Source organism: Pan troglodytes, chromosome 19 (genome assembly GCF_028858775.2).
Source record: "Pan troglodytes isolate AG18354 chromosome 19, NHGRI_mPanTro3-v2.0_pri, whole genome shotgun sequence".
Classification (NCBI taxonomy): domain Eukaryota; kingdom Metazoa; phylum Chordata; class Mammalia; order Primates; family Hominidae; genus Pan; species Pan troglodytes.
Genome location: NC_072417.2, coordinates 18,689,889 through 18,804,222, shown reverse-complemented (window position 1 = coordinate 18,804,222; position 114,334 = coordinate 18,689,889). Strand labels below are relative to the sequence as shown.

General features: G+C 43.8%; 2 protein-coding genes and 2 non-coding genes across 8 annotated transcripts; 1 reads left to right on the top strand and 3 right to left on the bottom strand.

Moving 5' to 3' along the window:
• Positions 1 to 7,003: 7,003 nt before the first annotated feature.
• MIR6129 (microRNA mir-6129) lies at positions 7,004 to 7,112 on the bottom strand. The gene has a single exon (NR_106661.1). It is a non-coding gene; the product is annotated as a microRNA mir-6129 (primary transcript).
• A 751-nt stretch (positions 7,113 to 7,863) lies between these two features.
• ZNF652 (zinc finger protein 652) lies at positions 7,864 to 81,259 on the bottom strand. 5 transcript variants are annotated; one of them, XM_063799574.1, is made up of 7 exons: positions 81,162 to 81,259; positions 41,195 to 41,318; positions 35,468 to 36,625; positions 31,382 to 31,529; positions 30,610 to 30,725; positions 29,997 to 30,141; positions 14,657 to 17,581 (listed from the first exon to the last, which is right to left on the bottom strand). In XM_063799574.1, the coding sequence occupies exons 3-7, from the start codon at positions 36,365 to 36,367 to the stop codon at positions 17,070 to 17,072; spliced, it is 1,821 nt and encodes a 606-aa protein (XP_063655644.1). In that variant the 5' UTR covers positions 36,368 to 36,625; positions 41,195 to 41,318; positions 81,162 to 81,259; the 3' UTR covers positions 14,657 to 17,069. The 5 variants fall into 5 exon arrangements, with proteins under 5 accessions (XP_511948.3, XP_009430064.1, XP_009430063.1 ...); XM_511948.8 differs by lacking the exons at positions 41,195 to 41,318; positions 81,162 to 81,259 and adding an exon at positions 80,657 to 80,791 and having other exon boundaries at positions 7,864 to 17,581; XM_009431789.5 differs by lacking the exon at positions 81,162 to 81,259 and having other exon boundaries at positions 7,864 to 17,581.
• On the bottom strand, positions 44,732 to 44,793 carry LOC112206137 (U7 small nuclear RNA). Its single transcript, XR_002940340.1, has one exon. It is a non-coding gene; the product is annotated as a U7 small nuclear RNA (small nuclear RNA).
• LOC104002783 (spidroin-1) lies at positions 79,876 to 99,818 on the top strand. The gene is made up of 7 exons (XM_063799484.1): positions 79,876 to 79,971; positions 80,079 to 80,130; positions 80,476 to 81,266; positions 83,013 to 83,083; positions 91,749 to 91,890; positions 94,021 to 94,220; positions 98,685 to 99,818. Exons 1-4 carry the CDS (start codon positions 79,876 to 79,878, stop codon positions 83,055 to 83,057), a joined length of 984 nt encoding a protein of 327 aa, XP_063655554.1. The 3' UTR covers positions 83,058 to 83,083; positions 91,749 to 91,890; positions 94,021 to 94,220; positions 98,685 to 99,818.
• Positions 99,819 to 114,334: the final 14,516 nt, after the last annotated feature.

The window sequence follows — 114,334 nt, the reverse complement described above, 5'->3', positions numbered from 1 at the left end:
GGCAATTCTCCTAACTCAGCCTCCCAAGTAGCTGGGTCTATAGGCATCTGCCACCATACCTTGCTAATTTTTTGTATTTTGGGTAGAGACGAGGTTTCACTATGTCGGCCAGGCTGCTGGTCTTGAACTCCTGACCTCGTGATCCATCTGTCTCGGCCTCCCAACGTTCTGGGATTACAGGCGTGAACTACTGTGCCCGGCCTGCAGCTAAGTTTTATCAACCTGCTTTCTGCCACTAAAATTTTGGGGACTCAAAGACTTTCTTTTTTTTTTTTTGAGACAGAGTTTCACTCTTGTTGCCCAAGCTGGAGTGCAATGGCTCACCACAACCTCCGCCTCCTGGGTTCAAGCGATTCTCCTGCCTCAGCCTCCCAAGTAGCTGGGATTACAGGCATATGCCACCATGCCCGGCTAATTTTTTTTTTTTTTTTGACAGAATCTTGCTCTGTCACCCAGGCTGGAATGCAGTGGCACGATCTTGGCTCACTGTAGCCTCTGCCTCCTGGGTTCAAGTGATTCTCCTGCCTCAGCCTCCTGAGTAGCTGGGACTACAGACGCGCGCCACCACGTCCAGCTATTTTTGTATTTTTAGTAGAGATGGGGCTTCACCATGTTGGCCAGGCTGGTCTCAAACTCCTGACCTAGTGATTCGCCCACTTTGGCCTCCCAATGTGCTCGGATTACAGGCGTGAGCCACCGCGTTCAGCCTAATTTTGTATTTTTCATAGAGACAGGGTTTCTCTGTGTTTGTCAGGCTGGTCTCCAACTCCCAACCTCAGGTGATCCACCTACCTCAGCCTCCCAAAGTGCTGGGATTACAGGCGTGAGCCACTGCGCCCGGCCTAGACTTTCTTTTATTTTGTACTCTGTCCCTTTCAGTCCAAGCTCACAGTGTTTCTGCTGGTATAAACTTCTCTAGAACCTTGTGGGCTTTGCATAGATTTTGTAGGGATTCACTCCATCAGACAAATGCTCTTCCACGGATCTTTCTAAAATAGTCCCTTCTTGATATTTGGCTTCTGCTGAGAAGGCTAAGGGATAATACCTCGTAAGCTTCCTAGAGACACCCTGGTTTAAGTGAGATCTATGAAGACAGCCTTAGTACAGGTTGAAGTGTGTCCTGCCCACCCCCTCCTCCAATTCCTAAGTTTAAGTCCTAACCACCCACATCCCACCTTGGAATGTAACCTTATTTGGAAATGGGGTAGTTGCAGAGGTAATTAGTTAAGATGGGGTCAACCTGGAGTCGGGTGGGCCCCTAATGCAATATGACTGGTGTTCTTATAAAAAGGGGAGATTTGGACACAGACATGCACACAGGGAGAATACCACGTGTAAGTGAAAATCAAGGATGATGCTTCTACAAGCCTAGGAACACTAAAGATGGCCAGCAAACCAAACCCCAGAATCTAAGGAAGAGGCATGGGACAGATTGTCAGACTCCAACAAGAACCAACCCTGTAGACACCTTGATCTTGTATTTGTAGCCTTTAGAATTGTGAGACAGTATTTTTTTTTTTTTTTTTTTGAGACAGAGTCTCATTCTGTCACCCAGACTGGAGTGCAGTGGCTCAATCTTGGCTCACTACAACATCTGCCTCCCGGGTTCAACTGATTCTCAGGCCTCAGCCTCCCAAGTAGCTCGGATTATAGGTATCCACCACCACACCTGGCTAATTTTTTTGTATTTTTAGTAGAGACGGGGTTTCACCATGTTGGTCAGGCTGGTCTTGAACTCTGAACTCAAGTGATCTGCCCACCTCAGCCTCCCAAAGTGCTGGGATTACAGGCATGAGCTACCGTTCCCAGCCAGAGACAATACATTTTTGTTGTTTAAGCCACCCAGTTTGAGGTACTGAACTATAGCAGGCTTAGGAAACTAACACAACCTTTAATCGCTCATGATTGACATTTTGATCTTTCTGAGATGTCAGCAAAAGTTTGTGTAGTCCCATACTTGGACTTTTATCTATGTTAGTTTTGGGCAGGCACTTCTGAATTTTAGCCTCTTTTGCAACCTGGATGGGCTGAGAATTTTCCAAATTATCAAGTCCTGATTCCTTTTTTTTTTTTTTTTTTGAGACAGAGTCTTGCTTTGTTGTCCAAGCTAGAGTGCAGCAGTGCAATCACAGCTTATCATAGCCTTGACCTCCTGGGCTCAAGCGATCCTCCCATCTCAGCCTCCCAAGTAGCTGGAACTACAGGTGCATGGCCACCACATCTGGCTAATTTTATTTTTCATTTTTTGTAGGAACAGGGTCTCACCATGTTGTCCAAGCTGGTCTCAAACTCCTCAACTCAAGCAATCCTTCCTCCTGAGCCTCCCAAAGTGCTGGGATTACAGGTGTGAGCCACGGTGTCCATCCCTGGTTCCTTTAACAGTTCTTCTTTCATTTATTCCTTGATTGATTGATTGATTGATTGAGAGACAGAGTTTCACTCTGTTGCCCAGGCTGGAGTAGAATGGTGTGATCTTGGCTCACTGCAACCTCTGCCTCCTGGGTTCAAGCAGTTCTCTTGCTTCAGCTTCCCAAGTAGCTGGGACTACAGGTGTGCGTCACCACACCCACCTAATTTTTGCATTTTTTAGTGAAGACAGGGTTTCTCCATGTTGGCCAGGCTGGTCTCAAACTCCTGACCTCAAGTGATCCGCCCGCCTCTGCCTCCCAAAGTGCTGGGATTACAGGTGTGAGCCACCATGCCCAGCCTCTTCAATTTATTTCTATCCTCTTGCATTTTACTATGAGCAGCAAAAAGAAAGTAGGCTTTGCCTAGAAAAATGTCATTGGCTAAATATGTACATTCATTGATTACAAGTTCTGTTTTTCCATAGAACTGCTAGACACAATTCCACTAAGCTTTCTGCCACTACATGATAAGAATCTCCCATCCCCAGCCTCCAACAACATGCTCCTCACTTCCTCCTGAGCTCCCACTGTCAGTGTCAAGTCAGGTTTCTACTAATGGTCTGTTCGTGGAGACTGAACCTTTATCTGAGATATTGAGAATTTCTATACATTCTTTAGAATTTAGGATTCTCCTTTCTTCTGACCAGCAACATCTTTAGCATCCATATTTCTTTTTTTTTTTTTGAGACGCTCTGTCGCCCAGGCTGGAGTGCAGTGGAGTGATCGTGGCTCACTGCAACCTCCGCCTCCTGGGTTCAAGCGATTCTCCTACCTCAGCCTCCCAAGTAGCTGGGATTACTGTTGTGCACCACGCCCAGCTAATTTTTGTATTTTTAGTAGAGACGGGGTTTCACCATTTTGCCCAGGCTAGTCTTGAATTCCTGATCTCAGGTGATCCACCCGCCTCAGCCTCCCAAAGTGCTGGGATTACAGGCATAAGCCGCCGTGCCCAGCCAGTATCCATATTTCTAAGAAAGGTCTGCTTAAGGAAATCTAGGCTTTTTCTATCAAGCTCCTCAAAATTCTTCCAGCCTTCACTCACTGTGCAATTCCAAAGTCATTCCCATATTTTTAGATATTTGTTATAGCATCCCACTTCTGGGTAGCCACATCTCTCTTAGTTTTCTAGTGCTGCATAGCAGATACCACAAATGTCGTGGCTTTAAACAGCACAAGGCCTTCTGATTTTCACACATGACCTCAATTGGTGGCTAAACGCCTCCAACCTTTCATTAGCTTTCTTGAATGCATCAGTGGTGTTCACCAAAAGCCTTCAGATTCTTCGGAATCTGAAGCCTTCACCATCTGTAGAATCAGTACTCCCTCCAACCTCTCAAAAGCCTATGATAACCGGGCATGGTGGCTCATGCCTGCAATCCCAGCACTTTGGGAGACTGAAATGGGAGGATCATTTGAGGCCAGGAGTTCAAGTCCAGCATGGGCAACAAAGTGAGACTGTCTCTAAAAGAAAAGTCTATGATACTGCACGCACCACCATGCATTCCCTTCCACAGGTTCACCACTAGTGAAAGTTTGAGCAATTCCACCACTTCGGCACACTCGGGATATCAGTTCCACCTGCCACTAGTGATGGCTGGCAAGTGATCCAGGTCCAAAACCCTATTTTATTATTTTATTTTATTTTTGAGATGGAGTCTAGCTCTGTCACCCAGGCTGGAGTGCAGTGCCGTGATTTCGGCTCACTGCAACCTCCACCTCCTGGGTTCAAGCGATTCTCCTGCCTCAGCCTCCCAAGTAGCTGGGATTACTGGTGTGTGCCACTACCCCTGGCTAATTTTTGTATTTTTAGTAGAGACAGGGTTTCACCATGTTGTAGTCTTGAACTCCTGACCTCAGGTGATCCACCTGCCTCGGCCTCCCAAAGTGCTGGGATTACAGGCGTGAGCCACCGCACCTGGCCCCCGAACTCCTTTTTAGAGTTGGCTTCCCCACACCACTCCTGGTGCTAACTGTATTAGATCAGGTTCCCCAGGAACCCACACGACGACTGAGAACCAAAACCTGAGGACTGAAGGAAGCAGGATTGGACAAAAGGCCATGTGGGGTGCAGAGGTGAGCTGTCATGCAGTCACAAGGGCCTCAGGTGATCTTGCGGAAGTTTGGGAGAGGGTGGCTCTTTGGAATTGTCCCACCCAAGGCACAGATAAGGGTCTTTATGCCTCTTCATCAACCAGCCATTGTATGTGAACTGCCCGGGGGAGGGGAGGTGGCTTTCCTCAGCTTAGCGCAATTCCAGGAGAGGGACACAGCTGAGAGCTATTGGCACAAACAGCCGGGAGGATGAGTGCCTCAGTCCCTGAAGGGAGGGGACCTGGGTGGCCCCCCTGCCCCATCCACTGCCATTATTATTTTCTGCATCTCCCAATAGTTAATATTTGTACTTTGTATTAATTGTCTATTGCTGCATAGCAAATTACCCCCTGAACTTAGAGGCTTAAAACAACAAATATTTGTAACCTCGTAGTTTCCGTAGTTTCCGCTGGTCAAGAATCTGAGGCTGTGTGTCTGGCTCAGGGGCTCTCAGGAGACAGTCATCAAGCTACTGGCTTAGAAGCACCTCAAAACTCTGCTGTGGCTGGAGGGAACCATTTCCAGGCTCACTCATGTGACTGTCGGCAGGCCTCAGAAGACCCACTGCAAGCCCACTCACTGGGTGCTGGCAGGCTTGCAATCCATGGCACGACTTCTGTAGGCTGCCTAAGTAACCTCGTGACATGGCGGCTGGTGAATGGAGAGCAAGAGACCACACCAAGTCTGTTTGTATAATAACTTAATCTTGGAAGTGACATCTCATCATTTCTGCCATATTGTATTTGTTTGAAGTCACTGAGTTGGCCCGGCGGGGTGGCTCACATCTGTAATCCCAACCTCACTTTGGGAGGCCGAGGCGGGTGGATCACCTGAGGTCAGGAGTTCAAGACCAGCCTGGCCAACATGGCGAAACCCGATCTCTACTAAAATAAAAAAAAAAACATTAGCCGGGGTGGTGGTGCGTGCCTGTAATCCCAGCTACCCGGGAGGCTGAGGCAGGAGAATTGCTTGAACCCAGGAGGCAGAGGTTGCAGTGAGCCAAGATTGCACCACTGCACTCTAGCCTGGGCGACAGAGTGGGATTCGGTCTCAAACAAACAAACAAACAAAAGTCGGCCGGGTGCGGTGGCTCAGGAGGCTGAGGCAGGAGAATCGCTTGAATCTGGGAGGCGGAGGTTGCGGTGAGCCGAGATCGCACCATTGCACTCCAGCCTGGGCAACAAGAGCGAAACTCCGTCTCAAAAAAAAAAAAAAAAAAAAAAGTTTTGGATTTTGGAGCATTTTAATTTTGGATTAGGGATGCTCAACCTGTACTCAGTTGTGGCCAAAAAAGTCAAGCTTCTTGCACAAGGAACTGGTACAAAGATATAAACTTTCAGTAACTTAGACCTAAATCTGGGGGCTGTTTCAAGTTATCTATTGCTGTGTAACAAACCACCCCAAATCTTAGTGATCTATAATAATACTATAATAGTAGTTTATATCTCATGATCCTATGGGTTGGCTGAGAGGTTATTCTGCTGGTCTCACCTGAACTTTTTTTTTTGAAATGGAGTCTCGTTCTGTTGCCCAGGCTGGAGGGCAGTGGTGCAATCTTGGCTCCTGGGTTCAAGTGATTCTCCTACCCCAGTCTCCTGAGTAGCGGGATTACAGGCGCCCACCACCAGGCCTGGCTAATTTTGTATTTTTAGTAGAGATGGGGTTTCGCCATGTTGCCCAGGCTGGTCTTGAACCCCTAACTTCAAGTGATCCACCCACTTCAACCTACCAAAGTGTTGGGATTACAGGTGTGAGCCACCGCACCTGGCCTCGCCTGGACTCTTAAGCATGCATTTACTTGTGGGTCAGCTGAGCTGGTGGGTCCAAGATGTCCTCACCCACGTCTGGAGCTGGGCAGGGACAGCTGGGAACTCTTGTCTCGATACAGCTCTCATCGCTCTGGTCTAGCCTGAGCTTTTTACTTGGCAGGCATGTTTCAAGAAAGGAAAATAAAGGCAGAGGCTGGGCGCGGTGTCTCATGCCTGTAATCCCAGCACTTTGAGAGGCCAAGGCAGGTGGATCACGAGGTGGAGATCAAGAACATCCTGGCCAACATGGTGAAACCCCGTCTCTACTAAAAATACAAACATTAGCTGGGCATGATGGCGTGCGCCTATAGTCCCAGCTACTCGGGAGGCTGAGGCAGAAGAATCGCTTGAACCCAGGAGGCAGAGGTTGCAGTGAGCTGAGATCACACCACTGCCCTCCAGCTTGGGCAACAGAGCAAGACTCCATCTCAAAAAAAAAAAAAGAAAAATAGAAAATATCAAAGTTCAGCACCTATATTTTTCTTGAACCTTTTATTCACTTATATAAATAAACTCATATATATATATGTATTGAGTAGCAAAGTAGTGGTAAAAATATTTCTTGCTATGGGGTCATGGTGAAAGTTTAAAAGCACTTATTTAGTACTCAGGTGGGAGTGATTACCTACCCTGTATCTATGAAGAAACTGTGTTAACATCTAGTTAGAGATACAAGATGATAAAGAATAGCAATTCTATGATTTGGGCAGTTTTATTCCATTCTAAGAGGTTTCAAAGGGAAACTTGGACAATAAGATTTCCTTCCTATACACCCAACTCCCTCACTGGAATCCTTAGAAGGAACAAAATCAGGTGGCTTATGGGCTGGGAAGGCTTATTATGACAGAAGCTAGTTGATCTTCCAGCTGACTACAGTCACAGCTCTGAGGGCAAGCTTCACAGTATAAGGGCCCACACCACCTGACATTATATAAGATCATCATTTGTTTATTGTCAGGGTTTCTCCACTAGAAAGCAGGGTCTGTGAGAGTAGAGCCTGTCTTTCTCATTGCTGAATCCCCAGTGGCCAGATCAATGTCCAGCACGTATTAAGCATCTAATAAACATTTGTGGAATAAATGAATGACTGAATGAAGGGGGTAGAGGTAGGGAAAGATGCCTCATCCCAAGTACCATATTTTATAATTATTGCTTTTCACTGACTGTACTTTGTAAGCTGTTTCCATCTGTGTTGATTTTTCTTCAAATTGGTTCAGAACCCAATCCTGATCCTTTTTCCAAACACTGTTCTCAAGGATACTTTCAGATTATTGCTCGGCTGAACAAACTAGTGTTACTGAAACCAAACAGCGCTGCAAAGAGAGAACTAATCACTCTGCCTTTGGTTAACAGCCTTGAAAACATGTTATTCATGAAGAGATCAGGCAGGGTTTGAGGTAGGTCAGCCTATTACCATCACTAGAAACAACAAATAACAGCAGAAGAGGACTGCAGGATTGTTCATTTTTCTCAAAAAGGGCAATTTGTTAGCCAGGGGGACCTCAAAATGTTGTCACCTGAGGGTAAGGAAGAAATGAAGAAAGACACACAGGGGATATGGCTGCCTTTTTTTTTTTTTTTTTTTTACTTTGAACATTAGCATTAAGTTGGTTACCGTACACATCCAAAGGCCCAGCATCTCAGAAAAATCATTAGGCGGCACACCTGTACCAGAGTCTCACAAGAATAAAATATACAATGCTACATTGAGTGGTTAAAAATACACAAAAAAGTAGTTTTAACAATCTATAAATTTTTTATACTTAAAATCATGATTGAGTTGAAATAAAAAAGTGCATTTCAATTGCTAAAAAAATAATATCGGTATAGTTAACACAAGGGGGAAATCAGTACATTGAGGGGTCTGACAGGATGCTGGAAAAAATGACTCAGGGAAGCCGGGCAGCATGGGCTCCTTTGGAGATTCAGGAGCGGAGCTCAGTTCCACCTCACTGCAGTTCCCTGGGGCCAAGCAGCCCTCCTCTCCCCAGTATCTTTCCCATCTTAAGAGATCCTGTCCTACCTACCTGTCACCTCCCCAACCCAAAGACTCCTCTAAACTTCTTTGCAGCATGACAGCTGCCTGCCCTACACTGAGTCTACTTGACCTTCAATTGCGTCTCCGCAGAGAGGTAGGAGAGGGACACTGCCCCATTCTGGACTTGACATAAGTACCCCAGCCACATGGCCTTCATCCTTATGACCTAGCAGGCAGAACAGGGACCAAGCAGCTTCTATTTTGTCAAACTCCTTTGGACAAATATTCAACATTCAACAACAAGCTTTGTAAACCTAACGCTAAACAAGTCATGGCAAGCAAACTGGATTTTCTTAAGAAATGAGGAAAAGTGCAAGTGATCTCAGTACTGTTGGGGAAAACAAAAATAAAAACAAACAAGTTGCACCTGGCCACTTGCTGCCTAAACCAATCACAGCTTCAGTTTTGTTTTTTGTCAAGTGTTGGAGTTACAAGTAGACACCTCTCTGTGCCTGGTATTGCTCAGGTTCAGACTTGGCTGGGGGTGAGGGGGCCAGGCAGAAATCAGTTAAGAAGGCCATTCCAGGTGTAAATGCCTCCTGGCTCTACAGGGGGTAATATTTACTGTCGTCTTTTCCCTTCCCAGGTTGATTACTGACCTGTTTGTTGTGAAGATGCTGCTACAATAAGCACAAACAGAACTCATGGCCAGAGAGCTGATGACCACGGATAGGAGCCCTTAGACAAGTAACTGACAGAGAGGGAGCACACACAGTTTCTAACCTGGAGTGCCCGTTGCACTGGTCAGGAGGAAGTGCCTGACCTAGAGGACTTGTTCCCTGATGTAACAGATATCTCTTTGGAGCAGAGAAGGTGAGAAGCATTTCCTTACTCATACTCCAGAGTTCCCCCAGTGCTCTTGTTCCTCCTATAGATGTGATGGTGGTGGCCTGCGGAGGAGATAGGAGTGGAGAAGCCTGCCTGCTCTGCCTTTAGCACACAAAGGCGCCCCGATGGGAAGGTCCTGGCTTTCAATCTGGGGATCATCAATATGTAAAAAGTCTAATTAATTAAGATGCCTGACCCACAAGGACTCCACACCCACACATCAATCATTGCTTGGCATCATGAGGGATGAACGACGACTGGACTTTGTAATAAGGGAAAATTTCTTAAATAATCAAAATACATGAATAAGCTTTGAGCTAAGAGGCTATTCCAGAAGAGATTTAAAAGTGGGATCTTTCTTTAGAAGGTTGAGAATAAAGCTAACGTACTTTATTGCTCCCTTGTGGACAAAGCCAGAACTGCTGATGGAAAACAGTCACACAGCCCATGCCAAGAAATGAATAAAATGCATATTCAAATTTATGGAAGATTGAGAAGAAATCATCCCATTTTCAGAGGCTACATATATGCCCTTGGGGAGACAACTTAAGAAGTAAACACCAAAATTATGTCACACTGTTTCTTTTTAACCTAATGAATTGAATTAATAGAGCATGAAAAGATATTTCTAGGAGGGTTAGGAGCTCTAGCAGATTAAAATACTTCCCACCAACTTTCAAATGCAATGAAATAGTCTTGAGTCCTGTACAGGATGTCTATCATGCTCATCAGACGGTCCCTTTTCACCCGTAAAAGACAGGTAGGGAGGAAGCTGTGTTCATTCAGAGGAGCTGGATATTCCAGAAACAACTTGACTCTTTGGCACATCCAGTACAGACACAGGTTCTTTAGTTGATCAGAACTAGCCAAGGCAAGTATCAGATTTCCTTCTGAAGTTAAGCAAAATTCAGCTTCTACCTCCTTTCTTGCCCCATCCTCACTTCCTATGAAATCATTTTCAAGTAATATGTAACATCCCTGATCTCACCAGAGAAGCTGACATAGTGTGAAAGTAACCTGCGACTGGAAAGCTATGGGAACACTTCTCAGGGGCAGGAACTCCCTTGGATGCGTGTGTCAGAAGTTTCCTACTGAAGACATACAAGACAGCAGGCTGTCTTAAGGATGTGGTTCCTCCAAGTGACAAGCAAGTACAGCTCTCCGTTGTTTTATGGCCTGGGACTCTGAAGAGAAAAGCCACAAATTTTAAAGTAGATGCTAAGTTGCTAGTTACTATCCAAGAGGCAAACTTCTAGATCAATAATGAGGAAGAAACATCATGGCAAATCAAGTGAAAGGTAATTAACACAACAAGAAACCCCTGTTACTGATTTCTGTAACATAAAAATCTACCTTTTTCATTTTGTAAACTCACCTTCCCATCCCAAATAGCAGTGAAGCCTTCAAAAATCTTGAATTTATTCATCATCAAACATAACCAATTCTCACAATTTTGCACTATCTCACCAATAATATCTTTCCTGTTGCCAGACAGGAAAGATGGAGAATGTATTAACAGCTGCCTTCTTAGATACCCACCTTGTGTGGTTATTAGTCTTAAAAACCTGAGTACTATTAACTTTAAGGAAAAGGACATGAGATTTTAAGTTAGAAAGGAAAAATGCTGACTAAGGCCCAAATGCTCAACTCCAAGCTTTCGTTCACCTAAAAAAATGCAATCAAATCTCCTCATTTGAAAGAGTTTTTTTTTTTTCCTTTTTCTCCAGTTTTGGAGGAGAACTGGAAGGGAGTAAAAAGACCTGTCCACAGCACAAACTTCCACTCTGGCTGTGAAGGACTAGCCAATTGCTAAATGTTTCATCACGGAGGTGCTCGATCATATTATATAAAACACTGCAACCTCCTTTTCATTACATCCTTCATATATTATGGATCCATCATACATTTTAAACAAATTAGATGAAAACAGCTAGAAAAAGTAAACAGAAGTTTTTGAGGGACAGGGCCATGAGAGAGCAGAAACCCAGGGAGCAATTTTAAATTAATCTGACTAAAATAAAGAGTATAGTCTTGCAAAATGTGTACGGAAGAGAGTGGGCACATGGGAACAGGGCAGAGCAACAGCAGCACTCAGGATCCTTTCATCAGAAAGGGGAGGCATTCAGGAAGACTTCAGTTGAGAAAAAGGTGTTCAAAAGCCATTCAATGACCTTTAATTTTAAAGGAACGTCAAATTTCTGGTGAAAGTAAAGAAAGTGAAGAGTCAAATAAGGATAAAATCTTTCAACAGAGAGACGAAATATGTGAAGAAATAAGATATAAATAAAAGTTAAAAATATAACCTAAAAATGACATGGAGGAACAAAACAGAAATACGGTCAAAATTCTTGTCCAAGGTTTTAGCTAGTTTGTAGAGTTAAGCCCATTGGAATATGGGTGAATTCCAATATTCATGGATAATGAAATAGTCAGAGGTAGGATTTAGATCAGGAAAAGAATGTTCCAGGATGCTGGCATTTTGAAGGCACTCAAAAACAGAGTGAGAGAGACTGAAGCTGCAGTGACATCAGAGGATTAGAGAGAGGTGCATACTCATGTGTCTGTCATAAAGAAATAAAACAACTCCAGGAACCTGTGACCATACATATATTATTGAGTAATACATAGAGTAACAAAGCAGAAAGAAAGCCACCTTGTAAGTAGTTTCTTACTACAATACAGATTCTATCTAGTGAACAAGAAACAGTTTGTTTTCCAAATATGTATGTCTGCAAAGTATTCTGACTTAAATAAAGAATTTGATAAATGGTATGTGATCTGGTTCTTTAAACAAATTTACTGAAGCAAAAGCTTCAAAGCTGGAACAACCAAGGAGTTTGATTTTCCTTTGAATCTTGCAAAACCTATCCTCTGAGACAAAAAGATCTGATCATAAAGTCTATAAAAAAGTCTACAAAGTATAAAAGTATAGAACTATGAAAGTGGATATATTGATGTCAACTTTTATGGCTTCCATAGAAAGTGTAGAGAGGATCTCTGGTTTGCTTTATCGAGGTAGTGTCCAGGGTTGGAAGGTCATCATTCTTTATTGTAAGTGCTACAGATGACAAAAGCAGGTTAGCTAGGGTGTTATTGCATAATAATGCCACTATTTCTAATGGCTTATGACCTTTCATTCCTAAAAAAAAAAAAAAAAAACTCTTAAGTAATTTCCTATCTTGGTTCAGGCAAAGGAAAATTAAAACCCAGACTTTACTTGCTCAATTTTGTAGTCTGAAGAATTCCAAATGAGTTGATTTTTTTAAAACAGTAATTAGCTGATACAATTCTTAAATGTAATGTATCCCTTTTTTCATTAAGTACTTCTCATACAGTCTAGAACAGCATTGAAATATTTATCATGTGGACCAGCAATGCAATAAAAGTTGTCTTTTCTATACAGTAGCTCAAACAGAAAGGTTTCTCTAACTTTAGTTTTTTAGTTTTTTTTAAAAACATTAAAACCGACCTATCATTCTGTGTTTTACTAACCGAAACCTGCAAGATGGGGTAAATATACATATATCTGCAATGGATTTCTATCTCTGCTTCATCTTCTCAAAATTTAAAACTTCCAGTGAAATAATAATGGAACTAAACATACATATCTATTCAACAATCATAAAAACTGAAAAAAACTTCAAGAATTAAAAAATTCATAGTTTATAAGCATCTCATCAGAGCATTTTGCTTTCGGTTAGTATATGAGGGACAATCAAATTATAGGGACAGTTCTAACCACTAGAAAAGGATACTTCGAACAAATGTGGTTTTAAAAAAATGATGTAATTATGGTAATGGCTATGCTTAGTCATTAATCTAGAACAGTTAATGTAAATGGTAGACTATGAAAGTACAGGTAACTGATTTGCACAGGCTTCTTTGAATTAAAGTTTTTTTTGTGGCGATCTCCCCTCTTGCTAAAAATAAGAATCCAGTCACAAATATATGTGGAAATGAAGCCACATGCCTTTAAATTGTTGTCTTTTCTTCATTCAAATTTAAAAATCTAACTCAGAATGAGCCTATCTGACTCAATTTGAGAAAGCAGCAGCCTTTATTAAGGCTAAGGAAGAGTTTATATTTTACTGATAAATCTATGAGAGAAAATAGAAAAATAAAAATGAAACAAATACAAACCAACCCACACACACACAAAATACAATGCCAACTCATCCTCAAATAAGTCTTAACCCTAGCAATGATACAAGCCTTTGAAGACAGTAAAACTAAGTAACGAGAGACAGCCTCAATTTGTTATCTATATAATGCTTAAATGCAGCCTTTGTTGTCTTTAACAGACATGTACAGATAAGGGCTGAGAACTCAAACTTCTCCATAATTCTTTTTTTCATAAACAGATAACAAGTAGGTAAAAAGTTTTGAAGAATTCATGGGGTGCTGTAGCATATATGGAAGAGAACATACCACATAATGCAACTTTTATCTTACAAAGAGGACCCCAACCAAATTTTCAACCCTGAGTTTGAGTCTTAAGCATGTTAAACGTGTTGCACATATATGTTTAAGGCTTAATCCTGCAGTTCTTATATTCAGAAGCATTAATGTTGTGAATATTCTTTTTTTTTTTTTTTTTTTTGAGATGGAGTCTCGCTCTGTTGCCCAGGCTGGAGCGCAGTGGCGCAATCTTGGCTCACTGCAAGCTCCGCCTCCTGGGTTCAATGTTGTGAATATTCTTAATGCATTTCATTATTTATATGCAATATGATACTGATGAGGAGTCATTATATTCTGAGCAGTTTTCCTGAAGACCACAAATCTCAAGTCAAGGAAAGTATCCTTAATCTAGGGGAAAAAAAGGAAGTTTCTAAATTGTTCCACAATACACTTCACTAAGAATTATACTGTTTGACAATGCTAATTTTTAAAAATAATATATATATATATTTTTGTTTCTGTTAAGGATGGTGGTATTTGCTTAATACTGGTTTTCCTGTATAGCAGATATTTTCTTATGGCTATATTTACTTGAATGAAAAATCAAAGATGACTACCTGAATATTCCAGTGTATAATTACAGTACAACCTCATGAAATGGTTGATTCTGTGGTCTCAAGTCTAGAATTCAGAATTGCTGCCCAATACTGTAAATTTATTCAGAACAAAATAAGGCAGTTGGACGTGGTGGCTCACGCCTGTAATCCCAGCACTTTCGGAGGCTGAGGTGGGCGGATCACAAGGTCAGGAGTTTGAGACCAGCCTGGCCAATATGGTGAAACCCCATCTCTGCCAAAAATACAAAACTTAGCCGGGCGTGCTGGCGCATGCCTGTAATTCCAGCTACTCGGGAGGCTGAGGCAGGAGAATCACTTGAACCTGGGGGGCGGGGGTTGCAGTGAGCCAAGATCACGCCACTGCACTCCAGCCCAGGCAACAGAGCAAGACTCTGCCTCAAAAAAAAAAAAAAAAAAAAAAAAAAAAAAAAAAAACAGAACAAAATATAACCAATTAACTAAGCACAGTTTACATCTTTTAAAGAAATCATTTTAATACTACAGGCTTGACCATGAAATAATGATATGTCCATATAAAAGTGTAGGTTGACAAACTTGTCATGGAATGCCAAGGAGACTGTGGAGGGAGGGGGAGACAACCACTAAAGATATAACAGTCATATGCAAGGAATTAACTTTCCTTATTGGCTTGGGTACCTGGGTGCTCAAAGAATGTGTACAAATATTAAAAATACCATTCTTTAAAACTTACATCCAAAACCAGGAAGTATGTCTTGAGATACTTTTCTGCCTCATTCCAAAATTTTCCTATGCTCATTATATAAGACAGGCAAAATCAGAAGGAGAAAATTTAGAAACACTAAACCAAAAAGCCAATAGAGAACGTGATGTTTGAAAAATATGGACTTAATCTCAATTGAAAGAGTTCATTTTTTCTTACCACAGAGCTCATTAGTTAGAGAAGTGCTCGAAGCATATCTGCACATTTAATATTAAAAATAAAAAAATAAATAAAAGCCAGCGTTCTGATTCAGGCAAAGATTTTAAGAAACCGAAGAAAGAAAAATGAAGAAATTTCCAGATTAAAAAATGGACTGGGCATGGTAGCATGCACCTGTAGTCCCAGCTACTTGGTTAGCTGAGGCAGGGTTGCTTGAGCCCAAGAGTTGGAGGCTGTAGTGTGCTATAACTGCACCTGTGAATAGCCACTGCACTCTAGCCTGGGCAACATAGCAAGACCTTGTCTCTTAAAAAAAAAATTGGAGAGGGGGTGGGAGGTAAGTGATTTAGCCTGGGAACTCAGTTCTCTCAGATAAAGAAATACAAAATTTTAAGCTATACTGAGTCTGGATAAATATGATCTGTTAAGTGTAATCAATACACTACCCTTCTGTTCAGCCTTTCCTATAATAAGCTCCTGGTTGATTATGTTCTTTTGAAGTTCCCCAAACTTGAAAAAGTAATCTGCCTAAAGGTACTAGAGGTGCTGCTCTCTTTATCGCCTAAGAATGCTGGTATTACATAATTTGCAGAGGACAGGGCAGTAAAACTTAGGAGTTTTCCCTCACTATACTTAAACTGTGTTAAAATAGCTCAAGGTTGTGAACATATCCACATTTTACATATAATAGATATTTCAAAATTCATAACCAATTTGTCTTCTCATCTGAATTTCTCAGCCACTATCAGCAACGTCATGTTTGTGATTTTAAGTTTACTATTTTAGCTTCTTATAACAATTCTAGAAAAATAAAGCAACCTCAAAATGAGCGATTTCAATTTGTCATCCCATAAAAGTTAACCATGAGCACAATTCCTAAGGGAAGTGAGAAACAGACGCGACTGAGATGAAATGATCTCCACTACTTCCTCCTCCTGTCAGCAAACAGCCTTATTCAAATTTTCAAAACATGCAAGCTTCAGGTGACTTCCCTGGAAAAGGCCCCATCCCCTGCAAATCATTTCATGTAATGCACTAACGAAGCCAAGCAGAACATGGAGGACAGGAGCACATTAGGGAGCCTCTCTTGAGTGTTAAGCAGAGATGTCAAAACTACCAAGTATTTACGCCAAATCCTGAAAGCAAAACCTCATTTTTGCAGTAACCTGGTCTGGAGACCCTCTCAGATACATCTAGTCTCTGAAGCACCTTTTGAGTTGTACGGATGTAAGAATAGCTTTGAATTATAGAAGTTATATGCATCTTTAAGAATCACATTTTGATGATTATAAAAATTTTTTTCTATTTTACAACATAGGTTCAGCTACACTGAAAAAATTACACTGCTTATTGAAATACATTTCATTTTAGAAACAGACTACCAAAGAAGTCTATACAAAAACTCTAAAATAATTTCTGTAGTAAAATAAAGAGTGCATTAGGAGAGCTACACAAAGAAGAAAATTTCTGTCTTTCTCTATAATGCTTGATATACTGTGAAACATGGCCAGCTCAACTCTGTAGCTGGCACCAAAAGCTGAAAAGAATTCCTTACCATACACAGTGATACAATTAATGCTCTGGATTAATCTCACAGCCTTCCCGATTAGTACAAAGGAAACCAGGCCTATCCCCTCTTTGAGGAGAAGTCCGGGATATAAAAGCAAGCATACCTCATCAGCTGATATGAAATTATAAAATTCCACAAGTCTGAGTATTTGAAACTTATAAAAGTCATCAGAAAATGCAAGCAAATTGGGCTTTAGTTCAGTGGTTCCCCTGGTTTAGATGACAGTCCCTCTGTGAGCTCAAGGTAGTCTTCTTGTTCATTCCCTTGGATCTGTTGATTCAGTGACACTGGCGAAGCTCTTGGTAGAGGCGGAGGAGAGTCTGAGAACTAAGGAAATGCTCACCGACTCCCTCTGTGCACGCTCACACACGGGGACGTGTCTCCTGGAGAACACACTAAGGAGACGGATGTTAATGATGCTGTGCTGAACTGTTCTTCTCTGCCAGGTGCCGCAGAAAGTTGTCCTCACTCTGGCCTCTATGATTTAAAGGCTCACTCTTAAAGAGAGCTGGAGGTGGCGGGAGGTGAGGGACTGGAGGAATGGGAAGGTGGTGTGGGTGGTGAGGGTGTGGGTGGATGTGCAGGTGTGAGAAGGGGTGGGGGATGGGCCGAGGGGGAAGAGTGCTTACAGGATTCATATTGATTGGAGGGGTTGGGGTTGTGGGTGTGTTCACCACAGAAGGAACTGGGGTGGCTGGGGAAGTTGTAAGTGGGATCTGGACAGCAGGTGGCACATTCACGGGGCTGGTCACCCGAAAGCACTTCTCCTTGTGGGCCTTAAGCATGTTCGAGAAGCGGAACCGCTGGCCACACACATCACATGGATAGGGCTTCTCGCCTGTGTGAGTTCTGCGGTGTCTCTTCATGTTGGGGCGGCTGGTGAAGCTTTTGCCACAGATTTCACAGATAAAGGGTTTCTCTCCTGAGATGAACACAGACATAAAAATGATTAACATATTAGGTGGTAATTGTGTGCTCAAGCTTTTTTTTTTTTTTTTTTTTAATAGAAATAGGGTCTCACTATGTTGATCAGGCTGGTCTCGAACTCCTGGCCTCAAGTGATCCTCCCATCTTGGCCTCCCAAAGTGCTGCGATTACAGGTGTGAGCCACTGCGCCTGGCCTATGAGACTGTATTCTAGAGTCATTTAAAAATCCTCTCAAATTTGGACTTAACAGATCACAGTAGATACAACTAAAACTTACATACACCCTACCATCTGGGCTTAGCTAAAAGAAGAAGATAAAGATGGGGGAGAAGGCATCTACGTTAGTGATCCTCTACATCCTACACAAAGAACAGTTCAAATGGCTTTCTGTGCTCAAGGAAATATCCTAGATGACTCTTTGCCTTTAAATTTAGGCAAGTTAATCTGTAAGAAATTTCTTTTTTCTTTTTTAGTTTTTTGAGACAGAGTTTTGCTCCTGTCACGCAGGCTACAGTGCGATGGTGCAATCTCGGCTCACTGCAACCTCCACCTCCCGGGTTCTAATGATTCTCTTGCCTCAGCCTCCTGAGCAGCTGAGACTACAGGTGTGCACCACCACGCCTGGCTAATTTTTGTATTTTTAGTAGAAACGGGGTTTCGCCATGTTGGCCAGGCTGGTCTTGAACTCCTGACCTCAGGTGATCTACCCACCTCGGCCTCTCAAAGTGCTGGGATTACAGGTGTGAGCCACTGCGCCTGGCTGCAATTTCTTTTTTAAACAGGATCTTGCTCTGTCACCCAGGCTGGGGTGCAGTGGTGTGATCACAGCTCACTGCAGTTTCAACCTCCTGGGCTCAAACAATCCTCCCAGCTCAGCCTCCCAAATAGCTGGGACTACTACAGGTGCCAGCTACCACGCCTGGTTATCTTTTTTTTTTTTTTTTTCTGTAGAGGCAGGGCCTCTGAATTTTGCCCAGGCTGGTCTCGAACCCATGGGCTCAAGTGATCCTCCCGCCTCAGACTCCCAAAGTGCTGAGATTACAGGTATGAGCTAAGGCCCTGCCCTGTAAGCAATTCCTGATACTCCAAACAAAAGTAAGAATTTTCTGAAAATGTCCTGTGGAACAAAGAAGTCTCTTCCTGTCTATTCATACACAACCCTTAGCATACAGCTTGCTTTTTGTCACTGAACTTAGAAAATACTGGCTTAACAAACCTACAACATGAATTTCACACCACAGTGTTTCTCAATGAGTGCTATGGCATTTCTGCAGACAATTCCTCATTATGTGGGACTATCTGGCACTCAGCATTCCTGGTGCCAGCCTACTGAATACCCACAAGAGATTTCGACAATAAAAAAATGCCGCTATGCCATTTCCAAATGTCCGTGGGTGTAGGGAGGGTGTTGGGGGCTACTGCTCCTAGTTGAGGACCAGTGGGCCAGCGAGTCAACACAGGAGACAGAATCCCATAGTTCTTAGGGCATTTAGAAAGGAAATTAGGTTTGGGTTCTGAGGGCTTAATTTTTAAGCTTCCCTAACTTTCTTTTGAACTTACTGCTTAGTTCCATGCTGCGTCTGCCTGCTTCTCTACCCAGGCTATAGAAAATAAAATCCTTTATGATTCTATATGTCCATCAATCATTTTGTATGGGATGCTGAGGTGAGGCGGGGAGCACTTCTGTATATGCACTTCGGTGAACCATACGCTTGTACTGATCAATTCCTGCATCAGTCCTCCATATCTATAGCTCGTCTCTTCACATTAACTCCTGCTATAAGAGCATTGCTGTCACTTCCCTTGCTGCTCCCTCTTCTCCCAACGAATGTGTTTATTCTACTCATGTGTATTGGGTCTTACTGTGTACCAGACACTGCTAACTGCTTTACATCTATTAACCTTGGTGATCTTCACAGTGACTGTATGAGGCAGGTATATTATTACCCCTTATTTTACTCATAATGGAATTAATAAACTTGCTCAAGTTTATATGCTAATGGAGAGTTAGGATTTAAAATCTGCAGCCTGGTTCTAGAGTTTATGTTTTTGACATATAAACCACAGTATTTCACAAATCACTCAACGTGCATTTCTGCACACATGAAGGGATGTATTTTCCTACTTTCTCATCTACTTTGGGACTCCTTTTTTCCCACCCTCCAGGACCCCTTCTTATACCTAAGAGAAAACACCTCTTTACCCATAGCATAGTCCAAATTCCTTGTCTCCAGCTTTTCATTATAGTAGAAAACTGACATCCCCTATGGCCTCTTCCATGGAAGCCAGAATTTTCCTCACTTTCCTGAGAGATTGAAGAGTCAATTTTCTCCATAACTATCAGTATTATTTGAAGACTATCATATTTCCCTTGTCTTTACGCTTTTTTTTTGAGTCGGAGTCTTGCTCTGTCGCCCAGGCTGAAGTGTAATGAGTGGCACGATCTCAGCTCACTGCAGCCTCTGCCTCCTGGACTCAAGTGATTCTCCTGCCTCAGCCTTCAGAGTAGCTGGGATTACAGGCATGTGCCACCACACCCAGCTAATTTTTGTATTTTTAGTAGAGATGGGGTTTCACCATGTTGGCCATGCTAGTCTCAAACTCCTGACCTCAGGTGATCCGCCCACCTCGGCCTCCCAAAGTGCTGGGATTACAGGTGTGAGCCACCACACCCAGCCCTCTTTACACTTTTCATTCTTCAATTACTGCCACAGCTAGGCTCCTTACTGTGACTCATATTCATCTTTCTGGATGAATTCTGAGCCCAGATTGTTTTCCTTCTTTTTAATCGATTTCCTCTAACCGTCTTAAAAACTTCAACTTCTGGCAGGGTGTGGTGTTTCAAGCCTGTAATCCCAGCACTTTGGGAGGCCAAGGCAGGAGGATCACTTCAGGCCAGGAGTTCGAGACCAGCCTGGGCAACACAGTGGCACCCTGTCTATATAGTAAAAAACAAACAAAAGCCCTTCAACTTCTGTGTTAAATGGAATTAAGCAAATCAATTATAGTATATTTGTTTGATGGAAAATACCATTGAAAACAACGTTACAGGCTAGGTGAGGTGGCTCACACCTGGAATCCCAGCACTTTGGAAGGCCAAAGCAGGAGGATTGCTTAAACCTAGGAGTTTGAGACCAGCCTGGGCAACATGGTAAGACCCTGTCTTTACAAAAAAATACAAACAATTAGCCAGGCATGGTGGTGTGCACCTGCAGTCCCAGCTACTGAACAGGCTGAGGTGGGAGAATCACTTCAGCCTGGGAGGCAGAGGTTGCAGTGAGCTGAGATTGCACCACCGCGCTCAAGCCTGAGCCAGAGAGAGAGATGCTGTGTCAGAACAACAACAACGTTATAAAGTATAGAAATGTAATTTTTTTTTTTTTTGAGGTGGAGACTCACCCTGTCACCCAGGCTGGAGTGCAGTGGTGCAATCTCGGCTCACTGCAACCTCTGCCTCCTGGGTTCAAGTGATTCTCCCACCTCAGCCTCCCAAGTAGCTGGGACTACAGGCACGTACCACCACACCCGGCTAATTTTTTGTATTTTTAGCAGAGACAGGGTTTCACCATGTTAGCCAGGATGGTTTTGATCTCCTGACCTTGTAATCTGCCCGCCTCGGCCTCCCAAAGTGTTGGGATTACCGGCATGAGCCACTGCGCCCGGCCCAGAAATGTAATTATTAACATCAAAATGTATAATCTATTATCTATGATCTATTAAATAAAAGCAAGTTATGAAAATGCATACATGAGGACGGGTGTGGTGGCTCATGCCTGTAATCCCAGCACTTTAGGAGGCTGAGGCACGCGGATCATTTGAGGTCAGGAGTTCGAGACAGGCTTGGCCAACATGGTGAAACTCCATCTCTACCAAAAATACAAAAATTAGCCGGGTGTGGTGGCACGCACCTGTAGTCCCAGCTGCTGGGGAGGCTGAGGCAGGAGAATCGCTTGAACCCAGGAGGCAGGGGTTGCAGTGAGCCGAGATCGTGCCATTGCACTCCAGCCTGGGTGATAGAGCAAGACTCCATCTCAAAAAACAAACAAACAAACAAAAAAGCATGCATGGTATTATCTACCTTTTAAAAATATATATACATGGAAAGAAATACAACAGGCCAGCCACAGTGGCTCACACCTATAATCCCAGCACTTTGGGAGGCTGAGGCAGGGCAGATTGCTTGAGCCAGGAGTTCAAGACCAGCCTGGCCAACATAGTGAGACCCCAACTTTATTAAAAGAAAAAAATACAACAAATGTTACCAGTGATTATCTCTAGGTAATAAGATCATGGGTGATGTTTTATTCTTTACGCTTATCTTTTTTTTTTTTTTTTTTTTTTGAGACAGGGTCTCATTCTGTCACCCAGGCTGGAGTGCAGTGGTGTGATCTCGGCTCACTGCAACCTCCGCCTTCTGGGTTTGAGCAATTCTCCTGCCTCAGCCTCCCAAGTAGCTGGGACTACAGGCATGCACCACCATACCTGGCTAGTTTTTGTATTTTTAGTAGAGACAGGTTTTACCACATTGGCCAGGCTGGTCTCACACTCCTGACTTCAACTGATCCATCCACCTTAGCCTCCCAAAGTGCTGGGATTACAGGTGTGAGCCACTGCGCCTGGCCATGTAGTTTGTTTTCTAAATTAAATATGATTTACTTGTACAATAAAATACTTTAAAAGCACATGTTTGATTAAGCTCTAAGCTCCCCTGCTCTGTGACTTCAGAGTTAGTATTCTTCACACCTAGCAGCCACATGGAAACACAGCTAAAGGCCCTAATCTTTGAATTTTAGTCTAGTATGAGCAAATCCTCTCCACATTATTTACTAATCACTTCTTAGGCACACTAGACACTACTCACAGACAGAATGGATTCCCTGAGCAGTTACTGAATGTATGGATGTTTAGGTTTTTTATGTGCTCAAATCCCCTTCCTGGACCTCTTTAATCATCTCTCATTTGCAGTCTTCTCTTTTTTTGTTTTTTCCTGAGACACAGTCTCGCTCAGTCACCCAGGCCGGAGTGCAGTGGTGTGATCTCAGCTCACTGCAAGCTCCGCCTCTCAGGTTCATGCCATTCTCCTGCCTCAGCCTCCCGAGTAGCTGGGACTACAGGCGCCCGCCACCATGCCTGGCTAATTTTTTTTTTTTTTTTTTTTTTTTGTATTTTTAGTAGAGGCAGGGTTTCACTGTATTAGCCAGGATGGTCTCAATCTCCTGACCTCATGATTCGCCCACCTCAGCCTCCCAAAGTGCTGGGATTACAGGTGTGAGCCACCACACCTGGCCCTCATTTGTAGTCTTCTATACTATAAGTGATTTGCCACAGAAAGACCAAAAACTACTAGAACTAGCCTACTACAAATGCCTGGATTCAAATTAAAATTGGTTTTTTTTACTGCTTAGTAATCTTTTACTCACTTCTTAATGTCCACATTTGTTGTTCCAGACCTTCACTTGACATTAACCCACAATCCCATCTGCCTCTAAATCTCATTATTCATTAGGCCGCATCTCCTAAATGTGTTTAATGGTTGATATTAAGGTTTCTCTGAAACCTCAAGGTTAAGATTACAATGAGGTTGAAACAAGGATAAATACAAATGTAACATTTAAAATCAACTACCTGTACAATGTCCCACTTTAAGGAAGAGCTGGTAAATGGGTGGCAAGAAGATATAGTAACAGTTAAGTTCATTAAGGTAACTGGAAAAGCATGTATATTAATATATCTAACTATATCACCTAACTGTTACATGTAGATAAAGCTAACCTAATTGTACAGCAATGTAATGAGTCTGAAGAAAGAACAGTATAAATGAAGACAGAGAACCTACAGAGAAGATAGAAAAGAGCAAAAATTTGGCTAGTTGTCTTTTGTATGTGATCTGTCCAATAAACACAAGCATTCCAGTCTGCTTAGGGTGAATATCCTTGGGCAGAATATACATATATGTATATATATGTGTATATATATATATACACACACACACACGTACATATATACACACACACACCTACATATATACATCTAACTGAAATCTTTCTTGAACTTTAAACCCATTTTTCAAACTGCTTACTTGAATGCCCCGGAGATATCTCAAAACAAGTACAAAATTAAATTCATTATCCCATCTAGCAAACCTGCTCTTCCCTCTACTATTCTCTACCTTGACAAATAGTTTTATACCCCACATCTGGGACTAACCCTTGATTCTTCCCTTCTATGCTACCCTTTGATACTACTGATATCCAATCAATCACCAAGTTCATTCAAACAAATAAATTTTAAAAAGTTCATTCAAACTTGGTGATTGAATACTATTTTGATAGTACTGATATCCAGTCAATTCACCAAGTTCTACTTTGTCTATCACTTTAATCTCATTCGTTGCCATTACCATAAATTTTATTTTATCTTATTATTTTTTTGAGATGGAGAATCGCTTGAACCTGGGAGGCGGAGGTTGCAGTGAGCTGAGATCACACCACTGCACTCCAGCCTGGGTGACACAGCGAGACTCTGTTTCAAAATAAATAAATAAATAAAATAAAGATAATAATCTCCTTAATAGATTATTATGATACAAAACACAAGTAAAGTGCTTACAACAGTATCTGGTAAAGTGCTTACAAAAGTATCTGGTAAAGTGCTTACAACAGTATCTGGCACATAGTACTCAATGCATTTTACCTGCTATTATCATCATCATCAACACCATCATTACCATTCACCAGACTATAAGCTCCTGAAGAGCAGAAACCAGGTCTTAATTCATCCTTGTGTCTCTAGGCACATAGCACTGTGCCTGGTATAAGGAGAATCAGTAGGTATTCTATTTTGAACTCACCCTATGTCCACATCATCCTAGTAAACCCTGACTGATGGCTGGTCACCCTTCCTAGATAAGGTCTGCCTCATTTCTCTTTAACTGCAAAGAAACAGTCCAATACTGTCAGTTCATACAATGTCCTTAATCCCCACCAAAACACACTGCTGTCTCTAAATGTAGTTTCATTCAGCCTTAAAGACCTATCCGCATCCCCTTCCTTCTCTAAAGCTAATCCTTCTCTAAAACCAGCATTTCTCCTGCACCTTTTAGGTATTACTGTCATTCTTATTTAATATCAAGAAAACAGAGGCCTAGAGAGGTTACACAATTCTGCTAGTGACTGGCAGAGCCAGGTTTGTCCAACTTTACCATCTAGCTGCTTTTCCAGTTTGGACACTCTGAATAATATTAAAAGGCAGATAGACAAACCAGGGGAAAGTATTTCAACATTAATGAAATTAAAAAAGTCAAACACTGTAATGTAAAGATGAACACAGAAAAGGCACAAGCAATTCAGAAAAGAAAATACGTTGATAACTACAAGCAAATAAACATGTTCACTCTTACTTAGTAATTAAATGCAAATTAATATAAGAAATCATTTCTCACCTATCAAATCAGCAAGGATTTTATTTACAATTATAAAGGGCTGGACAAATGAGTATTTTCCCTCTGGGTTTTTTCAATTTTTTTTGTTTTTAATAGAGATGGGGTCTCGCTATATTGCCTAGGTTGGTCTTGAACTCAAGTGATCCTCCCACCTCAGCCTCCCAAAGTGCTGGGATTACAGACGTGAGTCACTGCACCTGGTCGCAAATAAGTATTTTCATACAGCTGGCGGGAGTATATGTGGAGGGCATTTTGCAATACATGACACTAAGTCTTAAAAATGTATATATCTCTTTGCTATAATAATCCTACTTCCAAAAATTTATCCTAAGTAAATAATTATGGCTGTGATAACACTGTGATAAACGATATTGTAGCTATTTATTTTTTTGAGACGGAGTTTTGCTCTGTCCCCCAGGCTGGAATGCAGTGGCGCGATCTCAGCTCACTGCAACCTCCCTGTCGTGGGCTCAAGCGATTCTCCTGCCTCAGCCTCTTGAGTAGCTGGGATTACAGGCATGCGCCACCACACTTGGCTAATTTTTTGTATTTTTAGTAGAGACAGGTTTTGCTGTGTTGGCCAGGCTGGTCTCGAACTCCTGACCTCAAGTGATCCACCCACCTTGGCCTCCCGAAGTGCTGAGATTACAGGTGTGAGCCACTGTGCCTGGCCTGTGGCTATCTATAACAGTAGAAAAACTGGAAACAGAAATAACATAAATGTCTAGCAGGGAACTGGCTAAATAAATGGAGAAAACATCCTTCACTGGCCGGGCTCAGGGGTGGGGCTCATGTCTGTAATCCCAGCAGTTTGGGAGGCTGAGGTGGGCGGATCACCTGAGGTCAGGAGTTTTAGAGCCTGGCCAACACGGTGAAACCCCGTTTCTATGAAAAATAAAAATTTAGCTAGGCGTGGTGGCACATGCCTGTAATCCCAGCTACTTGAGAGGCTGAGGCAGGAGAATCACTTGAACCTGGGAGGTGGAGGTTGCAGTGAACCGAGATTGGGCCATTGCACTCTGGCCTGGGCAACAGAGTGAGACTCTGTCTCAAAAAAAAAAAAAAAAAAAAAAAGGCCAGGCACAGTGGCTCAAGCTTGTAATCCCAGCACTTTGGGAGGTCAAGGTGGGCGGATCATGAGGTCAGGAGTTCGAGACCAGCCTGGCCAACACAGTGAAACCCCCATCTCTACTAAAAATACAAAAAAAAAAAAAAAAAAAAATTGGCTGGGCGTGGCAGCATGAGCCTGTAATCCCAGCTACTCAGGAGGCTGAAGCAGGAGAATTGCTTGAACATGGGAGGCAGAGGTCGCAGTGAGCTGAGATCGCACCACTGCACTCCAGCCTGGGCAACGGAGCGAGACTCCATCTCAAAACAAACAAACGACGACAACAAAAATCCTTCACTTTATAGGATTGTTGCAAAGGTTACATTAATTGAGAAAAAGAACTTAAGATAATGCCTAACATATATGTGTGTAATAAATTATAGCTAATATTATAGCAAATTTATAAGAAATATATAGCCATTAAAATTATATTGCTGATGACATAATACAGTAAAATTAAAAGCAGGTTACAACAGAGTATAAAGACCCAACATTTGTTTTTACTATATACATGAACACATAAACACTTATGCAAAGTATTGGTCTATATGTGTGTTAAGAAACTGAAGAATTTTTTTTAATGTGTATATGCCAAAATGTTAAGAGTGGTGATCTCTTGGTGGTATGATTTTACTTTGTTTGCAATTTTCATAGTTTCCCATATATTTTAATAAGTATGTGTTACTCTTTTTTTGGTTTGTTTTGTTTTTTGAGACCAGGTCTTGCTCTGTTGCCCAGGCTGGAGTGACACAATCACAGCTCACTGCAGCCTCGATCTCCTGGGTTCAAACAATCCTCCCTGCCTCAGCTTCCCAAGTAGCTGGGACCACAAGCACATGTCACTACCCCTGCCTAACTTTTGTATTTTTGCAGAGATGGGGTTTTGCCATGTTGCCCAGGCTGGTCTCCAACCTCTGGGCTCAAGATATCCACCTGCCTTGGCCTCCCAAAGTGCTGGGATTATAGGCATGAGCCACCATGTCCAGGTGCATATGAATTACACTTTTAATGAGAAAGATAAAAATTTGGGGGACTGGGCATGGTGGCTCATGCCTGTAATCCTAGCACTTTGGGAAGCCGAGGTAGGTGGATCACCTGAGGTCAGGAGTTCAAGACCAGCCTGGCCAACACGGTGAAACCCCATCTCTATTAAAAATACAAAAATTAGCCAGGCACGGTGGTGCGCACCTGTAGTCCCAACTACTTGGGAGGTTGAGGCAGGAAAATTGCTTGAACCTGGGAGGTGGAGGTTGCAATGAGTGGAGGTCATACCACTGCACTCCAGCCTGGGTGACAGAGCAATAGTCCGTCTCAAAAAAAAAAAAAAGTTTTGGGGGGGATGGGAATTTAGGTAGTTGTATTCCTTTAGAAGAAACAAGAAGTATTCAGTTTGCCTATTTGGTCAAAGACGAATACTCAACATAAATTTATACAATAACTAAAATAATCATGAAAGAAACACTTGTTTCACATTATGAACATTTAAGGGTCTAAAAAAATGACAAAGAAGAAGAAACAAAGAAATACAAGAGAAAGAGGGAGGAAGGAATGGGGAGAAAAACACACAGGGAGACAGGCGGAGAAGATAAGGGGGATGCAGAGGCAGAGACTTAAGTGCTAGAGGTTCCTTTCAATTCTGTGACAGTTACCAAGCATCTATGTGCCAAGCAGTGTGTGTGAATATGACACAACTTCCGCCTTCACAAAAAACTTATGTTCTGGCCAGGGGTGCTGGCTCATGCCTGTAATCCCAGCACTTTGGGAGGCTGAGACAGGTGGATCATTTGAGGTCAGGAGTTCTAGACCGACCTCATCAATATGGTGAAACCCTGTCTCTACTAAAAAAAAAAAATTAGCCAGGCATGGTGGTGAACTCACGTAATCTCAACTACTAGGGAGGCTGGGGCAGGAGAATCACTTGAACCCCGGGAGGTGGAGGCTGCAGTGAGCCAAGATTGTGCCACTGCACTCAGTCTGGGTGACGGAGCAAGACTCCATCTCGGAAAAAAAAAAAAAGAAAGAAAGAAAGGCAAAAAACCCCCCAAAACTTATGCTGTTTAGTTCCATGTTTTCTTGCCGTATCACACACAAAAAAACCTGAACCCTAAAAATGACACTAGAACTAAGAGCCTATCCAAAAGCCACCAAATTATAAGGAGAATCTGTTAACTATTCTGATGTATCCTGCTATCCACTTGGCTATATCTTCAAAGTTATCATTTTCTTTTCAGGTCTAATTTAACTAATAAAACTGCTCTCATGACTCTTCATCTAGACTAAAAATCCTTAAAATCTGAGAGTGCTCTGTTCTGAATGAGAAAGAAGTCCACTAGGTAGGCATTTTTCTTTGGGCTTCAACAGAGAACTGGGAACTAAAGAGATCCAGCCATGGGCAGAATTTCCTCACCACTAGTTAAGTAAAAAGAACAGCAGGCTAAGCAAGATAATCTCTGTTGTTCTTTTTTTTTTTGAGACGGAGTCTTGCTCTGTCACCCAGGCTGGAGTGCAGTGGCGCGATCTTGGCTCACTGCAAGCTCCGCCTCCTGGGTTCACGCCATTCTCCTGCCTCAGCCTACCGAGTAGCTGGGACCACAGGCGCCCGCCACCACGCCCGGCTAATTTTTTGTATTTTTAGTAGAGATGGGGTTTCACCGTGTTAGCCAGGATGGTCTCAATCTCCTGACCTTGTGACCCACCCGCCTTGGCCTCCCAAAGTGCTGGGATTACAGGCGTGAGCCACCGCACCCCGCCCTCTGTTGTTCTTTCTAGCTCCACCACTCTGTAGACTAATGGAACCTGGAATCCTGTGATTAGATTTTATTTAGAAACCTGAAAAATGTTTCATCCTGTTCAATTTATGCAAAGATGGCTTAATCCCAGAATATCAAGTTTAGACTGAGATACAATGATAGTGTTTATGGGGGAGCTATTATTTTAGCCAGTTCCCTGGAAGCAGGATAATCAGATGCTTGTAAAACTCAAATCCATGCTATGGAACATATGCTCCTAAAACCACAAAGTGGTTAAAATATTAATTAACCTCTTGGAACGGATGTGTTCCTGAAAAGTAGTGAATCTTGGTAAATCATATCAAATCAAACTTAAAGAACAATGAGAGGGGCTGGGCTTGGTGGCTCACACCTGTAATCCCAGCACTTTGGGAGACTGAGGCAGGCAGATCGCTTGAGCCCAGGAGATCGAGACCAGCCTGGGCAACATGGTGAAACCCTGTCTCTACAAAAAATACAAAAATTAGCCAGGTATGGTGGCGCACACCTGTGGTCCCAGCTACTTGGTAGGCTAAGGTGGGAGGATGGCTTGAGCCTGGGAGGCGGAGGCTGCAGTGAGCTGAGATCGCGCCACTGCCCTCCAGCCTGGATAATGGAAAAGAGACCCTGTCTTAAAATGAAACAAAACAAAAAACAGAGAGAGAGGGGTATTCTATTAAAGCAGTCAGCGTCCTCCATCTTTTTAAGACCCAGAACCCTTTCCTTACGAAAACAACATGCACATACACAAAAGAAGTTTCATACAATTTCAGGAGTTTCTGAACCCCACGTAAAGACCCCATTGTCTTTTTTTTTTAATTAATTTATTTATTTATTGATCAAGACCCCATTGTCTTAAAAGAGCTCAAAGTAAAAAGGCACTCACAAATAATTCTTTTTTAAACAATCAGAGTTATTAAAGTTAAATTTTTCAGTATCACTAATCTATATTTTTACACATTAGGTTTATTTAAAGTGGGATTTTTGCTTTGAATGCAAATTTGTGGTTTTGATTTTTTTAAAAAACAGACCCACAGATGATCATCAACAAGTGCTTGAGACATTATCTGTACCTTTCCCAAGAAATTCTTACCAGTGTGTGTTTTCATGTGTTCGTCGAAGTACTGCTTCATGTTGAAATCCTTGCCACACCACTGGCACATGAACTGTTTGTGCCCAATATGAATGCTCATGTGGGAGCGTAGCTGGTACTTGTACTGAAACCTTTCGTCACAGTTCTGCATTGGACACAGTGGAGATTTTTGAATGCCAAGCATAGTAGCTTTACCTGAGCCCACCCTAACACAGTCTCTGATACTAGGCTTATTTTTCATATTCAAAATAGAACCTGCTTGTGTCAGCTATTTGGCTTTGCTATATTTCGGCAGGTGAGTTACTAATAAAAGGGAAATTTCCTCACAAAATTATCATTGAAGTATACTCGACTTCTCAGAATCACTGAGAGAAGAAAAATAAGTCATTATGTGTTATTTCCAAGTTAACCTAATCTAAGAGAGTTAACAGTGTGTTAAAAGTGACATTTTTCTACCTTGCAGTGACAGCGCACACAGAGCTCAGAACACGTCTGAAAGTTCTGTGGAAGGCAGCCTTGTGCCTCCTGCTCCAGCACACCTCTCTCTCACTGGTCCGCCATCTATGCAAACACTAGCCCCTAGGCCTGGGCCTGTAGGTAGCACATTCCTTACCTCGCATCTGAAGGGCTTCTCTCCAGAATGCTGCAAGGAGTGCACCTTGAGTGACATACTGCGTTTGAATGATTTTCCACAGGTTTCGCATGTAAATGGCATGTCTTTTGTGTGTGCTGCAACACAGAATGTACTTAGTGTCAAAACAAAATCCACCAAAAAGCTCAAACTAAAAAGGCATCCTACTGTAAAGCAATTAGGCCATCCTAATTTTCTACACTGATTTGTGAGGCTTTTTTTTTTTTTTTTTTTTTTTTTGAGATGGAGTCTTGCTCTGTCGCACAGGCCGGAGTGCAGTGGCGCAATCTTGGCTCACTGCAACCTCCGCCCCCTGGGTTCAAGTGATTATCCTGCCTCAGCCTCCCGAGTAGCTGGGATTACAGGCATGCGCCACCACGCCCAGCTAATTTTTGTATTTTCAGTAGAGACAGGGTTTCACCACGTTTGCCAGGCTGGTTCCGAACTCCTGACTTCAAGTGATTTGCCTGCCTCAGCCTCCCAAAGTGCTGGGATTACAGGTGTGAGCCACCACACCTGGCCTTTGTGAGGCTCTAATAGTAATGTCTGAAGAGAAAATAATGTTGAAAAGAAAGCTGGGTGTGGAAGACTATACCATCCAATTTGGTGATACTTACTGAAGACATAATGCATTCAGTTTCAACACGTCAAAACTGATTAGGGCAATTCCTCATATCCTGCCCAATCCAGGGCATAAAGCACACAGAAGAACAAGGGAAAATTATAGGTATAAGAGAAAAGCAGAAAAACTTACCAACCATGTGTTTCCGCACATGAGCCATGGTATAGAATTTCTTCTCACAAATTTCACAGGAAAATTTCTTTTCTGCATATCCATGGACGATCTTGATATGTTCATGAAGGGACCAGAGTTTCTTGAACGATTTGTTACAGGAAACACACTGAGCAGGATAAATAGAAATAATATTTATAGGGGCTTACAGCATGCCATACCAGCCTACTGGCAGACGAAACGGATGTGCTTTAGGTTCATGGCACAAGGCCAGAATCCAGATAAGTGCTATTCTTCCACAGAGCCCAGATTCCAACACCAACATCTGTATGTTCTCTTTTCTAAGATGCATCTTTTAGACACTCTTTGGGAGTATGAAAACAATGGCAAAAACTAAGACAAAAAGTGGAAAGTTCCACTAACATCAAAGAATTCACTGCTATTATGAAGTTAGTATTGTACCTATGAAAAGAAACTTCAAGTTTGTTTATTTATTTGAGACAGAGCCTTGCTCTGTCGCCCAGGCCGGAGTGCAGTGGCGCGATCTAGCCTCACTGCAACCTCCACCTCCCGGGTTCAAGCGATTCTCCTGCCTCAGCCTCCCAAGTAGCTGGGATTACAGGTGGGCGTCACCATTCCCAGCTAATTTTTTTTGTATTTTTAGTAGAGACAGGGTTTCACCGTGTTGGCCAGGGTGATCTCGATCTTCTGGCCTCGTGATCCACCCGCCTCAGCCTCCCAAAGTACTGCGATTACAGGCATGAGTCACCAAGCCCAGCCAAGTTTTTAAATTTTTAAACAGAAGTTGCAAGACATTCGAGTTTTAAAAATATATGTATTAAGCAAGTGTGGCTGCCTCCTCCACATCAGTTAGTAAGATTTTACCAGAGAATATAAACTAATTTTAAATTAGTGTAATAAAAACAAGATTAAACAAAATACATATTAGTGGTATAGGTATTATAGGTATGTAGAAATATAAAAATGTTTTTATGCCTTAGAAAATGCATTTGGAGCCAGGTGCAGTGGCTCACGCCTATAATCCCAGCATTTCGGGAGGCCAAGACAGGAGGATCACCTGAGGTCAGGAGTTCGAGACCAGCCTGACCAACATGGAGAAACCCCATCTCTACTAAAAATAAAAAATTAGCCGGGCGTGGTGGCGCATGCCTGTAATCCCAGCTACTCAGGAGGCTGAGGCAGGAGAATCTCTTGAACCGGGAGGTGGAGGTTGCGGTGAGCCGAGATCGCGCCATTGCACTCCAGCCTGGGCAACAAAGAGCGAAACTCCATCTCAAAAAAAGAAAAGAAAAGAAAATGCATTTGGAGCATTTATTAATATGAATAATTGAAACGTTATATTTCCCCAAATCTAATTTATACTTTCAAACACGTCCCTCAGGCAGAATATACCCTCTGAACTCTTAGTATCACTCTCTCTCCTTTTTAAAATCATTATTATTTTTTTTGAGATGGAGTCTCACTCTGTCGCCCAGGCTGGAGTGCAGTGGTGTGATCTCGGCTCACCACAACCTCCACCGCCTGGGTTCAAGCAATTCTCCTGCCTCAGCCTCCCAAGTAGGTGGGACTACAGGTGCGTGCCACCATGCCTGGCTAATTTTTGTATTTTTAGCAGAGATGAGGTTTCACTATGTTGGCCAGGCTGGTCTCGAACTCCTGACCTTGTGATCTGCCCGCCTCAGCCTCCAAAGTGCTGGGATCACAGGTGTGAGCTACTGCACCCAGCCTTACTGTTTCTTTAAAAAATTTAAAAAAATTTTTTTAGTCTAAACTTTAATTAACTAAAGCCTATACCTTTTCCCTTACAGATCAGTTCCAGAGCTCTCTTGTAAGAATCTGTAGAAAACACACCACACTGCCTAGTTCCTTGTATCATGAATCATTAATAGCCTGGAATATTAGGCATAATGTGTATCAGAGTATTTCTGGTTAAAGCAAAACAATACTAGAAAGCTCTTGGTAATCATTAGACCCTTGGATACTTAAGGGAACATGTTAATATTCACTATAAAGATCTCTAAACATCACTGTCACTTCAGGTAACAAGAACCCTGAAAAGAGTTAAAAGATAAACCTCTGGTTGGAAAATGCTCTAGAAAAGGACAGACTACTACTATCAGCCATTTTGTAGGGCAGGTTTTTTGTTTTGTTTTTAGACAGTCTCACTCTGTTGCTCAAGCTGGAATGCAGTGGTGCTATCATGGCTTACTGCAGGATCAATCTCCTGGGCTCAGGCAACCCTCCCAAAGTGCTGAGATTACAGGCGTGAGCCACTGCACCCGGCCTTAGGGGAGGGTTTTAGTTTTTTTTTTTTTTTTTTTTTGAGACGGAGCTTCACTCTTCTTGCCCAGGCTGGAGGGCAATGGCACAATCTCGGCTCACTGCAACCTCCGCCTCCCAGGTTCAAGCGATTCTCCTGTCTCAGCCTCCTGAGTAGCTGGGATTACAGGCATGTGCCACCACACCTGGCTAATTTTGTATTTTTAATAGAGATGGGGTTTCTCCATGTTCGTCAGGCTGGTCTCGAACTCCTGACCTCACGTGATCCACCCACCTTGGCCTCCCAAAGTGCTAGGATTACAGGTGTGAGCCACTGCGCCCGGTCTGGGTTTTAGTTTTTACTTGTTACCAAGTCATCAGGATTATTAGGAGCTATACATAAGAACAAAGTACAGTGTTCTTTATGAATGTGAATAAAGTTCATTTAGCAGAATCCACAAAACTTAAACACAAATTTAAAAGTAGTATGATGAAGAATCGTGAGGAAAGTCACACACAAAAAGTATTTATTAAATGTTTTCTGTAACTTAAACAGACTTAAGTTAAAAAAAAAAAAAAAACCCACAAAACCTATATATAAAGATCAAGAACGCTTTCAGTAATGGATCATTACAGAATCCAAGTTTGACCCCTAGAGTGCAGCAGTGCACCACACTCCCTTTGGCCTGAAGCGCTGCAAACAATTCATACCCAAGCCAGGGCACTGGCAGTTACCGGAGGATATGGGCTCCATGACTCAGTCTTCTTTTATTTACCCAGCGTGTTGGAGATCAAGTCACAATTGGTGAATTAAAAGCGGTGAATTTTTAGCAAATGCAATTTCCATTTTTTAAAACTCTTTAAAGTAGAGCAATGATCTCAGATGTTGATTAAAAGCAACAGAAGTGAAACTTAAAAAGTGACTACCAATATTAGAAGCACACCAAAAAACAAACCAAACCAACACAATTTATCCTTTATAAGTTTAGCTTAAATATGGTACAAAATATTTCTGTTACATATCTTATGGAGACATGAATAGACTTACCTCTTACGAATATTCATTAATATGCATTCACACGTGCAAACCAATATAACTGCAATCCACTTGACATAATATAATTAGCATACCTCTTTAACCTATCACAATATAGTCCTTTCACGACACCAGCCTGGTTTGAATACCATTATTTTGTTACCTTAACAATACTGTACAGTGGCATTATGTAACCCTACTGCCAGGTGGGCAACATTTTCGACCAGCTCAGCCTCTGCTTAAAGTTTGCATATTCCCATGGGCTCAGCCTCTTGGCAAATTTAGTGTTGTCATCTCTCCAATGGTAAAAGCAAACTCACTGCTGAAGATCTTCCATTTCCACCGGTCTGAGTCATTATGGTTTTTGTCCCCATCAGCTGTACTAGAATCTGGCATCCTTGTAAACCCAGAAAGGGACCTTTCTCTACTCCTAACCTTTAATCAGTAACTCCTACCTCCACAGAGAAGATGCCAGAATGAATTCTATTACACGTCCTACAACAGTGAATCTCAGTGCAAAGTTGGTGTTGATTTTAACCTCCTGGTCAATCAACTATAACAGATCCCCCTTCCAGTGTGCCTGGGTTCCCACTAGTCCAGCGTCAAATTTAATGCTTTTGAAATAAAAGCCTTGGTTTAGAAAAGACCAAAGCAGGAGCTTTTCAAATGATAAATTGGTGAAATCTGTCCCTTCAGCCTCTATTGCATTTATTCTCTTGGGCGGATACCAGATGAATCTGAACAGCCAGGTTCTATCCTGAAAAGTTTTCCCTCTCGGTGATGAAACCTACCTGAATGTTTTTTTCACAGTCTGTTTGCTGGTGAAGGGACAGCTCACTTTCCAGGACAAACTTCTTGCCACATTTATCACAAATCTGCATGCGCCTATGAGTAACGTTCATGTGCTTCTCCAGGTACCAGCGAGTGTTAAATACCCTGGGGCACTTCTCACAGGTCAGAGTCTCTTTCTCTTCACACTTAGCTTTCTGGACTGGTGCTTTGGGCTCCTTTGTGGCCCGCTTCTTACGCTTAGGTGGCTCTACACTCTTCCTACGACCTCTTGTAGTTCTGGGAGTAGGGGAAGTGGTAGCTGCGGCAACAGAGGCAGCTCTCCTGGTTCTCCTTTGTGTAACGCTGACTTTCTCTACTATCTTCTCCTTTTTCTTCTGCTTTTCATTCTCTCCATAGTCATTGCTGTCATCTGTGGCCTCTTCCTCACTCTCTTCCTCTTCCTCCTCACTGCTTGTCTTAAGAACAGGAGTCTCTTTGGACTGAGAAGAGACACCCTTTTCCCCTTTAGATACATTTAATGTTTGATTATTAAGGTTTACCTCCACTATGATCTGCTCCCTTTTGTAAGAGACTTCTTCCTCTTCCTCCTCTGTGTCATCAGAATTCTCCCGGTCTTCCTTAACAGCATGCACGTCAGACACTGCTCTTGTCTCCCTGAAATATGGCTGTTCTTCTGTTTCATGGAGATGTGGTTTGCTCATCTTGGTGTCCACTAACACAGAATAAGGACTTCCTGATTCCCTTTTGTACACTTTGGTGGACAGGTCAAGTTCTTGGTTGGCACCATGATAAAAGGAAGATGGCACTTGACCACGACGGCTATCTTCTTGTGCCATTCCTGCTACATGCACAGCACAGTTTTCAACCAGCTCCTGACAAGAACTGGCTGTGTGGCTCATTGGTAAGTGGCCCAATTTATTAAACAGTTCAGACTATAAAGAAATAGCTTTAAAACAACGTAATTATTAAGACTCAAATCTTTTCTCATCCACAAAGAATCACTCAAATGAAAAAAAGATATTCCTGGAAACTGTGTGCAATTCTTCCAGTGTTGCAGCACCAAAGCATGAGTCAAAAAGGTTTGGTATTATGGCAAGAGCAGAGCACTAGTGATTTTTCTTCTGAAGAGAGCTGCAAGGGACTTGGGAGCATCTTATCTACAAAGAAAAGCAAAGAGGAAAAAAATCAGGTAATACCACTATTTCCTTTTTATAGCATGCATTTAAATCACAAGAAACAGGGCTTAAATAATAATAATTATTATTATTTTGAGATGGAGTCTCACTCTGTCACCCAGGCTGGAGTGCAGTACGCAATCTTGGCTCACTGCAACCTCTGCTGCCTGGGTTCAAGTGATTCCCCTGCCTAAGCCTCCCGAGTAGCTGGGATTACAGGCGCCCGCCACCACACCTGGCTAATATTTGTATTTTTAGTAGAGACGGGGTTTTGCCATCTTGGCCAGGCTGGTCTTGAACTCTTGACCTTGTGATCCACCTGTCTGGGGCTCCCAAAGTGCTGGGATTACAAGCATGAGCCACCACGCCTGGCCAAAATTATTAAACTCTTTACATATACAATGCTTTTAACTGCTTAAATGTTTCAGTATGAGCCATTATTTTACTGGATTACAGGAATTCATAAACATTTTCTGTTAGACTATAAATTTTACAACAGAAAAAGCCACATCTGTCCAGTTCACTGAGATATCCTCAGAGCTTAGCACAGTGTCTAGCATACAGTATATATTTGATGAATAAAATAATATTGCACAGCATTCATTTTCCTAGATACTACGGAATATGCTGATATGGCAAAATATACGGTCTCTATCCACAAGACCTTTACAGTCTAGTTTACAACGTGTTGGGCATGAAACACGCAAGAGCTTTATACTGGCTGGCTGACTTTCAACATCAATCACCATGTCCACCACAGTGAGAGCTCGCAGAACAAAGGTGGTAGTGGGGCAGGCATTGTGGTCCCCGGAAATAAAACAGCAAATTGACATAACTATAGAAGAGAAGAAAAATGTCCTTGGCCTTAAATCATTTAAAATCTAGGTTTAAATATAATTGTTTTCAGGTTTATTGGAGTAATTTCAAAGTTGCCAAATATTTTAACATTTGTTCTGTGCATAGCTCACTACATCCACTCAGTAAGTCGGTGATTTTTTATGTCAGTTGCACAGGAGTCTAAATTCTAAGAAACCATAACCATGAGGTTGATATGGTTCCAAGAAAAATAAAACCATCCAATATTAATTTTTAAAAAGCTTAGAAGGGCATATAATTTGCTTTGTGACATACCTCACATTGCTGTTTAGCCAACCCACCTATCCTCTTGAGTCATATGAATATTACTGTAAACACATACCCTGTCTAGTTGACAAAAGGAAGGAAATGAGTATTTATTAAATGCCTGCTATGGACATAGGCACTATAATAGTTTTTATTGTTCATTATTTATGTTTAATACCCACCACAAAACTGTGGGGTTGAATTTTTTTTTTTTTTAAGACAGTGTCGGGCCAGGTGCAGTGGCTCACGCCTGTAATCCCAGCACTTTGGGAGGCCAAGGTAGTCGGATCACGAGGTCAGGAGATCGAGACCATCCTGGCCAACGTGGTGAAACCCCATCTCTACTGAAAATACAAAAATTAGCAGAGCATAGCGGCTCATGCCTGTAATTCCAGCTACTCAGGAGACGGAGGCAGGAGAATCGCTTGAACCCAGGAGGCGGAGATTGTAGTGAGCTGAGATCGCGCCACTGCACTCCAGCCTGGCGACAGAGCTAGCTAGACTCTGTCTCAAAAAAAAAAAAAAAAGACAGGGTCTCACTCCATTGCCTAGGCTGGAGTGCAGTGGTGCAATCATGGCTCACTGCAGCCTCAACCTTCTGGTCTCAAGTGATCCTCCCACCTCAGCCTCCTGAACAGCTAGGACCAGAGGCATGCACCACCACACCTGGCTAATTTTCAAAAAAATTTTTAGAGATGGGGTCTCCCTATGTTACCCAGGCTGGTGGGACTGATTTTTAAATTTTTTATCAAAATAATCATTTTAAAAATTCATAGTCTTACAATTCAAATGTATTGGCCGTACTCCAATTTATCTCAGTCCCATTCCCTGGAGGCAATAATGCTGTTTTAGCTGCCCCCCTCTCCATTTAATTCTATATTTCTACATAATTTGATTATGTTTCTGTTTCTGGACTTTTTATTTCAATTTCAGATATTACCTTGTCTTTCTCTATAGTTTTCTTACCTTATTGTTCCCAACTCTTCCCTCATGCTCCCAATATAGTTATATCACGACTTTGAAAAAAATCAGTATTTATTATTACTATGAGTAGTTCACAATTATTTCTATCACTCCTATGCTAGTCCTTTGTCTTCTCTTCCATTTCCTTTTTCCTTGTGAATTTATTCTTTTTCAAAAAAATTACTTTTGCTTTCATGGAATTTCAGGAAGGAGTGGTAATAAATGCTACCATGTTTTACTTGACATTTGAATAGATATATTCCTACTTTCTTGTATTTATAAATGGTAAAATTACGGCTCAGAGAGGCAACATAATTTGTCTAAGATCACAAGTCGCTCAAACGACAGAGGTAGTATTTGACTCCAGGCCTGCCTGACTCCAAAGCTCATTGTCTATTTCTACTATGACAAATGACACCTTGAAATAATTTAAACTCAATTATTCTTTTAACTGCTTATCTTTTTGTACCAGTTTCATGCCTCATATTTTAAGTAGGAAAATCCTAGCAACCTTATTCTACTTGTGCCAAAACTTCTCACCCACGGAAACAATGTGAACTACTATGAGTATCATTTAAATAAACTCATATTATCTCAAATTAAGTAAGGGAGGAATGATGGTAAAATTCAATTAACTAGCAAAAGCTAGGAGTTAAACAAAAATCAGAAAGTCAAAGAAAAGAATAAAGAGTAATCATTAATTCATTTTCCAAATATTTCTGGCTCTCGGCTTTCTGGGCACATGGTAGGCTATTTTTTTTTTTTTTTTTTTTTTTGGAGACGGAGTCTCGCTCTGTCACCCACGCTGGAGTGCAGTGGTGCGATCTCGTCTCACTACAACCATGCTTCTTGGGTTCAAGCAATTCTCCTGTCTCAGCCTCTGGAGTAGCTGGGGCCATAGGTGCATACCACCATGCCCAGCTCATTTTTTTTTTTTTTTTTTGAGACAGAGTCTTGCTCTGTCACCCAGGCTAGAGTGCAGTGGTGCAATCTTGGCTCACTGCAAACTCCGCCTCCCGGGTTCAAGCAATTCTCCTGCCTCAGCCTCCCAAAGTGCTGGGATTACAGGCGTGAGCCACTGCACCCAGCCTAGGCTACACTTTTAAAACCACGCCCACAACTTCTATTCCCTGTAGTTAGATGGGGCCCTGTGACTACTTCTGGTCAGCATATTATGAGAAGTGACAGAGAGAGGCAGGGCATTTACTAACCAATATAAAATCCTTAAGACCTCTTTTCCTTCTGGCACAGTGGCTAGCGATCTTCCAGGTGACGGTTGCTCTCAGCTTGGTCCCCTAAGATGACCTACTGGATAGACATATCTATTTTCTTGGTGTTTTTTGTTTTGTTTTGTTTTGAGACAGAATCTCACTCTGTCACCCAGGCTGGAGTGCTGTGGCATGATCTTGGCTCACTACAACCTCTGCCTCCCGGGTTCAAGTGATTCTCCTGTCTCAGACTCCTGAATGGCTGGGACTACAGGCGCCCACCACCATGCCTGTTTTGTTTTGTTTTGTTTTGTTTTGTTTGTATTTTTAGGAGAGGCAGGGTTTCACCATGTTGGTCAGGCTGGTCTCCTGACCACAGGTGATCCACCCGCCTTGACCTCCCAAAGTGCTGGAATTACAGGCATGAGCCACCGCGCCCAGCCACACAGTGTGTTTTCAAAGCCACTGAGACCTTGCATTGTTTATTACCACAGCATAATTTGGCTTATCCAAGCTGCTACGAGTAGAAACCAGAAGTGGGGTGCTGCCTTACCAAAAAGCCTAAAATATATGATGAAGCCTTAGGAGCTGGGTGGAAGGAGGCAAGGAAAGTTATTGGAGGCTAAAAGATTAGCAACTTATATTGTGCAGTGATCAAATGATCAGTGAAACTATCAGCTATCGCAGAAGGTAGATATTAGACCATAAGAGCTAGCAGCTCTAGTGGGAAAATGGACTATTACAAGTGTGTTGTATTGTAACACTGTTAGTTATATTTAACAAATTATTACATGAAAAGGATGAATTCAGAAAATAATGATCAGTTTATAATCAAGAATAAAAGAAATCCAGAAAGTCAGGGATTTGCAGAGTAAGAACAGGCAAGTGCTTAATGTAAAACTGAAGTCTTTGATTTACAAAGCCTGAATATAATTCAGTCTTGAGGCAAGGCTCAAATCAAATATTTGGCTTTCACAATCACTGATTAAGATGGTACTCAATAAAATAGCTTTTCTAAAGAGACTAAAGATGAGTTCTGCTACAATGCATATTTCTCTAATGTGAATTAATTCAAATGCTACTAGTAAATAGGGAAATGATAGCAGAATAACTCAGAAATAATGTTAGTTTATACAAGATTTTCCCAAGTTTAATGTCTGAAGTGATCAGGAGCAAGCTTTCTCAAAATTACAGAGAAAGCAAGCCTTAGCAATACACGAAGACCTCAAGAAAAAAGCTAAACACTCTACTTCTATACCTTCCTTTAAGGCAAGCAATGGTTCATTCAGTGGCTTCATGAACAAAACTCTTTCCACTTTATATTTGATGAAGCTGAGAGAACAGTCACACCTCAGAGATATTGCCGGTTTGGCTCCAGACCACTGCAATAAAGCAAATACCTCAATAAAGCAAGTCACACAAATTTTTTTGTTTCATTGTGCATATAAGTTGTTTACATTACACTATAGTCTATTAAGTATGCAATAACTTTATATCTTAAAAAAAAAGTACAGGCTTTAATTTAAAAATAATTTATTGTGGCTGGGCACGGTGGCTCATGCCTGTAATCCCAGCACTTTGGGAGGCTGAGGCAGACAGATCACGAGGTCAGGAGATCAAGACCATCCTGGCTAACATGGTGAAACCCCGTCTCTACTAAAAATACAAAAAATTAGCTGGGTGTGGTGGCGGGCACCTGTAGTCCGAGCTACTCGGGAGGCTGAGGCAGGAGAATGGCGTCAACCCGGGAGGCGGAGCTTGCAGTGAGCCGAGATGGTGCCACTGCACTCCAGCCTGGGTGACAGAGCAAGACTCCGTCTCAATAAATAAATAAATAAATGTTAAAAATGTTAGCGATTATCTGATCCTTCAGTGAATCAATCATTTTGCCGATGGGGGGTCTTGCTTCAATGTTGATGGCTTCTGCATGATCAGGGTGGTGGTTGCTGAAGGCTGGGGTGGCTGTGGCAATTTCTTAAAATAAGACAACAATGAAATTTGCTGCATTAACTTATTCTTCCTTTCATAAAAGATTTCTCTGTAGGATGTGATGCTATTTGATAACACTTTACCCACAGTAGAACTTCTTTCAAAATTGGAGTCAATCCTCTCAAACCCAGCCACTGCTTTATCAACTAAGTTTACGGAATGAATATTCTAAATCCTTTGTCATTCCAATAATGTTCACAACATCTCCACCAGGAGTAGATTCCATCTCAAGAAGTAGATTCCATCTCAAGAAGTAGATTCCATCTGTTTGAGTTTTATCAAAAGATGGCAGCAACTCAGTCACCTTCAGGCTCCACTTCTAATTCTAGTTCTGTTGTTATTTACACCACATCTGCAGTGACTTCCTCCACTGAAGTGTTGAAACCCTCAAAGTCATCCACGAGGCTTGGAATCAACTCCTCTAAACTCCTGTTTATGTTGATATTTTGACCTCTTCCTATGAATCACAAATGTTCTTAATGGCATCTAGAGTGGTGAATCCTTTCTAGAAGATTTTCAAATTACTTGGCCCAGACCCATCAGAGGAATCACTATCTATGGCAGCTATAGTACAAAATCAATTTCTTAAATAATAAGACTAGGAGGTAAAAATTACTCATTGATCCATGGACCACAGAATGAATGTTAAATTATCATGCATGAAAACAACATTCATCCCCTTGTACATCTCCATCAGAGCTCTTGGGTAACTAGGTGCACTGTCAATGAGCAGTAACATTTTGAAAGGAATCTTTTTTTCTGAGCAGTAGGTTATAACAGTGGGCTTAAAATATTCAGTAAACCACGCTATAAACAGATGTGCTGTTATTCAGGCTTTGTTGTTTCATTTCTAGCACATAGGCTGAGTAGATTTAGCATCACTCTTAAGGGCCTCTGGATTTTTGGAATAGTAAGTGAACAAGGTGGCTTCACCTTCAAGTCACCAGCTACATTAGCCCCTAGCAAGAGAGTCAGCCTATCTTTTGAAGCCAGACATTCACTTCTGTCAATGACAGTCCTAGATGGCATCTTCTTTCGATATAAGGCATTTTGTCTACACCAGAAAATGATCTTAGCTAGATCTGGATAACTTGCTGGAACTTCTACATCAGCACTTGCTGCTTCACCTTGCACTTTTACGTTATGGAGATAGCTTCTTTCCTTAAACCTCATGAACCAACCTCTCTGCTGGCTTCCAACTTTTCTTCTGTAGCTTCCTCACTTCTCGGCCTTCAAAGAAGTGAACAGAGTTAGGACCTTATTCTAGCTTTGGCCTAAAGGAATGTTGTGTTTGGCTTGATCTTCCATCCAGACCACTAAACCTTCTCCATCTCAGCACTAAGGCTGTTTCACCTTTTTTATTTTATTTTTTTTTGAGACGGAGTCTCACCTGTCACCCAGGCTGGAGTGCAGTGGCGTGATCTCAGCTCACTGCAACCTCCGCCCCCCTGGGTTCAAGCAATTCTCCTGCCTCAGCCTCCCAAGTAGCTGGGATTACAGGTGTGTACCACCACATCTTGCTAATTGTGTATTTTTAGTACAGATGATGTTTCACTATGTTGGCCAGGCTGGTCTCGAACTCCTGACCTCAGGTGATCTGCCCACTTTGGACTCCCAAAGTGCTGGGATTACAGGCATGAGCCACCACACCCAGCCAGCTGTTTCACTTTCTTATCATTCATGTGTTCACTGGGGTAGCACTTTTTTTTTTTTTTTTTTTGAGATGGAGTTTCACTCTTGTCACCCAAGCTGGAGTGCAGTGGTGCGACCTCAGCTCACTGCAATCTCCACCTCCTGGGTTCAAGCATTTCTCCTGCCTCAGCCTACCGAGTAGCTGGGATTACAGACATGCACCACCACGCCCGGCTAATTTTTGTATTTTTAATAGAGACTAGGTTTTACCATGTTGGCCAGGCTGGTCTCGAACTCCTGACCTCTGGTGGTCCGCCCACCTTGGCCTCCCAAAGTGCTGGGATTACAGGTGTGAGCCACTGCACCCGGCCCATTGGGGTAGCACTTTAAAATTTCCTTCAAAAACTTTTCCTTTGCATTCACGACTTGATAGTCTGGCACAAGAGGCCTACGTTTTGGCCTGTCTTGGCTTTTGACAAGCCTTCCTCACTAAGCTTAATGATTTCTAGCTTTTGATTTAAAATTAGAGAGGGGTGACTCTTCCTTTCACTTGACCACTGAGAGGCCACTGTAGAGTTATTAATTGGCCTAATTTCAATATTGTTGTATCTCAGGGAATAGGAAGGCTTGAGGAGAGGGAGAGAGATGGGGTAACAGCTGGTCTGTGGAACAATATGAGACGCATATAACATTTATCAATTAAGTTTGCCATCTTATATGAGTATGGTTTCTAGCACCCCAAAACAATTATAACAGTAACATCAAAGATCATTTATCACAGATCACTGTTAACAGATATCAGTGTTTGAAATATTGGGAGAATTACCAAAATGTGACACAGAGACACAAAGTGAGCACATGCTGGAAAAATGATACTGGTAGACTTGCTCCGTGGATGGTTACAACAAACCTTCAATTTGTTAGCAAAGTGCAATAAAACAAGGTAGGCCTTCAGCCTGGGCAACATGGTGAGATCTCGTCTCTACAAAAAAAAAAAAAAAATACAAATTACCCAGGCATGGTGCTGCATGCCCGTGGTCCCAGCTACTTGGAAGGTTGAGGCACGACAATTGCTTGAACCAGGAGGCGGAGGCTGTAGTGAGCCAAGACTGTGCCACTGCATGCTACTGTTTTTATTATGGTTAATTTTATTTTCTTTAATTTTTTTACTTTTGGGGGTTTTTCCACAAAGACCAGAAAACCTGCTAGACAAATTCTAGCAGAGTTGTAACATTTATTTTTGTTTTTATTAGTGCAAAGACTATGGTGTTCCACAGATTTAGAGTGGTTTGCCTCAACTCTATTTTTCCCATAAGTCCTGTTTACTTTAGTGCACGATTTTGCAGAATGGGGGCTTCTCGGAAAAGCATATATGGCAGTATAGCAGAAACATTTGTACTCAAAATTAAGTCAAGGAAGAAGTATGGGACCAATAAAGCAGAGCTATGTAGCAAACTTAAGTATGGGCCAGGTACAGTGGCTCATGCCTGTAATCTCAGTACTGTGGGAGGCCAAGGTGGGAGAATTGCTTGAGCCCAGGAGACCAGCCTGGGCAACATGGCAAGACCCCATCTCTAAAAAAAAAAAAAAAGAAAAAAGAAGTATGGTAAGAAAAGAACTGTGGATGTGGCTAAAGAACCTGGAGCTGACAGGAGACAAGCAAAAAGCCAACTCAGTTTTGAAAGTTATACTGCCAAAAGAACAACCAGCTTGGGCTAAGAGAGACTGTCACTGTTCAAGACCAAAGTGATCTTTGGGTTCTCAAGTGTCAATGACAGAAAGTAGGCTAGGAAAGGTATTCATCCTCCTAGGGGGGTATATCCCCCATTGTATATTTTGGACATGGCCAAGAAAGGTAATAGAAACAAAAAAGAAAAAGGTGGTCCATGAAGATGAACCTAGGGACCAAAGAAAAAACCGACATGTGAACTACTCCTCAGGGGCAAAATCAAGGCCTGTCCAAGAATATTCCCCACCCCTGGAGAGGGCCTTCTCAATGACAGCCCAGAGGGATTTCAGAATTTGTTGCAGCTCATCAACTGCTCTATGTCTCCTATTCATACTCCTTTCAAACAGGAGTACTTATTTTTATTATCTTTTCACTATTCACTATTGTAATGTATACTGTATTGGGGGCAGCAGATCACTTGTCAATTTCTTTCATGGATCTCTGGATCAAGAAGAGCAACGTCTGGACCCAATGTAGAGACTGCTACGCATCACCTTCTCTTGGTGATGCCACCAAGCATCACGCTGTTGCATCACTAAGGTCCTAGACTTTGAGCCTGATGCCATGATTTGATATTGTCAGTCCATAAATTTTACCAATCTATACCTTAGTAAACTCCTAGTCTGAAAAGTTGGGGCCAAGAAACTGTACTACAAAACTGAAACGCTTGGTAAATTCTACTCTGATTTACAAAAAATGCATTTGGTAGTGGTTATAATTTGCATTTATATGATGCTTTACAGTTTGCATAAAGCACACATATAATTTTTTTTATTTTTTCACGAGACGGAGTCTAGCTCTGTTGCCCAGGTTGGAGTGCAGTGGCACAATCTCAGCTCACTGCAACCTCTGCCTCCTGGGTTCAAGCGATTCTCCTGCCTCAGCCTCCCTAGTAGCTGGGATTACAGGCGCCTGTCACCACACCCAGCTAATTTTTGTATTTTTAGTAGAGACGGGCTTTCACTGTGTTTGCCAGGCTGGTCTCGAACTCCTGACCTCGTGAGCCACTGTCTCAGCCTCCCAAAGTCCTGGCATTACAAGCGTGAGCCACTGCGCCTGGCCTACCTAAGGCATATTTATCATATAATTGTTAAACATTTATGAAGTGCCTACTATGTGTTAGGTATTGTAGGAGTTGGAACCATCAAGGTGCTCAAAGATCTACCTGGGGAGACAGACATGAAAAATATAGCATAGCAGACCAGGCACAGTGGCTCATGCCTGTAATCTCAGCACTTTGGGAGGCTGAGGCAGGAGGATCGCTTGAAGCAAGGGAGTTCAAGACTAACCTGAGCAACATAATGCGACCTTGTGTCTACTTTTAAATAAATAAATAAATATATATATATATATATATTTTTTTTTTTAGTAGAGATAGGGTTTCACCATGTTGTCCAGGCTGGTCTCGAAGTCCTGGCCTCATGTAATCTGCCTGCCTCGGCCTCCCAAAGAGTTGGAATTACAGGCATGAGCCATCACACCTGTAATTTTTTAAAAAGTAAAAACACAGTATAGCAGTTAAGAGCACAAACTCTGAAACCAGACTGCCTGCATTAGAAATCTGGCTCTAAAACCTCATAGGTGAGTCATGACCTTGGGTAAGTTACTTCTTTATGTCTCATTTTCTGTATATGTACAATGGAGATAGTCGTAGTTCTACCTCATGGATTACTGGTATAAGTGCTTATGAAAATACTTAGCAATAGTAAGCACTATTATAAGTATTTGCTAAATACACTCACCTATACACATAACATACAGTGGCAGTATGTGAAGGGAGGTGGTGAACAGGCCACGGGAAGTTTCAGAGATGAGATAAAGCTGGGGCTGGTCTTGAAGGACAAGCAGAAGTCAGATGGAGAAGGGGGAAGGTAAGAATATTGCACACAAAAAACACCACAGGAAAATGACAGGAATGAAACCATGTGGGTTTTTTTTACCTATTTATGCATGATTACCCTACAATAACTTGGAATGCTGATATGGTTTGGATGTTTTGTCCTCTCCAAATTTCATGTTGAAATGTAATCCTCAATGTTGGAGGTGAGGCCTGGTGGGAGGTGTTTGGGTCATGGCGGCAGATCCCTCATGAATGGCCCAGTCCTGTCCTCGAAGGAATGAGTTATTTCTTGCTCTGAGTTTACATGAGATCTGGTTAAGACTGTGGCACTTCCCCAATCTCTATCTCTTGCTTGCTCTTTCACCATGTGATACACCTGCTTCCCCCTTTGCATTCTGCCATGATTGTACACTTTCTGAGGCCCTTAACAGAAGCCAAGCAGATGTTGGTGCCAGGCTTGTACAGCCCGCAGAACCACAAGCCCAAATAAACCTCTTTTCTTTACAAATTACCCAGCCTCAGGTATTCCTTTGTAGCAATGCAAACAGACTAATGCAAATGCTGCTCCCATTTTACAGCTGAGGCTCAACTTTCCCGTTGTCATTGCTGGTAAGTGATGGAACAAGTGTTTGAATTCTGCTTTTCTAACTCCTAGTCCAAGTTTACCACACTGTCTCCTACTGAGTTAATGGTAAACAACAGTCTCAAAAGATGTACTTAGGTTTTTGAACAACAAAATACCTTTACAATACAAAGCAAATAACAGAATTCCAGACTCATGTTTGAGGGTGTAAATTTTATCCTTAGCTGGTGAAACTCATACCTTCCTTCAGAATGTCCAGAATGTTAGGTTAATTCATATGGATACATTTCAGTTTTCAAATTGATCCACCTGTAGTCTGGGTTTCACAGTAACCACTTTTAACAAACTAAAGACTCAAAATTTAAAGTATATTTTTAGTTCATCTTCTTGCAACAAAATGGTAAGCTTTCAAATAGGTAAAACCTAAATAAATTTGTCAACTTTGAATTTTGTATGTAAAGTAGAAGTTATAGAAACAAAATTTACATTGAAAAGGGTTTTGTTATTACAGTATCAACGCATATTTATAAATGTCCTTCATTTCCAAAGGTGCTCACAATATCGACCTGAAATACAATAGAAAAGCTACCAACATCAACTTGTAACAGTCATCTTCACAACAAACAAAAACATCAAATGTCATATATCACTGGGTCTTATTTTGGATAAGCATTACAAGCTGTTCTCAGATGCATACATTTTATATGGTCAAGAAACAGAACTACAGTCTCATCTAATAAAAATGTAATATGTCAAACAATTTTTAAGCAGTCCATCTAATCCACTCTCTGTAAGAAGTGGAATTGAGAAATGCTTGTCACCTTCAGTTTTAGACAAAGCTTTTATAAAAATAAAATTTCACTGTAGTTTTTTACACACGCATTTAAATGAGACTGCCATTGTGTTTCCTCAACAATATGCAAGTGCAACTAGTAAAAGAGGACAAAGGAGAGACGCACTCTTCCTAGGTACTACCTAATTACCTTCAAGCATCAACAGTTTCTACATTTCCATATAAGATAATACAAGCTAATGTGCATTAGTCATTACACAAGTCAGCTGAAGCAATCTTAACTTTCACCAATAACCACCACGCCCAGGGCCAAAGAAGAAATCAAATACTAATTAAGCTATACCACAGGACCGACATGATCACAATGTATATTCAGAATATTTTCCCATTATTCAATTCCATTCACAAATGTCATCTACAGATAGGAGAATATAACTTAAAGAAGCAATTTTTAAAAAGAAGGTAAGTTTTGTGTGTACTATTGCCATCTTTTCTGTCAGAATCGGACAAAGTACTGGCTCAAATAAAATGCAGTGCCCTTAAAACCAACCGGAAGAACATATTTACAAGATATATAACCTTGGAAGGTCTCAGTCTAGCCTTAACCAAAGGTCACTATATGGAATGCAATTATTTTTATTTTTGCAAAAACATGGGCTATATTATTATTTTGAGATGGAGTCTCACTCTGCCACCCAGGCTTGAGTGCAGTGGCACGATCTCAGCTCACTGCAATCTCTACCTACCAGGTTAAAGTGATTCTCCTGTCTCAGCCTCCTGAGTAGCTAGGACTACAGGTGCACGCCACAGCTAATGTTTAATTTTAATTTTAATTTTTAGCATGACTAATTTTTAATTAGGCGCATGCCTGGCTAGTTTTTTGTGTTTTTAATAGAGATGGGGTTTCACTATGTTGCCCAGGCTGGTCTCGAACTCCTGGTCTCAGGTGATCCACCCGCCTCGGCCTCCCAAAGCGTTAGGTTTACAGGTGTGAGCCACCACACCTGGCCAAAATACAATTAATAAATGGAGTAGTCCATTTTTAAAACAGCAACTATATCAGTATCTTGATCGTTATTAACTGATATCCTATTAACTTTATTAAAAAAAATCAGAGGCCGGGCACAGTGGCTGACACCTGTAATCCCAGCACTTTGGGAGGCTGAGGCAGGTGGATCACCTGAGATTGGGAGTTCGAGACCAGCCTGACCAACACGGAGAAACCCTGTCTCTACTAAAACAAACAAACAAACAAACAAACACCAAAAAACAAAATTAGCTGGGCGTGGTGACACATGCCTGTAATCCCAGCTACTCTAGAGGCTGAGACAGGAGAATTGCTTGAACCCAGGGAGGTGGAGGTTGTGGTGAGCCAAGATTGCATCCAGCCTGGGCAGTAAGAGCAAAACTCCATCTCAAAAAAAAAAGAAAAAAGAGAAAGAAAAGAAAAGGGCTTATGAATATGTCTTTTTTTTTTTTTTTTTTTTTTTTTGGGACGGAGTCTCGCTCTGTCACCCAGGCTGGAGGGCAGTGGCGCGATCTCAGCTCACTGCAAGCTCTGCCTCCCAGGTTCACGCCATTCTCCTGCCTCAGCCTCCCGAGTAGCTGGGACTACAGGTGCCTGCTACCACGCCCGGCTAATTTTTTGTATTTTTAGTAGAGACGGGCTTTCACCGTGTTAGCCAGGATGGTCTCGATCTCCTGACCTCGTGATCCACCCACCTCGGCCTCCCAAAGTGCTGGGATTACAGGTGTGAGCCACCATGCTTGGCCAAATGTGCCTTTTCTTAAACTCCTAAAGGTAACACCACAAATTAGAACTGAGATATATTTATCAGGTATAAGTATAGGTACAGATGTTCACATTGTGGCTACCTATGATATAATCCACTATGAGAGAGGTCAAATTGACCAGATCATTGTGAACCTGAATTTAAAACTCATTTAGAAAATGAAAATAACTCAGATATGTCTTTATTACACTCTTGTATTTTATAAAAAATAAAAAAATAAAAATCACAAATATTTTAGATTTGTGGATAACATCAGAAAATGCTGGGAATTTATTTTATACATTTGGCCTACAAAAAGACAAAGGAGTGTTATTGTTTTCTCATTAACAAAAATTTTTTGACACTTCAAAAATTAACATTTTGTATAAAAATTAGCCATGCATGGTAGTGCATGCCTGTAGTCCCAGCTATTTGGGAGGCTGAGGCAGGAGAATCGGTTGAACCAGGGAGGCGGAGCTTGCAGTGAGCTGAGATCGCAGCACTGCACTCCAGCCTGGGTGAGAGAGTGAGACTTCATCTCAAAAAATAAAATAAAATAAAATATAAAATAAAAGGCTGGGCATGGTGGCTCACACCTGTAATCCCAGCATTTTGGGAGGCCAACACCTGAAGTCAGGAGTTCAAGACCAGCTTGGCCAGCGTGGCAAAACCCTGTCTCTACTGAAAATACAAAAACTTAGCTGGTGGTGGTCACCTATAATCCCAGCTACTTGGGAGGCTGAGGCAGGAGAGTTGCTTGAACACAGCAGACTGAGGTTGCAGTGAGCTGAGATCGCACCACTGCACTCCAGCCTGGGGACATTGCCTCAAAATAAATCAATAAATATAACATTTTGAAAACATCTTAACTGAACTAGTCTTAAACCAAGAGGTATGAATAAATAGTCTAAAACAAAAATATTTGAAACCAGGTAGGAAGTTTTAACCCAAACATAATGTATGCAAAACATAGCCAACAGAAAAAGACAAATTGCTAACATACCTCCGCCTTTTCCTTCCCATAAGCCTGTATGTTCCCTCTCCGATTCTTTTGAAATATACAAATCCTCTCTCTCCCAAAAGGAACACACACAATTTTACAAACAATTTCAAGGAATCCACCTATTCCCAGAAATCCATCCAAGGATTCTCTAGGGGTCCCAAAACCCCAGGCTAAAAACTCTCATCACAGAGCAGATTTTACCTTTCCTTGTGATATATATTTAACTTTTTTTGAAGACAGGGGTCTTGCTATGTTGCTCAGGCTGGTCTCAAACTCCTGGCCTCAAATGATCCTCCTGCCTTGGACTCCCAAGTGCTGAGATTACAGGTGTGAGCTGCTGCACCCAGCCTGTAGTATATATTTACTTAGACAAAGTTTGTAAATTAAATTTTTCTCTACCTCTTTCCTTCTTCTCCCTACCCCCTTTTCTTCCAGTTTCTCCAGCATATCTATGGTCAGAAATGAATTAACAAGACTCATGCCTATAGTCTTAGCACTTTGGGAGGCTAAGGCAGGAGGATCATATGAACCCAGAAGGTTGAGGCTACAGTGAGTTATAACTGCACCACTGCACTCTGGCCTGGGCAACAGAGCAAGAAGACCCTGTCTGAAAAAAATAATAAAATAATTTTTTTTTTTTTTTGAGACAGAGTCTCACTCTGTCGCCCAGGCTGGAGTGCAGTGGCGCGATCTCAGCTCACTGCAAGCTCCGTCTCCTGGGTTCAAGCCATTCTCCTGCCTCAGCCTCCCGAGTAGCTGGGACTACAGGTGCCTGTCACCATGCCCAGCTAATATTTTGTATTTTTAGTAGAGACGGGGTTTCACCTTGTTAGCCAGGATGGTCTCGATCTCCCAACCTCGTGATCCGCCCACCTCGGCCTCCCAAAGTGCTGGGATTACAGGCATGAGCCACTGCGCCCGGCCAAAATAAAATAATTTTAAAAATTAAAATGGAAAGAATATGAAGACATTTCTCTAAAGAAGAAATACAAATGGGCCAGGCGCGGTGGCTCACACCTGTAATCCCAGCACTTTGGGAGGCCAAGGTGGGTGGATCACAAGGTCAGGAGATCGAGACCATCCTGGCTAACATAGTGAAACCCTGTCTCTACTAAAAAAAAAAAAAAAAAAAAAAAAAAATTAGCCAGGTGTGGTGGCGGGTGCCTGTAGTCCCAGCTACTTGGGAGGCTGAGGCAGAAGAATGGCGTGAACCCAGGAAGCGGAGCTTGCAGTAAGCCGAGATTGTGCCACTGCACTCCAGCCTGGGTGACAGAGTGAGACTCTGTCTCAAGAAAAAAAAAAAAAAAAGAAGATATACAAATGGCCAATGCGTAAAGGAAAAGATGCTTAACATTATTCGGCATTAGTGAAATGCAAATCAAAATCTCAATGAGATACCACTTCACACCTACTAGGATGGCTATAATAAAAAATTGGAACACAGCAAGTGTTGGTGAGGATGTGAAGATATTGGAAGCCTCATATGTTACTGGTAGGAATATAAAATGGTACACTGGAGAACAGTTTGGCAGTTCCTTAAAAAAAAAAATTAAACAGTTAACATATGACTCAGCAATTCCAGTTCCAGGCATAAACTCAGGAGAACCAAAAACATATGTTCATACGAAAACTTGTAAACAAATGTTCACAGAAGCATTATTTATAATAGGCAAAAGGCAATCCAAATATACATCAACTGATGAGTGGATAAACAAAATATATAATCATACAATGGAATATTATCTGCTATAAAAAGGATGAAGAAGTCAGGTGTAGTGGCTCATGCCTGTAATCCCAGCACTTTGGGAGGCTGTGGTGGGATGATCACTTGAGCCCAGGAGTTTGCAACCAGCCTGGTCAACATAGCAAGACCTCGTCTCTACAAAAAGTTTTTCAAAAATTAGCTGGGTGTAGCGGTGCACATTTGTAGTCCTAGCCACTCAGGAGGCTAAGGTAGGAATATTGCTTGAGCCTGGGAGGTTGAGGCTGCAGTGAGCCATGATCATTCCACTACACTCCAGTCTGGGCAACAGAGTGAGACCCTGTCTCAAAAAGAAGAAATGGCCGGGCATGGTGACTTATGCCTGTAATCCCAGAACTACAGGAGGCTAAGGCAGGTGAATTGCTAGAGTTCAGGAGTTCGAGACCAGCGTGGGCAACATGGTGAAACCCCATCTCTACCAAAAATACAAAATTTAGCTGAGAGTGGTGGCATGCACCTGTGGTTCCAACTACTTGAGAGGCTGAAGCAGGAGAATTGCTTGAACTCAGGAGGCAGAGGTTGCAGTGAGCTGAGATCTTGCCACTGCACTCCAGCTTGGGAGACAGAGCAAGACTCGATCTCCAAAAAAAAAAAAAGGGAATGTAGTACTGATATGTGGTACAAGATGGAAAAACCCCGAAAGCATTATGCTAAGTGAAAGAAGCCAGACATAACAGGCTACATAGTTGTATGACTCTATTTATATGAAACAGCCAGAATAAGCAAATAGAGACAGAAAGTAAATCGTCATTAACAGGAGCTGGGAGTAGGGAGGAGGGGGGAGTGACTGCTGATGGGCTCCAGGTTTCTTTTGGGGGCAATGAAAATGTTCTGGAATTAGACACAGGTGATGGTTGCACAATCTTGTGAATATACTAAAAACTGCAGACTTGTATGCTTTAAAATGATAAATTTTATAGTAAATGAATTATTTCAATAACAAAATCAAATAGGCTATTTGGATATAAACAGTTCAAAGGTGATCTGAAGTAATAAGATCATGTGAAAATAAATTATGATATTTTGTATAAAATGATATTATTGATTTACTGGATAGCTCATAAACTGCAACCTGGTCACAGTGCTGAGAGTCAACAGATCTGGATAGGCTCTATTTGGAACTCTTCCATACTGCTGGGCAGGTTATTTCACCTTTCTAGCTCTCAGTTTTTTCAGCCACGAACTTACGGGATTCCCTTCCACGACTGACATTTAATGTTCTACAAGTTTGTGCTGATTATTTGTGTCTATTCTGTTACCTAATTCATCTGGTCACCTATTGCCACACAGGTAATTCCCAACTTTTCAATATTAAGGGTTATCACACACCCCTTACCCCACCCTACCCCACCATGTTCTCTCTTATTATTAAAAAAAACTGTGTCTAAGAATTTGCATTGAGGTCATACTTTATTTGTTACTAATCAAATATAACAGCCAGTTATGATATTTTGGTTACACTGTAAAGTGTTACCATAATTTCAATTCGACTCTTTGAACACAAAAATTAGCTTATGAATCTCAGTTTGGAGATACTTGGGTTAAGAAAACAGTCCACAGTCTTTAAATAAATATGATGCTTGATGGAAATGACCCCACAACCTTAACCATGGAATAGGTAGGTTTTTCTAAACACAACACAGAGTCCACCACACTTTCTTAGGGTAGACAGAGACGTGAGCACACTTAACACCATTCCTTGGATGATTCTATTCATAATCCTCTGCCTTAGTCAGAAAGCATTTAAGGCAATATGCAAAAAAGGATGTAGAAGAAATCCATGAAGCCTAAGACCTGTCATATCTATTGTTACCTTTACTTTTTTTTTTTTTTTGATACAGAGTCTCCCGCCATCACTCAGGCTAGAGTGCAGTGGTGCAGTCTTGGCTCACTGCAACCTCCGCCTCCTGGGTTCAAGCAATTCTCCTGCCTCAGCCTCCTGAGTAGCTGGGATTACAGGCACGCGCCACCATGCCCAGTTAATTTTTGTATTTTTAGTAGAGATGAGGTTTCACCATGTTGGCCAGGCTGGTCTTGAACCCCTGACCTCATGATCTGTCTGCCTTGGCCTCCCAGAGTGCTGGGATTACAGGCATGAGCCACCATGCCCAGCCCTTTTTTTTTTTTTTGGAGACAGAGTCTCACTCTGTCACCTAGGCCCCGGCTGGAATGCAATGGCATGATCTCAGCTCACTGCAACCGCTACCTCCCAGGTTCAAGTGATTCTCCTGCCTCAGCCTCACAAGTAGCTGAGATTATGGGCATGCACCACCACGCCCAGCTAACTTTTGTATTTTATTAGAGACGGGGTTTCACCATGTTGGCCAGGCTGATCTTGAACCTCTGACCTCAAGTGATCTGCCTGCCTCAGCCTCCCAAAGTGCTGGGATTACGTGAGCCACGGTGCCCGGCCTTTTTCTTTTTCTTTTTTTGAGACAGAGTCTTGCTCTGTCACCCAGGCTGCAGTACAAAGACACAATCTCGGCTTACTGCAACCTCCACCTACCGAGTTCAAGTGATTCTCCTGCTTCAGCCTCTTGAGTTGCCGGGATTACAGGCACATGCTACCACACCCAGCTAGTTTTTGTATTTTTTTTAGTAGAGATGGAGTTTCATCATGTTGGATCACGAGGTCAGGAGTTCGAGAACAGCCCACCTCAGCCTCCCAAAATGCTGGGATTATAGGCATGAGCGACCACACCCGGCCCCAGCCTACTTTTCTTAATGGTGTTTTTTTTTTTTTTTTTTAAGTACGTAAGTCACAGGTTGAGTGAAATAAAATCTGGTAACAATGCCACAACTGTTACATTTTAACACAACTTGTTAAAATTAAAGGTGATCAGGCATGGTGGCTCATGCCTATAATCCCAGCACTGGGAGCCGAGGTAGGAGGATCACTTGAAGCTGGGAGTTTGAGATCAGCCTGGGCAACATGGCGAGATCCCATGTCTACAAAAATTTTTAAAAAATTAGCCAGGTGTGGTGTTGCATGCCTACAATCTTAGCTATTCAAGAGGCTGAGGTGGGAGGATCACTCGAGCCCGAGAGTTCCAGGCTATAGTAAGCTATGATCATGCTGCTGCCCTCCAGCATGGGCAACAGACCAATACCCATTCTCTTAAAAAAAAAAAAAAAAAAAGAAAAAAAAGAAAAATTAAAGGCAAAAATGCCCAACAACTCTGTAGGTAGCTTACTTAGAACAAAATTTAACTCAATAGAGGTTTTCTACACTGGATGTTGGCAAACTGATCCAGTGGATCCTTCCTCCCTTTTGGGAAGTATAGTTGAACACAGAGAAGAGACTGATTACTAGGGTTTGAGTTGTTACCCTAAATACACTGAGTTACGCTTTATGAATCTTCATGAGACATCCAGTATATCAGTCTTAGAAGTAATGGGACTCTGTGTTACTAAAACTACTGCTACTCAAACAAGGGATTTATTTATTTTTTATCTAGAGGTAAATAATAAACAAGGAGCCCATGTCTCCTTTTTTCCCTGAATGCAGAAATTCCTTTTTCTTTTCTAATTAAAATGTGAAGTTTATAGGTCTCATGGGTTTATACACTAAGCGCTGTCTGTCCAATTCCTACATTCTATTCGTGCATTTACAAGCTTTGATTATTATCTACATGCAAAGTACCAAGAGGCTAATATAAAGAGAAAATATTTATTTATTCTTTAAAATAATCATTGCATTGACCCTCACCTTCACAAGCTTAAAATTAGGTTGAGAAGCAAGACCTATGCACAAAAAATAAGTCATGATTGCTAAATACAACAATTTTTTGTTTTTGAGACAGAGTCTCACTCCAACGCTCAGGCTGGAGTGCAGTGGCGCGATCATGACTCACTTCAGCCTCGACCTCCCAGGCTCAAGTAATCCTCCCACCTCATCCTCCTGAGTAGCTGGCACACGCCACCATGCCTGGCTAATTTTTTTTTTTTTTTTGGTAGAGACGGAGTCTTACTGTATTGGTCTGCCCATGTTGGTCTTAAACTCCTTGCCTCAAGCGATCCTCCTGCCTCAGCCTCCCAAAGTGCTGGGATTACAGCATCAGCCACTGCACTCCACCAGTTTCTGAACTCTTAAAAAGCATAAGAATGAGAACCAACACCTTCTGCTAGATGTCACCTTGTCTGGATGTGATGCATGGAACTGTGGTAACCATCTTGCATCTATAATGTGTGCTGGCCAAAAGACAAGGCAGACATGTTCAAGCTGGCAGAGCAGAAGGGCGAAAAGAACAGGGGTCCTGACTGATGTCACTAAACCACAGATTTAAACCAACCCTAGACTGAGGCGTCTTGTTACTTGTAAGGATATATTTTCCTTAGTTTGAATTATTTTGAATTGGATTTTCTATTACTTGAAGTCTACAGCATCCTAATAATGCACACAGTCATGTTTGAGATGCAAATTAGACAATTAAGTAGAGTTGTCCAATAGCCAACTGGATAGAAGCACCTGATCAAAGGAAAAGTCAGCACTATAGCTACATATTTAGGAGATATCAGCAAACAGAAAGAATTTACATTTGGGGGCTGAGGAGACAGGATAAACAGAAAAGAAGGGGCTGAGTACCAAGCCTTAGGGCACCCCAAGGGCACAGAAGAAAAGGATAACAATGAAGAAAGAAGAAATTAACAGTGAGGTAAAACAAAAACACTAAAGTGCAGTGCACAGAAGCCAAGAGATTAAAAAAGACAGAGAAAAATGACCACTGAATTCAGTGACTCAATAATTCCTTAACATGAAGGTCCCCTTGTCCTTCCACCAGCCTCCTCCTCTCTGAAAAAAACACCAGACTTCATTAGCATAATGGTTAAGGGCTCAGACTTGGGCTGACTTCTGGAGCTATTACTCACTAGCTGTGGGTGATACTTAACCAGCCACACTAGTTAAAAGTGTGATCAGGAGGGGAATGGAAGCTGAGGAACAGAGCTAGAGTAGAACTCAAAACAAAGAAAAGGTCTGAGTTAGGAAATTTTTTTTTTTTTTTTTTTTTTTTTTTGGAGACGTAGTCTCACTCTGTCGCCTAGGCTTGGAGTGCAGTGGCATGATCTCGGCTCACTGCAACCTCTGCCTCCCAGGTTCAAGTGATTCTTTTTTTTTTTTTTTTTTAAGTGGATTTTCCATTTAATGCCCCCCATGTTATTTCAGGACCTATTTAAAAGTAATAACAAAAAGCAACATAATCCAAAATTACATGTTTTATTTTCATGTTTGTAAAATGAAGAGGTTTTTTTCTGGATGGTTTTCTTATCAGCTTTTCACATAACAGTGAAGTAAACCTCGTGGCACTAGCCAGAAATCGTTGCAACTTTGGAACTTCCAAGACAATCTGGCCTCTATCAATGGGCAGACAGCGACCCTCATTCAAAATGAAGCTGCTAGTCAGTGACATCCGACGTTATCTTCACTGGCTACTCGTCCACACTCAGAATGCTGTGAAGAGTGTCAGGTTTTAACCAAGCGATTTTCCATTAAATATTCTCCCAGATGTTCTGGAATTTTTTTCGTGTATTTTTGCATCTTCACAGAGCTGCTCCGCTGTGCCACTGAAGACAGAGCCATTGTTCCTGCCACACGACCAAACGATCGCGAAGGCCGATGTAAAAGCCAAGAGATTCTTCTGCCTCAGCCTCCCGAGTATCTGGGACAACAGGCACATGCCACCACGCCCAGCTAGTTTTTGTATTTTTACTAGAGACGGGGTTTCACCATATCGGCCAGGCTGGTCTTGAACTCCTGACCTCGTGATCCACCTGCCTCTGTTTCTCAAAGTGCCGGGATTACAGGCGTGAGCCACCACTCCCAGCCTTGAGTTTGGACTTTTAAAGATGGGAGAAACAGCATGTTTAAATGCTGAAGGGAAAGATCACCTCTGATTACAAAACTCTATTACAGAAATAACATTTTGGGGCCGGGTGCAGTGGATCACGCCTGTAATCCCAACACTTTAGGAGGCTGAGGCGGGCGGATTACTTGAGGCCAGGATTTTGAGACCAGCTTGGCCAACATGGCAAAGCCCCATCTCTACCAAAGATAGAAAAATTAATCCCAGCTGGGCGCGGTGGCTCACACCTGTAATCCCAGCACTTTGGGAGGCCCAGGAGGGTGGATCACTGGAGGTCAGGAGTTTGAGACCAGCCTGGCCAACATGGCGAAACCTTGTCTCTACTAAATATACAAAAATTAGCCGGGCGTGGTAGCAAATGCCTGTAATCCCAGCTACTCCGGAGGCTGAGACAGGAGAATCTCTTGAAATTGGGAGGCAGAGGTTGCAGTGAACTGAGATCATGTCACTGCACTCCAGCCTGGGCAACAAAGCGAGACTCTGTCTCAAAAAAAAAAAAAAAAAGAAAGAAAGAAAAAATATATTTTGGAATTCATTATAGGTTAGTTCATTAAGCTTTTAAAAACTGGTTGGCATGGTGGCTCATACCTATACTCCCAACACTTTGGGAAGCTGAGGCAGGCGGATAGGTTGAGCTCAGGAGTTCAGCCTGAGAAACATGGCAAAACCCCATCTCTACAAGAAATACAAAAAATTAGCCAGGTAGCATGGTGTACCTGTAGTCTCAGCTACTTGGAAAGCTGAGGCAGGAGGATAGCTTGAGCCCAGGAGGCTGGGGCTGCAGTGGAGTGGAACATTTGGGGCCTGGGCCACAGAGTGAGACCCTGTCTCCACAACAACAAAATTATATATAGAAGAAAAAGTATGGCCAGGTGCAGTGGCTTACACCTGTAATCCCAGTACTTTGAGAAGCTGAGGTGGCTGGATCACTTCAAGCCAGGAGTTCGAGATCAGTCTAACCAGCATGGTGAAACCCTACTAAAAATACAAAAAATTAGCTGGCTATGGTGGCAGGCTCCTGTAATCCCAGCTACTCAGGAAGCTGAAGCAGGAGAATCATTTGAACCCAGGAGGTGGAGGTTGCAGTGAGCTGAGAGTCGAGATCAGGCCACTGTACTCTAGACTGGGTGACAGAGTGAGACTGTCTCAAAAAGAAAAGAAAAGAAGAAAAGAAAAACTATGACAAAACTATGTCAAAGAAAAACTATGACAAATCTTAAACTCTGCCTCATTTCAGAGCACATCGACTGAAAGAAAAAAAGATGGATGGCCTGACAAGGAAAAGAAAAAAGATGGATGGCTGGGCAAGGTGGCTCATGGCTGTAATCCCAGCACTTTAGGAGGCTGAGGTGGAAAGATCACTTGAGCCTCGGAGTTTGAGACCAGCCTAGGCAACATAGTATGACCTCATCTCTACAAAAAAAAAAAAAAAAAAATTAGCTGGGTGTGGTGGTGCATGCCAATAGTCCCAGCTACTCAGGAGACTGAGAAGGAAGGATCGCTTGAGCCAGGGAGGTCAAGGCTCCAGTGAGCTGTGACCACACCACTACACTCTGGCCTGGGCAACAGCAAGACTGTCTCAAAAAGAAAAAAAGAAAAAGGATACCTTTTTGAAAAGTAGTAATAGAAAATAGTAAAGGAAAAGTGTCTAATTTTCTCTTGGTTATATTACAAAGATCATTCCGTAATTAAAACACAAACCCAAAGTACTAAACCACAAAAGCCCAGGTACTTTCAGAGCTAAGAAAATCTATAATACAACTACATGAAACCATCTGGAATATCCCCTTAAAACACTTTCAGTCTTCAAAACTTTCTCAAATCTGGCCAGGTGTGGTAGCTCACGCCTGTAATCCCAGCACTTTGGGAGGCCAAGGCAGGCAGATCACCTGAGATCAGGAGTTCGAGACCAGCCTGACCAATATGGCGAAACCCCATCTCTACTAAAAGTACAAAAATTAGCCGGGCATGGTGGCAGGCGCCTATAATCTCAGCTACTCAGGAGGCTGAGGCAGGAGAATCACTTTAACCCGGGAGGCAGAGTTTGCAGTGAGCCAAGATTGCGCCACTGCACTCCAGCCTGGATGACAAGAGCAAGACTCGGTCTCAAAAAAAAAAAAAGAATTTTCTCAAATCTAAAGTATTTTTTCGCTTTGGTCTTACTGAAGAAGTATGTTGTCTTGAGATAAGCTTTCTATAAACTTGTGTACAAGAACCACATAAGAAAATATTTAAAAATTTTTATGTTAAATTCAGGAAATTCTAAAATGTGAAACCACTCCAAATTAAAACATGACCACTTCAAAGAAAAGGGGATAATTTCAAAGTTAAGACCAGAACAGCTTTTGACACAAACCACCGCATGTTGCAGAAACAGTAACCTAGTTTCATTTTGAGTATAGTGTTTGTTGCCCTCAAGGGATCTGCAACTTTCGAGCAAGACTTTTTTTCATTAAATGCCAGATAACAGATAAAGGAGGGGGGAGGGGGAATCAATACATTTTCATGCTACAACATATCTTAACTCTTCAGTTTAAAAGAAGAAAAGCACAGTCCTTATGAACATACATGTGTATCATATTGACAAACCTCAGTTACTGGTGACCACAGGAAAATTTCAACTCAAGGTGAACTATAGAACATGTGACAATTTAATGATCTGCTTGTGAGGAGAAAACCCCCCTCAGTATCACATAAAAGTCTTAGCTATTTGCTCACTGGCACAACAACTGGTCAGTAATAACATGAGCTGGGAAAGCTGATGGAAGATGTTCAAATATACAAAGGTTTTTTCCACATATAATTTTTTTTTTTTTTTTGGCAGACTCTCGCTCTGTCACCCAGGCTGGAGTGCAGTGGCACAATCTCAGCTCACTGCAACCTCCGCCTACCAGGTTCAAGCGATTCTCCTGCCTCAGCCTCCTAAGTAGCTGGGATTACAGGTGCATGCCACCACATCCGGCTAATTTTTGTATTTTTAGTAGAGATGGGATTTCACTATGTTGGCCAGGTTGGTCTCGAGCTCCTGACCTCAAGAGATCCACCTGCCTCAGCCTCCCAAAGTGCTGGGATTACAGGCGTGGGCCACCGCATCCGGCCCACATGTAATTCTTAACTATCTTTTCCCAAAATACTGTTCTCTATAATGTACAATGAATGACTGCATATTTCAGTAAAACAAAAGTCCCAAACATCTACATTTCTGAATGAACAACCTGTTCAAGACACTATCTCCCTATAAACTCCAGAGAAGTTACTTTTAGGATATAAGATAAATCCATTAGTAACCTTATACACCACAGACATTTACATTCTAACTGCACTGGAATGTCTAAAAAATTAGCCTATGAACACCAAAGTGACAGAGCCCAAGAGGAAGTGAACAGACTCCTGGCTTGCAGACAAATGAGTAGGTGGTGGAAACATTTATGTGGGGAGATGATTTTATACAATATCTTTCTTAATCTGAAGGAAACCACAGATCTTCACAATGTACGTGCTATAAATAGATGTCATCAGTCGAAAACCTTAATAAACGTTTTGTTTTTGCTTGCTTGCCTTTAAAAAAAAATAACTTTTTTTTTTTTTTTTTAAATAACCCAAATCCAATGCGTGGTCAAGATAACCAAACCAAGGATGTGACCGAGCAGGTTGCCCAGAGCCCTGGGTACACATAACTAAGTTTAATTCCCAGCTGGGCACAGTGGCTCATGCCTGTAATCCCAAAACTTTGGCAGGCCAAAGTGCGAGGATTGCTTGAGGCCCAGAGTTCAAGACCAGCCTCGGCAACATGGTGAAACTTAATCTCTACAAAAAACTTAAAAATTAGCTAGGCCGGCCGGGCGCGGTGGCTCAAGCCTGTAATCCAAGCACTTTGGGAGGCCGAGGCGGGTGGATCACAAGGTCAGGAGATCGAGACCATCCTGGCTAACACAGTGAAACCCCGTCTCTACTAAAAAATACAAAAAAAATTAGCTGGGTGTGGTGGCGGGCGCCTGTAGTCCCAGCTACTCAGGAGGCTAAGGCAGGAGAATGGCATGAACCCGGGAGGCGGAGCTTGCAGTGAGCTGAGATCGTGCCACTGCACTCCAGCCTGGGGGACAGAGCGAGACTCCATTTCAAAAAAAAAAAAAAAAAAATTAGCTAGGTATGGTGGTGCATGCCTATAGTCCTAGCTACTTGAGAAACTGAGGCAGGAGGATCACTGGACCCCAGGAGTTCAAAGTTGCAATGAGCTGTGATTGCACCACTGCACTCTAGCCTGGGCAACAGAGTGAGACCCTGTCTCAAAAAACAAGAAAAAAAAATTTATTCCCCTTCACTGATTTATGTTGAAGAAAAGATTTTAATTAATAATGTTTTTTAATATATACAATATTCTTCAAATATACTTCCCTTACCAAAATCAAAGAATTTTCACATTAGCTCACATCAAAGCAAAATTTTTTTTTTTTGAGACAGAGTCTTGCTCTGTCGCCCAGGCTGGAGTGCAGTGGTGCAATCTCGGCTCACTGCAACCTCTGCCTCCCGGGTTCAAGCAATTCTCCTGCCTCAGCCTCCCGAGTAGCTGGGACTACAGGCGCACGCCACCATGCCTGGCTGATGTTTTGTATTTTAACGGAGACGGAGTTTCACTGTGTTGCCCAGGCTGGTCGCGAACTCCTGAGCTCAGGCAATCCGCCTGCCTCAGCCTCCCAAAGTGCTTGGATTACAGGCGTGAGCCACCACGCTGGCCTATCAAAGCAAATTTTCTATCACTACTTTTGCTAACATCTTCAAGGAATGTGGCTAGGACAACCAAAGATAGTTTTGATCACAGAAACATTGTTCAAGTTAGCATTCCCTCCTTCCCCAACTCCCACCTAATCCCCCTTCAAAAAAGCACATTTATCTAAGAATCAAAAAGTTCTTGTCAAATAATTATTCGTCTCTTTTATAAATGCAGGAAACTAAGGCCCACTGGCTAAAAGATGAGTCAGAGGGGCCCTGAGAGTAAGAATTAGCCAAATTTATAACTGCTATGAGCTCTTCTCCCTTAAGATAAAATCCATTCAGATGATTGGCGACTTTTTGGAAGGGGCAGTGAGGGGTGGTAATAAGGAAGTTATCTAGATTTTTCTTTTCTTTTTTTTTTTTTTTTGAGACAGTGTTGCTCTGTCACCCAGGCTGGAGGGCAGTGGCGCAATCTCGGCTCACTGTAACCTCCTCCTCCCGGGTTCAAGCAATTCCCCTGCCTCAGCGTCCCAAGTAGCTGGGATAATAGGTATGTTCCACTAGGCCCAGCTAATTTTTGTATTTTTAGTAGAAACGGGGTTTCACCATGTTGGCCAGCTAGTCGAGAAATCCTGATCTAAAGTGATATGCCCACCTCGGCCTCCCAAAGTGCTGGGATTACAGGCGTAAGCCACCGCACCTGGCCGTGTTATTTCTTCAATAAACAAAACAACTAATCCTAAACTTTAAAAAGAAATGAAGTAGGCCGGGCGTGGTGGCTCACGCCTGTAATCCCAACACTTTGGGAGGCTGATGTGGGCCGATCACGAGGTCAGGAGATCGAGACCATCCTGGCTAACACGGTGAATCCCCGTCTCTACTAAAAATACAAAAAATTAGCCGGGCGTGGTGGTGGGTGCCTATAGTCCCAGCTACTCGGGAGGCTGAGGCAGGAGAATGGCGTGAACCCGGAAGGCGGAGTTTGCAGTGAGCCGAGATAGTGCCACTGCAGTCCAGCCTGGGCGAAAGAGCGAGACTCCATCTCAAAAAAAAAAAAAAAAAAGAAATGAAGTAATCAAACCCATTCAGATTCAACGCCTAAGATCATTTAGATGCGAAGTGTTAACAAAAGATGTTGAAGAAAGCACAAGCATAAGAAACACTTAAAATCAACATCATCAAGCCTCAAAATATCAGACTTTTATTAAATTCACAAAATATTTATTGAGCACCTGCCATGTGCCAAGTGCCGCAGCCACAACTACAAGTGTAGTACAACAGACAGGATTCCTGGTCTCAGGAGGCTTACAGTCTCACAATTAGTTTATAAATAGATTGTGAGCATTTGTCCTAGTTTACTGGGAAAAGTCCTAGTTTATCACTGTTTTCTCCTAGAATAATGCTAATGATGCCCCCTCACAGGTCTCCAAGTCTGGACAAGTTACATGGTTACTTTATTTATAAAAAAACAAACAGGATGGGCTCAGTGGCTAATGCCTGTAATCCCAGCACTTTGGGAGGCCGCAGTGGGCAGATCACCTGAGGTCAGGAGCTCGAGACCAACCTGGCCAATGTGGCGAAACCCTGTCTCTACTAAAAATACAAAAATTAGCTAGGCATGGTGGTGGGCACCTGTAATCCCAGCTACTTGGGAGACTGAGGCAGAAGAATCACTTGAACCTGGGAGGCAGAGGTTGCACTGAGCTGAGATCATACCACTGTACTCCAGCCTGGGTGACAAGAGTGAAACTCCGTCTCAAACAAACAAACAAACTACTATTCCTATAGGGCCACATGTTTGTAAAATGTATATTAAGATTTTAATCTTTAGCTTCAAACTTATTTTAGACATTCTTCTCATTTTGATATATACGTTATATAATGAAAGCAAATATTTGTTTTAGTTTAAAAAGAGGAAATCAACTCTGATTTTATCACATCAAAATGTATACAAAGTAAATAAAATGAATTAAAAAAATCAAAATGTCAAAGACCAAGTCCCTTGTGGGCAGGTAGCTCTTTTTAAAATACTGCTTTAGCATTCCAGCTTGTGCCTATCTTAGTACTGAGAACATATTATGGTTTCTAGATATTTTCCACTAAAAGGAAACAGGGCAGGGAATGTATGAGTTTGGAATATCTTGTCCTAAGGGAAAGAAAGGAAGCTATCAAAAACTATCAGGAATGTGTCAAAAAGAATGAGGAACCAGCCTGATAAATGCCTATCTGGCAAAGATAGGACAACTGAGTATCAAAGGATTAATAAGAGTCATGGATTGAAACACACCAAATATGCTTAAATCCACTGGTCACCTTTAGAGGATGCTAAGACAGCCAACTCATTCTTTTGAAAACAGATAAATGAAGGGCAAAAATCATTCCTATCAGATCTGTACCCTAAGGAAACTAAACAGTTGAGGGGAAATTTTATATAAGTATTCCGGCTAATAACTGAAAAACAAATTATAGAATTAAACATTATTTTGCGGCCAGGCGTGGTGGCTCATGCCTGTAATCCCAACACTTTGGAAGGCCACGATGTGTGGATTGCTTGAACTCAGGAGTTTCAGACTAGCCTGGGCAACATGGTGAAACCTGGTCTCTACTAAAAATACAAAAACTAGCTGGGCGTGATGGCACGTGCCTGTGGTCCCAGCTACTCTGGAAGCTGAGGTGGGAGGACCGCTGGAGCCTGGGAGGTAGAGGCTGCAGTGAGCCGTGATCATGCCACTGCACTCCAGCCTGGGTGACAGAGCAAGACTCTGTCTTTAAATATATATAAAATTTGCAACCCCTAATGAATGGATGTAGGCAAAAAGATCATCAATGACTCATAACAATACCCAAAAAGAGGCAACCAGCTTTTATATCTCCTAGAATTATACACCACTACCTATTAAGTAATCTTGCCCCATGCCTGCAAGAAAAATTGAACCTTGTTTTTTTTTTTTTTTTTTTTTTTTTTTTTTTTTTTTTTTGAGACACAGTCACTCTGTCACTGAGGCTGGAAATGCAGTGGCATGATCACAGCTCACTAGAGCCTCAACCTCCTAGGCTCAATCACTCCTGCCACCTCACCTTCCCGAATAGCTGGGACTAGAGGTGTGCACCACCACACCCAGCTAATTTTTGTATTTTTTGTAGAGATGGGGATCTCACTATGTTGCCCAGGCTGTTCTCAAACTCCTGGGCTCAAACAATCCACCCGCCTTGGCCTCCCAAAGTGCTGGGATTACAGGTGTGAGCCACCACACCCTACCAAACCTTAATCTTATCAAGCCTATAGATCTAAACACCAATCTACAGGAAATAAAAGGGACTGAGGAACATATCAAATGACACCATGTGGATATAATTAGCAAAATTCAGACTATGGAAAACTATACAACAAATAACTTGGATTCCTCAACAAAAAACTGCAAGGAGGCTGCGCATGGTGGCGTATGTCTAACCCCAGCACTTTGGGAGGCCGAGGTGAGAGAATCTCTTGAGATCAAGAGTTCAAGACCAGCCTGGGCAACATAGTGAGACCCCTCTCTATCTCTACAAAAAAAATTTAGCTGGACACAGTGGTGTGTGTGTGCCTCCCAGCTACTTGGGAGGCTGAAGCGAGAGGATCACTTGAGCCCGGGAGATTGAGGTTACAGTGAGCCAAGACTGAGCCTCAGTCTGGGTGACAGAGCAAGACCTTGCCTCAAAAAAAAAAAAGAAAAGAAAAAAAAAATCCCCGCAAGGAGAGGAATGGAGAGGCAAAGGGGGAGCGGAGAGAAAGAAAACAAACCTACTCAATCACTTCTTGGGACGCTAATTCGAACAAACTGAGAAAACAATTATGAGTCAATTGGGACATACACACTGACTGAATACTTAATGATGCTCAGGAAGTTTTTATAAATAATATGATATGATGTCTGGAGTTGCTTTAAAATGAGAGGGGACAGGTAGGGAAGTGTAGTGAGTGTAGCAATCCTCCTGCCATGGCCTCCCAAAGTTCTGGGATTACAGATATGCACACTGCACTCATCCTAGTGTGTTTTTTCTTATGGAACTGCCAAGTTATCCCTATGCATTTTTGTTTCCTAGAATGCTTGAGGATTTTTTCTTTTTTTCTAAAAAGTGGTATGCTTCTGAATGAAACTGAATGAAAAACAAAACAAAACAAAAAAAGAATTAAAAAAGTGATTTGCTAATGGAAGGAACACTTAAGAGTTCCATTTAAGCTGGGAGAAAAAGTGATTTTTTAAAAATCCGTATCTACTTCATATTGCCAATTCCGTCCTCCTCTGCCATAAACTAAACTGTTTCAAGGAATTACTCAATTTAATGCAGTGGCCAGGTGCAGTGGCTCACGCCTGTAATCCCAGCACTTTGGGAGGCTGAGGCAGGTGGATCACCTGAGGTCAGGAGTTCAAGACCACCCTGGCCAATATGGTGAAACTTTGTCTCTACTAAAAATACAAAAATTTGCCAGGCCAGCTATTCGGGAGGCTGAGACAGCAGAATTGCTTGAATCCAGGAGGCAGAGGTTGCAGTGAGTCAAGATCACACCATTGCACTCCAACCAGGGAAACAGTGCAAAATTCCATCTCAAAAAGGAAAAAAAAACAACAAAACAAATGTAATGCAGTGAGTTTGGATGCCATGGTTTGCCATAGCAGGGATTCTTTGCATTGGTAAGTGTAGAGTGAAAGATACCCAAGTACTACCTTATCTACAATGGTATTCTGCCTCAAGATCAGTAGCTTTTTCTCCTTCAAGAATCACTAAATACTTAAATTTTCTCAGAGCAAGACATGAAACCATCCTGCAGAGAAGACTCTTGACTACTACTCTCAGTTAACAGTTAATTTCCTAGTAAACAAAAGTTGGCTATTTTCCATACACTAATGGACTTAGGGGCTTATAACTATATTGAAAAGGGTACTATTGCACAAGAACTATACTCACAGAAGTGATAAATCATGTTTCTGCATGGAATACAAGAAGGGTGGGGAAAATTCTGCCCTACCTTAAAATGGCCTTGGGCAGAACTATCTGTGAATGTCACAAGATAACTCTTAAAGATACTAATGTCAAAGATAACTCACATTTGTTTAAACAAACACAGAGACCCAGCTACATTATATATAGTATATATATATGTACAATCTATGTTATAACCAAAGCGAATCCATGAACAGATATTCAGGCTTCAGAATAGAGTTTTAAAGCTTAGGATGTTTCCAAATAGAAAAAGGATATTAGCTGAAAAACTAATGAAATCTGAATTAAATATGAAGTGTAGTTAATAGTAATATACCAATGTCAGTTCCTTAGTTTTGAGAAACACACTATGGTTATGACTTTAACAAAAGAAACCATGAGGAGTTTATGAGTACAGAGTTGCACTCTACTTGTAACTTTTCTGTAAATTTAAGATTATTCCAAAAATTAAAAAAAAAAATGTGTAAGCCGGGCAGGTGGCTCATGCCTGTAATCCCAGCACTTTGGGAGGCCAAGGCGGGCAGATCACCTGAGATCAGGAGTTCGAGACCAGCCTGGCCAACATGGCAAAACCCTGTCTCTACTAAAAATACAAAAATTACCCAGGCGTGGTGATGCGTGCCTGTAATCCCAGCTACTCGGGAGGCTGAGGCAGGAGAATCGCTTGAACCCGGGAGGCAGAGGTGGCAGTGAGCCGAGATCGCGCCACTGCACTCCAGCCCAGGTGACAGAGATGAGAGACTCCGCCTCAAAAAAAAAAAAAAAAAAATTGTAAAGAGAACGTATTGCAATAGCATAAAATGTGTTATAATCACTTCAATTAACAGATTTTCTTTGATTCAAAAAGGCAGGCTGCTTTATCACCTTACTTTTGTCAAAAGCGAGACTTTTTAAAAAATGGCTGGGTGCAGTGGCTCACAGCTGTAATCCCAGCACTTTGGGAGGCCAAGGCAGGCGAATCACCTGAGGTCAGGAGTTCAAGACCAGCCTGGTCAACATGGCAAAACCCCATCTCTACTAAAAATACAAAAATTAGCCAGGCATGTTGGCAGATGCCTATAATCCCAGCTACTCAGGAGGCTGGGGCAGGAGAATTGCTTGAACCCGAGAGGCAGAGGTTGCAGTGAGCCAAGATCACACCACTACATTCCAGTCTGGGTGACAGAGCAAGACTCTGTCTACATATATATATATATACACACACACACACACACACACACATTTTTATATAAATATTTATATATATTTTAAACTTTGATGTTTTAAGACATTATCAGGAATTCTCGGTAAAGACTACCAATTAGCAAGTTGACTTGGTTTTTTCACCAGAATCCACACACAAACACGTGTAAGTATGCTTTATGGCACAAATCCCAAACTGGCTAATACCAAGAAAACCTGACTGACTTCTGACATTAACTGGCATGGCTGATTACAGATCATAACACTATGGGAATTCAGCACTATTTTCCTAACCGTGAAACGTGCATATTTTTGGATGTAGCCATTGAAGAATTCACCACCAGAGGATGGTAAGTATAAAAAAAGTGTATACAAGAACATTCATTATAGCATTATTTATTATAACATAAATAATGGTACATACAGACGCAGGCATACTGTATAACCATCTGAATTATGATGCAGATTTATAATAACTGACATAGAAATATGACCATATAAAAAAGATTAAAGAACATGTGAGGATGGTGTCATGCAATTTCACTACTCAAAACCACGGACATACATATATATATATATGTGTGCTCATATTGAGAGATGTCTCAGGATAGAAGTAAAGGCAGAAAAGGCCATATTTTTTTTTCTTCATATTTTTCTAGAATCCTTAGTTTTAAAATAAGCATGTAGTCTGATGTAGTGACTCATGCCTGTAATCCCAGCACTTTGGGAGGCTGAGATGGGAGGATTGCTTGAGCTCAGGAGTTTTGAGGCCAGCCTGGGCAACATAGTGAGACCCCACCTATACAGGAAAAAGTACAAAAATTAGCCAGGTGCCATGGCACATGTCTGTAAGCCCAGCTACTCAGGGGGCTGAGGCAGGAGGATCACTTGAGCCCAGGAGTTCAAGGCTGCAGTGAGTTAGGATCACACCACTGTGATCACACCACTCCAGCCTGGGTGACAGCGCAGGACTGTCTCAAAAACAAAAAAACAAACAAAAAGTTAGCCATCAGCCAAAAGACCCTAAGTTCACAGGTTGTCAATGTTAACTGCAATATTAGCTATATAATTTTAGCTTACAGATATAACATACACCATCACAATACTGTTTAACTCCAATGGACAAACTGTAATTTAAAATATCAAGTTATTTCATATAAATTCCATTTGTAAAGATATATACTACTAATAGTGTTTGTACTTTAGTTGAGAAGATCAGTCAATATATTTTTTTTTTTTTCACAAGCAAACAAATCTCTCGTCTTCTTGCCAAGGACTAACCTTTCCAAATCAATGAATTTGGGAGCTGAAAGAACTTATAATGTATCCAAAATAAACCTATTATATGAGAGATGAGGAAACAAGAGGTTCAGAAAAGTTAAATGGCTCCTCTAAGTCAGCAGCTAGCTGATGGCAGAGCTGAGCCTAGTACCCAGATTTTTCTCATAAGGCTCAAAATGAAGTATTCCTACATAAAAATATTAACAGTATCAGCTGCTGACAAAAATGTGGAACAAGTAGAATTTTTATGTCTTTCCAGTAGGGATGTAGAAACAGTTTGGTAATTTCTTATAAGTTAAAGATACATACTATATGACCTAGCAATCCCCCTCCTAGGTATTTACCCACAAGAAATGAAACTTATATTCACCCCAAAACCTGCCATGAACATTTACAGTGGCTCTGTTCATAATCACCCGAAACTGGAAGCCAAATGTCCCTCAAATGGTTAAGGATGTAAGTGATCTGTGGTATATCCATACAAAGGAGTATTACCTGGCAATAAAAAGGAACAAACTGTTGATAAACCCAAATACTTAGAAAAATCTCAGCAGCATTACTATGAGTAAAAGAAGCCAGTCTCTAAAGGTTACATACTATATGAGTCCATGTCACATTCTGCAAAAGACGAAACTACAGTGACAACAGATCGATAGTTGCCCAGGGTGAGGGGAGGGTATGAGTGCAATGGGACAGTGGGAGGGAGTTATCTGGAGTGATGGAACTGTTCCGTGTCCTGGCTGTGGTGGTGGTGGTGGTGGTGGTTATACAAACTGATATTCACAGAACTGTATGAATATCAAAATGTCAATTTTACTGTATATTAATTTTAAAAATAAATTATTTACTCAGTCTCTGGTTTCTAAAAGCCAGAAATACCTATAAATTTTAAATTCTTTTTTTCTGGAGGGGCAGGGTCTCACCCTGTCACCAGGCTGGCATGGAGTGGCATGATTCTGGCTCACTGCAGCCTCCACGTCCTGGGCTCAGGTGATCCTCCCATCTCAGCCTCCTGAGTAGCTGGGACTACACCACACCTGGCTAATTTTTTTATTTTTTGTAGAGAGAGGTCTGACTATGTTGCTTGGGATGGTCTCAAACTCCTACACTCAAGTGATCCTTCCGCCTCAGCTTCCCGAAGTGATGGCATTACAGGTGTGAGACACTGTACCCAGCCAAATTCTTTAAATTTTTTTTTTTTGAGACAGAGTCTCGCTCTGTCACCCGGGCTAGAGTGATGTGATTTCGGCTTACTACAACCTCCACCTCCTGGGAAAATACATTTTGTTAAGCACTATATAGGGCAGTGTTTTTTTCAAAGTGCCCGTACCAACCCAATTTTTCCAAATGAAATAAAACAGAATAAAAATTCTAACAGATTGCCTCACAGTAAGATTAAGTACTGTCTCAAAGTTTTTGTTTCAGTTGTGGGTGTAGGTATGAATGTGAATATGTGTGGGCACGCATGCACTGCTTCTTACTGTGGATCATAGTCAAAAAGTTTGAGAAATACTGCTAGAGGGAATTAAATAAACAACAGTTCTAGATTTAGAACAGTCCAGCCCTGCAAGAGTTGGCTTCTGTGGACATGTATTAGTACGCAGTGCACCACCTGGTCTTACAAACATAAATCATCTTTAAAGAAATAAAAAATATCTTAAAAAATCTAACTTTCCATAAGAGGTGATGAAAGGATTGAGGAGAGATTGGAAGGCAGAACAAACTACCTTTTGGATATTAACTATAATACCTGACAAATTATAATACATGCAGAAGTGTTTATTTCTTTATCATAATCTAACAAGAAGAAATCAGCCATATGAAATTCAATAAGTTCTACTATGCATATCATTTCCAAATTTTAATTTAAACATTTTCTCACTTAGCAATAGTTTCTTATTATATTATACAAGCTTTAAATATATCTCAAAGAACCAAATTATATTCTATTAGAGCAGGGTAAGACACACATTAAGATCACAAAAATAAAAATTATAAAAGAGAAAAAGAGGGAAAAAGGTAAAAATGTATCTACTTTTAAGAAAATTATACTGCTAAGTCTCTGCTGTGTAATATATAAAAAGGCTTTTTCTCTTTGTAGAATAACCTTTCAGATAAAAGCTATTTTCCAAGATAATTTGGCTTTAGCCACCAGCAGACTATAAATAACTTATTTTTAAAAAGATTCACACCTGTAGTCCCAGCTACTCGGGAGGCCAAGGCAGGAGAATCACTTGAACCTGGTAGGCAGAGGCTGCAGTGAGCCGAGATCACGCCACTGCACCTCAGCCTGGGCATGGAAGCAAGACTCCGCCTCAAAAAAAAAAACAAAACAAAAAACCTGTCCACTAAAACTTATTCTAAAATCTTCATATATAAAACACCATTACTATTCTGAAAGTTACCTAGCTTATTTCTTTTTCTTTTTCTTTTTTTTGAGATGGAGTCTCAACTGTCACCCAGGCTGGAGTGCAGTGGTGCAATCTTGGCTCACTGCAACTTCCACCTCCCAGGTTCAAGCGATTCTCATGCCTCAGCCTCCCCAGTAGCTGGAATTACAGGCATGCACCACCACGCCCGGCTAATTTTTGTAATTTTAGTAGAGATGGGGTTTCTCCATGTTGGCCAGGCTGGTCTCGAACTTCTGACTTCAAGTAATCTGCCCACCTCAGCCTCCCAAAGTGCTGGGATTATAGGCATGAGCCACTGCACCCGGCCACATCGGCAGTATTAAAGAGCATGGCTACATACAATTACATACAATTTCATCAACCAATTGATTGACAGGTCTTCTAAATTCCAAAATATTCAAAACAAGATGAACTATTTTAAGTAAGTTATTCATGTTGCTATTTTGTTTAGAACTTCAGGGTTCTAAAAAGTTTAAATATATGTTACTTACAAAAGTTACATTAGATAAAAAAACTTTTAATAATTCAGGAGGGATTGTGATTTCAATATTATGAAATGAGACAGTAAAAGAAAAAAATTTGTCTGGGCACGGTGGCTCACGCCTGTATTCCCAGCACTTTGGGAGGCCGAGACGAGAGAATCACTTGAGCCCAGCAGGAGTTTGAGATCAGCCTAGGCAACATAGTGAGGGAAAAAATACAAAAAGAAGCCAGGCATGGTGGTGCGCACCTGTAGTCCCAGCTACTCAGGAGGCTGAGGTGAGATGATCTCTTGAGTCTGGGAGGTGAAAGCTGCAGTGAGCCAAGATGGCACCACTGCACTCCAGCCTGGGTGACACAGTGAGACCCTGTCTCAAATAAAAAAAATAAATTAAAAAATAAAAATAATTAGTAGTGACCGGGCGCGGTGGCTCACACCTGTAATCCCAGCACTTTGGGAGGCCGAGGCGGGCAGATCACGAGGTCAGGAGTTCAAGACCAGCCTGGCCAATATGGTGAAACCCCGTCTCTACTAAAAATACAAAAATTATCTGGGCATGGTGGCGGGCACCTGTAATCCCAGCTACTTGGAAGGCTAAGGCAGGAGAATGGCCTGAACCCGGGAGGCGGAGGTTGCAGTGAGCCGAGATTGCACCATTTGTACTGAAGCCTGGGCAACAGAGTGAGACACCAATTAAAAAAAAAAATAGTATCTAAAAAACAAATCCCTCAAGTGTTATAATCATTTTAAAGACATTTTCCATCATTTTAGCCCCTCTTTATTTAAGGATAAAAGTATACAGGTTTTGCTCTTAGGTTGACTTGGGAATTCTCTTAATATTGTGAAAATCCAAGCTAGGTCTTTGAGAATGTACTAAAAAAGGGTTTGAAATTATTTTCCCCCACCAAATACTTCGTTATTTCATTTAAAATGTGATATTACAGGGCCGGGCGCAGTGGCTCACACCTGTAATCTCAGCACTTTGGGAGGCCAAGGCAGGTGGATCATAAGGACAGGAGTTCAAGACCAGCCTGGCTAACATGGCGAAATCCTGTCTCTACTAAAAAATACAAAAATTAGCCAGGCACAGTGGCAGGCGCCTGTAATCCCAGCTACTTGGGGGAGGCTGAGGCATGAGAATTGCTTGAACCCGGGAGGCGGAGGCTGCAATGAGCCGAGATCACACCACTGCACTTCAGCCTGGGGGACAGAACAAGACTCTGTCTGCAAAAAAAAAAAAAAAAAAAAAAACACCCCTCCTCACAAAGAAAAAGTTCACTTAGCAAAACGTATGACAGTAAATCAATCACCTAAATTTTGTTTGTTTAGTCATTCTGGGCTCACATAGCATTAGGGCTATTATACATTCTAGCCAAATTAAGTTTTTTTAAGTATACTGCAAAATCTAAGGTGAGTCAAAGACCACCATATTTCAATCTCTCTTTATCAGCAATCCAATACTAGCGACTGAGTCCACTGATGGGCAAGCCTGTAGGTGGCTCAATAATAAAAGAAAATAAGGATTAGCAGATTCTCCTGAGGTAAATCCTACTGTATTACTGATGTGTCTACCTTACTGAAAAGTCTCTAGGTAACTCTTGTGGGCTCACAGACTTATCACAACGCTATCCTGCAACAAATCACAGAATAATTTAATTCTATAGTAACCTAAGAAATCCTATTTTAAAAGCTGTATGCATGGAATAAAACTGTATACATGGCCCTAATTGCATTTACTTTTCAAGGTAATCAATCACTTGAACTATGTTTAAAAAAAAAAAAAAAAAAAAAAGAGGCTGGGCACAGTGGCTCACGCCTGTAATCCCAGCACTTTGGGAGGCTGACGTGGGCAGATCACAAGATCAGGAGTTCAAGACCAGCCTGACCAATATGGTGAAACCCCATCTTTACTAAAAATACAAAAAAATTAGCTGGGCATAATGGTGCATGCCTGTAATCCCAGCTACTTGGGAGGCTGAGGCAGGAGAATTGCTTGAACCCAGGAGAAGGAGGTTGCAGTGAGCTGAGATCATGCCACTGCACTCCAGCCTGGGCACAGAGCGAGACTCTGTCTCACAAAAAAAAAAAAAAAAAAAAAAAAAAAAAAAAAGATAATGTCATCTTTACCATAAAGCTGCCTTTCTGGCTAAAAAACAAGAGAAGGAACTACATATATAATCTACAGGCCTAAAGCAGAGTTCATAAAATCTGACAGGTAAAGACACTCTACTTTTCTTTCCTTCCCTTGCCAAAGTAAAAATTCATAAAGCACTCAAATCTATAGCCCCAATAGCAGTTTATAATAAAAATCTCAGAAGACAATTGAAATTGTATTAGATAAAATGTTCATAAGTATTTTTAAAAATCAAATATAACTACTATATAAACAAACAGATAACTAAAATAAGCAACTGATATTGCCACTGATTCTACAAAGCACTTTATGGCTTGCATTCACCATGAAAATTTATACAAGGCTTTGCACGTGATTCAACTCTGGACACAGAACCCATTGAGATACGTTAATGTCCTAAAATACCCCTTTCACTACATAAGCTCTGAATAGGCTTAAAACAAGCACAGCCTATGGGTAGCACTGTAGAATTTGGAGCTAGATTTTACTGTCCCCACCAAGTTCCGCCAGCCATAGAGCAACAAATCAAAGTTCCAATAAGCACATTGCACCTGCAAGACTTAGGTATGCTCCGAGTCAAATATTTGCAATTTTTTCATCCCAAATCTGCACAAATGAAAAAAATGCAGATCGCAGTGCCAGACTTCTAAATCTTGTCATAAGACAAAATGATCTGTAGTTTTACTCCAACATGCTCCATATCCTAACATGTATTGAGTCTCTAATATGATCATATGCCAGGAACTGCTAGGAGTTTACATACATTATCTCTAATCCTCATAACAAATTCCATTCTGCTGATGAGGAAACTGAGGCCAGAGAGCTCAAAGTGACTTGTTCAATATCATAAGACCAGTAAACAGTGGAGCGGGGGTTTTAAATCTAGTTATGCCTACCTCCAAAGCATCATCTCCATGAGCCTTCTTCAGCTAAAGTCACTAAACACAGCACCAGTTCACCTCTATCGAAGTAAATTCAAGTGCTGATTGTCAGAAATGATGACAACACCTGAGAAAAATATCACACCTAAAATGGTAGCACAAGACCTAAGACTTCACAACAAGGAGGTGTAGTTATGCCCTTTAGAATAACAAGTTTTAAAGGCTATGGTTCAAAATACAAGACAATCCACTTTTTTTTGTTGTTGTCTCTCAGCTGACTTTTTTATAACAAGGGAAATGAAATTCAAGAGTATATTCACATTTTTTTGGTAAAATTATCTAAAACCCCTGAGAAAAGGGTGACTTCAAAAGTTCACATTCTAGTTTACCTCTTCGTTAGGCTTCAGACATTCAAAAACAAAATCACAACAGTAGCATTACTAATCAACTTTTTTTTTCTACAGACTTGAAAAGTATTTTCTTACCACACTACGAGATTACTTCCCATACTTAGAACAGAAATGGAAACAGTTCTGGGTGTCACGAATCAGATCTTGAGACCACAGTTGCAGAAAGTAGGTGCTGTTTCCCTTGAGTAGGAGCTGCTGATCTGAAACCTCCTAAGGGAAGGGTGTCTGAAGAAGAGTGTTGGAGAAACTAAAGCAAGCTGTTTGTATTAATGAGAGTGAACTGCTGGCACCACTACTCCTTAAGTGTTTCACTGCTATGCAATTGTTTTCCAGCTTCCAAGTTCCGAATCTGGCAGGGAGAGAATGCTGTTCTCACAACCGTATATGTTATATGATCAGCTGCTCTATGATGTGTGGGTGTTTAACTAGGTAAGTGACTGGTTTAGAAGAGGTTCTGCAATACTAAATCAAGGAAGCACACTGTCCTCTGAGATTTTAATGGTCTGTCAGTATACTACAAAGTACATACAAGAAAAGTAACCTACTTGCAACTTTGAAATGGTTTGGGTTTAGAATAGCCAAATGATTTCCGACAGTAAAACTTCAGGCATGACATGAGCAAAAAATATAATGTGTAATATAAAGCACTGGCAGCATGTTTATGAGATAATAAAAAAGGCAATATTTGCAACTTCAGCATGCTTTCAAACTTATAGGGTATGCTGCATAATTAGTAGAATAAATGCTATTCTTCAGGTGTATGGAACAGGTTCTATAGGCAAGATTCCAAGGCTCCCTTGCCTTCCAAAGTGCCAGTTAATATCATAAATTCCTTAGCTTCTCAGAACCCCCCAGATGCAAAGAATAGGAAGGTCTCAAAGAATTTTTTAAGTGAAAAATAATGGCAGAATCGTAAGCTCCTGAAGAGCCGGTACTGTGCTTAAAATTACTACCCATTCCAACACTATCACAAGCTGGAATAAATATCTCCTGATTGCAATACGACCGAAAGGCAAAAGCTGGGTGCAGAGTAATTTAAACAAAAATAGCTGATATTTATCACCTGCTTATTGATAGAATGGTGCAAAGTTCATCCTCAGTTCCAGATTCTATATATGGAGGCTGAATTCCCTAACCACAATTAAAATCCTTCCATTAAAACAAAATTTCAAAATGAATGATTTTGATGGCACCATCCCCATTAAGACATGAAATCACAGTTAACAAAGTTGAAAAAACAATCCTTTTTATGGAGCAGGTACACCGCTATGAGAATGATATAGCCTTCTTTTAAGAGATCAGATCAACTTCAGCCAACACATAAAGATTCAGGATAGGCATTATAAAACAGACCTTGGACTTTGCTGTTGAAATTTGCTACATTTAGAATCTGGTGCCAGGAACATACATTACCAATTGGTCAAGTGTAAACAAATTATTTTGACTCTAGTTTTAACTTTTTCTGAAAGACTCTCACATACATTTCCTTTTTACAGGAAAACGAGGAAATGATAATTTACAAATACCTAACTTATCCTAATCAAAGAACAAAACACAAGGTTACATGCATAAGCTACTTTGTTGTTTATTGCTCAGGGCCAGATAATGTAACTCTAATCCTTTAAAAAAAAAACTAACCAACTAAACAAAACACACAACGCAAGTTCCTTTCACTTTTGCATAACAGAGATCTTAACCTGAAGTCCCAGGACCAGCTTCAAGTTGACTTTAGTGGCATACAAAATTATGTGTCTATTTAATGGAGAAGACGGTTCTAAAGACTTCCATGAACCCAAATAAAGATTACTAACCACTGAAGTCAGTTCCAGGATCACTAAAACTTAGTGAACAGTTTAAACAAAATTATACTAAAGTTATTACCTATCTGAATACTGTGCACGGTCCTGATATAAACAACCAAGCTGCCTGCCACCACTGACAATCACAGTGTCAAGCCCCACTCACAAAAGAGCCCCACTCGACAACATCACCTGTATTCAGCTCAGACACCACACATCCCAGCAACAGCAGCTCCTCAATCCCTAAGCACACACATGTTGTCAACAAAGCATGTGCTAGTTGCCATTCCCAGAACAATACGGACGGGCCTGGCCATCCTCTGGAAAAAAAAAAATACACATTCTTTCCTGAATACTACCCTACGAATACATTATGCCTTGATCATAGATCCCAAACACTACAACAAAATAGGAGAAACTTGCACACACCATATCTAATCAACTGGGAAAAAAGCATCACTCAGGTGTTCCTGAAGGTCCACGGGAGATGCATGTAAGGGATACACTATGATAATGATGCTTGAACACGGGGACAATCTGGGGGCAAAGGCAGACTCACGCAGGAACACCCCGAAAACGTGGACGTGGAAAGCACCCTTCTCCAAAGGCACAAGCACATTCCTTTGATTGGCACAAGCCATTTCTGACAATGGATCCGCGGTGACAGGGGCTGCTCGGCAATCAGGAAGTGAGTGAGTGTATGAGTGTGTCTGTGTTGTGGGGGAGGGATGCTCTAGTTGTGATCAAAGCTGGACCTTTTCAGAGAAGGTCTCGAATCCTGAAGACAGACTTCGAGGTGAGGCAGGGGCATTTATCATTTCTATTGGAGACATCCCTCGACAATGAACATGTTACGTGGAGATGTAACGGGGGTGTCACTACCTTTGGTGTCTCGGATCTAAGAATCTTCAGCAGAGCCTGATTGGAGGGGAGGAGGAGGTGGGGGTGGAGAAAGGTCTGCATTACCCACTGGGGTGAGTGTGAGGCTGCCGGTGGCGGGTGTACATCAGACGCATTTTATCTGCTGGCGGCACAATACTCCCGGGGGTTGGAGGTTTGGGTGCAACCGCAGGGCGGGGGAGGTAGTGGGTGCAAGCCACCAGCTGCAGGGCAGGAGAACGCTCGCAGGAGGACCGGTGCAAACCTCCTCTCGGCCCGCTAACCCGTGCCGCCCCAGCCTCCCCTCAGGCCTCGGGGTGAGCGGACCCGCTGCAAAACTGCAGCCAAGCCCGGGTCCAGGAGGAAGGGGGCGAAAGGGCAGGAGCGGGGCGCCCCCAGCCCAAGCTGGGTGCCTGAGGAGCTCAGCCCGGGGCCTCCCAGCCGGATGGGGGCTGCTCCGGCCTAGCGCACGCAGCTGCCTCGGCGAAGGGTTACGCCGGCCCCCGGAGCCCGGGTCGGCCCCGCGGGCGGCGGAGAGGAAGGGCTGCCGGGGGCGCCGCCGCGGCGGTGGCGAGTGCGTGGGGGAAGGGGCCCTTACTCACCCGGGCCGGCCGCCTCCGCCTCCGCCGCCCCGGCCGCCGCCTCGGCGGTCCATCCCTGCGGCGGGGGCCTGCAGCCGCGGCGCTCGAGTCACAACCGCCGGCTGGGCCAGCCCCTCCCCCCCTGCCCAACGTCTGTCCTCAGGGCCGCTCCTCAGACCCGGCCTCGGCCGCTGCCGCTGCCGCCGCAGCGCTACGTGGCCGCCGCTCCGACGTCTCGCGACTCCCTTCCCAGCGCGCGAGGGCGAGCGGGGCCGGCGGGGCGGGCAGCGCGGGGCGGGCGGCAGGGGAGGGGGTGTGCGTGTGTGGATGTGTGTGCCGGAGGGGGCAGGGAGGGAGGCGAGCGGCGGCGAGGACGCGCGCGCCCGCGCGCGCCCGCGGCCCCTTCCCTCGCTGGCCCCCCCCGCCCAACAGGGATCCCGACACCTCCCTCCGCCCGCCCCCTCGGCATCCCGGCCGCTGGGAGCGGCGGCGCGCATGCGCAGCCCTCGGGCCGGCCCGGGCGCACCTTTTCTGTCTCCTGCCACATTGTGAGCGCTCCGCCGCCCAGATAACCGCCGGCTCCCCGCGCCGCCCCCGCCTTCTCCCACTCCGCCCACTGCCGGGAGCCCAGGTAAAGACGAGGGCTGCGCATGCGCGGCGCTCTCCGTGAGTCGGGGGGCGTGGTTGCTGAAAGGAAGCCAAAGTGAAGAGTGCAGGGGGTTGTAGCGGGCGCTGCTGTGGGATTCCACAAAACAGGCGCGGGTTAGGATGGGGGAAGGTAAAGTGAAGAAACGGGCCAAAGCAGAAAAGTGGGTCGACGTGAGATTTGGAAGTAAAAGAGACTTTGAATAAAAACTTAACGACTGCTGACCTCCTTGTTCTCCTTGGAGGGCAGTGGGAGTGACGGGGGGCAGAAATCAGCTCGGCAGCATGCAAGCAGTAGTGGTCATTCGCCGTATGAATGGGACCGCTAAAAACTGAACAGTTTCGAGATTGCCAGGGTGCTCAGAAAAACAGATTTAGAGCCTCGCCTGTCCTGTGGCCAGGAATAGGGAAGGCGATGTGTGTGTTTGAGACCTACAGCTGCTGCGGTAAAGGAAGCCTCCATTGTATTACAGTATTATGACTAATTAGCTATTAATCATTAATATACTGAGTGGTACTATTAGTTAACAAGGTAGCATTTATCTGAGTTCAGAGACAAGAGAGTGTCCATAATTGAAAGTGTTTAGGGTACAGGGAGAGGAAATGAACCTGGCAAGGTGAAGGCCTGGGATGGAAAAGACCCAAGACAGCAAATCCGAGGTCAGGGTTCCCTTTCCCACCATAAACCAAACTTCCCTGAAGTTGTCCAAATCCTACCTTAATTGGAACTCCTTCCATTATTAAAAGCACACTTAACTAATGTTCTTGCACTAAGGCTGACCCCAATAGCACATAAACATTTTCTTTTTTCTTATTTGAGACAGGGTCTCACTCTGTCACTCAGGCTGGAGCGCAGTAGCATGATCACGGCTCACTGCCGCCTCCTCCTACCACGCTCACATAAGCCTCCCACCTCAGCCTCTGGAGTAGCTGGGACTACAGGAGTGTGCTGCCTCACCTGGATGATTTTTAAATTTTTGTAGAGACAAGGTCTCCCTATGTTCCCCAGGTTGGTCTCAAACTCTTGGGTTCAAGCAGTCCTCCCACCTCAGCCTCCCAAAGTAATGGGATTACAGGTATAAGCCACCGTACCTGGCTGACATTTTCAATACACATGCAGCTACTTTTCCCTAAAATAGCACTGCTATGGTTTGAATGTGTCCCCCAAAGTTCACATGTTGGAAACTTAATAATCCCAATGCAAAAGTGTTGGACACTGGGGCCTAATGAGAGTTTATTAGGTCATGAGGGCTTTGCCTTCATGAATGGATTAATATCATAAACAGTGCGTTAGTTATCTCCAGGCCGGGCGCAGTGGCTCATGCCTGTAATCCCAGCAGTTAGGGAGGCCAAGGCAGGCAGATCACTTGAGGCCAGGAGTTTGAGACCAGCCTGGCCAACATGGTGAAACCCGTCTCTACTAAAAATACAAAAAAAATTAGCTGGGCGGGGTGGCATGCACCTATTATTCTAGCTACTCAGGAGGCTGAGGCATGAGAACCGCTTGAACCTGGGAGGTGGAGGTTGTCGTGAGCTGAGATCGCGCCATTGCACTCCAGCTTGGGTGACAGAGTGAGGCTCTGTCTCAAAAAATAATAATAATAAATTAATTAATTAAAAAAATAAACAGTGGGTTAGTTATCTCAAAAGTGGGCTTGTTATAAAATCAAGTTTGGACCCCTTTGCTCTGTTGCTCTGTCATGTACTCTCTTGCCCTCCTGCCTTCTGCTAGGGGATGATGCAGCAAGAAGACCCACACCAGATGAGGGCACCTTGATATTGGATTTCCCAGCCTCCAGAATGGTAAGAAATAAATTTCTATTCTTTTTAAATTACCCAGTCTGTGGTATTCTGTTATAGCAACACAAAATAGACTCCAACAAGCACCCCACTCCCGTGACCCAAAATCCTGCAGGGAGTAAGATGACCTGAGTCTGGGACAAGGTTAGGGAAAAGATTGAAACTTTCTAAGCAAAGGGGTCCAAGAGCTGACTCTGTCCTTGTCCCCTTCCAAAAACAGATGCTTGACTTTTATTACATCTGGTCTCTGGACTCCAGGGATAATTTTGGCAACTTTGGGTCATGTTTTTCAATAATGAGTTTTTTTCAGTGAATAAACACTAAAAACAATACCATATTTCAGCAGGTAGAGAGAAAATCTTCAGGTAGAACAGGAGGAAATAAGCAGAAGTAATAAAAGGAGAGACAGATTCAATGTGAGAAAGAACATGGTATCCATAGGAGCTGGTGAGCCTGGGACATCTCAGTGAGGTCAATGTCTCGCTTTGCCTTTTTAGACATTTGATCCGTTCCCCACCCTCTGCTAGTCAGAGCTATCCAGCTTGGAAGAGGGGTGTGCAGAATGATGGCTAATGAATGAGGTGACTTTCCCAGTGTCTGTGACTCTCCACCCACAGGCCAACTCTCTGAAGGATTCCTAGTAACTAAGTATGGTTTTTGCAGGGAGGTTATGTCCATTATCTCTTTTTCTTTCTTTTTTTTTTTTTTTTTTTTTTGAGACGAAGTCTTGCTCTTGTCGTCCAGGCTGGAGTGCAGTAGCGTTATCTCGGCTCACTGAAACCTCCGCCTCCTGGGTTCAAGCGATTCTCCTGCCTCAGCCTCCTGAGTAGCTGGGATTATAGATGCGCACCACCATGCCCGGCTAATTTTTGTATTTTTAGTAGAGACGGGGTTTTGCCATGTTGGCCAGGCTGGTCTCAAACTCCTGACCTCAGGCAATCCGCCCGCATCAGCCTCCCAAAGTGCTAGGGTTACAGGCGTGAGCCATCGCATCCGGACTTATGTCCATTATCTCATCAGATCTTCCAACAACCCTGCAAGGCAGACAGGATAGATATTATTCCCAATGAAGGAAATTCAGGCCAAGGAATGTTTAATGGCTCAGGCAAAGTCACCCAGCTCAGTAAACAACGGAGCCAAAGCAGGCCCCAGGCTCCCTGACTCCCAGCCTGCTGGTCTTTCAGAGGCTTTGACAGGCCTGCTCTGAGAATCCGCCATTTATTGCCATGTAGTGAAAACAGGTGCCCTTAGCATGTGATGGAGAATAATTCTAACATTCAGTTCTACTTCTCCATCTCCTTTATTTAATGTTTTTTTCCTTCTTCTTTCTTACTTTCTCTCCCCAGAAGCCTGGGACTTGCCTCTGTGATCTGGTGCTTTGGAGGGCCTTGGGCCTCAGGGCTAGCAAGGTCCCTTTCTGGAGATTCCAGTTCCTCTGCCCGCCCTCCTTTACCTCTTTCTCCTCACACATCTGTCTCAGGGATGGGGGTGAGGGCTGCCAACCAGTGTTACCACTTGACAGACCACAAGAGGGCTGGTTCCAGTGCCTCCCTTGTTCAGCTGCTGACACTGCAGCTTGGCAGTCATTGAAGGCAACATTTAGCTCCTACATCTGACCTGATTGGAAGATCAGGCTTCTGTCATCCTGGTTTCCTGGCCTTGGATAGTCCTTCACTAACTTTTACTCATTAAGGCAGTGGGCAGAAAGCAGCAGAACCCTGTTTTTTCTTTTTTGGGGTTTTTGTTGTTGTTGTTGTTGTTGTTTTGTGTTTTTTTTTTTGAAACAGGGTCTCCCTCTGTCACCCATGCTGGAGTGCAGAGGTGCTGTCATAACTCACTACAGCCTCGACCTCCTGGGCTCAAGCAATCTTCCCACCTCAGCCTCCTGAGTAGCTAGGGACCACAGATGCATGCCACTATGCCTAACTAATTTTTGTATTTTTTTGTAGAGATGGGGTTTTGCCATGTTGCCCATGCTGGTTTTGAACTCTAGAACTCAAGCAATCAGCTGGCCTCAGCCTCCCAAAGTACTGGGATTACAGGTGTGAGCCACTGTGCCTGGCCAGAACCTGTTTTTTGTTTATTTGTTTGTTTTTGTTTTGTTTGTTTGAGGCGGAGTTTTGCTCTTGTTGCCCAGGCTGGAATGCAATGGCGCGATCTCGGCTCACCGCAACCTCTGCCTCCTGGATTCAAGCGATTCTCCTGCCTCAGCCTCCCAACCAGCTGGGATTACAGGCATGCGCCACCACGCCCAGCTAATTTTGTATTTTTAGTAGAGATGAGGTTTCACCATGTAGGTCAGGCTGGTCTCGAACTCCCAACCTCAGGTGATCTCCCGCCTCGGCCTCCCCAAGTGCTGGGATTACAGACGTGAGCCACCGCGCCCAGCCCAGAACCTGTTTTTTAATTTAAAATTCTTATTTAAAAGTTCTGTACATTTTGAGAATTCTTAAAACCTTCACACATTTAATTTAAATAGCAGCAGAGATATCTGGTTCCTGGTAAAGTGAACAGGATGGCTTGATACAAGCTCCCTGCTCACTGCATTTCCTCACTTCCTAAATTCCTAGGGATGTACCTCCAGTGAATAATAGTTTTTACCACCTGTACATATACAGGGTCAGTGGCCATGGCTCCTTGCTCGCCCATTAACTAAGATCACATCCTACAGTACCAGACTTGGAGCCAGAGCCCTGGTCATGGCCTCCTAGGTTCTCACACTTGACTTTTACTCAATCATTTCACCACTTAGGCTTTATAAAAAGGGGAGACTGGCCGGGCACGGCGGCTCATGCCTGTAATCCCAGCACTTTGGGAGGCCGAGGGAGGTGGATGACCTGAGGTCAGGAGTTTGAGACCAGCCTGCCCAACATGGTGAAACCCTGTCTCTACTAAAAATACAAAAATTAGCCAGGTGTAGTGGCACATGCCTGTAGTCCCAGCTACTCTGAGGCAGCTGAGGCAGGAGAATTGCTTGAACCTGGGAGGCGGAGGTTGCAGTGAGCCGAGATCATGCCACTGTACTCCAGCCTGGGTGACACAGTGAAACTCCATCTCAAATAAATAAATAAATAAAATGGGGGAATTATATGGCTGTTAGGGTCCTCCAGATCTGATACCCAGGACTGTAATCTAAACACTTGATTATGTTCATTAACACATTGCAATTTCATTCCTTTCCTAAGAATTACTATCCAAAGATCATCCCTAAGCCCTTCCTACAAGAAACTGCCCCTTTTACAGAATGAATAAAGTTGTCCTAGATTCCCGTTTTTTCCTCACTTTTTCTCATATCTCTAAGTGACAGTATCCGGAGACAGCTCAGAAAGCTGGATTTTTGGCTTTTCGTCATAGGGCTTGTATATGTACATGCATGCATGCACAAATGTATGTATATGTTCATTCTTAAAGGGATATGGGCCATGGGCACCTTCACTCTGTGGTCCCCCACCTCCCACCAGCCCTACTTGAATTTTAGTAAATAGTAATTAAATGCCAGGACCAGGCACAGTGGCTCACACCTGTAACCCCAGCATTTTTGGAGGCTGAGGTGGGTGGATCACCTGAGGTCAGGAGTTCGAGACCAGCCTGGCCAACATGGTGAAACCCTATCTCTACTAAAAATACAAAAATTAGCCGGGTTTGGTGGCACACAACTGTAATCCCAGCTACTTGGGTGGCTGAGGCAGGAGAATCACTTGAACCTGAGAGACGGATGTTGCAGTGAGCCAAGATCGCACAACTGCACTCCAGCCTAGGCGACAGAGCAAGACTCCATCTCGAAAGAAAGAGGGAAGGAAGGAAGGAAGGAAGAAAGGAAGGAAGGAAGGAAGGAAGGAAGGAAGGAAAAAGAAGAGAAAAGGAACTCCATCTCTACTAAAAATACAAAAAAATTAGCCAGGCATGGTGGCGGGCACCTGTAATCTCAGCTACTTCAGGAGTCTGAGACAGGAGAATTGCTTGAACCTGGGAGGCCCTTGCAGTGAGCTGAGATTGTGCCACTGCACTCAGCCTGGGCAACAAGAGTGAAACTCCGCCTCAATAATAAATAAATAAATAAATAAATAAATAAATAAATAAATAAATAAATAAAATGCCAGGATGCCTAGAAGAACAAAAGAGTATGTACTAAGAGGCCAGACATATGAGTGCAGCTGTAGTGATAAGGAGGCCATTGGGATAGCCAATGTCACATAGGTCTAAAGTTTGGTTTTAGCTAGAGCTTTCTTCTACCCTAATAACTGCCCCCATGTCCTGACAGCGGGTATTGCAGCAAATCCTGGACTGCAGCCAGAAGCTCTGGTCTCTGTACATCAGCTTCTCCATTTGAAACATCTCAGAATTTGAATTTTGACTACTCTGGTGTTAACATCAAAATGCATTTCATGGGCCGGGCCTGGTGGCTCACGCCTGTAATGCAGCACTTTGGGAGGCCAAGGCAGGCGGATCACGAAGTCAGTGGATCGAGACCATCCTGGCCAACATGGTGAAACCCTGTCTCTATTAAAAATACAAAAAATTAGCCGGCGTGGTGGCAGGCACCTGTAGTCCCAGCTATTCAGGAGGCTTCGGCAGGAGAATCGCTTGAAGCCAGGAGGTAGAGGTTGCAGTGAGCTGAGATCGTGCCACTGCACTCCATCCTGGGCGACAGAGCGAGATTCCATCTTAAAAAACCAAAAACAAACAAAAAAAACCCACAAAAAACCAAAATGCATTTTATAGTGTTAAAGAAAACATATTTATGTGGCAATTTCTACACATTTTTCTTCTGCATTACTTCATTTAATCCTTCTCTCAATCCTGAGAGCGAAGGACAGAAAATGTTGTTCCCACTGTTTTCCACTGTTTGGTTTTGGTTTGTTTCCTTTCTTTTTTTTTCTTTGAGACAGGCTCTTGCTCTGTCACTCAAGCTGGAATGCAGTGGCGTGATCATAGCTCACTGTAGCCTTGACCTCTTGGGCTCAAGTGATCCCACCTCAGCCTCCCAAGTAGCTGGGACTACAGGCACACACCACCACATCTGGCTAATTCTTTTTTATTTTTAGTATAGACGAGGTCTCACTATGTGACCAGGCTGGTCTCCAACTCCTGAGCTGAAGCTATCCTCCTGCCTCAGCCTCCCAAAGTGCTGGGAGATCTGGCCCTTGTTTTTGGTTTTTGTTTTTGTTTTTGTTTTTTATGAAATGGGGTCTCACTCTGTTGCCCAGACTGGAGTCCCGTGACACGATCACAGCTCACTGCAGCCTCGACCTCCCCAGGCTCAGGTGATCCTCTCACTTCAGTTTTTTTGTATTTTAGTAGAGACAGAGTTTTGCCATGTTGCCCAGGCTGTTCTCGAATTCCTGGGCTCAAGGGATCTGCCTGCCTCAGCCTCCCAAAGTGCTAGGATTACAGGCAGGAGTGAGCCACTGTGCCTGGCCCCTTGCTGTTTTTTTGTTTTGTTTTGTTTTTGTTTGTTTGTTTTACAGCAAATAAAAATGCAGTCTGGATTTTAAGGGCCACACAGCAGCAAGAACTAAAACCTGGGTCTCCAAGGTCCAAGTCCAGGACTTCTCTATGACACCCTACTGCAGCCCTTTGCTGGATACCATACAAAGCAAATTGAGCAGATGTGTTCTCTGCCCTCTGAAAGTTTGGACTCAAATGGACAGCCACAATTCTGGCAAACATAAAAGAACAAAGTGATTTAGTGTCAACTCACATACGCAATAAATAACTGAGTTAAATAGATAAGGAAAGGCATGTTCACCTGGTCTACTGATATTTTTTAAATTCCAGTTGAGTAGAGAGCAATGTTAATAAGACTAAGGTTTTGGGCCAGTCCCATTTTTGCCTACTTGCTTTGCACCTGGAAAAATATTTGTAACTGCATGCAAACTCTTTCCCCTCCTCGTCTTCAACAATCTGTAAACTTTCCCTGAGCAGCTACCAAGTGTAACACAAAGTGGGAATGAAGGACCATTAAGAAATCATCTCTGTGCCATGCGCGGTGGCTCAAGCCTATAATCCCAGCACTTTGGGAGGCCGAGGCGGGTGGATCACCTGAGCTCGGGAGTTCAAGGCCAGCCTGGCCAATATGATGAAACCCTGTCTCTACTAAAAATACAAAAAAAAAAAAAAAAAAAATTAGCTGGATATGATGGCATGTACCTGTAGTCCCAGCTACTCAGGAGGCTGAGGCAGAAGAATCGCTTGAACCCAGGAGGCAGAGGTTGCAGTGAGCTGAGATTGCTCCATTGCACTCCAGCCTGAGAAACAAAAGCAAAACTCTATCCCCCCCCGCAAAAAAAAGGAAGGAAAAGAAAAGAAAAAAAAATCATCTGTGCCCTCGAGCAACATCTTTAACCATTCGCCTAATTCAAACCACTGGGATGAAAATGTATATCCTGTATATACCATCTCTACTGCTGGGAAAAAAGACACGTCAACTCAATACCCATCCTATTTTTAGAGGGCCTGAGATTCGTCCTTATCCATGCAGGGCAGTCGGGTAGGACAATGAAGAGGTGGACTTCTGAATTTGAGAGAAATTGGTCTTATCCCAGAGAAGTGAGGCCACCACCCACCTGCAATAGCTTGGCTTCCTGGATCCCTAAGCAAAGGTAGAAAGGAACCCTGGGGTTAGGTAGTGTGGGCAAAGACCTGCAGCCGGAGAATTCCCTATCCTCCTATCTCAGAGCAGACTGTTGTAGCCCTCAATTCATCCTTTGGGGGTTCTGCCTCAGGCTCTTGTCTCCAGTAGAATGATCTAAGGATCTAAGGGAGTGAGGCCCAAATTGTGTTTGAGTCTTTAAAAAGACTCACAAATCTTTTTAAGCAGCAAGCTTAATTGTTGTCTGTAATTGATGTGACATATGCCCCAGAGGCATGCACTGAGGTCCAATTGAGATGGTTTTTTAAAAAAATTGGAATTAATTAATTAAAGAAGGCAGCTGCACGGGCCTGGTAGTTGGTGCCAAGCTCTGTAACCCTAAACCAGCCAACCAACCGAACTGGCCTCACCACCTGAGGAACAATCCCTGCAGCTCTCATGGAGATGAGATGGGATGGAAGTGCTGGGAAGCAGTGCAGGGAAGAGGGGCTTGCAAGGGGGAACGGCGGGGCTCAAGGGACCCACTCTTCACTTTCATGATCCCCCAAAGGCTTAGCTCTTGAGAACTGTTTGGGGGGACTAGGTAACTGGGAAAAAGGGGTGGGAAATTCAAATGGAAGTATGTGAGGGGCAGGCGAGATTTTGGGGGAGGGGAAGCCAGGGGGCTGGAATGGGAGGGGGAGGGGTTCGCAAGTGTGAGAACGGTGTAGCAGCTCCGGTAGGGAATGGAAGGATCCGGGGGTGGAGAGGCCTATGGGTGGAGCTCAGAGGAGGTGGAGCCTGGGTGTGGGGGCGGTAACATGGTGCCTGAGGCCTCAGCACTCAGAGGAGGTGTTAATTAAACCCCTTACCTGAGGTCGTTAACAAAGCTGTGGCAGCTTTTCCTAGGAGTTGGGTTAATAACAATAATAATAACAATTAACGATAATGAGACCTTATCTGGAGAAAGTTGTTCCTAGAGATTGTAGGCATTAAGTCATTAATTCCCCTGGCCCCTGAGGGCCACCTTTTCCTAAAAAGTAAATGTTGGTGCAAGCAGACACAAACAATCCTTGTGCACCTGAGGACTGAACTGGTGTCCTGTGGCCAGTCTGCTAGGCTTGCTGCCCTTGGCTGACTGGGTTAGTTCATTTACACGGAGATAATATCCAGAGTTCGATTAGGGCATCATAAACTGTTATAATTTTTTGCATTATCTAAAGTCTCTGAAACGATGCTTAAATGAAGTGAGGTCAGAAATCACCACCATAAGATGCCAACACAACTTTGATGTTGAAAACTCGGCCAGGAGCGGTAGCTCATGCCTATAATCTCAGCACTTTGAGAGGCCAAGGCGGGTGGATCACTTGAGGCCAGGAGTTCGAGACCAGCCTGGCCAAAATGATGAAACCCCCATCTCTACTAAAAATACAAAAATTAGCCAGATGTGGTGGTTCACACCTGTAGTCCCAGCTACTCAGTAGGCTGAGGCATGAGAATCACTTGAACCTGGAAGGCAGAGGTTGCAGTGAGCCAAGATTGCACCACTGCACTCTATCCTGGGTGACAGAGCGAGACTCTGTCAAAAAAAAAAAAAAAAAAAAGGAAGAAAAAGAAAAGAAAGGAAGGAAACAAACTCAAGCCCCACCTAAGAGCACCAGCCTGAACAACATGCTGCAGTGGAGGACGGCCTGGAAATGCCCCCAATACTGCATGGCGAGGCCCTGATTGGCTGAGTCTCTGCTAGAGATGGGGCAAGACTTCAAGTATCCGCCCCGGCGGACCAAGAAGGGAAATTTAGAGCAAAGGCTTGAGGGAAGTTAAAAAAGGAGTTTTCTTAGTTTGGGGGAATCACATGGGATAGCGGTTGCTCCAAAAGCGTTGAGCAAACTTTAGTGCCAATAGTGGCTGGCCTTGCAGAGTTAAACATAGCAGTGATTACTACAAATTATTATATATGCTCCAATCCAAAGACGGACTTTGTATTCACATCTGGTAGATGGGAAAGTCATCATCATTATTCCAGTCAAATATCAAAGGCAGCAATATAGAGTGTGTATTGTATAGTACATTTATTTATTTTTTATTTTATTTTAGACAGAGTCTTGCTCTGTCACTCGGGCTGGAGTACAGTGACACAATCACGGTTCACTGCAGCCTGGACCTCCCAGGCTCAAGTGATCCCCCTGCTGCAGCCTCCTGAGTAGCTGGGACTACAGGCCTGTGCCACCATGTCCAGGTAATTTTTAAATTTTCTTTTCTCTCTCTCTCTCTCTCTTCTTTTTTCTTTCTGAGACAGAGTCTTGCTCTGTCACCCAGGCTGGAGTACAGTGTTGTGATCTTGGCTCACTGCAACCTCCGTCTCCCGGATTCAAGCAATTCTTCTGCCTCAGCCTGCCGAGTAGCTGGGACTACAGGCGTGCACCATGGTGACCAGCTAATTTTTGTATTTTTTTTTAGTAGAGTCGGGGTTTCACATGTTGGCCAGGCTGGTCTTGAACTCCTGACCTCAAGTGAATTTTTAAATTTTCTGTAGGAATGGCAGTCTCACTATGTTCCCCAGGCTGTTCTTGAACTCCTGGGCTCAAGCAATTCTCCCACCTCGGCTTCCCAAATTATTGGGATTACAGGCATGAGCCACTGCACCTGGGCAACACCTTGTTTTAAACAACAACAACAAAACCTCAATGTACTTCAACAGAATGGGTCTCCTGGTGATCCTTAGGTCATGGGGCGGGGGCATGATGCTGTCCATTAATGAAAGGGCAGGTGAAATCTAGAGCAGGAGCTAAGCCTATCTGAATCTCAGAGCTGGGCAGCAGAAGAATCTATGTTATGAAATAAGAGGGACCAGTCCCCACTCTTCTGACCTTAAGCCCCTCCCCTATTCCTTTAGAATCATAGCCTTTCTTCTCTTACCTGTATTACTACAAAGTCATCTGTAAGAAGGTACTGGAACTTTCAGGGCTTGAATAACAATCTGCCTTATAGGTTGCATTAGAGAACATACAGTAAAGTATTATTTGGTGAAGTTAGGGAATGGAGTGTTCTCGTTAATCAAATAATCTGGTTAACAAAGTAGCACTCAACGTATAGTAATATTTGGGATATACTTATATAGGTTGAGTATCCCTGACAAAATAATCTGAAATCCAAAGCACTTCTGGTTCCAAGCATTTGGATAAGGGATACTCAACCTATACTAAAATTATTCACTGTTTATCTGAAATTCAAATTTAACAAGGTGTTCTGTATTTTGTCTGGAGACCTTACTGATATAGCTTAGATGTCCTCTCCAAATCTCATGTTCAGATATAATCCCCAGTATTGGAAGTGGAGCCTGATGGGAGGTATTGGGGTCATGGGAGCAGATCCCTCATGGCTTCGTGCTGTTCTCACCACAGTGAGTGTGTTCTCTCAATCCGGTTGTTTCAAAGTATGTGGCGCCACCCCCCGCGCCCCCCACCCCCATCACTCACTGTCTTGCTCTTACTTTTGCCATGTGACATGCCTGCTCCCACTTCACCTTCTACAATGAGTAAAAGCTTCCTGAGGCCTCCCTAGAAGAGGAGCAGATGCTGTTGCCATGCTTCTTGTACAGCCTGCAGAACTGTGAACCAATTAAACTCTTTTCTTTATATGTTATCCAGTCTCAGGTATTTCTTTATAGCAATGTAAGAACAGCCTAATGGCTGGGCACAGTGGCTTATGCCTGCAATCCCAGCACTTTGGGAGGCTGAGGCAAATGGATTGCTTGAGCCCAGAAGTTCAAGACCAGTCTGGGCAACATAACAAGACCCCGTCTCTACAAAAAAAAAAAAAAAAAAAAAAAATTAGCCAGTCCTGCTGGCATGCACCTGTAGTCCAAGCTACTTGGGAGGCTGAGGTGGAAGGGTCCCTTGAACCTGGGAGGTGGAGGTTGCAGTGAGCCAATATTGTGCCATTGCACTCCAGCCTGGATGACAGAACGAGACTCTGTCTCAAAACCAAACCAAACCAAAAAAAAAAAAAAGAACAGCCTACAGCTGGGCGCAGTGACTCATGCCTGTAATCCCAGCACTTTGGGAGGCTGAGGTGGGTGGATCACCTGAGGTCAGGAGTTCAAGACCAGCCTGGCCAAACATGGTGAAACCCTGTCTCTACTACAAATACAAAAAATTAGCCAGGCATGGTGGCACACACCTGTAATCCCAGCTACTCAGAAGGCTGAGGCCCGAGAATTGCTTGAACCCGGAAGGCGGAGATTGCAGTGAACCGAGATCATGCCACTGCACTCCAGCTTGGGTAACAGAGAGACTCTGTCTCAAAAAATAATAATAAAATAATAAAAAAAATTTAAAAAAGAACAGCCTACTACATTTTCTTGCAGGTCCGGTCCACTGCTAGGAGATCCATATCTGCTCTTTGGGAGTTCTCCAGAGGAAAAAATCAACAGGCGGGAGAAAGATACTCTGCTAGCTTCAGATTCATTAGTACTAGGAAATGGAGAGATAGGAGGTATAATGTATTAGGGAAGCAAGGGATTCAGAACCAGGTGCCCACTGACTCTGAGAAGCACTGGGTGCACAGGTAAGATGCTGCGAAGTCTTTAACTGGCCTCCATGTCAAATTAAACAGTTGTTTCAGAGATCTCAGGAAAGAAAGCCTAAAACAAAATATCATCTACTCTTTAATGTTATCCAACACCCAGACAGAATCCCACCATAAAGTGGGAACAGATGGGCAGCTTCTAGACCTCATTTCTCTATGCCAGCAGAGAGGAAGCAGGGTCTGGGCACAGTGCTCATGCCTGTAATCCTAGCACTTTGGGAGGCTGAGGCAGGAAGATTGCTTGAGTCCAGGAGTTTGAGAACAGCCTGGGCAACATAGCAAGACCCCATCCCTACAAAAAATACAAAAAAAAAAAAAAAAATAGCCAGCATGGTAGTACGCACCTGTAGTCCCAGCTACTCTGGAGGGTGAGGTGGAGATCACCTGAGCCTGGGAGATGGAGGCTGTAGTGAGCTGTGATCACACCACTGCGCTCTAGCATGTGGATGACAAAGTGAGACTCCATCTTTTTTTTTTTTTTTGAGACAGTTTTGCTCTTATTGCCTAGGCTGGAGTGCAATGGTGCAACCTCGGCTCACTGCAACCTCAACCACCCAGGTTCAAGCAATTCTCCTGTCTCAGCCTCCCAAGTAGCTGGGATTACAGGCACCCACCACCATGCCCAGCTAATTTTTGTGTTTTTACTAGAGACAGGGTTTCACCATGTTGGTCAGGGTGGTCTCAAACTCCTGACCTCAGGTGATTCACCTGCCCCCCAAACTGCTGGGATTACCGGAGTGGGCAGAACAATGGCCCCCAAGGATGTCCATATCCTAATCTCTGGAACCTGTGAATATGTTACTTTACATGACAAAAGGGACTTTGCAGATGTGATTAAGTTAAAGATCTTGAGATGCAGAAATTATCCTGGATTATCTGATGGACCAATGTAACTACAAGAGTCCTTAGAAGAGGGAGGCAGGAGCTTCAGAGTGTGTCACTGTGGAAGCAGAGATTAGAGTGATGTGACTGCTGGCTTTGAAGGTGGGAGAAGGACAGGAGTCAAGAAATGCAAGTAGCCCTAGATGGAACACAACCCTGCCGACAGGTTGACTTAAGCCCAGAGCTGTAAGGTAATGGATTTGGGTTGTTTTAAGCCACCACATTTATGGTAGTTTGTTATAGCAGCTGTAGGAAATAAATTTGGTTCCCCATTGTTTACAGGGAAGTCTGAACTGCTTTGCAAGGCACTCGAGGGCCTTTTGCTATCTGGCCCTTGCCTAGCTGCCTGGCTAGCCTGGTCTCCCCACTCACTCACCAGGGGTTTGCATATGGAACTTCTCCAGCATCCTTAATAGGCCATGCCCTTTCTTAGATCCATGCCCTTGTCTGCTGTTTCTTCCACCTGGAACACCCTCTCCTTACTTGTTTATCTGGCAAACTCCTCATCCTTTACATCTCAGCTCAAACAATACCTCCTCTGTGAAGCCTTTCCTACTTCCCCCAAAGGGACTTAGGCCTCCTTTTCCTGTGCCTCCGCTGTGTTTTACGTCCACTCCATTTAAAGCAGCTCCTGTACTTTAAGGAGCTGTTCATTTCCTCACTGGACTGTAAGCTACGTGAGGGGATAGGACCTCCCATTTGACCTTTGGTCTCCCTTAGTACCTGGCATGGTCCTCAGCTCATCAAATAAAGGTCCCCAGGGACAAGAGTTCTTACCCTGCCTGCCAGCATGCCCTGGACTGGAGATGCAGCCCCTCCAGCTCCACCTCTCCATCAGTAACATGCATTAGGTCAGCCATCCCTTCTCTTCTCTGTTAAGAGACAGGGACAAAGGAAATCAGACATGGAAGTGCTTCGGGTTCAAAAAAGAAAAAGGTGCTTATCAAAGTTTTGTAGTATTTTCTCAAAAAATTTTTTTTGAGACAGGGTCTCCCTCTGTTGCCCAGGCTGGAGCGCAGCTGCACAATTTCAGCTCACTGCAACCTCTGCCTCCCAGGTTCAAGTGATTCTCGTGCCTCAGCCACCCGAAACACCACGCCTGGCTAACTTTTGTATTTTTAGTAGAGACGGAGTTTCACCATGTTGGCCAGGCTGGTCTTGAACTCTTGACCTCAAGTAGTCTGCCCACCTTGGCCTCCCAAAGTGCTGGGATTATAGGTGTGAGCCACCGTGCCTCGCCAAAGTTTTGTAATATTCCCTTTCCTTCCCTTTCCTCCCCCTCCCTCCCCTCCCTTCCCTTTCCCTCCCTTCCCCTCCCCTTCCCTTTTTTTCTTGGACTTGCCATGTTGCCCGGGCTGGTCTAGAACTCCTGGCCTTAAGCGATCCTCCCATCTCAGCCTCCCAAAGTGCTAGGACTACAGGCATAAGCCACCATCTCTGGCCTGTAATATTTCAATTGTACCCACGGTCTATAATGTTTCCTCTCCAAGTATCAATCCCTTTGGGAAATGGATCTAGAGACAAGCTTCATGAAGACAGGAACTGTGCCTACTTTGCACCCCACTGTATCCCCAGCATCTAGCACTGTTCTTTGCTCTCAGGTGGATTCTCTGGTGTTAGTTGGTGAAGATCTTAGAGGAGACTTTCTCGCATTCTTTTTGAGACAGGGTCTTGTTGTGTCACCCAGGCTGGAGTGCAGTGGTGCGATCATGGCTCACTGCAGCCTTGACCCTTGACCTCCTGGGCTCAAGTGATCCTCCCACCTCAGCCTCCCAACTAGCTGAGACCACAGGCACACACCACCATGCACAGCTATTTGTTTTTTTTTTTAATTCTTTGTAGAGATGGGGTCCCACTATGTTGCCAAGGCTGGTTTTGAACTCCTGAGAGCTCAAGTAATCTGCCCACTTTGGCCTCCCGAAGTGTTGGGATTACAGGCATGCACCACCGTGCCCGGATGTCTCACAATCTTTAGATTCATAGTTTCACCTCTCTAAGGTGCTTGCTGATGTTGGATATCATCTTGAGTGAAGGTTTCCCCACAGTTACTACATTCAAGTAATTGAGTTCCATGGTATTGAGTAAAGTGTGCCTTCCAAGCCTCCAAATTCCCCGAGGGCTCTCCCACGACATAGCCAGACACAAGATTCCTTTCCAGTAGGAATTCTCTGATGTTGTAGAATATGATTACTCCACTCAAATAAAGGCTTATGCACACTTATTACACTTATAAATGTTTTCTCCAGTATGAATTCTCTGATGTTTAATGAGAAGCAAAAGGCAAGTGAAGGTCTCAATAAAAGCCTGTTACACACCCAGCCCTGTGCTCAGTGTTCCGAGGGACTCCCAGATGGAAGGCCTGGGCTCTGCCCTCCAGATGTCTACAACCTTGTTGGGGAGACAAGACTCATGTACTGCGTTACACAGCCGGAGAACATGAGACATTATGTAATCATATCAAGCCACATCGTTTAGTGGAATTAAATGGGAATTGGGAGAAATGAGAGTTCAGCCAGAGCTTATCTGGATGGGGAAGGGGGCATAAAGGACTTTAGACTTTAGCTGAAAGGATGGTAAGATTGCGCCTGGAAGAGAAAAGGGGAAGGGTGTTCCAGGTTGTGGACTCCAGCAAGAACAAAGACATGCTTCTGCGGGGACTCACTGTTTTAGACTCTGAGGGAAAGCAAGAAAGCGAGAGGAAAAGAAGAGAGGGATGGAGGAAAGAAGAAAGGGAGGGAGGGAGAGAGGAAAGGATTTGCCCTTTCATTTAGGAAACTTCCACAAACTTTGTGCAGCAGCCTTTGAAAATTTTATTCTCAGCTGGGCCCCATGGCTCACGCCTGTAATCCCAGCACTTTGGGAGGCCAAGGGGGACAGATCACGTGAGGTCAGGAGTTCGAGACCAGGCTGGCCAACATGGTGAAACCCCATCTCTACTAAGTACAAAAAAATTAGCTGGGTTTGGTGGCATGAGCCTGTAGTCCCAGCTACTTGGGAGGCTGAGGCAGGAGAATCGCTTGAACCTGGGAGGCAGAGATTTCAGTGAGCTGAGATTGCACCACTGCACTCCAGCCTGGGTGACAGAGCAAGATTCCGTCTCAAAACAAAAAGAAAAAAGAAAATTCTTTTTCTCCAATGCCTTTCTCCCTTTAGAAATTGAGTCACTTTCACTTTTCCCAGGCACACCTAAAAAGGAACGCTTTACCGCTGTGCTGCATATGTACATCCTCCCTCTGCCCCAGCCTTCTTGGGATCCATTCCAGTTCCACGACCAGGAATGTTACCCTCAGCCCAATGTGCCTTGGTGACAAAGGCACCAAGTGGGGAGAAAACCCCATTCAGGAGAGGGCCCTCGGAGAGCACCCAAGCATGCCCAAACCCTACGTCTTCTTCTTTCACCTATCGCATCCTCTAAAAATTGTCCATAGGGGATGTTGACAGTTAGAGTGAGGGTCATCAAATCCAATGGCTTTTTACTTATATCAGTTTTGTAGGAGTTTTTATGGAGCATTCAGAGTAGAGAATACTTTATAACTTTTCCTTGTTTTCTCCATTCTGCAGAGGGTAGCAGACAAGCAAGAGGGTGGAATTTGCAGCATCTCATCTTGGTGAGACAGTTGGAAGACTTTTCTGCCAATTATAGTGGTTAAACACTGACTCAACATCAAACAACGGCATGAGGGGTCAGAGCCTTCATTCGTGGACAAGTTTCAAAAACATGGGAGCACCACCTGTCATGAGCAATTTAGTCAGAACAGAAGAGAATAGATCACACCCAACAAGACAGAAAAAGCTGCTTTCTGGAGAGGGCGGGAGCTAATATTTCCTAACACGGTGAAATTGTGAAGTGCCTTTTGCAGCCCTTCATAATTTCATCATCCAAAGGGTTTGCTTTTGGAATTCTTAGACACTTAATTCTGTCCCTGCTTTCCGTGTCACTTCCACGGGACACTGAATTTGGGAAGAGGTAGACCTCACCAATGATGGGAAGAACAGATTGGGGGCTGGCGCCCTTTTGGGTTTGCCATGTGAACATCCTCCTGGAACAGTCTCCATTCTGTCCCAGCAAGACACACTCTGCTCTGTGAAGAACCCAGGTGGGAAAAAAAAAAAATCTATGAGGCCACAGTGGAAATGCAGCTCAGCAGGACTCTCAGGGACCCCAAAATTGTCCCATCTGACAACTCACCACATTCTATTTTGTTATTTATTTATTTATTTATTTATTTTGAGATGGAGTCTCACTGTGTCGCCCAGGCTGGAGTGTAGTGGCGTGATCTAGGCTCACCGCAGCCTACACCTCCCAGATTCAAGCGATTCTCCTGCCTCAGCCTCCCATGTAGCTGAGACTACAGGCATGCGCCACCACACCCAGCTAATTTTTGTATTTTTAGTAGAGATGGGGTTTCGCCATGTTGCCCAGGCTGGTCTCAAACTTCTGACCTCAGGTGATCCACCCCCGCCCCTCGGCCTCCCAAAGTTCTGGGATTACAGTCATGAGACACTGCACCTGGCCAACACATTCTGTTTTCATCATTAGTGCCTGTCCTCCCTGCTAGCTCATGGGCTCTCCCAGAGCAGGCATGTTTGCCCTAGTCACCATCAAAACTGCCCCAGTACCTGTCACGGTGCCTGGCACATAGCAGTTATTCAGTAAATGTTTGTTGAATAAATCAACTATAAACATCAAAATGATTCCCTTAAAAAGGTCTTCATTCTTGTTTAGATGTAGAGAGTTACATTACAAACACTTGTGTGCTGGGGATAGGAAGGGACACTGTTGGGTAATAATAAGTGCTTGAAACATGTGGGAGGGCCCTGGAAAATAGCCCAAAAAGTTCACATTGTATCTGATAAGCAACAGGGAGCCACTGCAGGTTCTTCAGGTCACCAGTAGGCAAGCAGGTGGTGGCTTTCCAGGCTGAAAGGTGTATTCGATCTGGAAGATAGTAGGATCACAGACAAACAGTGAGTCTTGGAGTAGCCTGATCACAGTGGCAAGCTCAAGAGACAATTTTATGGCTGAGGGCTGAATGTTTCAGCTGGGTGGGTGTCAAGAAACCAGCAAGACGCCAGGCATGGTGGCTCATGCCTGTAATCCCAACACTTAGGGAGGCCGAGACAGAGGATCCCTTAAGCCCAGGAGTTTGAGACCAGCCTGGGCAGCATAAGGAAGCCCTGTCTCTACAAAAATAAAAACATAACAAAATTAGCCAAGTGTGGTGGCGTGTGCCTGTGCTTCTAGCTCCTTCAGAGGCTGAAGTGGGGAGGATCACTCGAGCCTGGGAGGTTGAGGCTTCACTGAGCTGTGATCATGCTGCTGCACTCCAGCCTGGGCGACAGAGTGAGACCCTGTCTCAAAAAACAAACAAACAAACAAACAAACAAACAAGAAACTCAGCAAGAATTAAGAATTCTGGTGAGCACTGTTCCCGTGTGACCTCAGAGAGCTGATAGGCAATTTGATGGCAGAGGCGGGGGCCAGTGCAGTCATGGCCAAAAATGGCCAGGGAGGAAGAAGATGCCCTGGGTCTCAGCCCAGAGTCTGGTGTTGGATGGTGTGGAGAGTAGAAGTGAAGCCAAAGTAAGGTCTGTCTTTCTTCACAGAGAGCCTCCTAAAGGCAGAGGACATGTCTTATCCATCTACACCCACAGCTCCAAGCGGAGCTCCTTGCCCAGAGAAGCTGCTTAATAAATTGACACACGAATGCTTGGCTGCCTGGCTGGCTCTGGGAGGCATGGATGATGCCAGAACTTGGGGAGGCCACTGAAGCAGTGTTTATTGTCCTTTCTCCTCCAACTTCCTCAGTCTACCCTTCTGTGTTGTCCCACCTCTCCTTGAAGCCAGAAGATGTCCCCAAAGGTTGCTACTCTCCACATGGACAGCAGGTACTGAAGAAGGAAACAGTCTCCACCTGCGGCTTGCAACTCCCTCCTCCTCCGGGAACCCACTGTCTGGCAGGACCCAGGCATTTTTGTAGAATATTCCACTTATTCGCACCCACTCCTCAGAGTGTCACTCACATTCCCTTCTAGTCTCTCTCCCTTTCATTTCATCTCAGCAGGCAGGGACATGCCACCACTGGAAGCCTGGCATTAGCAAATGTGCACACAGCACACACATACACACCTTTCCCCGTCTCTGAGCCATTGTCTGAACCTCTGCCCCTGGGCCTGGCCCATCTTTACGAGATCCAGAGATCCAGGCTTTTCCTATCCAAGGATGCTGAATCTGGCCCCTGACGGGAGGGAGCTGGGCATTTTGCACGTCTGCAGTGTTGCCTTCCCTCAGGGGGTTGGGGAGGATCCACCCATATGGCAGAACCTTCCAGAGAGACGCGAAACCAGGAGCCTGACCTCATGATGCCCGCAGCATCTGGCACAGAGGGTACCAGTTCTGCTGTCCTGGCTGCAGCCCAGTTCTCTCTTCTAGAATCCACACCTTCTCTGGCTCCCCTCCGGGCCAGCGAGATTTGCCCCAACTGAGGGAGGACAGGGATGACCTAGTGAGTGGGAAGTGATGGGGAAGAGAAGGAATCTCTGCTACAGAAACTTGGTGAAATCATTCCTTGCCTCTGTGCCTCAGTTTCCCCTTGAGAAATTCTTCCAGAGTTAGGAAGGAGCTCAGCCCTGGGAGAGAAACCCATAGTCATGCTGTGTTCTCTTGCAGCCAGGAGACGCCTGCCCTGCCCCGCCCCTTGCTAGTTGGTGATGCTGGCCTAGCAAGGCAGGGTCCTGCAGGATGAAAGCTCGGAGAAGCCAAAACAGGAATAATAATGATAATAATCAGCTGCGGCGTCTCAACCATCCAGGAATGCAAGGCCCCACGCCCTGTGTGCCTCACACCCCAGGACATCGCAAGGGCTCCTCTCCCTTTATTTTATTGCAGTGATCCCACACTGCCATTCCCAGCCCAACCCATCCGGATTCCCAAGAACTGCAGTCCAGCCACTGGCTCATCCACCACCCAGTTTCCATGGGAATATTCAGCTCCAAGACCTAAGCCAGCAGCAGGGTAAGACGCCCAGCTACTTGGAAACTCGTGCTCCATGGCTTCTGGGAGAAGCAGTCTGCCCACCCCTGGCCTGGAATGCTTTCCCATAGACCCATCTATGTCTGGTCAATGTGAGGGCCAGGTACCTTGCTTGTGTCAATCCAAATCTGGATTCAAGTCCGGTCTGGGCCTTAAACTAACTCACCACGGGACCCTGGACAGGTTTGGTTTCATTTTTTAACTTTTTTGGGTTCACTGGCTCTCTTGCCCAAAAGCTTTTCAAGGATCCCCGTGGCTCAGTGAAGATAAACTCTGGATTTAGAGGTCTAGTACGTGGCCATTTGAAATCTCGTTCTAAAACACCTTTCCAAATCCACTCTTCTCCTTCACCTTTGGGATGCCAGCCAGAAGGAAGTACTCACCGTTGGTCATGCACATCCCATGCTTTTCCATTTGGGGATTTTGCTCCTTCTTTGGGAATGTCATTCCTTCCACCTCTACCTCCACCTGGCAAGACCCTCCTAGCCTTCAAGGCCCAGGCCAGGGGCCATCTCCTCCATGATTATGCCTGACCCTCATCCACCTTGGAACCCTGCTTCCTTTTCCTCAGACCCTTTCAAGCCCCAGTACTCACATTGTGCTGTGGGTGTGTGCATATCTTAATCATCAGCATCCTGATGTCTCATTCATCTCTGTGTCTCCATGGCGGCTAGTACAGCACCTTGCACACAGGGCAAGGAATCAATACATAAGTTCCGGACATACATTGTGGAGAATAATCATCCTCACTCTATTAAATCCTCCCACAATTGTGCTCCAAAAAATAAAAATAATTATTTTAGGCCAGGTGTGATGGCTCACATCTGTAATCCCAGCACTTTGGGAGGCCGAGGCAGGAGGATCGCTTGAGCCCAGGAGTTTCAGACCAGCTTGGGCAACATAGTGGGACCCTATCTCTACAAAAAATAAAATTAGCCAGGCATGGTTGCACATGCCTGTTGTCCCAGCTACTCAGGAGGCTGAGGTGGGAGGATTGACTGAGCTGGGGAGGCAAAGGTTGCAGTGAGCCAAGATCATACCACTGCACTCCAGCCTGAGTGACAGAGCAAGACCCTGTCTCCCTAGCTCCAAAATGTTTATTTAATATAACATTTTCTGAGTGTGTATTATTGGCTTGAGAGAGAAATAAAGAGTACAAAGGCCAGGAAGGCCCCTTACCCCAACCCCAGCCTCCTCTGTATGTAGGATGCAGGTACCCAAGTCTCCATGAAGACATCAGCTCTCTGGCTTTGGCTCCTAGGCTGACACTAGGAACCCTTTCCTTGACCAGTGGCTGGTCCAGTTCCATCTCAGACTCTGTCTAGTATTAGGTGGGTTCTTCCCTTGTTAGAGAATGATAATCTCACCCTTTGGGGGCTTCATCTTTTCTATTTTTTGTTTTATTTTATTTTTTTTAATTCCCTGCAAGTGTTGCACATGGGTCATCTTTTCTAAGCCCCAGCAGCCTCCAGGCCCCATAGGACTCATATGCCAGAAGGACCCCTGGATTCACATGGTATTAAGAGGTTAGAACCGCTCCACTCCTGGATCCTGATTAGAACTCCTTGGAGCACCATACACCATTGCTGCCTCTTAGTGTTGTTGAAAATAGTAACAATAACTTCAGCAACACTTTGTGTTTACGTAAGGCTTTTCTCTAGGGAGCTCAGCTAATCTTTCCCTCATCTCCAGAAGGAAGAGAGGACCAAGGTAATGAAGGACAAATGAGCCATTGCAGCCACACTCTGGAATACAAGCATCCTTTGTTCTTAGAAGTAAGTGCAATACATAGGATTTCAGATGTGGGGAACTGATAAGCAGGAAACCAGTTCATTTCCCGAGACCCAAAACCCATGACTTAAGAATTTTTGCCCAAATCAAATTCTGTATGAGATGAAAACCCCCAAACTGAGGTGTTATATCACATAGTCATAACATTTGAGCATGTACCCTTAATATATGTTCAATTATGTATACATTGTATACACAACCTACTCTCATTAGGACCTCAAGATACAATATATATTTGGGGTGAGGTTCGTTTTTTTAGCAATGGTAGATGTGAAAGTCCACATTTCAAATAGTCACCTTGATAACTACAAATTACGAAAAAGAAGGAATAAGTTCTAGTGTTGGATAATACAATAGGGCAACTATAGTTAACAATCATTTATTGTATTTTTTAAAATAGCTAGAAGAGAATATTTGGAATGTTCCCAACACAAAGAAATGATCAGTGTTTGAGGTGTTGACTATCCCGGTTACCCAGATTTGATCATTACACACTGTATGCTTGTGTTACAGTATCACACATACCCCATACATAGGTACAACTATTCTATACCCATAAAAATTAAAAATAAAAAAAACTTTTGGCCATCTTCCTGTGAGCCCTGATTAGACTGTCACTGTTTTAGCCTCATAACAGGGCTGGCAGAGTTCCTGTGAGGAGCAGGGCCAGCTTTTCCGTTTTCTTGTGTGCCTGTGCTTGCTAAATTAGGGTGATCTTTAATCTGCAGGGTTTTTGCTGGAATCTTTTTAAACCCCTTGTTCATTCTGTAAAGGTTAATTTAGTTTATGTTAGATCATATACTCCATTGTGTAATTTAACCAGGCAGTGTAAGCTGTGATCCTTTGCCATTTTCTGGCCATGATCTGGAGCGAGGGAGCCCTCTCAGCCCCTGCAATACACTTCCCACACCTCCTGCAGGAGACCCCACATGCTACACTCTGCCTGTGACTCAGTGTCCATCCATATATTTGCATCATGGTAAAGCTTGCCCTACTCACTGTGAAGGGCATCTCCTGCTGGACCTCCTTCTTGTGGCGGTACTCATCATTTCTGTCCTCTCCTGTGCCCTCCTGGCAGTCTCAGCCACCTCAAGCTTACCTTTCTAAAACCTTCTTTGTAGGCCGGGCATGGTGGCTGTGCCTGTAATCCCAGCACTTTGGGAGACTGAGGTGGGTGGATCTCTTGAGCCCAGGAGTTTGAGACCAGCCTGGGCAACATGGTGAAACCCCGTCTCTACTAAACATACAAAAATTAGGTGGGTGTGGTGGTCCACGCCTGTAGTCCCAGCTACTCAGAAGGTTGAGGTGGGAGGATCACCTGAGCTCACGAAGTTGAGGCTGAAGTGAGCCGAGATTGCGCCACTGCATTCCAGTCTGAGCGATGGGAGTGAGATCCCCACTCCCCTCTCTATATTCCCGATCTCCATCACTAAATGCCCAGTTGCCGATCTCCACCCCTTCCTCTTTGTCATACTTCCAGATAAATCCACTTTCTAAGACCCCTCCCTCATTGTCTCTTGTCCTGACCACTGCTGGGACCACTTAACCAGTGGACCTCCCTGCCACTGCTCCCTTCCCCTCTTATTTACCCTCCATGCTTCTGCCAGATAAATCTCTCTTTTTTTTTTTTTGAGATGGAGTCTCACTCTGTCACCAAGGCTGGAGTGCAGTGGCACACTCTCGGCTCACTGCAACCTCCGCCTCCTGGGTTCAAGTGATTCTCCTGCCTCAGCCTCCCGAGTAGCTGGGATTGCAGGCACCCACCACCACACCCGGCTAATTTCTGTATTTTTAGTAGAGACAGAGTTTCTCCATGCTGGTCAGGCTGGTCTCGAACTCCTGACATCAAGCGATCCACCCACCTCAGCCTCCCAAAGTGCTGGGATTACAGGCATGAACCATCATGCCTGGCCAAGAAATCTTTCAAGTACACAAATCTGATTGGTTCCCCCACTTCCTAGTCTTTCCATTTGCCTCCTGCCACAGGATAAAGTGCAAACTCTTGGCAGAGCTTTGCAAGACCAGTCCCTGCTGGCCGCTGCAAACTGGTCACCCCCAGCCACACCACTCACTTTCAAGCCCCAGCCAACCACTCAGGAGCTGCCGCCTTGTACACTGTATTCCCTGTTTCTTAGACTATCTTTTCATGTCCTTTCTTCTCGGCCTCCTTAACCTCCAAGACCAGCTTGCCTGGCCTTTTCCAAACACTGACGGCAGACAAAGTTGCCCTGTGTCTCGGCACCCTAGCACTTGTATGAAACTCTCTTGTGTTATGCTCAAATGTGGTCGCTTAGTTGTTTGTATCCTCCATAAGATATCAGTTCCTGAGCACTCGGGCCTGTATTCTACTGATCTCTACAGCCTCCTGTTCCCAGCCCCCTCCTGGCTTGCTGTGGTGTCAGCCTGTCTGTGAAGGACTGTTCCACTGGTATAAGGTGTTAGGTACGTCTTTTCTATCCACCGCTGCACTGCCCTCAACCCCAACTCCAATAGTGTTAGCTATTACTAGGGCCCAGATACTGTTCTAGCAGCCGTGGGCTTATCAGCTCACTTACCCTCACTACACTGCCATGAGGTCACCTATTGTTAGCCCCGTTTTACAGATGAGGAAACTGAAACACAGCAAAATTACGTGTTAGTCCCAGGTCATGCAGCTAGGTGACAGACTCAGGAGTCGAACACAGCCACCCTAGATCCAGAGCCCTAGTATTAGCCTCTGGGCATACAGACAACACTGTGCCGCCTCACTCAGCCTTCTCACTGTCCCCGCTTCCTCTGACAAGAGTGGCTGCTGTTCCCAAGGCCAACTAAACTCTCTTTCCACCCTGCCCAACACTGAGGGTCTGGTGGCTTAGCTGGCCCCTTCCCCCTCAGAGAAAGTAACAGATATGACAGGCTCCCCTCCTGTCACGAATGCCCCACCATCCTTGGAGGAGGCCCTGTGCTCATCCACTCATCTCCTGGCCTGAAACTCTTTGAGGGGATCTGAATCCTGGTATTAGTGAGTCAAAACCGTTTCTCTGGGAGGACCTGCCTGAACTATGCCCAGGAAGGCAAAGCCCATCTCGACCCCATGCTATGCCTACCAACCCGGCAGGCACCTGGAGGGTGTCCACACCTACTTCACCTGATCAGCTTCTGGCCACTCAGAACATCTTCTCCTTCTCTGGGGCTTTTTCTCTATTCCGCCTTGCCTCCCCACACTTCCTTCCTGTTCTTATTTCTCTTTACAAGTCTGGGTATTTTTAACCTGAGGTTTCCACTTATCTCTTCTTGTCTGATTGGGACTGGGCTGGGCAGGAGTGCCAGTGTGCTGGGAGGGCTAGGAGTGTTTTGCTAGCCTCAGAGGCTACAGTCCGCATCCGACACTCTAGGCCCAGCCTTTGCCCCGACTCTACCCATCTTTGTGGAGCTATGGAGCCCCCCCTCCTCTACTTCTGGAGTATAACCTTAAACTGGCCTTGGGTTGAAGCTTCGGAAACTGTGCAGGGCATGGAAGGAGCTGAACTTCCCACCCTCCCCTCCACGCCCCCCCCATGCCCACTCCTACTCCCAGGATGCTGCCACTAGGTGAAGATGAAGAGCACTTTGAGGCCAGGTGCAGTGGCTTACCCTGTAATTCCACACTTGGGAGGCTGAGGTAGCAGGATCGCTTGAGCACAGGAGTTGGAGAACAGCCTGGGCAACACAGTGAGACACCTATCTCTACAAAAAAAAAAAAAAAAGCTGGCGTGATTGAGCCACTGCATTTCAGTCTGGGTGACAGAGAAGACCTTGTCTCAAAACAAACAAACAAAAAACACCTTGAATTTCACACGTCCCTGGAACAGCCACCAGGATCATCCCTCAGTCCACTTTCGTGATCCACATTATAAACATGGATGCCTTTCTGAGGGATTATGGGCCTTCAGAGCTGCTCTTTCATCTGCCTCAGCCTTGAGGTGCAGCTCAGAGAGCTCTGCCCTCACACCCTGGACCCTCTTGCACATCCCTGAAGGTCTCTGCTTCAATGTCCTCCTACCTAAGCCCCCAGCCAGGCCCACCCATCACTCTCCACTCCGTCCTCACCTGCGGGTCTCCAACCCTCATGTGTCCCACGTGTCTCTGCACTCCAGGTGCTTAATAGAGAAACTTTTATTTGAAGTCCGTACAGCTGCAAAGTGGAGATAATTGGGGTTTTGGTTGTGGTGTTTGTTTTTTAGTTTGGTTTCTGTACCAGCTTTCTTAAAAAAAGAAAATGGTGGCCACTGAACAGGGTGATTTCAGAGATTTTTTTAAAAAGCAACTGACAAGCCCAGCGCAGTGACTCATGCCTGTAATCCCAGAACTTTGGGAGGCTGAGGTGGGCGGATCACTTGAGGTCAGGAGTTCGAGACCAGCCTGGCCAACATGGTGAAACCCTATCTCTACTAAAACTACAAAAATTAGCTGGGTGTGGTGGCGCGTACCTGTAATCCCAGCTACTCAGGAGGCTGAGGCAGGAGAATCACTTGAGCTTGGGAGGCAGAGGTTACAGTGAGCCAAGATCGTGCCACTGCTCTCTAGCCTGGCAACAGAGTGAGACTCCATCTCAAAAAAAAAAAAAAAAAAAGAAAAGAAAAAAGCAACTGACAGTGGCTCACTTGCTCCAGGCCGGCAGGCCTAAGTTTAATGTTCTGTAAAGTAATTGATAGTCATAATGACTGCCTGAGGCACAGTGGTATCCCGATGTGCACTTTGAGTCTCACTGCAAAAGATTAAATATGTTCCGCATTGTGTTTATGTTTGACTGTATTTTTAAAATTTTAATTCCTTTAAAATGGGCACCCCCGGTATAATGTACGTAGTGACTCTTTAATTAGGGAACTGATTTTCCATGTGGTCTAGTGGCTTTCAGGACTTGTTGACTAGACAGAATATCTGCAGCTCTCATCGCCAGCCTCACCCAGCCACACCTCAGCTTCACACTCTGGTAACTGTCCTCACCACTCCCTCCTGTTCAGCTGCCCCATGGTCCCAAGAAGCAATGCTTTCCAGCCCCATTGTGAGCTGAGGCTGCAGCCCTGTCTGGCACCGCTTTTATAATTGGTCATTCAGTCTTCAAACCTCTGTGGAGCATTCCCCATGAATAGAGAGCCATGCTGGGTGGGGACTGGGAAGAAGCAGAAGAAAATGTGTCAGTGCTGCCTTCAGGGAGAAAACACACACAAACACCTAGACAGTTGCTTCCTACAAGTTCAAAAGAATTTGACCTCGGAACCGAAGAAATAAGGTCAGGGTTTATCAGAAAAATCTTCCCAAAGGGGAGAATTTGAGCCTAACTTTGATTGTCAGGAAGGCTATCCGTGCTGGGTAGATAGGTGCACGGAGATGGGGAGGCTATGCTGGCAGTGAGGCCAGAATCCCTCATCACCTCTACCAGGAAGTAGCCTTCTGAATCCTGGGCTGCTCCTTCCCCTTTGGGCTAACTGGCTGATAAGGACTGGGGACCAACCCCAGCAAGGAGGAAGTGGACTGGCTTCCTGTTTATTTATGAATCTCAGAGCAGCACTGTGCAGCCGTGAACACCAACCAAGCACAGCAATCCCAGCCCAAGCCAAGAGCCCCAGGGAGCCCGTCTGCTGACCCAGCAAGCCCTCACCCAGCTGGGAGATGCAAGGACTCCATCCCAGGGCAGCCCATGGTCCGGAGGGCCAGCCTGGGAGCAGCCATGCCAGATTGTCAGGAACAGGAGGTAGAGGAGTGACAACTTCCCCAAAGAGGTCAAAGCCACACATTCGTAATATGAAGCCACTGGGCAGCTCCAGGGGCCCAAGCGTTGGCTTTCCCTTCACCCCAAAGGTTATTTCCTAAGACTCTGGGCACAACTGTGGGGCCTGCGGGAAAATCGTGTGCAGAAATAGCTGGGCCTTTTAAGAACCAGGCAGTTTTGTTTGCAACAGCAAAAGCTGACTGGTGACAACACATCCCAGAGCCACATGAGGGAAAACAATGTAGCCATTTAAAAGAATGGGGTGGATTAGTCTGTGCTACAGGGCAAGATGTCCAAGATACTTCCATAAATGAAAACAAGGTACAGAACAGAACAGTACGTACAGTGTGATCTTTTGTGCAAATAATTACAATAGCAGAGGATAAGTATGTACAGGCTTAGAGATATATGAGCAGCTGAATGCATGACTTTTTTTTTTTCTGGAAGGAAATTTAAACAATCTAACTGGTTATTTTAGAAATATTTTGAGAGAAAAGTGGTGGGAGGGCTTTCTCTTTTCGTTTTTCATCTTTCTCACATTGCATAGTGAGGTATATATATTTAGGAAATATTACCTGTGGACAATGAAGTTATGGTTCATTCTGTTTTATTCTTTACATTTCATTTTTTGTTTTTTTGTTTTTTGTTTTTGTTTTTTGTTTTTTGCGACAGGGTCTTGCTGTGTCCCCCAGGCTAGAGTGCAGTGGCATGATCCTGGCTTACTGCAGCCTCAACCTGCTGGGCTCAAGCGATCCTCCCACCTCAGCCTCCCAAGCAGCTGGTACTACAGGCGTGTGCCACCATGACCAGCTAATTTTTAATTTTTTTGTAGAGATGAAGACCTCACTATGTTGCCCAGACTGGTCTGTATGTTTTTTTATTTTCTGAGACAGAGTCTTACTCTACTGCCCAGGCTGGAATGCAGTGGCGCGATCTCGGCTCAAGGCAACTTCCACCTCCCCAGTTCAAGCGATTCTCTTGCCTCAGCCTCCCGAGTAGCTGGGACTACAGGTGCGTGCCACCATGCCCAGCTAATTTTTTGTATTTTTAGTAGAGACGGGGTTTCACTGGGTTAGCCAGGATGGTCTCGATCTCTTGACCTTGTGAACTGCCCGCTTTGGCCTCCCAAAGTGCTGGGATTACAGGCGTGAGCGACTGCAACCGGCCCTGATTTTTGTATTTTTAGTAGAGATGGGGTTTCACCATGTTGGCCAGGCTGGTCTCAAACCCCTGACCTCAGGTGATCTACCTGCCTTGGCCTCCCAAAGTGCTGGGATTACAGGTGTGAGCCACTGTGCCCAGCCTAGGTTTGTATCTTTTTTGTGTGTGTCTTGTTTTTTGAGATGGTGTCTCACTCTGTCACCCAGGCTGGGGTGCAGTGGTGTGATCTTGGCTCACCACAACCTCTGCCTCATGGGTTCAAGCGATTCTCGTGCCTCAGCCTCCAGAGTAACTGGGATTACAAGTGCCCACCCCCACACCCAGCTAATTTTTGTATTTTTAGTAGAGACAGGGTTTTGCCATCTTGGCCAGGCTGGTCTCAAACTCCTGACCTCAGGTGATCCGCCCATCTCAGCCTCCCAAAGTGCTGGGATTTATAAACGTGAGCCACTGTACCTGGCAAGATCTGTATCTTTTTCTCTTTTTCCTTTCTTTCTTTCTTTTTTTCTTTTTTTTTTTTTAGGAGTGGAGAGTTTAATAGGCAAGAAAGAAGGGAGAAGAAAGAAGGAAGAAGCTCCCCTGTACGGAGACAGAGGGAGGGGGGCTCCAAAGCCGAGAGAGGTGACCTCAAGGTCTGTATCATTTATTTATTTATGTATTTGTTTATTTATTTATTTATTAAGACGGCCTCCCAAAGTGCTGGGATTACAGGTGTGAGCCACCGCGCCCGGCCTTTTTTTTGAGATGGAGTCTCGCTCTATCACCAGGCTGGAGTGCAGTGGCGCAATCTTGGCTCACTGCAACCTCCGCCTCCCAGGTTCAAGCGATTCTTCTGCTTCAGCCTCCCAAGTAGCTGGGACTACAGGCACGTGCCACCATGCCCAGCTAATTTTTATATTTTTGGTAGAGACGGGGTTTCACCATGTTGGCCAGGATGGTCTCTATCTCTTGATTTCGTGATCCACCTGCCTCGGCCTCCCAAAGTGCTGGGATTATAGGTGTGAGCCACCGAGCCCAGCCGTGGTCTGTATCTTTTTTTTTTTTTTTTTTAGACAGAGTCTCACTCTTGTCGCCCAGGCTGGAATACAATCTCGGCTCACTGCAACCTCCGCCTCCCGGGTTCAAGCGATTCTCCTGCCCCAGCCTCCCGAGTAGCTGGGATTACAGGTGCCCGCCACCACACCTGGCTAATTTTTTGTATTTTTAGTAGAGACGGGGTTTCACCATGTTGGTCAGGCTGGTCTCAAACTCCTGACCTCAGGTGATCCACCTGCCTTAGCCTCCCAAAGTACTGGGATTACAGGCGTGAGCCACCGCACCTGGCCCAGTCTGTATCTTTTAAAACAAAATGCATTAAACCGATAAGTATTATTTTTAAGACAAGTTAAAGAATCAGGCAGTCTGCATTTGCAAGATCAGACAGGTCAGAGCTAGGGTCACTAATTCTCTGGGAAAATCAATGGGAGATGATGGGAGAAATGCTTTGCTTTAAGATCTGTGCACATCAATAACAGCGTCCCTGATTCTACACTTCACTTTGAGGTAGGAGGCAGGACTCAGCTCACGTCTGGAGGTGGAGCTCAGACACGGGGCCTAATTGAGGACTAGCTAAAACAGGGACAGGGCGAAAACACCTCCCCATAAGACATGCCCACTAGCATGCCATGTCAGTTTACTGATGCCATGGCAACACCTGGAAGTTACCGCCCCTTCCCATGGCAATGACTGGATACCCCTTTTCTAGAAATGTCTACAGAATCTGCCCCTTATTTTGCATATAATTAAGAGTGGGTATAACTATGACTGCAGCCCTGCCTCTGAGCTGCTACTCTGGACACACTGCCTATGGAGAAGTCGTGCTCTGCAAAAAGTAGTACCTTTGCTGCTGCTGGACACTGCCACTTCAATAAAAGTTGCTGTCTAACACCACCAGCTCACCCTTGAATTCTTTCCTGGGCAAAGCCGAGAACCCTCCTGGGCTGAGCCTCCACCAACTTCACGGAGTCCTGTGGCAAACGTTTGAGCCTTCTCTGGCTTCCTTCCAACCACTTCCTTTCCCTGTTTCTTCCCCATTTCATGGCCTCATCATTTAATTTTTGGCCTGAGCCAAACAATAAGGAACAGAAATCTGGAGGAAGAAAAAGAAGAAACAAAAACTCAATGTACAGCACTTCAATACCCATGACCCAATGACCTGTCATTTGGACTAAGTTATATTAACCTCTTTAAGAAAGACCTGAATCGAATTCACCTTTGAATCCCCTGAAGCATGTAGCCTAGGACTGCACACAGTAGGTACACAATAATACCTGTTGGATGAGTGAATGGAGCAACTGTGTACACAGCACTTGTCCTTTTTCAAGTCTGTTCTTTGATAAAAGCACCCACAAGATAGAAGGTCAAGCCTCCCCAAGTATTTAGCCTATCAGATTTAACGTTGCCCCTCCTCATGAGTGTTTTGGGAAATTGGAAGGAAACTCCTGGGGCCTCTGAAAGAGAATCTGATGTCCCCTCTGTGGCTCTTTTTTTTTTTTTGAGACGGAGTCTCGCTGTGTCACCCAGGCTGGAGTGCAGTGGCGCGATCTCAGCTCACTGCAACCTCTGACTCCCAGGTTCAAGCGATTCTCCTGCCTCAGCCTCCCGAGTAGCTGGGATTACAGGCGTCCGCCACCATGCCTGGCTAATTCTTGTATCTTTAGGAGAGACAGGGTTTCACTATGTTGGTCAGGCTGGTCTCGAACTCCAGACCTCAAGTGATCCGCCCGCCTCGGCCTCCCAAAGTGATTATAGGCCTGAGCGACCGCGCCTGGCCCTGCTCTGTGCCATATTAATTCATTAACAACTGGGTAAGCTGCCCAAACTGACCTTAGGCTACCAAAGGCTGTGTATATAGCGCCCTGAGAGCCTTCTTGGTTTAAGAAGGAGTTAAAACAGAACTGGGTGGTGGGTCTCCCACCTGGCAGAGAGATGGGTAGCACTAGTTTGGCTGGTGGCTGGTGCAGGACAGTTGGTATATTTACAGCCACAGATGCCCAGGGGGTTCTGTATCAGGAAGTCGTCTGCAGAGAGTCACTTCAACCTGTTTACTTGTCTTCAGTACTGGCGCTAACATTCTCCTAGTCTTTCCCCGGGATATTTTTCTGAACATCTTGTGCTGGTTGACACAGGCTGGCACGGCTAGTAACAGGCAGGTTGCTGCCATCTGGTGGAGAAGAGGGGCCACGGCCTTGCCTGGCTCAGTCTGAGACTGAAGAGATGAAAAGAATTTTTGAGGAACGCTTCTAGGAGAGTGGATTTCAAATTTCCACAGCCATGGAACCCTTACTTCTTTTAAAATTTATTTTACGTATTTATTTTTTTAGAGATAGGGTTTCGCCATGTTGGCCAGGCTGGTCTTGAACTCCTGACCTCAAGTGATCTACCTGCCTCGGCCTCCCAAAGTGCTGGGATTACAGGCATGAACCATAGCACCTGGCCATGGAACCCTTCTTTCTT

Bases quoted from the DNA above. Each gene is read 5' to 3' on its own strand.
- LOC104002783 (XM_063799484.1), top strand. From the start codon at position 79,876: ATGAGTGTGTCTGTGTTGTGGGGGAGGGATGCTCTAGTTGTGATCAAA. The intron at 79,972-80,078 runs GTGAGGCAGGGG...CTCGGATCTAAG, and splicing joins TCCTGAAGACAGACTTCGAG to AATCTTCAGCAGAGCCTGAT. The intron at 81,267-83,012 runs GTAAAGACGAGG...GCCTTCTGCTAG, and splicing joins GCCCACTGCCGGGAGCCCAG to GGGATGATGCAGCAAGAAGA.
- ZNF652 (XM_063799574.1), bottom strand. From the start codon at position 36,367: ATGAGCCACACAGCCAGTTCTTGTCAGGAGCTGGTTGAAAACTGTGCT. The intron at 31,530-35,467 runs GTAGGTTTCATC...TATCCTGCTCAG, and splicing joins ACTGTGAAAAAAACATTCAG to TGTGTTTCCTGTAACAAATC. The intron at 30,142-30,609 runs GTAAGGAATGTG...TGTCCAATGCAG, and splicing joins AGAAGCCCTTCAGATGCGAG to AACTGTGACGAAAGGTTTCA.